Source organism: Medicago sativa, chromosome 4, assembly GCF_051527215.1.
Source record: "Medicago sativa cultivar Bolivia chromosome 4, Bolivia_mono, whole genome shotgun sequence".
Taxonomy (NCBI): Eukaryota; Viridiplantae; Streptophyta; class Magnoliopsida; order Fabales; family Fabaceae; genus Medicago; species Medicago sativa.
In genome coordinates, this window is record NC_140752.1 from 83,966,103 (window position 1) to 84,083,028 (window position 116,926).

At 36.1% G+C, this 116,926-nt stretch overlaps 4 protein-coding genes and 2 long non-coding RNA genes across 11 annotated transcripts; 4 read left to right on the forward strand and 2 right to left on the reverse strand.

Annotated features, from left to right (window-relative positions):
• Nucleotides 1–9,188: 9,188 nt before the first annotated feature.
• LOC146932899 (E3 ubiquitin-protein ligase UPL1-like) lies at nt 9,189–26,726 on the forward strand. Of its 4 annotated transcripts, none has more exons than XM_085704617.1 (15): nt 9,189–9,465; nt 11,106–11,201; nt 11,314–11,520; nt 11,770–19,641; nt 19,737–20,048; nt 20,279–20,480; nt 20,577–21,138; nt 21,317–22,448; nt 22,640–22,786; nt 23,389–23,469; nt 23,636–23,861; nt 23,936–24,075; nt 25,737–25,843; nt 25,961–26,163; nt 26,309–26,726. In XM_085704617.1, exons 1-14 carry the CDS (start codon nt 9,433–9,435, stop codon nt 26,061–26,063), a joined length of 11,220 nt encoding a protein of 3,739 aa, XP_085560743.1. In that variant the 5' UTR covers nt 9,189–9,432; the 3' UTR covers nt 26,064–26,163; nt 26,309–26,726. The 4 variants fall into 4 exon arrangements, with proteins under 4 accessions (XP_085560743.1, XP_085560744.1, XP_085560745.1 ...); XM_085704618.1 differs by having other exon boundaries at nt 20,580–21,138; XM_085704619.1 differs by having other exon boundaries at nt 20,580–21,138; nt 26,312–26,726.
• A 5,568-nt stretch (nt 26,727–32,294) lies between these two features.
• Nucleotides 32,295–34,359, reverse strand: LOC146932900 (uncharacterized). Its single transcript, XR_015008407.1, has 2 exons — nt 34,010–34,359; nt 32,295–32,580 (listed from the first exon to the last, which is right to left on the reverse strand). It is a non-coding gene; the product is annotated as an uncharacterized LOC146932900 (long non-coding RNA).
• A 1,241-nt stretch (nt 34,360–35,600) lies between these two features.
• LOC146932901 (uncharacterized) lies at nt 35,601–37,665 on the reverse strand. Its single transcript, XR_015008409.1, has 2 exons — nt 37,316–37,665; nt 35,601–35,886 (listed from the first exon to the last, which is right to left on the reverse strand). It is a non-coding gene; the product is annotated as an uncharacterized LOC146932901 (long non-coding RNA).
• A 24,786-nt stretch (nt 37,666–62,451) lies between these two features.
• Nucleotides 62,452–79,813, forward strand: LOC146932902 (E3 ubiquitin-protein ligase UPL1-like). Of its 2 annotated transcripts, none has more exons than XM_085704620.1 (15): nt 62,452–62,725; nt 63,690–63,785; nt 63,875–64,081; nt 64,344–72,269; nt 72,358–72,669; nt 72,886–73,087; nt 73,186–73,744; nt 73,923–75,060; nt 75,252–75,398; nt 76,191–76,271; nt 76,458–76,683; nt 76,761–76,900; nt 78,744–78,850; nt 78,960–79,126; nt 79,303–79,813. In XM_085704620.1, exons 1-14 carry the CDS (start codon nt 62,693–62,695, stop codon nt 79,060–79,062), a joined length of 11,277 nt encoding a protein of 3,758 aa, XP_085560746.1. In that variant the 5' UTR covers nt 62,452–62,692; the 3' UTR covers nt 79,063–79,126; nt 79,303–79,813. The 2 variants fall into 2 exon arrangements, with proteins under 2 accessions (XP_085560746.1, XP_085560747.1); XM_085704621.1 differs by having other exon boundaries at nt 79,306–79,813.
• A 2,091-nt stretch (nt 79,814–81,904) lies between these two features.
• Nucleotides 81,905–84,711, forward strand: FIO1 (methyltransferase). Its single transcript, XM_085704600.1, has 7 exons — nt 81,905–82,387; nt 82,482–82,908; nt 83,010–83,217; nt 83,499–83,606; nt 83,678–83,809; nt 83,896–83,965; nt 84,350–84,711. The coding sequence occupies exons 1-7, from the start codon at nt 81,949–81,951 to the stop codon at nt 84,412–84,414; spliced, it is 1,449 nt and encodes a 482-aa protein (XP_085560726.1). The 5' UTR covers nt 81,905–81,948; the 3' UTR covers nt 84,415–84,711.
• Nucleotides 84,712–87,182: 2,471 nt separating this feature from the next.
• Nucleotides 87,183–91,916, forward strand: LOC146932904 (polygalacturonase At1g48100-like). 2 transcript variants are annotated; one of them, XM_085704602.1, is made up of 7 exons: nt 87,183–87,286; nt 88,931–89,423; nt 89,628–89,795; nt 90,011–90,055; nt 90,526–90,733; nt 90,858–90,939; nt 91,156–91,916. In XM_085704602.1, exons 2-7 carry the CDS (start codon nt 89,019–89,021, stop codon nt 91,661–91,663), a joined length of 1,416 nt encoding a protein of 471 aa, XP_085560728.1. In that variant the 5' UTR covers nt 87,183–87,286; nt 88,931–89,018; the 3' UTR covers nt 91,664–91,916. The 2 variants fall into 2 exon arrangements, with proteins under 2 accessions (XP_085560728.1, XP_085560727.1); XM_085704601.1 differs by lacking the exon at nt 87,183–87,286 and having other exon boundaries at nt 88,834–89,423.
• Nucleotides 91,917–116,926: the final 25,010 nt, after the last annotated feature.

Below are 116,926 nucleotides of genomic sequence, written 5' to 3' on the forward strand. Positions count from 1 at the left end.
AAATGTATGTATTGACACGAAAATCAAAGTAATAGAGAGAGAGAAAGTATAAATATATTGTGAGTATGAGAGAGAAAGTTATCACAAAAGTTGTTATAAAATGGATGTACAAATATCATTTCTCATAAATATTATGTTTGTTGGTGGTTGTAGGTGTAGAAAGTAACCCTCGTATATTGTGCTTTTGGTATATGAGTCTTTCTTTAGAAAATTGATGGGTTCTTCTTAAATACTCCCTCCGGTCTTATTTACAAGAGAAATTTCGGTCAACAAAAATTAATGTATTTGGTTAAAAAATTGGACCAAATACATCCACTTTTGTTGACCCAAAGTTCTCTTATAAATAGGACCGGAGGGAGTAATTAATATGCATAACACTTTTACTAAATTACTCTTACTTTATTAGAGAAAGATAAACTTAAAGTTATCTTGAAAATTGTGAGAGAGAAAAGTTAGAGTATTTATTGAGGGTAAAGTTGGAAAAATAAATTAAAGTTGCATTGAAAATGTAAAGTGACACTCATTATGAAACAGATGGAGTAATTTATTTCCTTCTTTGTTCTTTTTAGATGATTTTTATGGGAGTAGGGGGTGAGGAAGCTAGAAAAATTTATTGGATAAAGTGGAGTAAGGTGTATCTTGTCGGAGTAGCGGTGGTTTAAGGGTGCATATAGCTTGGGGGCTAAATCATTTTTTTGTTAGGTAAATAATGTTGAAGGTTGCATGTGGATTAAGGAGTTTGTGGTGTATGGTTTAGATGGCGAGTTGCGGTATGGAGGGTGGTTAAATGAAAGAAGGGGGGTAAGGCGTTAATGTGGTAGAACAGTGTTATTTTGCATAAGAGGGGGTAGGGTTGGAGGTTGGTAATTTGATTGACGAAAACTTAGTGAGGGTGGTGAGCAATAAGGTTAATTCACTTCTTTGGTTTGATAAGTAGTTTATGGCGGGACTTTTATGTGATAGATTTAAAAAAACTTTGCCGAGAATCACTTTGTATCAGTTGAGGAAACATGTATATTTGGCTGCTGCGAGGAGGGTGTTGAGTGAAGGTGGAGTAGGAGGTTTCATGCTTATGAGGAAGATAATGTGGAATAATATTGTTCTTTGTTGTATAACATTTTTGTAGGACATGCGTCGGAAAAGTGGAATTGGAAACTTGACTTCGACGAAGGATGAAGGCTTTTGAACAATAGGATACCATCTAAGAACAACTTGGCTCCACATGAAATTTTACAACGTGCAAGAGGTTGTGGGAAATATGGAACAACAATCATTTGTTTTTTATGTTAAATATTTAGAAATATTTGGTTTCAAGCTTTCATTTGGCTTAGTATCTATTGCGTTCTTCCCTGTTCTTATTTAGAATTTGATCTTCAATTTGACGGTTTTGTCTTGTGCTATAAAAATATGTTCTCTTCTCTATATTCGATTTGGTTTTCTTGTGTTTGAATCATTTGAAGGGGAAAAAATTCTCAAGTATTCTATCACAAAGTATTCTATCACAAGGACTTATCGTTGCTGCATAAAGTGAAAGTTATTGTTTATTGGTGGTTGAAAACTAACAATTCAAATTTACCTTTTGCGTTGAATTTTTGTTGGCATAAACCTTTGACTTGTCTTGGAATGTCCACTTTGTAATTTGTTGCTTTTGTTTCGAAACTTCCATATAATGTTTTTGTATCTTGACGTTTTGTTAAATCTATTTTAGACACATCTTGTGTTTGAGTGGTGTCATTTTATTATCTATATTATTATTTTGTCTTCTTAAAAAAATAAAATAAATCCCCCAAACTTCTTTACTGCCTACATTTTTCTGCAAAGTTGAATAAACGGTGTCAGATGTCAGGCCATTCATCATCTTTTAGGCTTTGTTTGGATGAGAAGAGAAAGTGAAAGGAAAGAAAGTAAGAGGAAAGAATGTTGTAGGAATGAAAGTGAGTAGAAAGTGAGTGGAAAGTGGGATTGATTTTGTGGTTGTTTGGTTGAAATGAAAGTGAATAGAAAGTGAGAAGAAAGAAAGAAGTATATTTATAAAATGACATACATGCCCTTACGTAAAGTAAAATATAACAAAGATAATAAAATTTAAATTTACTCTTAATAAAATATAAACGAATGTGTATACATACTATATACTGATAAATATACACTTAGTAAATAACTATTCCTAACGTTTTCCAATAAAAGAATTATTATATTATAATATTATAAAATGATAATATATATGTTGGCATGAGGTTATTTTTGACCTTTTCTAATGTCTCTTCCTTTCCACAGACTTTCTTCACAATTTAGGGGGGAGAGGAATCTTTTGTGGGACCCAGCAAAAAGTTTTCTTTCCTTGCTCTCAGCTGTGCAACCAAAGGATGGAAAGATTCTTGAAATCTGTGATTCCATCCTTGAGGCTTTCTTTCCCTTAAGAATCAGTTGTTCCAAACAGGCCCTTAGAGTAATTTATGCAATTATTCTAAAAAAATAGTAATACATTCATGAATATATAATCAAACTCTTGTATAAAACTTTAATACATTCAATGTATAGTCTTTGTTGTTGTTGAAGATATCAAGTCTCGAACCAAGGACCTCCTGGAAATCTAGCATTCAACTTATAGTTATTAAACACTAACATTTATTCCATAATAGTTAATATTTTTAAAATACTATAAAATTAGAAGATTTTTCCCTAAAAAGAAAATAGAAGATTTTGATTTGTATTTATCTCATGACATATAAATATTTCTAAAATTACATTATCATTTATAAAAAAAAACTAATATATCTCATCTTTGAATCAATTTTGACACAAAATACTCATAACCAAACATAAAATAAAATTCATACATGCAGTGATAAGTGAATGGGCATTGTAGATATATATACTCGTGAACAAATTTTACAATAAATTGTTACTTTGGAGATCTATTAGTATAAAATAGAGGTAGTTTTTTTTGTGGTGGCCGGAGTTTTAACTCCAAACATTGCATATGTTATGTATTGTCTTTACCAACTAATCTAAGCTCACGAGAATAAATAGAAGTTATTTTTTTTTTGGTAGTGAGAATAAATAGAAGTGATTATTGAGCATGAGTTATTGCTTTCTAAAGACAATAAATCAAAACCTTAAATAATTTTAATTTCTCATTTTCAAATCAGATCTTAACATTATAATATAACCAAAAATACATCTATAACAATAACAATATATGACATAACGATATATAAAAGGAATATATTCTTAAAAAAAATGTATAAAAGGGATACATGATTTTTTTTGAACTGACATCTTCATTATTTCAGTTGCACCCTTAAATAAATTTGCTTTTAAAACTACTATATCAATGATGTTATTGAAAAAAATAAGACTTTTATTATATTTGTTATATTGTTGGTAAAAAATAAACATAGCTTGTTGATATTTAAAAGTCATAAATAATAAACATTGATTTAATATTAACACATTATTTTATTGTTAGTTTGAGATTTTTTTTTGTCAAATAATGTGATAGCTAGAGCTCACACATTTAAATGTGGAGAAGTGGAGTGTTCGAACCCCTATATATAATATGTAATATCCGTACCAACTGAGTTAAGCTCACGAGAATAGTTTGAAATTACTATATGTAAACAAATAATAAACACCAGATTTAATATTAACATTAATTTAGTCCATTGGTTGGGACATTATTTAAAAGTCACAAATAATAAACATTGATTTATTTATTTTTTTGACAGGAACAAAACTATCTCATTTCATTATCAATAAGATTTTCGATACAATCAGACATCTTAATAAACAGATGGAAACTATGTAAAGATGTGGCCGCCTTGGCTAAACTATGATCAACCTCATCTGCTTGTCTCCTAATAAACTCAACCTGGGAGTTTGTAAAAAAATACGAGAATGATCTACGACATTCTCTGATGATAGCTCCAATATCAGATTCATCTCTACAATTACTATGGTAGCTATCCACTATTTTCTTAGAATAAAGTTAAAAAATTGCATTATTTATGTGCAAGTCCTTTAACCATCGTATTGCTAATAACAAACCCAAAGCTTCACCTTCATCAACTTTAAGAATCGGTGAAAACCATTCAGTTTTGGCTAGCACAGAGCTTCCTTGCTCATCTCTGATGCATATACCAATACTGACACTATTAGTCGCCGTTGAGAATGCAACATCAACATTACATTTAAATCTACCAGCGTCCGACTTCTTCCAAGCATGATTTTCATTAAGTTGTTGCTGAACTATCGTTCTATTACGTCAAACCTGCGCAGTTTTCCAGCTATTTAGCATATTTGTACCCCTTGCACAAACTGCCACTCGTAACATTGACTCATTCCTCCATAACAGATCATTCATTTGCTTCCATATTGACCAAATGGTGCAAGCAAACATAGCTTGATTATTCTTGCTTAATTTGTGTAAAGCTTTGAATATCACATAACCCACACTTTGCTCGTTTTGTATCAATGGCTGAATACTTGACCAACGGCCGACGTGTTTCCAACAAAATTTGATGTTAGAGCACTGAAAAAAAATATGCATATTGTCTTCCATCCCATCATCACACAAAACGCAATTATATGAACAATTAACACCTCGATCATGAAGCCTTACACTTGTAGGCAAACAATTGCGACAAATTCTCCATAATATATGCTTAACTTTCGGTGGAGCTTGAATGTTCCAGATTTGATTCCAGTTGCCTTATACACTATGATCATTTGATGCAAGAATTTGCTGCAAACTAAAATGGTAACCGCTCTTAACAGTATATATACCATTTGTCTCGAATTTCCATATTCTCTTGTCAGTTTGAACTGATTCAAAAATAGGTGTATGCAGAATTCGCTGCAGATCAGAATTGGTTACTGTAAGTTCAGATTGTAACCTAAGAGGGGGGGTGAATTAGGTTTCTAGGAATATTGGTCAATTTTTAAGAGTTTTGCGTTGTTGATTATTTTTCAGGTAAATAATGATGAAGGTATGAATGCGGGAAAATAAAAGAGTAAGGGAAGAAGAAAAGGCACTAGAGAGTTTATAGTGGTTCCCCTCTAAACCTTAGGGTCAGTCCATTCCCTTCACACCCCGCGAAGGAATTCACTATGTTAGAATCTTTGTTACAAGCAATCTCACCCCAAGACCCCCTAACAATCTTTCTAACATAAACACAAGAAAGAAACCCTCTCTCTTGATTACAACACAAACACCAAACACTTTTGGTGGACTTTGAATCTTCCCGAATCAAAGAACCTTTTACAACAATCACAAGATAACACCCCACTATCTTTAACAATAATTCTCACCAACAATGGCAAGAAACTTTACAACAAAGTAATTGAAGAATAACAAATGTATGGTTGTATATCTTTATCAATATCACTCTAACAAATGGACTTAGTGCTCAGAAAACTTTTGAATAAATGTTAAAGTGTATGCAAAGTTTTCCAAACAGTTTGAATGAAAGTTTAAAAGCAAGTGATATTGAAAATATGTGTCAATTGAGATAATGAAAGTTGTTGTGTATGAAATGTTTTGATTCTCAATTGAATTTATAGAAGTTAAAAAGATATTTATGAAGCAATGTTACTTTTCAAAAAGGATTATCAATGAATAGAAACATATTTAAAATTGCACCTATTCATAAAAATGAGAATGAAGAGCAATTTGGCCGTTGGGAAATCAATTTTCTCTTAAGAATGGAATGCCAACGGTAATCAACTTAAATGCCAACGGATACCTTCTGAATAAAAAATATATGGAACATAAAAATGAATTATGTATTAATTTCTATGTCATGATGCAATGCTTGGTGCGTAATCAAGTATATGTAACGTAATCCATCAAGCAATTTTTCCCAAAAACAAATCAAAGAGCATTTCAAGATATGCATGATTATGCAATTTTTAATCTCATGGATTGATTAAAAAACATGCTGAAAGATATCTTTAAAGTTATAAACAAATATGCACTTCTCAAAATATTTCTATGCAAAATAATTTTTAAATGAAAATTGTTGTGGGTGTGTGATTTATTTTCATGAGAGCTTTAGCATTGCTTTATATGGGGACTTAGAAAAAAGTTTGTAATTATTTTCTGAGCATACTAAGATGTTCCATAAGTTAAGGATGATAAATCAAAGATAAGGACCATACTTACAAAAATATAATTATGAAGCCCAAGTCCCATTGTCTTCATTCTTCAACTTGAGCCTCCATGGTTTTTCTTCTTTTGTGATGTGAGTTTGTTATCATCAAAACTCAGCCAAGTCTAAGAAGGAAATCTTCTTCACAGTTACCAGTTGTTGAAAAGCTACCACATTCCAAATCTTCAAACGGTGATTCCAAAGGTCTGCAACTGTCAATTTGTTGAGCTCTTCTGGAAGATCTGCAGGTCTATCAACTGCATTACCATCAACTAGCCAATTTTGTTCCCAAAACGCAACAGCTTCGTCTGAACCAATACTCCACTTATAGCCCTCCTTAACAATACCTTTCGCACCCCAAATACTACGCAAAGCATGCTATGTCTACATCTTGATTCCAAAAAGTCAAAATTTAGAAAATATTTGGCTTTGAATAATCTGGTGACTATATTATTTGGTTCGTCATGAACTTCCAAGCTTGTTTACCTAGCATAGCAAGATTAAACGCACGGAGATTTTTGAAACCTAATCCTCTATTCTTTTTATTGATGCTTAATCTTTCCCATGACATATTTATCCCTTTTGTATCTTGTCTATTGTGACCCGACCAAAAGGAATTCATTATTTTCTTTATTGCCCCAATAATTGTTTTTGGAATAGAATAAATACTCATGATGTATGATGGAATTGCCTGGAGAACTGACTTAATTAAAATTCCCTTTCCTGCCTCAGATAAACACTTGCTAGTTAATTCTTTTCCACACTTTATCCTTTATAAATTTGAAAGTTGATGTACTACTTCTTCCAACCATTGAAGGAACGCCTTGGTATTTTGATGTGCCAAGGACCTGCTGAACACCCAAAATGTTAGAAATTAAGTTCTTCGTTGTGTTGTTCACATTTCGACTACAGAAAAATTTCGACTTCTGAAAGTTTATTGATTGGCCTGAAGCACCTTCATAAATCGTTAAGATGTCTTTCATTGCATGTGCCTGACTTTCCTTAGCTTTGAAGAACAGAAAACAATCATCTACAAAGATCAGATCCGTGATAATTGGAGCATTTTTGCAAATCTTTGTTCCCTTAATATCTCCTTTACCTTCAACTTTCCTAATGAGAGACGATAGTCCTTCAGCACACAATATAAATAAATAGGGAGATAACATATCCTCTCGTTTGAGCCCTCTACCAGGTACAACGTGTCCAACTTTCTCACCATTATAGTCTACTGATTCAACACACAACATAATCCAATCGACCCATTTTTGACAGAAGCCCATTTTAAACATTATATCTCGGAGATACTCCCAATCAATTCTGTCATATGCCTTGCTAATATCAAGTTTAAGAGCAACTTCACCTTCATTACCTTTAGTCTTACATTACATAAAATGAACAATTTCGATTGCAACTAGAGCATTATCAAGGATTTAGTTTAGTTGTTTGGGACATTACAATTTTGAAGGAGGGGCATTACTATATGTAAAAGTCGAGTTTAAACATGGGATTTCACATTATCCATCTTAAAAGGTGAAATTATTGCCACTAGACCACTCGACAAAAAAACGTCGACTTGATTTTTGATACACACTCATCTAAATTATACTATTTTTAAAATAAAATATATTTTCTAATTTTTTTTATCTCTAATTTAATTTCGAAAATAATCAAATTAGATTGAAATAAAGTATCCTTAAAATTAATTTATGCTTTTTAAATTTAAAAATTAACTTATACTAAAATGAAACTAAAGATTAATAAAAAAATTCGATGGATAGAATCAAAGTAAATATATATAATTGATTGAGATATTTTGCTATATAAAAAAAGTCCCTTTTTTCCTTTTTCCTTCAATTTTTTTTCCTTTTTTACTATAAAAAAACTAATCCATTTTTTTCATAAATAAATAAATTTAGAGCATCCACAATGTAGACTCTCATATTTGAGGTCTTAAATGGGTCCCACATTGACACATCAATTTTTAATAATTTTTTAATAAAAGTACCTAATCGGTACTCAACCACTCCAATGGAGACCCTCTAACAAAAAGTTTAATTGGATCCCACCAATATTATTTATTTAATACACTATCTATTTTAATACAATTTTTAATTATTATTTTAATAAAAAAGTGATGTGGGCCCATTTAAGAATGATGTCTTAATTTAGACCTTACATCTTTTAAGCGCATCCACAATGGTAGTTCTCTAACAAGGACTCCTTAAATGGACCCCACGTGACACATCACTTATTTATAATTTTTTAATAAAAGTACCTATTAAGGACTCAATGATTCCAATGACAATACACTAATAAGGACTCCAATGAAAAGTACTTAAATATGTCCCACTATCTTTACATATTAAACAAAAATAATTTATCTATTACTCATTTTTGCAAGTAGAACCAAGTAGTACACATTTTATTACTCCTTTACGCAAGTGGGACCAAGTAGTACACATTTTATTATTTTTTTAAACGTGGAACCCGTTAGTTACCCAGGAGAGAGAGGGTCCTTATATAGTTGCTCGTTCCTTAACGGGGACTCATTTTTTCTTCCTCCAATGGAGGGTCCTTAACGGGGAGTGGTCCTTGTTAAGTAAGGACCCCCTATTAGAGATGCTCTAAGACCCTCACTTTTTTTTTTTTTTCCACAATGGGGTACCTATTAGGTACCAGGTCTTAAATGTTTAAGACTCTTCCATTGTGGATGCTCTTAGAGATTTGAAAAAAGCCTAATTTATTTTTTTGACAAACTATTGATAAAAGGGAAATGTTATCTTGTGCCCTCAAGACACAAGTTAAGAAGCTAAAGATAGAAATATTTTGTTGGAAACTGTGCATTCAATATTCTAGAAATTTGAAATCTGATCTTTTCAAGACAAAATTTATTATTTAATTTCATTTTTAGATTCTTAATATGTGCCCTGAGGGCACAAGTTAACACCACCCTTGATAAAAATCTATTAGAATTCTTGTCAAAAAAAAAAAATCTATTAGAATTCTTTTCAAAAGAAAAAAAAACCTATTAGAATTATACTTCCTTCTTCTCTTCTCTTTTCTTTTCTTCCTCACTTGGTTTTTCTCTCTTTCTCTCACTACTTTCTCTCTCTACCTTCACTCCATCGATAAACCAATCCTCTCATTCTCCTCAAAAACTCTGATTATTCCTTCTATCAATTTGATTGAATTGAGCGATCAATTTTCCATTTTAGGTTTTGGGAATTGATCAACTTTCTCAATTATTTCCTCTGATTCCTGCTATGCTCTCACTTCCCCAATGAGGTTAAAGAGAAAACGTGCACTCGAAGTGGTTAGTTATTTTTCCTCTTCATCGATCAAATTTTTACTTTTCACCCCTTTTGTTAAAAATTCAGGTTTTTTTTTTTGTTACACTTATTGGGGTTTATGTTTTTCATGGTTAATGAAGTTGTAATTGCTGTGGAGAGCGATTTTCATTGTTAACTAAGTTGTAATTGCTGTGGAGAGTGATTTTCATTGTTAATTAAGTTGTAATATAGCGATCAATTTGCTAATTGTTGTTTGTGATCATGCTCTTCTTGATACTTTGTTGTTCCTTTGTTGCATGGATTGAAATTAAAATGCATAGGTACGGGTAGGATATCGGGTACGTCAATAAAAAGATGAACTTGTTTTATATAATATTAACATGAGAGAGCTAAGTTGTTCAATTCACAACAAAAAGATCACAATAAAACAATATTATACCAGTGTATGGGAGAGTCACAAATTTCACTCGCGATGAAATAATGAGAAAATGACGTAGTGTTGGACACGTAACATACACATACCTGTACCAGATACATACCGGGTACAGGTACTTCACCGTTTTACATGTACCTATGCTTTAGAGTATATAACAGTCACACCTCTAAGTTCCAATAAGAAATTCTCCACAATCTTAGATAATCATCTTAAGCTGGAGACAAGTTTGTACAAATATGTATTTCCTCATGCAGAACTTATAATTTTGCTTAAATTGGATTGTAGATGAGAATTTCAAAGAAGCACTGTTAAATGTTACTTTGGGTTATTTTATTTGCATTTTCCTTAAAAACTTATGATGTGTGCCGACACCGTTGTTTGATTAGCTGATTCCAACTAGTAGTGTAAGTTCAGGGCAGGCCCAACGCATATTGAGCACTAAGACAAATTTTAAGACGAGACCTTTGTAAAGTACATAAAAATATTTTTGTGAAGTTACTTTATTTTTGTTTGTATTGTTGTATTTTTTCAGATGTTTTACAATGCAAATCCATTTCTTTAATTATGGTAACTGATTATGTTATTGTTTTTTCAATTGATGATAAATTCAATCCACTTAACTTTTGTTAATATATGTTTATTTTAGATTAGATTTTTTTCATTTTAGTTTTGAAAGTAGTAATAGAATACAGAGAAAAAGGGGTCATGGACTCATGGGAGGTCCAGAGGCCTTTTTATGAAGTAGACATTTTATTTTTTTCGAAAGCCTAGAGCGATTGCTTTTTTGGCCTTACCCTTAGCCTGCCTTGGATAAGGCTCAGACATTGTTGGTGCATGTTGTTATTATAGTATTTTATTTCATCATTGTGATATTGACCGAAACTCATTGACAATGTAATATTCATCATTTACCAATGGATTATTAATTCAAGGAGAGATTTGCTTCGCAACCTAGCACTCGGCATTGAACGAGTTTTTTTTAAGTAAATATGCATTTCAGTATTATAGAACCTTAAGCATAAGTTGTATTGTCATCTGGAAATCAGTTTCAGTTGTTTGTATATGGTTACTTGCTGAATTTATATTGTTTTATATACTCTTGTCTTTTATTTTGTATGTGGTTTAAGTTAATTGTTTACTCCTTTACTTCACCAGCTGTGTATTTTTAAGTGCTTATGTTAACAGAGTTTTTAGCTAATTGATCAATTTTTCTTTGACTTGTCGCAGCCTCCAAAAATTAGATGCTTCATCAACTGTGTTACCGCAGTTCCACTTGAAAACATACAAGAACCTTTAAACAACTTTGTATGGGAGTTTGATAAGGTGGCTTTATGGCCCTTTTCTTTTTATATTAGTAATAATTCATATATATATATATATATATTTTTTTTTTTTGGATGTGTTTGATTCATTGGCATTTCTTTTCTCTGCACAGGGAGACTTTCATCACTGGGCTGATCTTTTTAATCATTTTGATTCATTCTTTGAGAAGTATGTAAAACCAAGAAAGGATCTGCAAGTTGATGACGGTTTTTTGGACTCGGATCCTCCTTTCCCAAAAGAAGCCGTTCTTCAAATTCTTCGTGTCATTAGAATAATTTTGGATAATTGCCCAAATAAGCATTTCTACAGTTCATACGAGGTATGACGTCTTTCCATCAATCTTTTTTCCACTCCGGTCAACTTAATATGATGAGAGCTAAGAATGTTTTGATGTCCGTATGCATGTTGGTCTAATTTTTCCTTTATCTCTTTTTTTGGTGACTTGGAATGTTTATGATTCAATTAGTTTTAAAGTTTAAACTGTGTTACTGTTAGGTTTGTATATCTTGCTTATTTATCCTTTAGTGACCAACATTGATACTTTATAATGGTTTCTTCGAATCTGCAGCAACATCTTTCATTATTGCTTGCTTCTACTGATCCAGACGTGGTTGAGGCTACCCTGGACACTTTCGCCACTTTTTTGAAGAAAACAGTTGGAAAGTACTCGATAAGAGACACTTTTTTGAATTCAAAATTGTTTGCTCTTGCACAAGGATGGGGTGGAAAGGAAGAGGGACTTGGACTAATTGCATCAGTTTTGCCTAATGGCTGTGACCCTATCGTACATGAAATGGGCTGTGCCCTTCATTTTGAGTTTTATTCAGTAAATGAGTCAGAAAGTGACATCAAAGGGGCTGAACCCCTGGTTGAAGGGTTGCAAATCATTCACTTAAGTGACGTCAACAAATGTGTGGAAACAGATCTTGGACTTTTGCACAAGTTGGTTACAGAATATAAAGTACCTTCCAGTTTAAGATTTTCTTTGCTTACAAGATTGCGGTTTGCTAGGGCTTTTGGTTCTTTGGGTTCTAGACAGCAATACACATGCATTCGCTTGTATGCTTTCATAATTCTGATTCAAGCCTGTGGTGACGCTGATGACCTGGCTTCGTTTTTCAATGCTGAGCCCGAATTTATCAATGAATTGGTTTCACTACTGAGCTATGAGGATGCAGTTTTGGAAAAAATTCGGGTTTTATGTTTACATTCATTAGCTGCTCTTTGCCACGATCGTTCCCGTCAACCTTCGGTATTGACTGCTGTTACATCTGGTGGGCATCGTGGCATTTTATCTAGCCTGATGCAAAAATCCATCGGCTCTGTTATTCATAATACATCAAATTGGTCAGTTCATTTTGCTGAAGCTCTTTTATCTCTTGTAACTGTGTTGGTTTCTTCATCGTCGGGATGTTCTGCCATGCGCGAAGCAGGATTCATTCCTACTCTTCTACCTCTACTGAAAGATACAAATCCACAACACTTGCTTCTGGTTGAAAAAGCTGTGCGCATTTTAGAAGCTTTTATGGATTACAGTAATCCAGCTGCTGCATTGTTCAGAGATTTGGGAGGTTTAGATGATACCATCTCACGCTTGAAGATTGAAGTATCCCATGTTGAAAATGGTGGAGAACAGCCAGATGAAAATTCCAAGTCTAGTAGAAGTGTGCATATGGTTGGAGATTCTTCAGTTTTGCTAAATGACATGCAGCCATTGTATTCTGAACCATTAATTTCTTATCACCGGAAATTGTTGATGAAAGCTCTATTGCGTGCTATATCCCTTGGAACCTATGCCCCTGGAAATACTGCCCGTATATATGAATCTGAAGATAATGTGTTGCCTCAGTGCTTATGTATAATTTTCAGACGAGCAAAATATTTTGGTGGTGGAGTTTTCTCGCTTGCGGCTACTGTCTTGAGTGATTTAATACAAAAAGATCCTACTTGTTTTCCGGTTTTAGATGCAGCTGGTCTTCCATCTGCCTTCTTGGATGCTATAATGGATGATGTACTATACTCTTCAGAAGCCATTACATGCATCCCCCAATGTTTGGATGCTTTATGCTTAAACAGTAATGGCCTTCAGGCTGTAAAAGATAGGAATTCTTTGAGGTGTTTTGTGAAGGTGTTTACTTCCAGAACATATTTGCGAGCTCTTACAGGGGACACACCTGCTTCTTTATCCAGTGGATTGGATGAATTAATGCGCCACGCTTCTTCGTTACGTGGGCCTGGAGTGGATATGTTGGTTGAGATTCTAGAAACTATCTCAAAAATTGGTTCTCCTGTGGATCCCTCATCTTTGTGTCCCGATCCTTGCTCTTCAAACTCTGTTCCTATGGAAATGGATGGTGGGGACAAGAATGTGATCTTGCCTGATAATAAGGAGTCATTGAAGGCAGATGACCCTGAGCTGATCAATGAGGAGTCTTATCTTCCAGATTGTGTGAACAATGTTGCTCGTCTGCTTGAGACAATTCTACAGAATGCTGACACATGTCGAATATTTGTTGAGAAAAAGGGGATTGAAGCTATTCTCCAGTTATTTACGCTGCCTTTAATGCCTCCTGTTTCTGTGGGGCAGAGCATCTCTGTTGCCTTCAAAAACTTTTCTCAACAACATTATGCTTCTCTTGCCCGAGCTTTATGCTCGTTTTTAAGGGAACATCTGAAATCTACCAATGAGCTTTTATATTCAGTTGGGGGGACTCAACTTGCTTTAGTTGAACCCACAAAGCAGACAAAGGTGGTGAAATGCATTTCTAGTCTTGAAGGTGTCTTGGCTCTCTCTGTATTTTTGTTGAAGGGAACAACTGCCGTGGCCTCTGAACTAAGCACTTCTGATGCTGATGTATTAAAAGATATTGGGAGAACTTACAGAGAAATAATTTGGCAAATATCTCTGTGTAATGACTCCAAGACAGGGGAAAAGAAGAATAATGATCAAGAACATGATGTTTCACAAGCACCTTCATCTACTGTTGTTGAAAGAGAGAGTGATGATGACACAAATATGCAGACCATTAGGTACACAAATCCAGTTTTTGGTAGGACAGGTTCACGTTCCCTGTGGAGTGGAGGGCGTGATTTTGTTTCTGTAGTTCGTTCTGAAGAAGGTTTGCACCGCCGTACTCGGCAAGGGATAGCCCGCATGCGAGGTGGGAGGACTGCTCGTCGGTTGGAAGCTTTAAACATTGACTTTGAATCATCTTCTAGTGCACTGGAGGCATCTTTGTCCCAAGATTTGAAAAAGAAAAGCCCCGACGTTCTTGCCTTAGAGATTCTTAACAAGCTGGCTTCAACAATGCGCTCTTTCTTCACTGCTCTCGTAAAGGGATTCACTACACCAAATCGTCGTCGAGCCGATTCAGGGTCACTTAGCTCAGCTTCAAAGTCCCTTGGAACTGTTTTAGCTACAAATTTTCTTGAGGCCCTTAGTTTTTCTGGACATTCTACTTATATTGGGCTTGAAACTTCACTTTCTGTAAAATGTAGATATCTTGGGAAGGTTGTGGATGATATGGCATCTCTCACATTTGACAGCAGGCGCAAAAGTTGTTATACTGCAATGGTTAATAACTTTTATGTACACGGAACGTTTAAGGAGTTATTGACAACATTTGAAGCTACTAGTCAGTTGCTATGGACTCTTCCGTGCTCTATCACATCATCAGAAATTGATCTTGGGAAGATAGGAGGAGCCAAGCTGTCCCATAACACATGGCTACTTGATACATTACAAAGCTACTGTCACTTGCTTGAGTACTTTGTAAACTCTTCTTTGCTGTTGTCCCCAACGTCGGCATCTCAGGCAGAGCTTCTTGTTCAGCCAGTTACTGTTGGCCTGTCAATTGGGCTCTTTCCAGTTCCAAGAGACCCAAAGGTTTTTGTGTGTACGCTGCAATCTCAGGTTCAGGATGTAATCCTACCAGTCTGGAATCATCCCATGTTTTGTAGTTGTAGTCCTGGTTTCATTGCATCAATTATTTCACTTGTTACACATGTATATTCTGGTGTTGGAGATGTGAAGCAAAATCGAAATAACATTATGGGAAGCACAAACCAACGTTTCATGCCCCCTCCACCTGATGAGGCAACCATTTCCACTATTGTTGAGATGGGTTTTTCAAGGGCAAGGGCAGAAGAAGCACTGAGAAGAGTTGAAACAAATAGTGTTGAAATGGCTATGGAGTGGCTGTTTAGTCATGCTGATGATCCTATCCAGGAGGATGACGAACTTGCACAGGCGCTTGCTTTATCCCTTGGAAGTAGTTCTGAAACTACTAAAGTTGATAGTGCCGAGAAGACTATTGACGTGCCAGTTGAAGAGGGACACATTAAGAAACCTTTAGTGGATGATATACTTGCTGCATCTGCGAAGTTGTTTCAGAGTAGTGATTTAGTGGCATTTAAATTGACAGATTTGCTCGTAACACTTTGCAACCAGAACAAAGGTGAAGTTCGTCCCAAAGTAATATCTTATCTTCTGCAGCAGCTAAAACTTTGTCCATTGGACTTTTCTGTGGATAATTGTGCATTAGGTGTGTTAGCACATATTATAGCATTACTTCTTTTTGAGGATGGAAGTGCAAGGGAAATTGCATCTCAGAACGGAATTATATCTATCACCATAGATATCTTGACAAACTTGAAAGACAGTCTCAAGTTGCGGAAAGAAATATCCGTCTCTAAATGCATTAGTGCTTTACTACTTGTATTGGATCAAATGCTGCAGTCAAGGCCAAAGATTGAAAATGTGGAAAGAGGAACCCAAACTGGCTCCATGCCTGATTCATCTGGGGAGCATGGTTCCCTGCAATTTACAGATACAGTTGCGGAGGAAGAAAAGAAAATAGATGGGAGGGAAAAAGAACCTGGCATGGATTTTGAAAATGTATTGGGGAAACCTACTGGCTTTGCAACTATTGATGAAAGTCACAAGTTGTTGGATATTACATGTGATTTGATAAAACAACATGTCCCTGCTGTGGTCATGCAGGCTGTTCTACAATTATGTTCTCGGTTAACAAAAACTCATGCTTTGGCTATGAAGTTCCTTGAAAATGGAGGTCTGGCTGCTCTTTTTAGTCTTCCAAGGAATTGCTCTTTCCCTGGCTATGACACTGTTGTATCGACTATTGTTTGGCATCTTCTTGAAGATCCTCAAACACTACAAACAGCCATGGAGTTGGAGATACGACAAACTTTAAGTGGTAATCGTCATTCAGGGCGTGTTTCTCCCCGGTCATTTTTGACATCTTTGGCGCCAGTTATATCTAGAGATCCTACTGTTTTCATGAAAGCTGCCGCTGCAGTTTGTCAGTTAGAGACATCAGGGGGGAGGACAGTAGTTATGTTATCAAAGGAGAAAGAAAAGGAAAAATCTAAATCATCGAGTACTGAGGCTACAAATGAATGTCTCCGAATATCTGAAAGCAAGTCAAATGATGGATCTGGAAAATGTCTGAAAAGCCACAAAAAGGTTCCAGTAAATCTCACTCTAGTAGTTGATCAACTTCTTGAGATTGTGCTGAAGTACCCACCAATGGAAGGCCGGGAAGATTTTGAGTGTGACTCTACGTTAATGGATATAGATGAACCTACTATGATGATCAAAGGAAAATCAAAGGTTGACGAGACAGTGATATTAAAGCCCGAGTCTGAAAGGTCTGCAGAATTGGTGAAGGTGACTTTTGTCCTTAAGTTATTGAGTGACGTTCTTCTAATGTATGGACATACAGTTGGTGTCATACTCAGACGCGACTCTGAAATGTGTCAATTTCGTGGATCTAATCAACCATCTGGACATAATGGCATTATCCATCATGTAATACATCGGTTGCTACCACTTTCTGTTGACAAATCTGTAGGACCTGATGATCAGAGAGGTAAGTTGTCTGAGAAAGCTTCATGGTTCCTGGTAGTTTTGTGTGGTCGATCTGGTGAAGGTCGTAAGCGAGTGACTAATGAACTTATTAAAGAAATGATGTCCTTTTCAAATTTCGAGAGCAATTCTTTGAAAAGCAGCTTATCCCCAGATAAAAGGCTTTTTACTTTTGTTGATCTTGTATATTCTATATTGTCGAAAAACTCGTCATCTGGTAGCCTTCCTGGTTCTGGATATTCACCTGATATTGCAAAAAGCTTGATCGATGGTGGAATGATCAAATGTTTAACTAGCATCCTGCAGGTGGTTGATTTGGATCATCCTGATGCACCCAAATTTGTGACTCTTGTACTCAAAGGTTTAGAATGTCTTACCAGAGCTGCTAATGCTAGTGAGCAGATTTTTAAATCTGATGGGATTGAAAAGAGAAGATCTGATGATCAAATAGCAGCTCCTTCTGCAGTTGAAACCGTGGCACATGATCAGAATGCAAGCAGTCAAGAAGCACTCAGAGAAATGATGGTTAATGCACATAATCAAAGAACTTCTCAAGGTGATCATCATGCTGATAACTCAAATCAGTCAGTTGAACGAGATATGAGTGTAGAAGAACAGGAGACAATAGCCCAAAATACACTAGTGGAACTAAGAATGGACTTGATGCGTGAGGAGATTGGAGAGGGAAGTGTCTTGCAGAACCCAGAGCAAATTGAAATGACTTTTAGTGTTGAGAATAGGGCCGATGATAACATGGGTGATGAAGATGATGAAATGGGTGATGATGAAGATGATGATGGAGAGGATGAAGATGAGGATATAGCAGAAGATGGTGGGGGCATGATGTCTTTGGCCGATACTGATGTTGAGGATCATGATGATGCCGGCTTGGGGAATGAATACATTGATGAAATGATTGATGAAGACGACGATGATTTTCATGAGAATCGCATCATAGAGGTGAGATGGAGGGAAGCTCTTGATGGATTGGATCACTTCCAGATTCTTGGGCAACCTGGAACTGGTGGTGGCCTTATGGATGTGGTTGCCGAACCTTTTGAACGGGTTACTGTTGATGACTTTTTTCGTCTTCAAAGTTTTGAACGTCGCCGCCAGACAGGTAGATCTTCCTTCGAGAGATCTGTTTCTGAAATAAATGCTTTTCAACATCCTCTTCTTGTAAGGCCACCGCAATCTGGCGATTCTGTCTCTATGTGGTCATCAGGTGGTATTTCTGCATCCCGGGATTCGGAAACCCAGTCATCTGGGAATCATGATATGACCCATTTCGACATGTTCGATGCACCTATTTTTCCATATGATCACATGCCAAGTAGTCTGTTTGGAGACCGGTTGGGTGGTGTAGCACCACCACCTCTAGCAGATTATTCTGTGGGTATGGGTTCATTACATCTACCTGGAAGAAGAGTGTTAGGTAATGGTAGGTGGGCCGATGATGGTCAACCACAAGGAGGCACTCAAGCGGCAGCCATTGCAATAGCAGTGGAGGAACAATTTTTAGCTCAGATGGGTTCCATAGCTCCTGCAAGCAGTCCTACTGAACAGCAAGCACATAATTCTGAAGAACAAGAGAAGCAATCTGATGCTATTCCATCACGTGATGCTCCAGTGTTGACTGTTGGGACCGACTCTACTTGTCAGCAGTTTGCAGGCCAGGATCAGGAAAATGGTATTGAAACCATACCTCAACAAATAAACCTTTCAGTTGATGGTGCTTCTTGCGAGGAGGAGATAAATGTAGACTCCAGTGTTCAGGATCCCCTGCAAACTAACGAGCCTGTGTCAGTTCAACCTCTTTCGCTGAACCTCATGACAAATAATCTTGATTGCCCTGAAAATGAAATAAACGCCGCTCCCAGTGAGAATGTAGAAATACCCCAGGAATTTATGAACTCGTCTATTGAGTCTTGTACTGATGTACGATGCGGACAGGATCCTGATGTACCTACTAACAACCACAATGTGCCAGTTGTACCAATGGGCTGCAATGGGACATCCAATGTTGATGGGCAGCCTACTAATCTTGAGTTACCAGATTCTGGTTTAGAGACTACTAATCCAAGTGATTGCCGTGCATCGTCAATTTATGCCAGTGTTGATGTTGATATGGGTGGTGTTGATGCTGAAGGAAACCAATCAGGGCAACCAAATGTTTCTGAAGACATAAGGGATGAGCTCTTATCAACTCAGAACACAGTGGTTGCTCTGGATGATACTCAGGCTGATCAAACTAGTGCAAATAATTCTGGTGCAAATACGATTGACCCTACATTTTTGGAAGCTCTTCCTGAAGATCTACGAGCAGAAGTTTTGGCATCCCAGCAAGCTCAATCTGTTCAACCTCCAGTTTATGCACCACCTTCTGCAGATGATATTGATCCCGAGTTTTTAGCTGCTCTTCCTCCAGATATTCAAGCAGAGGTTTTGGCCCAACAAAGAGCTCAAAGGATTGTCCAACAGGCTGAAGGACAGCCAGTTGACATGGATAATGCTTCTATAATTGCAACTTTTCCAACTGATTTGCGTGAAGAGGTTTACATTTTACTTTTCTATCATGCAACAAATTAGGTGATTTATTTAGGGGAAATATGACTTGATCGTAATGCTTGTACTTGGCTTTATACTAGGTGCTATTGACTTCTTCTGAAGCAGTTCTGTCAGCACTGCCGTCTTCATTGCTTGCTGAAGCTCAAATATTGAGGGACCGAGCAATGAGTCATTATCAAGCTCACAGCCTTTTTGGGAACAGTCACAGGCTTAACAATCGAAGAAACGGCTTGGGATTTGTTCGGCGGCCTGTGATGGATCGGGGTGTCGGAGTTGCAATAGACAGGAGTTCTGCTCTTACGGATACTTTGAAGGTGAAGGAGATTGAAGGCGAGACAGTAGTTGATGCAAATGCATTAAAAGCTTTGATCCGACTTCTACGATTGGCACAAGTAAGTTTGGTTCTCTTCACCATGGTAGTCTTAGTTATACAAGCCTCTGTTACTAGGTGTGAAAACACATTCCTAATTTTCGTAATTGTTTTGGACATTGAGTTCTATGTGATTTTCTTTGCAATAAGTTTTTTTTGGTTATCGTACATATATATTGCTTTGTAATGTGTATCTATCTATGTATCTTTCTGATTATAATAACTTGCTCTTTTTATGGATCATCATGTCAGCCCCTTGGAAAAGGCCTCCTGCAGAGACTCTTGTTAAACTTATGTGCACATAGTGTAACAAGGGCCACTCTTATTTATCTTTTGCTTGATATGATTAAGCCGGAAGCTGAAGGTTCTGCAAGCAGGCCAGCGACATTAAATGACCAGAGGCTTTATGGTTGTCACTCAAATACAATATATGGCCGATCTCAGATGTTGGATGGTAATTTTTGCACTTAGTGTAGAACATAATTTTCATGTGTATATCTCAATATTTATAGTTTATTGCATGCTGATCTCTCGTTTCCTTTTTTCATAGCAGGTCTCCCTCCCCTAGTGTTCCGCCGTATTCTTGAGATTCTGACTTACTTGGCCACAAATCATTCTGCTGTTGCAAAAATGTTGTTTCACTTTGATCAATCAATTACAGATTTTTCAAATTCATCCACGACACCTTTGAATGGGAAAGGAAAGGAAAAGGTTAACGAAGGGGGATCTTCACCAAAACCCTTTGGAGCTCATGCAGGGGTCGTTCCCCTTGTTCTCTTTTTGAAGCTCTTGAACCGACCATTATTTTTACGCAGTACTGCTCATCTTGAGCAGGTCATGGGTCTGATTCAAGTTGTAGTTGATACTGCTGCATCCAAATTAGAAAGTCAATCTCAATCTGAAAAAGCGATAGCAGATACCCAAAATCTGTGTGTTAATGAAGCTGAGAACGATCCTCCTTTAGTGGAGATGGACTCTAATCGACAAGATAACCATGCTGATCCGAAAACGTGTTCTTCCAACGGAAAGAAGAATGTTGATATGTACAATACCTTCTTGCAGTTACCCCAATCTGATTTGCGGAATGTGTGCAGTCTTCTTGGTCATGAAGGGTACTTTTTTTAGCCTTGTCATATTTCTCCTTTCTTTTTGTTAAATATTCTAATCATGAATACATGGTTTGAAAATTTGTCTTAATACTGTCATAGTCACTGTTAATTTTTGTTCCTGTCAGTATATTTGTAACCTTTTGAGTTGTGATGTAACAGTGACTAATCTTATATTTTTTAGGCTTTCGGATAAAATGTATACGCTTGTTGGTGAGGTGCTGAAGAAGTTGGCTTTCATTGTTCCCGCTCATAGAAAGTTCTTTATTTTAGAGCTTTCAGAATCATCTCATGCATTGACTGGTTCAGCTGTCAGTGATCTTGTTACCCTGCAGCAAACAAATATGCTTGGCTTGAGTGCTGGTTCTATGGCTGGTGCATCCATTCTACGTGTGCTGCAAGCTCTAAGCTCCCTCATTTCATTTAATACTTCAGGTGATAAGGATATGGAAAGTGATGTAGATCAGCATGAGGACGAAGCAATTATTTGGAATTTGAATACTGCACTCGAGCCACTGTGGCAAGAACTCAGTAATTGTATAAGTGCAGCTGAGATGCAACTTGGCCAGAGTTCTTTTTGTCCGAACATGTCAAATATAAATGTTGCCGAAAATTTGCACGGTTCCTCTACTTCACCACCACTTCCTCCTGGAACACAAAGACTTTTGCCTTTCATTGAGGCTTTCTTTGTTTTGTCTGAGAAGCTACAAGCAAACGAATCTATCATGCAGCAAGACCATGACAATGCAACTGCTAGAGAAGTCAAGGAGTGTGCTGGTGGTTCAGCTTCGGTGAGTGGAAAATTTTGTGGAGATTCGCAGCGAAAGCTGGATGGTGCTGTTACATTTACAAGGTTTGCGGAGAAGCATCGCCGACTTGCAAATGCTTTCATTAGGCAGAATCCGGGTTTATTGGAGAAATCTCTTTCCATGATGCTGAAGGCACCAAGACTTATTGACTTTGATAACAAGAGAGCCTATTTTCGCTCAAGAATCAGGCAACAACATGAACACCAATTGTCCGGGCCGCTGCGTATAAGTGTAAGGCGGGCTTATATTTTGGAGGACTCATATAATCAATTAAGGATGCGTCCTACTCAGGACCTCAAGGGCCGATTGAATGTGCAATTTCAAGGTGAAGAGGGTATTGATGCTGGTGGTCTGACCAGAGAATGGTATCAGCTACTATCAAGGGTCATTTTTGACAAGGGTGCTTTACTTTTCACAACAGTGGGGAACAATGCAACTTTCCAACCAAACCCTAACTCTGTTTACCAGACTGAACACCTTTCATACTTCAAGTTTGTGGGCCGAGTGGTATGCACTTTAACTATAAGGGTGGTTTGTATTCGGGGACAAAATAGATATTCCCCCTACTTCAAAAAAATAAAATAAAAATTGGGGTAGATTTAGAAATATAATGAAAGCAACCTCTTGCGGTTGTATTACATCTTGTGTTTTCAGGTTTGGTTGTTCTTTGAAAGTTGTCATTATGATCTTATATGCAGGTGGGGAAGGCGTTGTTTGATGGACAGCTATTGGATGTTTACTTTACCCGATCTTTCTATAAACATATACTCGGTGTTAAGGTTACATACCATGACATTGAAGCGGTTGATCCTGATTACTATAAGAATTTGAAATGGATGTTGGAGGTGAGTACGGATTTACAATATTGATCACTTTTGTCTCTTTTCACCTTAGGCACTGTGTGCTTACCGAACTCAGTCATTCTTAGCATTATACCATTTTATTGACCTTTCATTCTGTGCTTTAATAATTTTCTGCCATATTAGATCTCTATTTTTGAAGGTTGTAGATTTATGTAAGTAGACAGAGGAAACATGAGAAAATAAACAAAATAAATGTTAGGAATGATTAGGACTTTTACTTGGAATGAAACATATAATCTGTGTAGGAGAGGTGTTTGTGAATGAATGGAGAGATGGAGAGAGAGAGAGAGAGAGAGAGAGAGAGAGAGAGCAACATGGGTTTGTTTCATTTGTTCTTTGTACTGCCCAAGCTTATGCACTTATCTTGAATTCACACGTATTATGGAATTGTATGAAAATCACTGTATTGAATAGAAATTTACACATATTATAGAATTAGTGAATTACTCCCTCCAGTCTCAATTATATGCAACTTTTCACTTTTTAGGTTCATTGAATAAATGATGTGGTCTATAATATAGACCACCTACTTTCTGCATGTATTGCTTTCTGTCTAATATTTTTTTTTGGCATGTGCGTACCAGAATGACGTGAGTGATATTCCAGACCTGACATTTAGCATGGATGCTGATGAAGAAAAACTCATACTTTATGAGAAGAATGAGGTAATTTTGATAAAAGTGGAACTTACTTTAATAGCTTGCTAAAATGTTAATGTGACAATTTTGAATATTTTTTTGTGTGACATGATTCTAATGTATTCACTCATGATAAATTCTTGGGAGTTATCCTTACATTTGTTTTGTCCATCCCTCCAAAATTGTGAAATAGGTCACTGATTATGAGCTTAAACCTGGGGGAAGGAACATAAGGGTTACTGAAGAAACAAAGCATGAGTACGTTGACCTTGTTGCTGAACATCTCCTGACTAATGCCATCCGTCCTCAAATCAACTCCTTTCTAGAAGGTTTTAGTGAAATGGTACCACGGGAACTTATATCAATCTTCAATGATAAAGAGCTTGAGCTACTCATAAGTGGTCTTCCAGAAATCGATTGTGAGTTGGTTTCTTTTTTAGTCAAATTACGTTCTAATCTCATATGTATCTGAATGATGCCATTCTCCTTGTAGTGGATGATTTGAAGGCAAACACCGAGTATACAGGCTATACTGTTGCATCAAATGTTGTTCAATGGTTTTGGGAGGTAGTCAAGTCTTTCAATAAGGAAGACATGGCCAGATTACTGCAGTTTGTGACAGGAACATCAAAGGTAATTTTCTCAAAATTTTAACGTTCTAATGTTACTTATTTTTTATAAGCTTCTAATTTTGCTTAATATTAAAAATTAACAATCATTTGATTTATATTGAAATCTAGTAATTATATTTGCTGCATATACTTATAATTTTACTGTATGAAGGGTTAAAATGATGGGATGAAGATTAACTTATCTAGAGTACAGACGTACTCGTGAAATTAATGATCATAATTGGTTGTCATCATATTGTATTAATGATCACGATGCCGAACTTTGGAAATATTCATCATTCATAGCTATGTAATCATAGTCGATATTTATTTTTGATTTTATATAATGTATTGTTTGTTCAATTGAAGAATGAAATAGTTTTGAATTTTATGAAAATTTGTGGAGTTGATCTAATAAATAAGTACTTACAGTTTGATGGTTGAATTGCTAAAATCCAATGCCTATAATGAGTTCTTTAGCTAAGTAACTATGCCAAGAGTTACTCTTGGAATAACTGCCCAAAATAAATTAATGGACACATTATACATAAATTGATAACATTATTTAACAGATTTATTATAATAAAAGAAACATTTTCAAGTTTCAACTAGTACGCAAATCATATGTTTATAAACTATATAGTAATTATTATTTTGTTCTAGAAATATCTTATTTTATTTATATGCATTTTATACCCAAAAGCACTTGCATGAGATGGTAAGGGATCTCTTCCAGCTTAAGCAGAGGTCCTGGTCTCGTATCCAGCCATAGGAATGTAGCGGTGTTAAATCTCGAGTGAGAGCTTTGCCACCCATAGAGTTCTACTCTACCCGACTTGAGGGATTAGTCTTTGCAGTTGCGTGCAGAGGATACCTCACACCGAAATTTTATAAGCATTTTATATTACCGAGTAGACTTTAATTTCTTGTTGACAAGAATTATAGGCATTTGTTTTAGATAAAATGTGGGAGTTTGCTAACGTCCACGTGTTTAAATTCATGCATATTCATTACGTTTAAAAGTTATGCTTTAATAAGTATCAGTCTGGACTCGAGTATAAACAGAAAGTAGTCATATTTGGCGGACCAAAATATAAGCAAAACCTAATTAACTTCACTCTATTTCATGCTATTGTTCTCAAAATTTCCTAAAATGAAACAAGTTCTCATACAAAATTAAATAAAAAAGTAAGAGTAGTTTAGGGATGATTCTCTAAGTATTTGATGGAAATACAATTTTTTTTATTACATCAAGAAAAGCAACTGAGGTTAGCTACTTTTGTTAACCTTTGTGTAATTAGTGGAGTACTCAATTTATTATTTGCAATGGAAAGATACTCGTGCTATTAAGTAGTTCTTAAATCATGAAGTATTAGAGAAAGTTAGCATTGTTCTTGATGTGATATCTCATGAAACCCATTAAGGATATATGTGCTCGTGTGCTATATATATCTCAGATGCATGAATTTTTCCATATGGGTTGCACTTTGCAGTAACTGGTTGTTGTGGCATATGCTTGAGTTTTTTTTTTTTTTTTTTTTGGTTTCATTAATTTTTGCTTAAACACGTCTCCTAGATGTTATGGTTGTCAGTTTGTTTTCAGCAAAAATAGAAGCCTTGTTGAATATGTAATATCTTATGAATGTGTTTGGTAACAACTGTGGCCTTCCTAATTTGTTTCAGGTTCCTTTGGAGGGTTTTAAAGCCTTGCAAGGCATCTCTGGTCCCCAAAGGTTTCAGATTCACAAGGCATATGGAGCTCCTGATCGACTTCCATCAGCTCATACTTGGTGAGTAATTATGTTTTGAAATTTATATCCGTATGGTTACTTCCTACAAACTACGTCAATACAGCACATTGAAATTTCAGCCATCCTAATATCTTATCTTGTACAATTGCTCTTCAGCTTCAATCAACTAGATCTTCCTGAGTATACCTCTAAGGAACAGCTTCAAGACCGTTTGTTACTTGCCATCCATGAGGCTAGTGAAGGGTTTGGTTTTGGTTGACCCATACTTTTATGCAATGTTGTTGTACAGCAGTTCTGCCATCATGTCTTTGACGTGTCATCTAAAGGTGTGACATGCCTCGCCTTTTCGTTCACAAAAAGTAAGTGGCCACTATGATAATTGGAAACACTTTTCGAATGTTAAATAAGTTGACTAACTTTCTCGTCTATCTATGATTTTAGTCAAAAAAATTATAGATCAAATTCCTTACATAATCTCACTTGGTCTTCCCTTTGTTTGTTCAGAAGATGGGGAAGTCATCCCGGCTGTTATTATGTTGAGGAAGGCTCTATTAGTATCATAGCATCGCAATGAGACATTCTCTGATGCAAGTGATAGATTTATTCTGATGCTTAACCAGTAAAATGGCTAGAATTTTTGTTTTTCCTTGTATGATTCTGCCATGCCTAGATTTGGGAGCTTTCAAATTGACATTGGATAGCCTCCATACTGGTGAGCTGTTGAAATATCTGCCAATATTAATTTATATGTAATCTCTAGGGCCAAACAGCCTTCCTTAGCTCTACAATTTCCCAATAAGATTTAGGATGTACATAGGTCTATAATTTTCCAATAAGAATGAGAATGTACATATTCTGGAGTACTAAGTTGATACCTTTCTTTGGAAAGAATTGGCTTCAATCATCAAATAAGAGTTCGAAATATGGCGTCTTTAGTGCACAGAACCAGTGATGGCATGATGGAACTTGGTCACAGTTGTTGCATCGCAGCAATAATACATCCGTCATAATATTCCAATAACTTGATTCAATTTTTCTAATGGTCTAATAATTATCCAATTTGGTAGGGATAGGTTATTAATGTTATTTCATTCATTATTCTGGGTTGCCCGTGTTATTTGTCAATTTGGTTTTTCACTAAAAATGACAAAATTTTGGTTTTGGGTGAATCTCTGTCAAACAATTTCGATGCACCAATTTAACATGACATTTTTCCCCTTTTGCGAATCTTGAATTCAGTTTGCTGCGTTTGGAGTAAAATTGTTGACTCGTATAATTGATCATTAAACTGTTAAAATTGTGATAACTCTTCAACATTTTTACCACTAAACGAATAGCAGTTCTGATGATTCAATGTTGCTTCCAAAAACTCTCTTATTAAATACTCACGTCCTTTTGATATGTCATACACCGGTTTTTTCAACGGCAATAACTCTCTTATTAAATTTGTAATTTTTTAAATATATTACTCCCAACGTCCCAAAATAATACTCCCTCCGTGTAACCACCCATTTGATTTTATTTTGTCCCTAAATGTAAACTCCTTTTCAAATTACTATATGCATTTATTATTTTTTTCCTAAACATACCCCTAATTAATACTACTAACTTGTCTTGAAATATGTAAAGTCAAATTTAATACACATACAAACAAAGGACAATTTGGTAATATTAACACACAAAATAGACACATTAATTACACTAACAACTTTTCTTAAGAAATGTGAAAAAGGCAAAGGGGGTTTACATATAGGGACTGAGGGAGTAAAAAATATTGTACCAAAATAAGTAACTCATTTCACTTTTCAATGCAATATTAATTACTTTTTTTCAGTTATAACTTTAATTAATATTACTTTCACAACTTCTAATTCAACATATTTGCATTTATGATAATGGTAAATGAATCAATACTTGACAAGAGCACTTAAAACTATTTTCCACCCTCCTTCACTTATACATTTTTCTTAACAATATATAAGTATTTATATTGTTATGAAATTCACGTCATAAACAAATTTTTTTTAAAAAATTTTCAATATATACTAGACCGGTCTAACCAGAGTCATCTGATTTTATATGATTTAATACATGTATATTTTTTACAGAAACCGAGTTAAACAACTAGGTCATCCGGTTCAGGCATCTGACTTATGGTTTGACCAATAATCCAATGACTAGTACCTTGATCACGATGATCACCGATTCGGTTTTTAAAACACTGTTGTATTTCATTAAATTGTAGTGGGTGGTTTTTTATAACCGGCAATTGGGTGGTTTCTGATAGTTTTTATTTTTATTTTTAATATAGACCGGTGTAACCTCGAGCCATTTGGTCATTATGCGGTTCAACCAGTGATCTATTGGTTTGACCAATAAATGAATGATTCAATGCCTTGATTAGGTTAATCATTGATTCAATTTTTAAAACACTGTTGTATTTCATTAAATGATAGTATATGGTTTCTGATAATCAGTTAATGAATGATTCTAATAAAATATGCAATTTAATACTTATATATGAAACTCTACAAAATCCGTAGACCGTACAATATTCTATTAAATGATAGTAGATGGTTCATGATAAGCAATTAATGAATGGTTTGAAATAATATAGGCAATTTGATACTTATATATGAAACTCTACAAAACTCGTGCATCGTACGAGTTAGAGCCTCGTGTATTTATATGGCTATGTTAGCAATCGTTGAAATTTTAACAAGATAAATAAATCATAGATAAAAGTTATAGCATATCTACAATACCCAAGATATATTATGAATGACTGATCATTATAATATTATAGAGACTGGCGCTATGGAAAAGCAAGTATGGAAGAGATGATTGTCCTTGTTACTGTTTAGGTTTTTTTTTTCCCACCATGTTAACTATCTAATGGGGTGAAGTTTAAATAGCTAAACGAGTGAGAGCATAGTTCTCTCATTGGACTTAACAGAATGATTCAACTCATCACACTTCATTCAGAAATACAGTCATTCAAAAACATAGTCTAATTAAACTATTAATTGACAATTAGTGCTTAATAACAATATAACATATTTTATATTAATAATAAAATCATAATAATTGATTATTGTCAATCCATTATTGATTAATTAAATAATTAATCTAACATCTTTAAAGAAACACGTGATAATACATAAATTCGTCACACTGGTTTAATTGCCTTTTTTTGTTTTTTGTTTTTTTTATGATGGTTGTCTTTGATGATTTGATGATAGATCAATTTAATGCATGCATTTAGTATTTATAAATATTGTTTTACTTTTGAATTTCAAGGGAAAGATATATACACACACATACACAAAATTGTTAAACGTATAATGATTTAAATTGAGTGTATTACAATTCTTTTATAAAGCTTACTGAAATATATCTACACGACCTCTCACCATATTATGAAAAATACTATTGATAATTGTGATTCGAGGATGATGGGAAATTTGAGGAAATTACGGAGCTTAAAGATCTCATAAGGAGTTAAAATGTTTTTAGTGAGGGTGGCTAGAGGTTGCCTACCTACTAAAGATAGTTTGTAAACTTAAGGTGTTCAGTGTTCAATGTGTTCATTATGAAAGATCTTTTGAGAATGACTGTCATGTTTCCTTTGGGTGTTTAAGGGTTGAATATGAAACGAGACAGAACTATAAAGTTTTATTTATGACAAAATTGATACGACTGATGATTTTGTGGTGTTATTCTTTCAACTTCTTGATTCTCCGTTGCAACAAAATAGTTGAATGTTATTTTTTAGGATGGTGCAAATGACATTTGATAGTTTTGGGGTGTTAACATAATTGGGATGTCAAAGTTGTTGTGTGATGCCTTTGCACTCTATTTTTTATTTTATTTTTTAAAAAAGTTTCATGTTTGCTATGACTCTCTCGCGTACATGGAAGCGGATAAATGACAAACTCTGGAACAATGTTGATATCCCCTTCTCATGTGGCAGTAAAGTTGGCGCATGATACTTTGGTCGAGGGGAATCTGTTGGTTTTGGATTTCCATACTGTTGTATTTGGATTTCCAAATTCTATTATCTACCGAAGTTGTTACTAGGTTGAGTCACGACCAGGTCGCTCTCTTTAAGACGTTTCGTGGCACTACCCAAAGTTGTGCAAGGTAGACTATCAACCACGCCGCCTCCAGGATAAAACAAGCCCAGCTACAACTGTGCGGTTAACTACTGCACCGTAGAAAACCGTTCGAGAATTACACCTTCAAATATGGTACTAAGACCACTCTTTAATACTGAAACCACTTTAATATGGTATTATTACCATTCTATTATGGTGCTAAGACCACTCAAATATGGTGTTTCCACCATTCTAACCTTTAAGTTCTCCAAAGTATCAATATGGCACTACGACCACTCAAATATGGTGTTACCGCCATTTCTCCTCAAATATACATATTGAATAATTTTTTATATATACCGTTAAGATCATTCTTGATTCCGACGGGACATTGTTTATTCCAAATAGGGACTATGATCTTAAAAGTACTCTTTATTCCGAAGGGACATATATTATCGAAGGGACTATGAACTTAAGACCATTCTTAATTCCGAAGGGACATTAAACCGAAAAGGGACTATGGTCTTAAGAACACTCTTAATTCCGAAGGGACAGAAAGGAGTAGAAAAAGGAGAAGGACTTGTTAAACACGTCGAAGGAGGGAGAAGAGATGAAAGACTCGTCAACACAAGTCAAAAAAGGGAGAAGAGAGAAAGAGTTCCCGACAACTCAATGAAACTCTTTGGTGTGTGGAATGCACTGTGTGAGCTCTCTATTTATAGAGAAAATTCACAACTAATAAGTGAGAAACTTTCGGAACAAGTAATATGAGAAACTTTGGGAACAAGTAACATATTACTTTGCGATTAAGTAATTCACATATTAGATCTAGTACAAAAAATATCTTAATTGAGTACTAAAATATATTAAATTTAGTACAAAAATATATCATATTATGTACCAAAATATTTTTAGCAAAACTTGGAGACTAAGAAAGCACTTTCCAATAATGATTAAATTAATTATTTAATTTATCATTTCCAAATAATAAAATATATATCACTATATATTTTTTTCTCTAGTGCTTATGTACCCCCATTAATTAGAGGTACACCCCCACTATATAAACACTACTAATGTGTGTGTTCCATCCGATGTGGGACTTCCACTTTTTTCAATTCACACAACACTAGTTCTACCCAACATGGGAATTTGTGTTTAGTCTTTTTTACTCAATTTCCACACATGTTCCAACAATCCCCCACTTGAATTTAAAAAATGGTTTCAGAAATAACGTCAAAGACGTCTCCATAAGATTTGCTAGTAAACAAAGGTGTCGCCTACAACTTGAACCTTTGCATAGCGAGTAAAATTCTGATTAACAAGAGTTGCTTACAGCATTGAAATCTATCTCAGAGATAGAACCCACACACAAACCTTTTCATAAGGTGTATTCTAAAAGCCCGTGCGTTTATGGCCTTGCACGTGTATCCCAGTTTTAACGAACGCTCTAGGTATTCTGCCCCGAATCCCATAGGAACCGGCCCTTAGTTCCACATTCGTATAGGTGAGTCTATCAAGAGTACTCATATAGCTATGTACTCCACTCCAAATAGAGTATAGATCTCATTAAGAGTTTCTATTATCTCATCCTTCTATCGCTCCAGGAATCATGCTTTCTTACTTTTAACATAGCACGTTCTATCACTTGTGACTTGTTATTACCCATTAAACCTATTTCTTGGGATCTCCAGTCATGTAGGTCGGGTTACCATCACTTGTGACCTTTGGGCATTAGTCTCATCCTATTGGATGTGTTTAGGACTTTCTTTTTAGTAATTCCTTTCGTCAAAGGATTGACTAATTCTTTATCAGTACGTACATGATCTACTTTAACCGTTCCTTTTGAGAGTAGCTAGCTCTCTAATCCTTTATGTGTTCATGCCTTAATTATCCTCTCTAACGATTCTCAATTTTTGTAATAGCTGCAGACTATCACAATGATTTAACACTTCTGGAAACGGTTTTATCCACTAAGGGATCTCAATTAGCAAGCATCTTGTCAACTTGCTTCTCCACTAGTTTTCTCTAGTGTTCTCATCTCAGATTCATTCCATAGTGGACTGAGTCAATATCATTTGTTTTAACAAACAACTCCTCTAGTGATGCTCAATATGCAAACACTAGTCGCTAAATATTCATCTGAAAGATGTTCTATTTTATATCTTGTACCATTTAAGTACAATAGGTTACTCCTAGTGAAGTAATCCTAAAGTCATAATCTTCTTAAGGCACCTCATGACTCTTTCTATAGCATGACAATGCTTCTCATCCGTCTACTAGTAAACTTGCACAAGAGTTTTACGACATCGGTGTAACACCCCGTTCTCCCAACAGCGTAATATTAGTTAATTTAATCAGAGTAACCACACAACGGAGTGTCACACTGCTAATCAAAATTTCATAATAGAAAATTGTCTATTTATTTAAATACCAACATTTAAATTATCTTACAAACTGCAGCGGAATAATTCTTTAAAATATAAATTCAACCAAATTCAACATCAATAAAAATCTTGGCACAAAGGCCACAACATAATTCAACTTTATTCTAATAGCAAGTCTTTTCCAAAATATGTGATACATAAAAGAAATGAGAAGACACTCGCGACGATCCCCATCCTAATATGTATCAGAGCCCTAGACACTTGAGCCAATCAACCTACAAGCCATCATTACCTGCACATTACCCACGGTCGAGGCAACATATACGCAGAAGGGGTGAGAAACTTATCCAATAATAATAATATATAATTCATCAAATTAATGAAAATAACAATATATCACAACATGCATCATTAATAATGTATATAAGAATACATATAACAACAACATAATCATTTTCAGCAACAAGGTACAACAACAACAACAACATTATCCACAACGACACCGATAACTCGACAATTCGACAACGACAACAACTCGACAATGCTACAACGACAACAACAACCCAACAATGCTACGACAACAACAACTAATGCATCATGCAGGTGGTACCAATCTACGCGCGTTGAATGCTAAGCATTCCAGGGCATAAGCCCCCAACAAATTGGATGTTAAAGCATCCCAGGGCATAAGCCCCCAACAAGTGAATGATAAACATTCCAGGGCATGAGCCCCCAACAAATTGGATGGTTAAAGCATCCCAGGGCATAAGCCCCCAACAAGTGAATGATAAACATTCCAGGGCATGAGCCCCCAACGGGTGAATGATGAACATTCCAGGGCATAAGCCCCCAACAGATGTGAGTATGCAAATGGACTTCAACTTGTGTATATCAACATACAACTTCAACAACGACAACAACAACAACGACAACAACGTATGTGCCTAAAACAATTATGACACACTCCCCAACTTTGACATTAGACGATACAACAACTTCGACAATGGAACAACAACTTTTATTATACAAAAGTGCTTACACATACATTTCATATAGTACAACCTTCGATAATAATATATTCACTTCATAAACATGGCTTAATAAATCAAGGGAACCTATTAAAATAATTAGAATAGACCCCTAGCGCTCTAAACAAAATTCAGAAAATGGCCGCACAGGACCAGGGACGCTTTCGCGACAGAAGGACGCTTTCGCGTCCTCTACAAAAAGGGACAGGACGCTTTCGCGAGAGAAGCACGCTTTCGCGTCCAAAATGTCGTAACTCAGGATGAGGACGCTTTCTGCACGCTAAAGGGACGCTTTAGCGTCCTCGGCAAATGGGTAGGACGCTTTCGCGTCAAAAGGACGCTTTCGCGTCCTCCACAAAAATTTCTGGGCAGCTACAAGGTGTGGACGCTTTCTGGACGCTAATGCGACGCTTTCGCGTCCTGCTTCAGGTTTCAGAAAAATTGCGATTTCAACATAGTTTCACCCCAAAAATCCTAGCTTTGATCCCTTAATCACCCAAATTGGTTTACAAACATGTTTACAGGTTTAGTATACATCATAGGGGTAAAACAACCTATATTCATACAATTAAACAACATGTTTTATCATAAATCATCATCTAACATAACCTCTCAAACCCTAAACTCAAGAACAACAATTTCATAAATTTTCAAATTATATATCAAGATTATTGAAAGGAATCCCACCCTTACCTTAATTCAGCAACACCAAACGACAAGCTACCGCAATCGATTCCTTCCTAGCTCTTTCTTGGCCTCTTCTAGGTTTTCTCTCCAAAACCAGTTTTCTTCTAATGTTTTTACGTGAAAATGTTTCTCTCCCTTTTTCTTTCTTTTACTTCAAAAATATCTCTCTTTTCTTTTCTCACCCAACTCCCTTAATTTCTATTAATTTCCACTTAATTCCCATTAACCAAAAATAAATACTATTTCTATAATATTTCTATTTCTCATATTATTTCTATCAAATAATAACAACATTCATTTAAATAATACACAACCCCAATATTCATATAATAAAATAGCATCATAACATATTTCATATAAAATCATATAAAACATATATTTCACATAAAATCATATATATATATATAGCAATTAAAGTCATATAAAAATATTCACACATCTACTAAAATATTAGAATAAAAATGGGGCGTTACAACTCTCCCCAACTTATAGAATTTCGTCCTCGAAATATTACCTCAAGTAAACAACTCAGGATAAGACTCCTGCATCTTACTCTCCAACTCCCAAGTAAGACTTTCACCAGCTGCTCCTCCCCAAACAACTCTCACTAGAGGTATCTCCTTTCCTCGGGCATCCTCTGTTTGCCCTTGTCAGCAGGGACATTGTAAGGCTTCGGACGACTCTGCTGTCCTTTACCCCTACGGTCACTCATCACCTTGTAGTGAGCTTTCGTATCATCTTCATAGATTCTGCATCTGCTCACCAAAGCAGAAAAGTCACGGATCTGTTGGTAACCAATGGCTCGCTTAATATCAGCACGCAAACCATTCTCAAACTTTATGCACTTAGAAAATTCAGCATTGTCTCCAGTATAATGTGGATAGAACTGAGCCAACTCCACAAACTTGGCTGCATACTCTGTCACCGACATGTTTCCTTGCTTCAGCTCAAGGAACTCAATCTCTTTTCTTCCGCGAACATCCTCAGGGAAATATCTGTTTAGGAACTCTCTCCTAAACACAGCCCAAGTCACAACTGCATCACCTTGCTCTAATTCAGGTAAGAGACTCACCCACCAGTCATCAGCTTCCTCAGCTAGCATGTGCGTACCAAAACGTACCTTCTGGTCATCAGTACATTGCATAACCCTGAAAACTCTTTCAACCTCTTTGAGCCATGTCTGTGCTCCATCAGGGTCGTACCTTCCTTTGAAAGTAGGAGGATGATTCCTCAGAAAGGCTTCCAACATTCTTACATCAGCATTAACACCAGCACCAGCATTCTGTTGTTGTCCTATAGCTTGGGCCACAGCTTCCAATGCAGCAGCCACCGCAGCATCGTTTCTTCCAGCCATTCTATTTCTCTTATAACAGATAATATTCGCAGCCTCCAGGTCTCCACTCTACATAACAACAAAAATCAGCACAACTAAGACAATATAAATTGTCAAACAACTCTACATGGCTCGACACGACTCTACTAATTGGCCGGACGGACCGACCTGCCATGATACCAATTGTAACACCCCGTTTTCCCAACAGCGTAATATTAGTTAATTTAATCAGAGTAACCACACAACGGAGTGTCACACTGCTAATCAAAATTTCATAATAGAAAATTGTCTATTTATTTAAATACCAACATTTAAATTATCTTACAAACTGCAGCGGAATAATTCTTTAAAATATAAATTCAACCAAATTCAACATCAATAAAAATCTTGGCACAAAGGCCACAACATAATTCAACTTTATTCTAATAGCAAGTCTTTTCCAAAATATGTGATACATAAAAGAAATGAGAAGACACTCGCGACGATCCCCATCCTAATATGTATCAGAGCCCTAGACACTTGAGCCAATCAACCTACAAGCCATCATTACCTGCACATTACCCACGGTCGAGGCAACATATACGCAGAAGGGGTGAGAAACTTATCCAATAATAATAATATATAATTCATCAAATTAATGAAAATAACAATATATCACAACATGCATCATTAATAATGTATATAAGAATACATATAACAACAACATAATCATTTTCAGCAACAAGGTACAACAACAACAACAACATTATCCACAACGACACCGATAACTCGACAATTCGACAACGACAACAACTCGACAATGCTACAACGACAACAACAACCCAACAATGCTACGACAACAACAACTAATGCATCATGCAGGTGGTACCAATCTACGCGCGTTGAATGCTAAGCATTCCAGGGCATAAGCCCCCAACAAATTGGATGTTAAAGCATCCCAGGGCATAAGCCCCCAACAAGTGAATGATAAACATTCCAGGGCATGAGCCCCCAACAAATTGGATGGTTAAAGCATCCCAGGGCATAAGCCCCCAACAAGTGAATGATAAACATTCCAGGGCATGAGCCCCCAACGGGTGAATGATGAACATTCCAGGGCATAAGCCCCCAACAGATGTGAGTATGCAAATGGACTTCAACTTGTGTATATCAACATACAACTTCAACAACGACAACAACAACAACGACAACAACGTATGTGCCTAAAACAATTATGACACACTCCCCAACTTTGACATTAGACGATACAACAACTTCGACAATGGAACAACAACTTTTATTATACAAAAGTGCTTACACATACATTTCATATAGTACAACCTTCGATAATAATATATTCACTTCATAAACATGGCTTAATAAATCAAGGGAACCTATTAAAATAATTAGAATAGACCCCTAGCGCTCTAAACAAAATTCAGAAAATGGCCGCACAGGACCAGGGACGCTTTCGCGACAGAAGGACGCTTTCGCGTCCTCTACAAAAAGGGACAGGACGCTTTCGCGAGAGAAGCACGCTTTCGCGTCCAAAATGTCGTAACTCAGGATGAGGACGCTTTCTGCACGCTAAAGGGACGCTTTAGCGTCCTCGGCAAATGGGTAGGACGCTTTCGCGTAAAAAGGACGCTTTCGCGTCCTCCACAAAAATTTCTGGGCAGCTACAAGGTGTGGACGCTTTCTGGACGCTAATGCGACGCTTTCGCGTCCTGCTTCAGGTTTCAGAAAAATTGCGATTTCAACATAGTTTCACCCCAAAAATCCTAGCTTTGATCCCTTAATCACCCAAATTGGTTTACAAACATGTTTACAGGTTTAGTATACATCATAGGGGTAAAACAACCTATATTCATACAATTAAACAACATGTTTTATCATAAATCATCATCTAACATAACCTCTCAAACCCTAAACTCAAGAACAACAATTTCATAAATTTTCAAATTATATATCAAGATTATTGAAAGGAATCCCACCCTTACCTTAATTCAGCAACACCAAACGACAAGCTACCGCAATCGATTCCTTCCTAGCTCTTTCTTGGCCTCTTCTAGGTTTTCTCTCCAAAACCAGTTTTCTTCTAATGTTTTTACGTGAAAATGTTTCTCTCCCTTTTTCTTTCTTTTACTTCAAAAATATCTCTCTTTTCTTTTCTCACCCAACTCCCTTAATTTCTATTAATTTCCACTTAATTCCCATTAACCAAAAATAAATACTATTTCTATAATATTTCTATTTCTCATATTATTTCTATCAAATAATAACAACATTCATTTAAATAATACACAACCCCAATATTCATATAATAAAATAGCATCATAACATATTTCATATAAAATCATATAAAACATATATTTCACATAAAATCATATATATATATATATATATATATATATATATATATATATAGCAATTAAAGTCATATAAAAATATTCACACATCTACTAAAATATTAGAATAAAAATGGGGCGTTACAATCGGCAATGTCGGGTCTAATACATTCAGTGACATACCTAAGTATTGCCAATGATGCTCACATTTGTTTTTCTAACTCCATCTCAAGTGTTCTTACACTTGATCATAATATATGATTGCAAGTTTACGGTGAAATAATTACATTTCCTTAAGAACTTATTTTAGACCATACAAATAATTATCTAACTTACAGACCTTGTTTTCTTGTCCATGAATCGCAAAACTTTCAGGTTGTTTCATATAGATTTCTTCTTCTAGTTCACCATAAAAAGAGGCAACTTTCACATCCATTTGGAGTACTATCGAGTTATGAACGGCGGCTAAAGGGACTAGTACTCTTATGGATATGATTTTCGTGACTGGTGAATGAATGTCGAAGAAGTCTATATTTTTTCTCTTTGTCTAAAACCTTTGACTACAAGGAAAGCCTTGTATTCATCAACCGTACCATCAGGTTTTAGTTCCTTTTTCCAAAATTCAAATACAACCGATTGGTTTTGCAACTATGAGACAAGTCAACCAAGTGTCATGTTTTGTTAGACTCTAGAAAATTCATTTCATCGTTTATTGTTTTTGCCATAATTCATCATCCAATGAGGATATAACTTCTTTAAGGCTTAATGAATCTTCTTCCAATGTATAAACCAAGTTCATACTCTTTAGCAATTTTAGCTTTCTTACCTCCTTGAGGTTCTATAACATCTCGTATGATGTTTTCATAACGATTTCTAATTACATGAATGTGATTAGATATAGTGCCCCCACTAGTTCTTAATTTTTAGAAGGGAATTTAGTTTACCCCCACTAGTGTCCCCACTATTCTTTAATTTACAAGGGTACTTACTTCATAGAAATCAGCATCTTTTAATTCTATGATCACTTTAACATTTAGATCCTAAAACCTATATGCTTCGTTATTTATAACATACCTAATGAATACACATTCATAGGTTCTACTAGTGAGTTTAACTCTCTTGGGGTCCTGAAGCCAAATATAGTCCGGACAATCCCAAGTTCAAAAATAAGACAAGTTGGATTGTCTTTTCTTCAAAAATTTCTTAATTAGAATTTTAATTTTTGTTCTTAGACTTTGGTACTCTAGCCAACATAAATTTCAATTTTCGTTATAAAAATTGAACATTCAAGCATATCAATTTTATTTTCCAAAATATGATAAAAACATCATTTTATCATTTCTAATTTATGTGTCATCAAATTCACACATATCATAATTTATTATGTTTAGAGATTCATATTCTCTAAATTCTGATTTATATGAACTTTTGGTTCATATATCTTGACTGCAATAAATAATATTGTCTAATCATATAACTTTAGAATTAATTCCAAGTTACTCAAGTGTAAAATTAAACACTTGTTCGTGATCAATTTTGATATGTCAAATATTAAAATCACACAACTAATAAAATAGAAGGAGAATTTAATTTTGAACATACCATCAATAAAGTAATCTTTCCCAATAAGAAAACGAGTACAAGTCAATAGACTTGTTCTTATAGGATCAAAATCCTAAAACAATTGAGCAATGAGTTCACATATGTTCAAGCTCAATTTCATAAAGATATATATTTGCCTTAATTTACCAAATAAGACTTAATCACTGTGCTCGAACAGGAGGTTGGCTTAGTGAAGCAAGCACAGGATCCTTCTTATGTTGTAAGCTCATCCTTAAATTTAGAACCATTGCATCATTCACATTTGACATCGTTCAAGGGTCACACCGTACAAATTTTTTCCAATACTTGACAACCAATTTTTTATCCTACTCCGATCAGCTGCTTTCAGCAGTTACGACAAATATTTGTTTTTGTCAATTGTCAAGAATCAAGTAAAAAATTAAGGATGATGCATCAACACTTGTCGGTTCTATTCTCTTAACCAATAAAGTTATTTATTTGAAAGTAAATTTCAAACAAATTTCGAGTCACATATGTGAATTTTTTAGTGTTGTTGTTATAACAACAATCACTTCATTGTTTCAGTCGAAAGATGTATTCATATAGCTGATTTATCCTTCTTCTATTTAGGGACAATTGAACCTCAATAAGTAACTTCTTCGGTAGACATAGCATATCGAAACGTCTTAAAATTGTTGGTTTTGGATTTCCATACTGTTGTATTTGGATTTCCAAATTCTATTATCTACCGAAGTTGTTACTAGGTTGAGTCACGACCAGGTCGCTCTCTTTAAGACGTTTCGTGGCACTACCCAAAGTTGTGCAAGGTAGACTATCAACCACGCCGCCTCCAGGATAAAACAAGCCCAGCTACAACTGTGCGGTTAACTACTGCACCGTAGAAAACCGTTCGAGAATTACACCTTCAAATATGGTACTAAGACCACTCTTTAATACTGAAACCACTTTAATATGGTATTATTACCATTCTATTATGGTGCTAAGACCACTCAAATATGGTGTTTCCACCATTCTAACCTTTAAGTTCTCCAAAGTATCAATATGGCACTACGACCACTCAAATATGGTGTTACCGCCATTTCTCCTCAAATATACATATTGAATAATTTTTTATATATACCGTTAAGATCATTCTTGATTCCGACGGGACATTGTTTATTCCAAATAGGGACTATGATCTTAAAAGTACTCTTTATTCCGAAGGGACATATATTATCGAAGGGACTATGAACTTAAGACCATTCTTAATTCCGAAGGGACATTAAACCGAAAAGGGACTATGGTCTTAAGAACACTCTTAATTCCGAAGGGACAGAAAGGAGTAGAAAAAGGAGAAGGACTTGTTAAACACGTCGAAGGAGGGAGAAGAGATGAAAGACTCGTCAACACAAGTCAAAAAAGGGAGAAGAGAGAAAGAGTTCCCGACAACTCGATGAAACTCTTTGGTGTGTGGAATGCACTGTGTGAGCTCTCTATTTATAGAGAAAATTCACAACTAATAAGTGAGAAACTTTCGGAACAAGTAATATGAGAAACTTTGGGAACAAGTAACATATTACTTTGCGATTAAGTAATTCACATATTAGATCTAGTACAAAAAATATCTTAATTGAGTACTAAAATATATTAAATTTAGTACAAAAATATATCATATTATGTACCAAAATATTTTTAGCAAAACTTGGAGACTAAGAAAGCACTTTCCAATAATGATTAAATTAATTATTTAATTTATCATTTCCAAATAATAAAATATATATCACTATATATTTTTTTCTCTAGTGCTTATGTACCCCCATTAATTAGAGGTACACCCCCACTATATAAACACTACTAATGTGTGTGTTCCATCCGATGTGGGACTTCCACTTTTTTCAATTCACACAACACTAGTTCTACCCAACATGGGAATTTGTGTTTAGTCTTTTTTACTCAATTTCCACACATGTTCCAACGATCCCCCACTTGAATTTAAAAAATGGTTTCAGAAATAACGTCAAAGACGTCTCCATAAGATTTGCTAGTAAACAAAGGTGTCGCCTACAACTTGAACCTTTGCATAGCGAGTAAAATTCTGATTAACAAGAGTTGCTTACAGCATTGAAATCTATCTCAGAGATAGAACCCACACACAAACCTTTTCATAAGGTGTATTCTAAAAGCCCGTGCGTTTATGGCCTTGCACGTGTATCCCAGTTTTAACGAACGCTCTAGGTATTCTGCCCCGAATCCCATAGGAACCGGCCCTTAGTTCCACATTCGTATAGGTGAGTCTATCAAGAGTACTCATGTAGCTATGTACTCCACTCCAAATAGAGTATAGATCTCATTAAGAGTTTATATTATCTCATCCTTCTATCGCTCCAGGAATCATGCTTTCTTACTTTTAACATAGCACGTTCTATCACTTGTGACTTGTTATTACCCATTAAACCTATTTCTTGGGATCTCCAGTCATGTAGGTCGGGTTACCATCACTTGTGACCTTTGGGCATTAGTCTCATCCTATTGGATGTGTTTAGGACTTTCTTTTTAGTAATTCCTTTCGTCAAAGGATTGACTAATTCTTTATCAGTACGTACATGATCTACTTTAACCGTTCCTTTTGAGAGTAGCTAGCTCTCTAATCCTTTATGTGTTCATGCCTTAATTATCCTCTCTAACGATTCTCAATTTTTGTAATAGCTGCAGACTATCACAATGATTTAACACTTCTGGAAACGGTTTTATCCACTAAGGGATCTCAATTAGCAAGCATCTTGTCAACTTGCTTCTCCACTAGTTTTCTCTAGTGTTCTCATCTCAGATTCATTCCATAGTGGACTGAGTCAATATCATTTGTTTTAACAAACAACTCCTCTAGTGATGCTCAATATGCAAACACTAGTCGCTAAATATTCATCTGAAAGATGTTCTATTTTATATCTTGTACCATTTAAGTACAATAGGTTACTCCTAGTGAAGTAATCCTAAAGTCATAGTCTTCTTAAGGCACCTCATGACTCTTTCTATAGCATGACAATGCTTCTCATCCGTCTACTAGTAAACTTGCACAAGAGTTTTACGACATCGGCAATGTCGGGTCTAATACATTCAGTGACATACCTAAGTATTGCCAATGATGCTCACATTTGTTTTTCTAACTCCATCTCAAGTGTTCTTACACTTGATCATAATATATGATTGCAAGTTTACGGTGAAATAATTACATTTCCTTAAGAACTTATTTTAGACCATACAAATAATTATCTAACTTACAGACCTTGTTTTCTTGTCCATGAATCGCAAAACTTTCAGGTTGTTTCATATAGATTTCTTCTTCTAGTTCACCATAAAAAGAGGCAACTTTCACATCCATTTGGAGTACTATCGAGTTATGAACGGCGGCTAAAGGGACTAGTACTCTTATGGATATGATTTTCGTGACTGGTGAATGAATGTCGAAGAAGTCTATATTTTTTCTCTTTGTCTAAAACCTTTGACTACAAGGAAAGCCTTGTATTCATCAACCGTACCATCAGGTTTTAGTTCCTTTTTCCAAAATTCAAATACAACCGATTGGTTTTGCAACTATGAGACAAGTCAACCAAGTGTCATGTTTTGTTAGACTCTAGAAAATTCATTTCATCGTTTATTGTTTTTGCCATAATTCATCATCCAATGAGGATATAACTTCTTTAAGGCTTAATGAATCTTCTTCCAATGTATAAACCAAGTTCATACTCTTTAGCAATTTTAGCTTTCTTACCTCCTTGAGGTTCTATAACATCTCGTATGATGTTTTCATAACGATTTCTAATTACATGAATGTGATTAGATATAGTGCCCCCACTAGTTCTTAATTTTTAGAAGGGAATTTAGTTTACCCCCACTAGTGCCCCCACTATTCTTTAATTTACAAGGGTACTTACTTCATAGAAATCAGCATCTTTTAATTCTATGATCACTTTAACATTTAGATCCTAAAACCTATATGCTTCGTTATTTATAACATACCTAATGAATACACATTCATAGGTTCTACTAGTGAGTTTAACTCTCTTGGGGTCCTGAAGCCAAATATAGTCCGGACAATCCCAAGTTCAAAAATAAGACAAGTTGGATTGTCTTTTCTTCAAAAATTTCTTAATTAGAATTTTAATTTTTGTTCTTAGACTTTGGTACTCTAGCCAACATAAATTTCAATTTTCGTTATAAAAATTGAACATTCAAGCATATCAATTTTATTTTCCAAAATATGATAAAAACATCATTTTATCATTTCTAATTTATGTGTCATCAAATTCACACATATCATAATTTATTATGTTTAGAGATTCATATTCTCTAAATTCTGATTTATATGAACTTTTGGTTCATATATCTTGACTGCAATAAATAATATTGTCTAATCATATAACTTTAGAATTAATTCCAAGTTACTCAAGTGTAAAATTAAACACTTGTTCGTGATCAATTTTGATATGTCAAATATTAAAATCACACAACTAATAAAATAGAAGGAGAATTTAATTTTGAACATACCATCAATAAAGTAATCTTTCCCAATAAGAAAACGAGTACAAGTCAATAGACTTGTTCTTATAGGATCAAAATCCTAAAACAATTGAGCAATGAGTTCACATATGTTCAAGCTCAATTTCATAAAGATATATATTTGCCTTAATTTACCAAATAAGACTTAATCACTGTGCTCGAACAGGAGGTTGGCTTAGTGAAGCAAGCACAGGATCCTTCTTATGTTGTAAGCTCATCCTTAAATTTAGAACCATTGCATCATTCACATTTGACATCGTTCAAGGGTCACACTGTACAAATTTTTTCCAATACTTGACAACCAATTTTTTATCCTACTCCGATCAGCTGCTTTCAGCAGTTACGACAAATATTTGTTTTTGTCAATTGTCAAGAATCAAGTAAAAAATTAAGGATGATGCATCAACACTTGTCGGTTCTATTCTCTTAACCAATAAAGTTATTTATTTGAAAGTAAATTTCAAACAAATTTCGAGTCACATATGTGAATTTTTTAGTGTTGTTGTTATAACAACAATCACTTCATTGTTTCAGTCGAAAGATGTATTCATATAGCTGATTTATCCTTCTTCTATTTAGGGACAATTGAACCTCAATAAGTAACTTCTTCGGTAGACATAGCATATCGAAACGTCTTAAAATTGTTGGTTTTGGATTTCCATACTGTTGTATTTGGATTTCCAAATTCTATTATCTACCGAAGTTGTTACTAGGTTGAGTCACGACCAGGTCGCTCTCTTTAAGACGTTTCGTGGCACTACCCAAAGTTGTGCAAGGTAGACTATCAACCACGCCGCCTCCAGGATAAACCAAGCCCAGCTACAACTGTGCGGTTAACTACTGCACCGTAGAAAACCGTTCGAGAATTACACCTTCAAATATGGTACTAAGACCACTCTTTAATACTGAAACCACTTTAATATGGTATTATTACCATTCTATTATGGTGCTAAGACCACTCAAATATGGTGTTTCCACCATTCTAACCTTTAAGTTCTCCAAAGTATCAATATGGCACTACGACCACTCAAATATGGTGTTACCGCCATTTCTCCTCAAATATACATATTGAATAATTTTTTATATATACCGTTAAGATCATTCTTGATTCCGACGGGACATTGTTTATTCCAAATAGGGACTATGATATTAAAAGTACTCTTTATTCCGAAGGGACATATATTATCGAAGGGACTATGAACTTAAGACCATTCTTAATTCCGAAGGGACATTAAACCGAAAAGGGACTATGGTCTTAAGAACACTCTTAATTCCGAAGGGACAGAAAGGAGTAGAAAAAGGAGAAGGACTTGTTAAACACGTCGAAGGAGGGAGAAGAGATGAAAGACTCGTCAACACAAGTCAAAAAAGGGAGAAGAGAGAAAGAGTTCCCGACAACTCAATGAAACTCTTTGGTGTGTGGAATGCACTGTGTGAGCTCTCTATTTATAGAGAAAATTCACAACTAATAAGTGAGAAACTTTCGGAACAAGTAATATGAGAAACTTTGGGAACAAGTAACATATTACTTTGCGATTAAGTAATTCACATATTAGATCTAGTACAAAAAATATCTTAATTGAGTACTAAAATATATTAAATTTAGTACAAAAATATATCATATTATATACCAAAATATTTTTAGCAAAACTTGGAGACTAAGAAAGCACTTTCCAATAATGATTAAATTAATTATTTAATTTATCATTTCCAAATAATAAAATATATATCACTATATATTTTTTTCTCTAGTGCTTATGTACCCCCATTAATTAGAGGTACACCCCCACTATATAAACACTACTAATGTGTGTGTTCCATCCGATGTGGGACTTCCACTTTTTTCAATTCACACAACACTAGTTCTACCCAACATGGGAATTTGTGTTTAGTCTTTTTTACTCAATTTCCACACATGTTCCAACAATCCCCCACTTGAATTTAAAAAATGGTTTCAGAAATAACGTCAAAGACGTCTCCATAAGATTTGCTAGTAAACAAAGGTGTCGCCTACAACTTGAACCTTTGCATAGCGAGTAAAATTCTGATTAACAAGAGTTGCTTACAGCATTGAAATCTATCTCAGAGATAGAACCCACACACAAACCTTTTCATAAGGTGTATTCTAAAAGCCCGTGCGTTTATGGCCTTGCACGTGTATCCCAGTTTTAACGAACGCTCTAGGTATTCTGCCCCGAATCCCATAGGAACCGGCCCTTAGTTCCACATTCGTATAGGTGAGTCTATCAAGAGTACTCATATAGCTATGTACTCCACTCCAAATAGAGTATAGATCTCATTAAGAGTTTCTATTATCTCATCCTTCTATCGCTCCAGGAATCATGCTTTCTTACTTTTAACATAGCACGTTCTATCACTTGTGACTTGTTATTACCCATTAAACCTATTTCTTGGGATCTCCAGTCATGTAGGTCGGGTTACCATCACTTGTGACCTTTGGGCATTAGTCTCATCCTATTGGATGTGTTTAGGACTTTCTTTTTAGTAATTCCTTTCGTCAAAGGATTGACTAATTCTTTATCAGTACGTACATGATCTACTTTAACCGTTCCTTTTGAGAGTAGCTAGCTCTCTAATCCTTTATGTGTTCATGCCTTAATTATCCTCTCTAACGATTCTCAATTTTTGTAATAGCTGCAGACTATCACAATGATTTAACACTTCTGGAAACGGTTTTATCCACTAAGGGATCTCAATTAGCAAGCATCTTGTCAACTTGCTTCTCCACTAGTTTTCTCTAGTGTTCTCATCTCAGATTCATTCCATAGTGGACTGAGTCAATATCATTTGTTTTAACAAACAACTCCTCTAGTGATGCTCAATATGCAAACACTAGTCGCTATATATTCATCTGAATGTTGTTCTATTTTATATCTTGTACCATTTAAGTACAATAGGTTACTCCTAGTGAAGTAATCCTAAAGTCATAGTCTTCTTAAGGCACCTCATGACTCTTTCTATAGCATGACAATGCTTCTCATCCGTCTACTAGTAAACTTGCACAAGAGTTTTACGACATCGGCAATGTCGGGTCTAATACATTCAGTGACATACCTAAGTATTGCCAATGATGCTCACATTTGTTTTTCTAACTCCATCTCAAGTGTTCTTACACTTGATCATAATATATGATTGCAAGTTTACGGTGAAATAATTACATTTCCTTAAGAACTTATTTTAGACCATACAAATAATTATCTAACTTACAGACCTTGTTTTCTTGTCCATGAATCGCAAAACTTTCAGGTTGTTTCATATAGATTTCTTCTTCTAGTTCACCATAAAAAGAGGCAACTTTCACATCCATTTGGAGTACTATCGAGTTATGAACGGCGGCTAAAGGGACTAGTACTCTTATGGATATGATTTTCGTGACTGGTGAATGAATGTCGAAGAAGTCTATATTTTTTCTCTTTGTCTAAAACCTTTGACTACAAGGAAAGCCTTGTATTCATCAACCGTACCATCAGGTTTTAGTTCCTTTTTCCAAAATTCAAATACAACCGATTGGTTTTGCAACTATGAGACAAGTCAACCAAGTGTCATGTTTTGTTAGACTCTAGAAAATTCATTTCATCGTTTATTGTTTTTGCCATAATTCATCATCCAATGAGGATATAACTTCTTTAAGGCTTAATGAATCTTCTTCCAATGTATAAACCAAGTTCATACTCTTTAGCAATTTTAGCTTTCTTACCTCCTTGAGGTTCTATAACATCTCGTATGATGTTTTCATAACGATTTCTAATTACATGAATGTGATTAGATATAGTGCCCCCACTAGTTCTTAATTTTTAGAAGGGAATTTAGTTTACCCCCACTAGTGTCCCCACTATTCTTTAATTTACAAGGGTACTTACTTCATAGAAATCAGCATCTTTTAATTCTATGATCACTTTAACATTTAGATCCTAAAACCTATATGCTTCGTTATTTATAACATACCTAATGAATACACATTCATAGGTTCTACTAGTGAGTTTAACTCTCTTGGGGTCCTGAAGCCAAATATAGTCCGGACAATCCCAAGTTCAAAAATAAGACAAGTTGGATTGTCTTTTCTTCAAAAATTTCTTAATTAGAATTTTAATTTTTGTTCTTAGACTTTGGTACTCTAGCCAACATAAATTTCAATTTTCGTTATAAAAATTGAACATTCAAGCATATCAATTTTATTTTCCAAAATATGATAAAAACATCATTTTATCATTTCTAATTTATGTGTCATCAAATTCACACATATCATAATTTATTATGTTTAGAGATTCATATTCTCTAAATTCTGATTTATATGAACTTTTGGTTCATATATCTTGACTGCAATAAATAATATTGTCTAATCATATAACTTTAGAATTAATTCCAAGTTACTCAAGTGTAAAATTAAACACTTGTTCGTGATCAATTTTGATATGTCAAATATTAAAATCACACAACTAATAAAATAGAAGGAGAATTTAATTTTGAACATACCATCAATAAAGTAATCTTTCCCAATAAGAAAACGAGTACAAGTCAATAGACTTGTTCTTATAGGATCAAAATCCTAAAACAATTGAGCAATGAGTTCACATATGTTCAAGCTCAATTTCATAAAGATATATATTTGCCTTAATTTACCAAATAAGACTTAATCACTGTGCTCGAACAGGAGGTTGGCTTAGTGAAGCAAGCACAGGATCCTTCTTATGTTGTAAGCTCATCCTTAAATTTAGAACCATTGCATCATTCACATTTGACATCGTTCAAGGGTCACACTGTACAAATTTTTTCCAATACTTGACAACCAATTTTTTATCCTACTCCGATCAGCTGCTTTCAGCAGTTACGACAAATATTTGTTTTTGTCAATTGTCAAGAATCAAGTAAAAAATTAAGGACGATGCATCAACACTTGTCGGTTCTATTCTCTTAACCAATAAAGTTATTTATTTGAAAGTAAATTTCAAACAAATTTCGAGTCACATATGTGAATTTTTTAGTGTTGTTGTTATAACAACAATCACTTCATTGTTTCAGTCGAAAGATGTATTCATATAGCTGATTTATTCATATAGCTGATTTATCCTTCTTGTATTTAGGGACAATTGAACCTCAATAAGTAACTTCTTCGACAGACATAGCATATCGAAACGTCTTAAAATTGTTGGTTTTGGATTTCCATACTGTTGTATTTGGATTTCCAAATTCTATTATCTACCGAAGTTGTTACTAGGTTGAGTCACGACCAGGTCGCTCTCTTTAAGACGTTTCGTGGCACTACCCAAAGTTGTGTAAGGTAGACTATCAACCACGCCGCCTCCAGGATAAAACAAGCCCAGCTACAACTGTGCGGTTAACTACTGCACCGTAGAAAACCGTTCGAGAATTACACCTTCAAATATGGTACTAAGACCACTCTTTAATACTGAAACCACTTTAATATGGTATTATTACCATTCTATTATGGTGCTAAGACCACTCAAATATGGTGTTTCCACCATTCTAACCTTTAAGTTCTCCAAAGTATCAATATGACACTACGACCACTCAAATATGGTGTTACCACCATTTCTCCTCAAATATACATATTGAATAATTTTTTATATATACCGTTAAGATCATTCTTGATTCCGACGGGACATTGTTTATTCCAAATAGGGACTATGATCTTAAAAATACTCTTTATTCCGAAGGGACATATATTATCGAAGGGACTATGAACTTAAGACCATTCTTAATTCCAAAGGGACATTAAACCGAAAAGGGACTATGGTCTTAAGAACACTCTTAATTCCGAAGGGACAGAAAGGAGTAGAAAAAGAAGAAGGACTTGTTAAACAAGTCGAAGGAGGGAGAAGAGATGAAAGACTCGTCAACACAAGTCAAAAAAGGGAGAAGAGAGAAAGAGTTCCCGACAACTCAATGAAACTCTTTGGTGTGTGGAATGCACTGTGTGAGCTCTCTATTTATAGAGAAAATTCACAACTAACAAGTGAGAAACTTTCGGAACAAGTAATATGAGAAACTTTGGGAACAAGTAACATATTACTTTGCGATTAAGTAATTCACATATTAGATCTAGTACAAAAAATATCTTAATTGAGTACTAAAATATATTAAATTTAGTACAAAAATATATCATATTATGTACCAAAATATTTTTAGCAAAACTTGGGGACTAAGAAAGCACTTTCCAATAATGATTAAATTAATTATTTAATTTATCATTTTCAAATAATAAAATATATATCAATATATATTTTTTCTCTAGTGCTTATGTACCCCCATTAATTAGAGGTACACCCCCACTATATAAACACTACTAATGTGTGTGTTCCATCCGATGTGGGACTTCCACTTTTTTCAATTCACACAACACTAGTTCTACCCAACATGGGAATTTGTGTTTAGTCTTTTTTACTCAATTTCCACACATGTTCCAACAGAATCATGTATGCGACCTAGGAGAACAACATGAAGCAACACAAGATGCCTCAGTTTCGATTTCAAGTTCGAATCATATCATTGTTCATAAGATTCACTGGTAAAGGCCTGAAGCAAGGGGGCTAAATGTAAAACCCCATTTTCCCAACATAAAAATTTCTTAATAAAAATCAGAGTTTGACAACTTAAACGGAATGCTACGCTTCTTAAAAATCATAAATGGAATAAATAATAATTTATCCTTCAAAATCCAACAATGTAATATCTAAAACTTCGCAGCGGAAATTATTTCAACATCTAAAATAGTCTTTGGCACAAGGGCTAATTCATGAAAACTTCTCAAATAATACGTAAGGAACAGAAAGCAATAACAAATTCCCATCTCGTTACGTATCAGAGCACCTAAGACACACTTGTGACGAGTCCACTTACGACCGCAACTAATCTTGGTTACCTGCAAGTTACTCATACGAAGAGCAACATTTTCAAGCAGAAGGGGTGAGATTTCACAAACAATAATATTAAGCTCATAAATCATAAATTACATTTAACAATATAGACATCTTATAATTTAACAATTATAATCAAATACATAGACATCATCATTTCATCTTAGCAATATATCATCATATAGCAGTCACAATCATCGTCACATATCATCATACTAAAAGGCATCACAAAGTAATTCGTTAAAACATCACAACTTAACAACTTGACTTGACAATGCATCTAGACTCGACTATGCAACTCTTAACGTCTTAAACCATCTTTGATCATCATGAAAATGCAAATGCATGTGGTACCAATCTAGGGCATAAGCCCTCATCGTCGTTGAGCAAAAGCTCCAGGGCATAAGCCCTCATCGTCGTTGAGCAAAAGCTCCAGGGCATAAGCCCTCATTTTTAAATGAGTATGCATGGACTCAACATCTTACGTCTTAGAAACTTCATGAACATCTTACAACTCTTTGACTTAGACCGACATTTACATCTTAATAAAGATTAACAACAACATATGCAACACTTATAAATTCATTTCATATCAGCATCACAACATAACAATATCAAATGATAATAATAGCATCTTAAGCATCACATCAACATAAGCATCATAATAACACATAATGCATATATGATTATATATATCATCAGTAACAACATTAAATCATCTTATAATAACTTCACAGATCATCATTAATATTATATTCAAACATCAACAATTCATCATATAACATCGTATTCAAACATCAACAATTCATCATATATCATCGTATTCAAGTATCAACAATTCATCATGCATCTTTGTAAGAACATAAATAATCATGCACAACATATTTTCATGTCAAACCAAGGCTACTGGAAAGATATCACAATTATCAACAACTTTCATGTTTACAACAAAGATCAATTCAAAACAGAAACATATGAACAAAACGCAAAAACATGAAACAGAGAATGTTGTCACTATGCAATTTTGCTAAGACCTCCTTGTAGTATTTTCATCGTAACTCAAAGACCAAACATCATTTTCACGTCAAACCAAAGCCACTGGAAGGCTAACAAAATTATCTAAAACTTTCATGTTTACGCCTAAGACCAATTCTGTACCGATCAATACCAGTTTTCATTTTAAATTCGGAAAAGTTGTGTTGAAAGTCCATAAAAATTCACTGTGACCTACGTGCAGTAATTTGACCATAACTCAAGTTCTATAAATCTTTTTGAAGTCAAACCAACGGCATTAGAAAGCTAACATCCATACCTACAACTTTCGTGCTTACACCTAAAGCCAATTCAAAACTGAAATGTGTGAAAAAGATGCAAAAACAAGAAACAGAGACTACTGTCAGAGATAGCTCTCGGGAAAACTCGATTTTTCATCCCAAAATCCCAAAATAACAAATATATTTCTACACTAAATAACATATATATTATACTAGTAAATATCAGCGTATAACATAACAAAATATCACTCATCAAAATAAGTCGACTAAATTATAAAAAGACATTTAATCTCAATAAAATAATAAATAATAAAAGTAGGGTGTAACACCCCGTTTTCCCAACATAAAAATTCGTAATAAATCAGAGTATTTAAATCATAAACGGAATGTCACATACTACTTGAAAGTCATAAACTAGATAATTAACATTTATCCCTCAAAATTCAACATCATAAAATCTGAACTCCGCAGCGGAAAGTAGTTCAACATAATAGAAGTCTTTGGCACGCAGGCCTCATCAGAAAAATCTCATAAGTTCTGATTCAATATTTATTCATAAAAAGTTCATAAATGACACGTAAGGAATAGAAGTAAAAGCAAGCCCCATCCCGTTACGTATCAGAGCACCTAGACACAGTGTGAGGAGTCCACTCACAACCGCCACTCGTCTTTATTACCTGCAAGTTACCCATACGAAGGGCAACATTTTCAAGCAGAAGGGGTGAGATGTCACAGTCAACAAATTAAACATATAATTCATCAAAATGCATTTAACAACATAAAACATCATTATCATATCAAACATTTATCACTTAGAATCTTATCAAATCATAATCAAATATCATCTTTAATTCATAAGCAAATATCATCTTTAAAACATAAGCAAATATCATCTTAAAAAAATAAGCAAATTTCATCTTAAAATCATCAGACATCTTATTCAACTCAACACTTGACTCGACGATGTGACTCAACTTGACAATGCAACTCTTAACATCTTAAACCTTCGTAAAAACTTCTTGATATGCAAATGCATGAGGTACCATTCAGAGCATCAAGCCCCCAACATATATGAGCGTAAATAGGCTCTTCAACAAAGTGAGCAAAAGCTGCCGGGCCTCAAGTGTAACACCCTATTTTCCCAACGTAAAAATTTCATAATAAAAATCAGAGTAATTCAACTTAAACGGAATGTCACATTCTTTTTCTAAAAACATAAACTAAATAAATAAATATTTATCCTTCAAAATCCAATATCATATTATTTTAAACTTCGCAGCGGAATAATTTCAACAACTTAAATAATCTTTGGCACAAGGGCCTCAATATAAAATCTCATAAAACTTAGTTCAACATCAATTCTGGAAAGATTCATAAAGTAATACGTAAGGAACAGAAAGTAAAGACATAATCCCATCCCGTTACGTATCAAAGCACCTAAGACACACTTGTGAGGAGTCCACTCATGACCGCAACTAATCTTGGTTACCTGCAAGTTACCCATACGAAGAGCAACATTTTCAAGCAAAGGGGTGAGATTTCTCAAACAATAATATTAAGTATATAAATCATCATTTACATTTAACATCACAAACTTCATATAATTCAACAATTATATTCAAATACATAGTTAACATCAACTCATCTTAGCAATATATCATCATATAACAGTCACAATCATCGTCACATAACATCATACAAATATTTCATCATTAGATTACTTCGTTAAAACATCACAACTTAACAACTTGACTCGACAATGCAACTCAAATCAACTATGCAACTCTTACTCATCGTAAATCATCTTGATATGCAAATGCATGTGGTACCAATCCAGGGCATCAAGCCCTCAACATAATTGAGCGTAAAAAGGCTCCAGGGCATCAAGCCCCCAACATATTCCCCAACAGATTTGAGCGTAAAAAGGCTCCAGGGCATCAAGCCCCCAACATAATTGAGCAAAAGCTCCAGGGCATCAAGCCCTCAACTTTGAATGAGTATGCATGGACTCAACATCTTACGTCTTAGAACTTCATGAACATCTTGTAACTCCTTGACTTAGACCGACACTTACATCTTAAATAAGACTCAGCAGTATATGCAGCATATAAATAATTCATCTCATATCAGCATCATAGTACAACAACATCAAATGATAATCAACATCTTAAACATTGCATCATCATAAGCATCATAATTAACACATATAGTGCATAAATAATAATATCACATCTTTATATAACACTGAAGGAAAATCAAATACAACAGAAGGGAGTAGAAGCAGCGGAATAATTTCGATTTTCTTTCCTTGGATCATTACGAAATTCAAACATGAATCAGTGATTCGATTGTTACCTCGAAGTGTGAAATCTGAAAGCTGAAAACTGGAAACTGGAATCTCGATCACAGCCAAGCAAGCAGCAAGCAGCAAAGCCTCTAGCAAGTCCACACGAACAGTGCTCCTCCAAAACTCGGTGCTAGCCAAGGAATCAGAAGTGCAGAGAAGAGGGTTGCTTCAAAACGTGCAACCAAAAACTTCAGCACTAGGGTTCTATTTATAGAACTTCTAGTGTGCTCTGCAAGTCAGAAGTCACTATTGGGCTTCATTAAGCCCAACAACGAGTTTAGTAGTTTTGCTAACTAATTAGCGTCATTTACTAAACGCACCCCTTTATGTAAGTCATACTTATATATTTCTCTTTTGACTGTTCTTTGTGTGTGACCCTATAGGTTCTAGTCACGTTGGCAATAATATTAAATCTAATATTTAATACTATAAACAATGAGCGGTATCTAGCAACACATCATTGCTACCCAAGTGACAAGAATGTCAAGTGATCTGACGAAACCTTTCCATGATAATACTCATGTGTATAATTACTCCTTTGTCTCGATATCTTCATTGATCCCAAGGCATAGATATTTTGTCACCCTTGTATAGATCAATATTTATATTTCTTGATTCCAAAATATACTGAATAACGAATAAGTCCAATATCTTATATTGACTTAGTTCGGCATGGCCATGCAGTTTTACAGTCATATTTCATCAAGAGGCCTAAAGATATATCTCCTGTTTATGAGGAGGGACAAATCCCATCTAGGACACTCATGTCCCTCAGCATGATTCATCAAATACCCATCAACCAACGTTATGGTTATCCTGTTACAGACAACGTTAGAATGGCAACAAAGCACTTGAGTCCACATCTAGGAATCATAGTGGTTTCAGGTCTAAGAGCGATATACATTATTATCATTGTGAGAATATCTTATGACAATATCATAACATACTATGTAGTATTCTCACGGTGGGTCAATCTAGTATAAATATTACTCCTAATACTTATACCTATGTATAGACTTAATATTTCATATCTATGACCCATGAGATGCGGTCATCAGTCTACATACATAATAGTCTCGATGCTTTATTATTATCCTTTATTCATATTAAAGCTTTGACTACGGATGCATTTAAGAATAGCGTTCTTTATGATAATGTAATCTCATGATTAAGTCACACTTAATTATATTATTACACGAACTATCTATTCTAAGGACTTTATTAACATTACATAAATATAATAAAGAGTGCCATATATTATTCAATAATAAAAGTCATGATACATAAGATAAGTTTAACATAAATTATTGGCCTCTAGGGCTTACACCAACAAACACATCTTTAAATCACACATCTTCAAATAGCACATCTTTAAATAACACATCTTTAAATCACGCATCTTCAAATAGCACATCTTTAAATAAAATAAAAGAAGAATCTAAAATCAATGTTTTTCCAAAATAAAAGAAATAAATCTTTATAAAAATAATCAACCAATTTTAGAATCCATATCTCAAAAACAACTAGAAGAATCCAATCCTTATTTTTATACGACAAACTGTGTTGGCTATAACAGTGGTTAAAAGTCACGATTGATATTTAAAGTCACTAGGCCTAAGGCTATTAATCCTGCTATCATCTAGAACCACCTCCAGCAATTAAAAACGTTTTGAAGAACAAATTACTTCATTATTTCATAAATCATGATGCTAAAAAAATAAACAATAAATATTTTAACTTATATATATATATATATATATATATATACACACACACACACATATTCCTTTAGAAATATATACACATTTTATAAAATATAATACCAATTGGCAACAATTCGTAAACAATTATCAGTGCAGCAACAAATCACAAATGAATAACTAAATAATCGATATGCAACCTATTGGATAGTTCATCTATAATTCATTACTTTTACCAAATCACATTAGAATTTATCACTTTAGTTTTGGAATATAGATAATTAAATAAAAGAATTTATATCACAGTGACTCATAAAGCAAGGCAGGTCGAAACATATATGTATACACAAGAACAATAACTCAGCACCTAAACACAGTCGAAAATGGTTCAAGGAACATATATTTACATACGGAATCAATTCATAGACTACAAATCAACATAAAGCCATAGCGACACAAGAGAACACAATTTAACAAAGATTCATCACAATTTATAAACTACAATCAAGGTATAGTTATAACAATATATAAAAGAACCTGAATTTAACAAAATTCATCAGAGATCGTCAAAACAAACATAAACCCTTCACTACCCATACGATCATACAACCCTAATTTCTCATAATCTCACAAACTCATCCTAAAGCATGTTAGATGCAATCTATTGATTCACAGACTTATTATTACTGCAAGATAGTCTCACCCTTACCTTAGATTGTTTTTCTGGAATCAAAAGCAGCGTTCTTCGTTCCTAGGGTTCTCTCTCTCTCTGAGTTCTCCTCTTTCTCCAAAAAGTGGTTTAACGTAAAAACTCTTTCTAATCTAAGCTTCCTTATTTATAATACTAATCACTCTTCCTAAATTTATTTAGGCCCAATAACTTATTCTTCTTTCTATTCTAAACTCCAATTCTACTTACACTAATAATTCTCATATTCTAATAAATAATAGAATAATGCCACTTAATAAAATACCAACACCTCACATAAATAAATTCTAACTTAATAAAAATAATTAAATAAAAGGAGGGTGTTACATCAATTCCCCATCTTTAATGAGTATGCAATGGACTCAATCTTCCTACAACTTAGACAACATCATGAACATCTCTTATAATCCCATTAACATGGACCACTTCTTAGATATTTACAACTTGGACCGACTCATACAACTTTGTGACATTAAATGGTCAACAGCAGCAAACAACGACAAATGCAGCATATAACAGTGCTTGAATAACATATCATCATTAAAGGAATAATCATATCAACTTAACATCATAAAACATCATAATATTATGTATCATACAATACACATAATGTATTCCAACATATCAACAACAATAACCACATATACATTAATCAATTACATTCATATCAAAGTCCAAAACATTCTTCAAAAGCAAATCAATTTTGATCAATGAGACATAAGCCAAATATTCATAAAACACCTCAACTAAATCCTTAATACTTAAGTTGAAGTTGGGAAACCAACCATAAGTTTTTGGACTAACTTGGGATTAGTTATGCTAAGTTTTCTTAAGACCCACTTGGACTATTTCCATCATAACTCAAAATCTATACATAATTTTATAGTCACTCCAAAGCCATTAGAAAGCTAACTCAAATATCTACAACTTTCATGTTTACACCGAAAGTTAATTCAAAACAGAAACGGGTGAAAAAGACGCAAGAACGCAAAAATCGAAGTTCTGACAGCACGCAACGAAAACACAACAAGCAGTCCCTCATGAGGGGCTGCCTTGCTGCGCTCAGGCGTGGAAAACTGCGCCCAGGCGTGGGAAGGCAGTAGCCCACCTGCGCTGCAGCTCTGTGCAGTTCCATTTTTTTTCGGTTTCACCGTTTCGTCCGTAAAAACCTAACCGTTACTCCGAATCCGATTTCGTTTTCGCCTACAGGTTCTATTCGAAAAATCCTATTATATTTTACTGAAAAAAAATCATATTTTCAAATCTCCAAAACAACTTATCCCAGAATCACTTATTTCTCAAAAACACTTAAAATCACTTTTTCTCAGAATCTCAATTTTCATCAAATCTCATGGTTCTATCATCCAAACAGCATCTAATTATCACCCTATGGAATATCTAAGGTCTGTACACAAGTTCCACATCAATCTAACAAGTTTTTGTGGTTCAATCATCAAAATCGGTCATAAACCCTAATCTCTAATTCTCACAAAACTCGTCCTAATTCATGCTAAATCCATTTTTCAGAATCACACACTTAATAATGTTGAAAGTTAGTCTCACCCTTACCTTGTTTGATGAAAATCACAGCTCTCTCTCTTGTTCTCCTCTTTTCTGACTTTTCTCCCTTTTTCTCCAAAAACGTACGTTCTGTGTAAAACTTTTCTAAACCTAACCTCTTCTATTTATATCCCCCTTTCTACCGTTAAACTCTCTAAATTTATAAAACAACCCCACAACTTAATATTTTATTTTATTTTCATATCTTATTTTATTTAATAATAAGATAAGTCACACCATCATAATAACTTCACAAAAATCATATACTTCACATAAATCTTAAAATCACATAATTCCTCTATAAATCATGTAAATCACTTAAATTCATAAATCATATAAATCACACATATAAATCATATAAATATATGCTAAAACTCATTAAAATAATTAAATAATTAAGACGGGCGTTACAACTCTACCCCCTTAAAAGAATTTCGTCCTCGAAATTCAAAGCACAAGAGAAAAATGAATTTAATTATTGCTTAAATATCTTAAAAAATATATAACAAAATAGTAACTTCAAACATTACACAAAAACCACATTAAAGTTAGTCAGTCAAACATGACCACATAATAAAACATAACCATTAATTAGAAAACACAACGACAGTATTCAACCGTCACACGACACAACGACTCATCTACTTGGCCGGACGGACCGACCTGCTCTGATACCAATTGTAACACCCCGTTTTCCCAACATAAAAATTTCTTAATAAAAATCAGAGTTTAACAACTTAAACGGAATGCTACACTTCTTAAAAATCATAAATGGAATAAATAATAATTTATCCTTCAAAATCCAACAATATAATATCTAAAACTTCGCAGCGGAAATTATTTCAACATCTAAAACAGTCTTTGGCACAAGGGCCTCAACATAAAATCTCAAAGCAACTTAGGTCGATAATAATTCATGAAAACTTCTTAAATAATACGTAAGGAACAGAAAGCAATAACAAATTCTCATCCCGTTACGTATCAGAGCACCTAAGACACACTTGTGAGGAGTCCACTCACGACTGGTTACCTGCAAGTTACTCATACAAAGAACAACATTTTCAAGCAGAAGGGGTGAGATTTTACAAACAATAATATTAAGCTCATAAATCATAAATTACATTTAACAATGTAAACATCTTATAATTTAACAATTATAATTAAATACATAGACATCATCATTTCATCTTAGCAATATATCATCATATAGCAGTCACAATCATCGTCACATATCATCATACTAAAAGGCATCACAAAGTAATTCTTTAAAACATCACAACTTAACAACTTGACTTGACAATGCATCTAGACTCGACTATGCAACTCTTAACGTCTTAAACCATCTTTGATCATCATGAAAATGCAAATGCATGTGGTACCAATCTAGGGAATAAGCCCTCATCGTCGTTGAGCATAAATATACTCCTAGGGCATAAGCCCTCATCGTCGTTGAGCAAAAGCTCCAGGGCATAAGCCCTCATCTTTAAATGAGTATGCATGGACTCAACATCTTACGTCTTAGAAACTTCATGAACATCTTACAACTCTTTGACTTAGACCGACATTTACATCTTAATAAAGATTAACAACAACATATGCAACACTTATAAATTCATTTCATATCAGCATCACAACATAACAATATCAAATGATAATAATAGCATCTTAAGCATCACATCAACATAAGCATCATAATAACACATAATGCATATATGATTATATATATCATCAGTAACAACATTAAATCATCTTATAATAACTTCACAGATCATCATTAATATTATATTCAAACATCAACAATTCATCATATAACATCGTATTCAAACATCAACAATTCATCATATATCATCGTATTCAAGTATCAACAATTCATCATGCATCTTTGTAAGAACATAAATAATCATGCACAACATATTTTCATGTCAAACCAAGGCTACTGAAAAGATATCACAATTATCAACAACTTTCATGTTTACAACAAAGATCAATTCAAAACAGAAACATATGAACAAAACGCAAAAACATGAAACAGAGAATGCTGTCACTGTGCAATTTCGCTAAGACCTCCTTGTAGTATTTTCATCGTAACTCAAAGACCAAACATCATTTTCACGTCAAACCAAAGCCACTGGAAAGCTAACAAAATTATCTAAAACTTTCATGTTTACGCCTAAGACCAATTATGTACCGATCAATACCAGTTTTCATTTTAAATTCGGAAAAGTTGTGCTCAAAGTCCATAAAAATTCATTGTGACCTACGTGCAGTAATTTGACCATAACTCAAGTTCTATAAATAATTTTGAAGTCAAACCAACGGCATTAGAAAGCTAACATCCATACCTACAACTTTCGTGGTTACACCTAAAGCCAATTCAAAACTGAAATGTGTGAAAAAGACGCAAAAACATGAAACAGAGAATGCTGTCAGAGATAGCTCTCGGGAAAACTCCATTTTTCATCCCAAAATCCCAATTTTGAATCCCTTAAGCCCAAATTTGGTCCCAAAGTTTGTTTAAACGTTTCTAAACATGAAAAGACACCCAAATGCATATAAAACTTGAACTAAAACACCCTTTCAACAAAAATCACCATTTGACCCATTTTTCATGAAAACCTTCAAGAACAACATAAATTCACTTCAAGCTCTATGATTATGATTACCCATAGATTATCTAAGGTCTGTACACAATTTCTACATCAATCTAACAACTTCTCATCATCTAATCATCAATTCTCTTTCAGAACCCTAATTCGCAAATTCTCACAAACTAATCCTAGAACATGTTAATTGCAAATTCAGAATTACAGACTTATTACCGAATGATAGTCTCACCCTTACCTTAGAATTATCGATTGGCAAACCTTCTTTTGGTTCTTCTCTCCTCTTGTTCTCTTCTCTCTAAACCTTGTTTTCTCCAAATCCTTGTTTTTTTTTTGCATATGTTAGTCTTTCAACCTAATATCTCCTCTATTTATAATACTAAATTCTCTTTTTAAATCTAATTAGGCCCAATAACTCTCTTCTTTCTATTTCAGCCCCCAAATCTACTTATTCTAATAATTATATTTCTCCACTAAATATATTCTTCCACTAAATATATTCTCCCATTAAATATATATACAATAGGGGCTACTAATAAATATATTTCTACACCATATAACATATATATTTCCACACAAAATAACAAATATATTTCTACACCAAATAACATATATATTTTCACACAAAATAACAAATATATTTCTACACCAAATAACATATATATTATACTAGTAAATACCAGCGTATAACATAACAAAATATCAATCATCAAAATAAGTCGACTAAATTATAAAAAAACATCTAATCTTAATAAAATAATAAATAATAAAAGTAGGGCGTTACACTAAAGTACTACGTCGATGCGGCAAAAACTTCTTTGTATAGAGGGTTACCACAACCTCGAGAAGAAGAACATGTGCTTAAAGGAGATAATCACTTGGCTTGATAGGACATACTCATCACAAATGTAAATTGAATTTGACAAGCAGTTGATAGCATCCAAATTAAATTCAATGCCAAGTCTACTTTCGGTGTTGCAAGGAGAATAATAACAAGTACTAGTAAAAGTAGTATAGTTATATTAAAAAATTATGTAATTATTGCATTGATAAAGTAACAGTTTATATTTTTAAGACAAAATTTCTTTTAATGAAATCTTTAAACAATGCTCTTAGAACACTCGTTAACAAAACCTTTTAAATTTTTGTAAAACTTCACTTAGTTCTATACGAAACTTTAATATAAGTTTCATTTGAGATAAACAAATAATGTTGTTTATATTTTAGTCAAAGCGACATTATCGTACTTTGTTTATAATTTCATGATCATATGTCATCTTGTATTATGACGACAATTAAGAATGAAATGAAATGAAATATTCGACGTAACATAGATAGTAAGTCGGTATGCAATTATTTTACACATGCATCAAATAATATATTATTACGCTAATCAACCAATATGTAAATATTCGAGTTTCATTAAAAAAATGAAAATATACGAGTCGTTATATTCGTTAATTGACGCAACAAAATAATAAATTATACTTTTCTTTTAATTGGGGTTTGAAAGTGAAAAAGTTATATATACCACAAAAGTTATATATACCACACAAGTACTCATTCACTTCTCTTCTCCGTGTACTTGTTTTTCTCTTCTTTTCTTCAGTTGGGTTTTTCTTCATTCTTCTCTCTCTTTCTCTCACTACTTTCTCTCTCTACTTTTACTTCATCGATAAACCAATCTTCTCATTCTCTTCCGAAACTCTGATTATTCCTTCCTTCTATCAATTTGATCGAAGGATCAATTCTCGATTATAGCTTTTGGGAATTGATCAAACTTTCTCATTTCTGATTCCTGCTATGCCCGCACTTCCCCAATGAAGTTAAAGAGAAAGCGCGCACTCGAAGTGGTTAGTTTTTCTCTTCTTCATCGATCAAATTTTCAATTTTTACCCGTTTTATTCAAAATTCAGTTTTTTTATTATTGGGGTTTATGTTTTATTGGGGGTTTGCAAGTTGTAATTGTTGTCGAATTGTGATTTTCATTGTTAATTAAGTTGTAATATAGTGATCAATTGCCAATTGGTGTGATCATGCTCTTGTTCCTTCTGTTGCACGGATTAATGGAAGTTTTTCTATTATTTTCTTTTGCATTGAAATTAGAGGTAATTGAATCGAGAATTAGGGACACAGAATGAAGTTTGTATGGTGTATTTCAGGGTTTAAGGTGTATTTTCTGTTGCATCATGCGCCCGCCCCCACACACACATATATTTGATTCTCAAATTTAGTTTTTTTTTATAATTAATGTTCATATTTCATTATTAATTATAAGAAATAAATATATATGTATCGGTGTCATGTTTTTTACATTAACATTGTCAACGTGTCTGTGTCCTGTGGTGTTTGTGTCGGAGTTTGTGCTTCTTAGGTGTTGCATTGGAGTCAGGCTTGGATATTGTTGATGCATGTTATTATTGTAGTAGTACTTTATTTTATCTCTTGATATTGACCAAAACTCATTGACAACGTAATATTCATCATTTACCAGTGAATTAAAAATTTAAGCAGAGGTTTACTTCGGTACCTAGCACTCAACATTGAATGAGTTTTCTTCACGTAATTTTGCATTTCAATATTGTAGAACATTAAGCATTAGTTGTATTGTCAGCTGGAAATCTGTTTCAGTTGTTTGTAGATGTTTACTAGCTTAATTCATTGTATTATCTTCTTTTTCGTCTTTTAATTTGCGTGCGATTTAATTAGTTGTTTGCTCTTTATCTTGACCAGTTGTGTATTTTTATGGATATCTTAATGCTACCACGATATAAGAGATTTTAGCTGATCGATCAATCTTTGTGTGATCTGTTGCAGCCTCAAAAAATTAGATGCTTCATCAACTGTGTAGCTGCAGTTCCACTTGAGAACATACAAGAACCTTTAAAAGACTTCACATGGGAGTTTGATAAGGTGGCTCTATGGCCCTTTTCTTTTTACATTAGCAATTCATATATTTTTTGGATGTGTTTGATTCATTGGTATTTCTTTTCTCTGAACAGGGAGACTTTCATCACTGGGTTGATCTTTTTAATCATTTTGATTCATTCTTTGAGAAGTATATAAAACCAAGAAAAGATCTGCAAATTGATGACAATTTTCTAGACTCAGATCCTCCTTTCCCAAGAGAAGCCGTTCTTCAAATTCTTCGTGTCATTAGAATAATTTTGGATAATTGCACAAATAAGCATTTCTACAGTTCATATGAGGTATGCCAACTTTCCTACAATCATCTTTTTCCACCTGGTCAGCTTAATAAGATGAGAGCTAAGAATATTTTGACGCCTTTATGTATGTGGGTGTGTTTGTCTAATTTTTCCTTTTCTTTGTTTTTTGGTGACTTGGAATATTTTATGTTTCCATTAATTTTATAGTTTAAATAAACTGTGTTTCTGTTAGGTTTGTATATTTTGCTTATTTATCCTTTTGTGATCAACATTGACACTTAAAATGGTTTCGCTGAATCTGCAGCAACATCTTTCATCACTGCTTGCTTCTACCGATCCGGATGTGGTTGAGGCTACCCTGGACACTTTGGCTACTTTTTTGAAGAAAACAATTGGAAAGTACTCCATAAGAGACACTTCTTTGAATTCAAAATTGTCTGTTCTTGCACAAGGATGGGGTGGAAAGGAAGAGGGACTTGGACTAATTGCATCAGCTGTGCCTAATGGTTGCGACCCTATCGCACATGAATTGGGCTGTGCCCTCCATTTTGAGTTTTATGCAGTAAATAAGTCAGAAAGTGACATCAAAGGGGCTGAACCCCTGGTTGAAGGGTTGCAAATCATTCACTTGAGTGACGTCCACAAATGTGTGGAAACTGATCTTGGACTTTTGCACAAGTTGGTTACAGAATATAAAGTACCTTCCAGTTTAAGATTTTCTTTGTTGACAAGATTGCGGTTTGCTAGGGCTTTTGGCTCTTTCAGTTCTAGACAGCAATACACATGCATTCGCTTGTATGCTTTCATAGTTCTGATTCAAGCGTGTGGGGCCGATGACCTGGTTTCGTTCTTCAATGCTGAGCCTGGATTTATCAATGAATTGGTCTCGCTACTGAGCTACGAAGATGCAGTTTTGGAAAAAATTCGGGTTTTGTGTTTGCATTCATTAACTGCTCTTTGCCAAGATCGTTCCCGTCAACCTTCAGTATTGACTGCTCTTACATCTGGAGGGCACCGTGGCATTTTGTCTAGCCTGATGCAAAAATCCATCGACTTTGTTATTATTGATACATCAAAATGGTCAGTTCATTTTGTTGAGGCTCTTTTATCTCTTGTAACTGTGTTGGTTTCGTCATCGTCAGGATGTTCTGCCATGCGTGAAGCAGGATTCATTCCTACTCTTCTACCTCTACTGAAAGATATAAATCCACAGCACTTGCATCTGGTTGAAAAAGCTGTGCGCATTTTAGAAGCTTTTATGGATTACAGTAATCCAGCTGCTGCATTGTTCAGAGATTTGGGTGGTTTAGATGATACCATCTCTCGATTGAAGATTGAAGTCTCCCATGTTGAAAATGGTGGAAAGCAGCCAGATGAAAATTCTGAGTCTAGTAGAAGTGCACATATGGTTGGAGGTTCTTCAGTTTGGCTAGATGACATGCAGCCATTGTACACTGAACCTTTAATTTCTTATCACCGGAGATTGCTGATGAAAGCTTTATTGCGTGCTATATCCCTTGGAACCTATGCCCCTGGAAATACTACTCGTATATATGGATCTGAAGAGAATGTGCTGCCTCAGTGCTTATGTATAATTTTCAGGCGAGCAAAAGATTTTGGTGGTGGAGTTTTCTCGCTTGCTGCTACTGTCCTGAGTGATTTAATACAAAAAGATCCTACTTGTTTCCCCGTTTTAGACGCAGCTGGACTTCCATCTGCCTTTTTGGATGCTATAATTGATGATGTTCTCAACTCTTCTGAAGCCATTACATGCATCCCCCAGTGTTTGGATGCTTTATGCTTAAACAGTAACGGCCTTCAGGCTGTGAAAGATAGAAATTCTTTGAGGTGTTTTGTGAAAGTGTTTACTTCCAGAACATATTTGCGTGCTCTTACAGGGGAAACACTTGCATCTTTATCCAGCGGACTAGATGAATTAATGCGCCACGCTGCTTCGTTACGTGGGCCTGGAGTGGATATGTTAGTTGAGATTCTGGAAACCATCTCAAAAATTGGTTCTGCCATAGATTCCTCATCTTTTTGTCATGATCCTTGTTCCTCAACCTCTGCTCCTATGGAAATGGATGGCGTGGACAAGAATTTGATCTTGCCTGATCGTAAGGAGTCATCAAAGCCAGATGATACTGAGCAGATCGATGAGCCATCTCCTGATGCATCAACAACGAATATTGAGTCTTTTCTTCCAGATTGTGTGAACAATGTTGCTCGTCTGCTTGAGACAGTTCTTCAGAATGCCGACACTTGTCGAATATTTGTTGAGAAAAAGGGAATTGAAGCTATTCTCCAGTTATTTACTCTGCCTTTAATGCCGCCTTCTGTTTCTGTGGGGCAGAGCATCTCCGCTGCCTTCAAAAACTTTTCTCCACAGCATTATGTTTCTCTTGCCCGAGCTTTATGCTCGTTCTTAAGGGAACATCTTAAATCTACCAATGAGGTTTTAGATTCCGTTGGGGGGACTCAACTTGCTCTAGTTGAATCCGCAAAGCAGTCAAAGGTGTTGAAGTACCTCTCAAGTCTTGAAGGTATCCTGGCTCTCTCTGTGTTTTTGTTGAAAGGAACAACTGCTGTGGTCTCTGAACTAAGCACATCTGATGCTGATGTATTAAAAGATATTGGGAGAACATACAAAGAAATAATTTGGCAAATATCTTTGTGTGACGACTCCAAGACAGACGAAAAGAAGAATAATGATCAAGAACCTGTTATTTCACAAGCACCGTCATCTACTGTTTTTGAAAGAGAGAGTGACGATGACACAAATATGCAGACCGTTAGATACACAAATCCAGTTTTTGGTAGGACTGGTTCACGTCCCTTGTGGAGTGGAGGGCGTGATTTTGTTTCTGTAGTTCGTTCTGAAGAAGGTTTGCACCGCCGTACTCGGCAAGGGATAGCTCGCATGCGAGGTGGAAGGACTGCTCGTCGCTTGGAAGCTTTAAACATTGATTCCGAAGCATCTCCTTGTGAACTGGAGGCTTCTTCATCCCAAGATTTGAAAAAGAAAAGCCCCGACGTTCTTGCCTTAGAAATTCTTAACAAGCTGGCTTCAACAATGCGATCTTTCTTCACTGCTCTTGTGAAGGGATTCACTTCACCTCGTCGGCGAGCTGACTCAGGATCACTTAGCACAGCTTCAAAGGCCCTTGGAACTGTTTTAGCTACAAACTTTCTTGAGGCCCTTAGTTTTTCTGGACATTCTACTTGTGCTGGACTTGAAACTTCACTTTCTGTAAAATGTCGATATCTTGGGAAGGTTGTGGATGATATTGCAGCTCTCACATTTGACAACAGGCGTAGAAGTTGTTACACTGCCATGGTTAATAACTTTTATGTACACGGAACATTTAAAGAGCTACTGACAACATATGAAGCTACTAGTCAGTTGCTATGGACTCTTCCATACACTTATCCATCATCAGATATTGATCTGGGAAAGAAAGGAGTAGGAGCCAACATGTCCCATTACACATGGCTACTTTATACATTACAAAGCTATTGTCGCTTGCTTGAGTACTTTGTAAACTCTTCTCTGCTTTTGTCCCAAACGTCAGCATCTCAGACAGAGCTTCTTGTTCAACCAGTTGCTGTTGGTCTCTCAATTGGGCTCTTTCCAGTTCCAAGAGATCCAGAAGTTTTTGTGCGCATGCTGCAATCTCAGGTTCTGGATGTAATCCTACCAATCTGGAATCATCCCATGTTCTATAGTTGTAGTCCTGGTTTCATTACATCAATTATTTCACTTGTTACACATGTATATTCTGGTGTTGGAGATGTGAAGAGAATTCGAAATAACATTTCGGGAAGCACAAACCAACGTTTTATTCCCCCTCCACCTGATGAGGCAACCATTGCTACTATTGTTGAGATGGGTTTTTCAAGGGCTAGGGCTGAAGAAGCATTGATGAGAGTTGAAACAAATAGTGTTGAAATGGCTATGGAGTGGCTGTTCAGTCATGCTGATGATCCTATTCAGGAGGATGATGAACTTGCACGAGCGCTTGCTCTTTCCCTAGGAAGTAGTTCTGAAACTACTAAAGTTGACAATGTTGAAAAGACTGTTGATGTTCCAATTGAAGAGGGACACATGAAGAAACCTCCAGTTGATGATATACTTGCTGCATCTGTGAAGCTGTTTCAGAGTAGTGATTCAGTGGCCTTTCAGCTGTCAGATTTGCTCGTAACACTTTGCAACCAGAACAAAGGTGAAGATCGTCCAAAAGTAATATCTTATCTTCTGCAGCAGCTAAAACTTTGTCCATTGGACTTCTCCACCGAAAACTGTGCATTAGGCATGTTAGCACATGTTATAACATTACTTCTGTTCGAGGATGGCAGTACAAGGGAAGTTGCAGCTCAGAATGGAATTATATCTACCATCATAGATATCTTGACAAACTTGAAAGGCAAACCTGAGATGGGGAAAGAACTACCAGTCTCTAAATGCATTAGTGCTTTACTACTTATATTGGATCAAATGCTGCAGTCAAGGCCAAAGACTGAAAATATTGAAGCAGGAACCCGAACTGGCTCCATGCCTGATTCATCTGGGGAGCATGGTTCCCTGCAATTTACTGATACAGTTGCGCAGGAAGAAAAGAAAATAGATGGTAGGGAAAAAGAACCTGGCACGGATTTTGAAAATGTATTGGGGAAACCTACTGGCTTTGCAACTATTGATGAAAGTCACAAGTTGTTGGATATTACATGTGATTTGATAAAACAGCATGTCCCTGCTGTGGTCATGCAGGCTGTTCTACAGTTATGTGCTCGGTTGACAAAAACACATGCTTTGGCTATGAAGTTCATTGAAAATGGAGGTCTGACTGCTCTTTTTAGTCTTCCAAGGAAATCTTTTTTCCCTGGGTATGACACTGTTGTATCGGCTATAGTAAGGCATCTTCTTGAAGATCCTCAAACACTGCAATCAGCTATGGAGTTGGAGATACGACAAACTTTAAGTGGGAATCGCCATTCAGGGCGTGTTTCTCCCCGATCATTTTTGACTTCTTTGGCACCTGTTATATCTAGAGATCCTATTGTTTTCATGAAAGCTGCAGCTGCAGTTTGTCAATTAGAGACATCTGGGGGAAGGACAATAGTTGTGTTATCGAAGGAGAAAGAAAAGGAAAAATCTAAATCATCGAGCACTGAGGTTACGAATGAATGTCTCCGAATATCTGAAAGCAAGTCGCATGATGGATCAGGAAAATGTCTGAAAAGCCACAAAAAGGTTCCTGTAAATCTCACTCAAGTAATTGATCAGCTTCTTGAGATTGTGCTGAAGTACCCACCAATGGAAGGCCAGGGAGATTCTAAGTGTGACTCTAATTTTATGGATATTGATGAACCTACTATGAAGGTGAAAGGAAAATCGAAGGTTGAAGAGACAGTGATATTAAAGCCCGAGTCTGAAAAGTCTGCAGAATTGGTGAAGGTGACTTTTGTCCTTAAGTTATTGAGTGACATTCTTCTAATGTATGGACATGCAGTTGGTGTCATACTCAGACGCGACTCTGAAATGTGTCAATTCCGTGGATCTAATCAACCATCTGGGAATAATGGCATTATCCATCATGTATTACATCGGTTGCTACCGTTTTCTGTTAACGAATCTGCAGGAACTGATGATTGGAGAGGCAAGCTGTCTGAAAAGGCTTCATGGTTCCTGGTAGTTTTGTGTGGTCGGTCTGGTGAAGGTCGTAAGCGAGTGACAAATGAACTTGTTAAAGAAATGACGTCCCTTTCAAATTTTGAGAGCAATTCTTTGAAAAGCAGCTTATCCCCAGATAAAAGGCTTTTTACTTTTGTTGATCTTGTATATTCTATTTTGTCGAAAAATTCGTCATCTGGTAGCCTACCTGGTTCTGGGTATTCACCTGATATTGCTAAAAGCTTGATCGATGGTGGAATAATCAAATGTTTAACTAGCATCCTGCAGGTGGTTGATTTGGATCATCCTGATGCACCCAAATTTGCGACTCTTGTCCTAAAAGGTTTAGAATGTCTTTCAAGGGCTGCTAATGCTAGTGAGCGAACCTTTAAATCTGATGGGACTGAAAAGAGAACATCTACCAGCTTGAATGAAAGACCTGATGATCAAATGGCAGCACCTTCTGTAGTTGAAACTGAGGCCCATGATCAGAATGCGAGCAGTCAAGAAGCACTAAGAGAAACAATAGATAATGCACATCACCAAAGAACCTCTCAAAGTGATCATCATGCTGACAATCCAAATCAGTCAGGGGAACAGGATATGAGAGTAGAAGAGGAGGAGGTACTAGCCCAAAATCCACCAGTAGTAGGAATGGACTTTATGCGTGAAGAGCTGGATGAAGGTGGTGTCTTGCACAACCCTGAGCAAATTGAGATGGCTTTTCATGTTGAGAATAGGGTAGATGATGACATGGGTGATGAAGATGATGGTATGGGTGATGATCGTGATGACGGTGATGATGATGAAGATGATGATGATGATGATGGAGAGGATGAAGACGGGGATATAGCAGAAGGTGGTGGGGGCATGATGTCTATGGCTGATACTGATGCGGACGATCATGATGACGCTGACACGGGGGATGAATACAATAATGAGATGATTGAAGACGACGATGATTTTCATGAGAATCGCGTCATAGAGGTGAGATGGAGGGAAGCTCTAGATGGATTGGATCACTTGCAGATACTTGGGCAACATGGAACAGCTGGTGGCCTTATAGATGTGTCTGCTGAACCTTTTGAAGGGGTTAATGTGGATGACCTTTTTCGTCTTCAGAGTTTTGAACGTCGTCGCCAGACAGGTAGGTCTTCCTTCGAGAGGCCTGCTTCTGAAATAAATGGTTTTCAACATCCTCTTTTTGTAAGGCCACCACAATCTGGCGATTTTGTCTCTATGTGGTCATCTGGTGGTAATTCTGCATCCCGGGATTCAGAAACCCCGTCATCTGGGAATCTTGATGTGGCCCATTTCTACATGTTTGATGCACCTACTCTCCCACATGATCACACACCAAGTAATCTGTTTGGGGACCATCTTGGCAGTGTAGCACCACCACCTCTGACAGATTATTCTCTGGGTATGGGCTCATTGCACCTACCTGGTAGAAGAGTGTTAGGTAATGGTAGATGGACAGATGATGGTCAACCACAAGGAGGTGCTCAAGCGGCTGCCATTGCACAAGCAGTGGAGGGACAATTTTTAGCTCAGATGGGCACCATTGCTCCCGCAAGCAGTCCTACTATACGACAAGTACATAATTCCGAAGAACATGAGAAGCAGTCAGATGCTCTTCCATCACACGATGATCCATCATTGAATGTTGGGGCTGACTCTACCTGTCAGCAGTTTGCAGGTCAAGAGCATGAAAATGTAACTCAGCAAATAAACCTTTCAGTTGAAGGTGCTCCTTGTGAGGAAGAGATAAATGTAGGCTCCAGTGTTCAAGATACAGGTGAAGGTCTGCAAACTAATGAGCCTATGTCTGTTCAACCACTTTCACCGGACATCATGCCAAATGGTCTTGATTGCACTGTAAATGAAATAAATGTCACTCCTAGAGATAATGTAGCAATACCCCAGGAATTCGTGAACTCATCTATTCAGTCTGGTGCTGATGTACTTACTAACAACCAAAACGTGGCAATTGCACCAATGGTTTGTAATGGAACATCAAATGTTGACAGGCAGCCTACTAATCTTGAGTTACCAGGCTCTGGTTTTGAGACTTCTAATCCAAGTGATTGCCCTGCATCATCAATATATGCCAGTGTTGATGTTGATATGGGTTGTATTGACGCTGAAGGAAATCAGTCCGAGCAACCAATAGTTTTTGAAGACAGGAGGGATGAGTTGTTATCAACTCAGAACACAGAGGTTGCTCCAGATGATACTCAGGCTGACCAAACTAGTGCAAATAATGAAGCTTCTGGTACTAGTACGATTGACCCTACATTTTTGGAGGCTCTTCCCGAAGATCTACGTGCAGAAGTTTTGGCATCCCAACAAGCTCAATCTATTCAACCTCCCGTTTATGCACCACCTTCTGGAGAAGATATTGATCCGGAGTTTTTAGCTGCTCTTCCTCCAGAGATTCAGGCAGAGGTTTTGGCCCAACAAAGAGCTCAAAGGGTTGCTCAGCAGGCTGAAGGACAACCAGTTGACATGGATAATGCATCTATAATTGCTACTTTTCCTGCTGATTTGCGTGAAGAGGTTTAAATTTTACTTTTCCGTTATTGACTGATTTCTATTTAGTGGAAATATGACATGATTATAAGGCTTATACTTTGCTCTATACTAGGTGCTTTTAACTTCTTCTGAAGCAGTTTTGTCAGCTCTGCCGTCTACGTTGCTTGCTGAAGCTCAAATATTGAGGGACCGAGCAATGAGTCATTATCAAGCTCGCAGCCTTTTTGGGAGCAGTCACAGGCTTAGCAATAGAAGAAATGGCCTGGGATTTGTTCGGAGGACTGTGATGGATCGGGGTGTTGGTGTTACGATAGACAGGAGGTCTGCTCTAACGGATACCTTGAAGGCGAAGGAGATTGAAGGTGAGCCACTACTAAATGAAAATGCATTACAAGCTTTGATCCGGCTTCTACGTTTGGCTCAAGTAAGTTTGGTTCTTCTCATGACAATAGTCGTCGTTAACAAGCCTTTCTTGCTAGGTGTGAACATTTTCCTAATTGTTTTGGACATTGCATGCTATGTAGATTTTTATGTAATAAGGTTCACAGTGTGTTATCGTACATATACATTTCATTGAAACGGGTATCTTGGTATCTTTCTGATTATAATAACTTTCTCTGTTTTTGGATCATTATGTCAGCCACTTGGAAAAGGCATTCTGCAGAGACTCCTTTTAAACTTATGTGCACATAGTGTAACAAGGGCCATTCTTATTTATCTTTTGCTTGATATGATTAAACCGGAAGCTGAAGGTTCTGGAAGAAGAGCAGTGACATTGAATTCCCAGAGGCTTTATTGTTGTCATTCAAATACAGTATATGGCCGATCTCAGTTGTGGGATGGTAATTGTTTTCGCTTATTGCTGAACATAATTTTTATATATTTATCTCAAAATTATAGTTTATTGCATGGTGATCTCTCTTTTCATTTCTCATTGCAGGTCTTCCTCCCCTAGTGTTCCGCCGAGTTCTTGAGATTCTGACTTACTTGGCCACAAATCATTCCGCTGTTGCAAAAATGTTGTTTCACTTTGACCAATCAATTGCAGATTCTTCAAATTCATCTATGACACATATGAATGGGAAAGGGAAGGAAAAGGTTATTGAAGAGGGGCCTTCACCAAAATCCTCCGAAACCCTTGCCGAGGCTGTTCCCCTTGTTTTCTTTTTGAAGCTCTTGAATAAACCCTTATTTTTACGTAGCACTGCTCATCTAGAGCAGGTCATGGGTCTGATTCAAGTTGTAGTTGATACTGCTGCAGCAAAATTAGAAAGTCAATCTCAATCTGAAAAAGCAATAGCAGATACCCAAAATTTGTCTGTTGATGAAGCTGAGAAGGACCCTCCTTTAGTGGAGTTAGATTCTAATCAACTAGATAAGCATGATCATACAAAACCATGTCATTCCAATGTGAAAAAGAATGATGATATGTACAATATCTTCTTGCAGTTGCCCCAATCTGATTTGCGGAATGTGTGCAGTCTTCTTGGTCGTGAAGGGTACTGTTTTTAGCATGCTCATATTTCTCCATTCTTTTTGTTAAGTATGTTAATCATGAACAAGTGGTTTGAAAATTGTCTTAGTACTGTCTTACTCGTTAAGTTTCATTTCCCTGTCAGCATTTTTGTAACCTTTTCAGTTGTGAACTAAAAAAGTGACTAATCTTACATTTTTTAGGCTTCCGGATAAAATGTACAAGCTTGCTGGTGAAGTGCTGAATAAGTTGGCCATCATTGTTCCCTCTCATAGGAAGTTCTTTATTTTAGAGCTTTCGGAATCATCTCATGCATTGACAGGTTCAGCTGTCAGTGAGCTTGTTACCCTACAGCAAACAAATATGCTTGGCTTGAGTGCTGGTTCTATGGCTGGTGCAGCAATTCTACGAGTGCTTCAATCTCTAAGTTCCCTCATTTCACTTAATACTTCAGGTAGTATGGATATGAAAAGTGATTCAGATATAGATCAGCATGACGACAAAGCAATTATTTGGAATTTGAATACTGCACTCGAGCCACTGTGGCAAGAACTGAGTAACTGCATCAGTGCAGCTGAGATGCAACTTGGCCAGAGCTCTATCTGTCCTAACATGTCAAACATAAATGTTGCTGAGAATTTGCACGGTTCCTCGACCTCACCGCCTCTTCCTCCCGGGACACAGAGACTCTTGCCTTTCATTGAGGCTTTCTTTGTTTTGTGTGAAAAGCTACAATCAAACGAATCTATCATGCAGCAAGACCATATCAATGCAACTGCTAGAGAAGTCAAGGAGTCTGCTGGTTGTTCAGCTTCAGTGAGCGGAAAATTTTGTGGAGATTCACAGCGAAAGCTGGATGGTGCTGTTACATTTACAAGGTTTGCTGAGAAGCATCGCCGGCTTGCAAATGCTTTCATTAGGCAGAATCCTGGTTTGTTGGAGAAATCTCTGTCCATGATGCTTAATGCACCAAGATTGATCGACTTTGATAACAAGAGAGCCTATTTTCGCTCAAGAATCAGGCAACAACATGACCACCAATTGTCCGGGCCGCTGCGTATAAGTGTAAGGCGGGCTTACATTTTGGAGGACTCATATAATCAATTAAGGATGCGTCCTACTCAGGATCTCAAGGGCCGATTGAATGTGCAATTTCAAGGTGAAGAGGGTATTGATGCTGGTGGCCTGACCAGAGAATGGTATCAGCTACTGTCAAGGGTCATTTTTGACAAGGGTGCTTTACTTTTCACAACAGTGGGGAACAATGCAACTTTCCAACCAAACCCTAACTCTGTTTACCAGACTGAACACCTTTCATACTTCAAGTTTGTGGGCCGAGTGGTATGCACTTTAACTATAAGGGTTGTTTGTATTCGGGGACAAAATAGATATTCCCCCTACTTGAAAAAAATAAAATAAAAATTGGGGTAGATTTAGAAATATAATGAAAGCAACCTCTTGCGGTTGTATTACATCTTGTGTTTTCAGGTTTGGTTGTTCTTTGAAAGTTGTCATTATGATCTTATATGCAGGTGGGGAAGGCGTTGTTTGATGGACAGCTATTGGATGTTTACTTTACCCGATCTTTCTATAAACATATACTCGGTGTTAAGGTTACATACCATGACATTGAAGCGGTTGATCCTGATTACTATAAGAATTTGAAATGGATGTTGGAGGTGAGTACTGATTTACAATATTGATCACTTGTCTCTTTTCACCTTAGGCACTGTGTGCTTCTAGAACTCAGTCATTCTTAGCATTATACTATTTTATTGACCTTTCATTCTGTGCTTTAATGATTTTCTGCCATCTTAGATCTCTATTTTTGAAAGGTTGTAGATTTATCTAAGTAGACAGGAAACACGAGAAAATAAATAAAATAAATGTTAGGAATTATTAGGACTTTTACTTGGAATGGAACATATAATTTGTGTAGGAGGAGAGGTGTTTGGAAGTGGGGAGAGAGAGAGGGAGGAGAGGTGTTTGTGAGTGGGGAGAGAGAGAGAGAGAGAGAGAGAGAGAGAGAGAGTGCTAGCTTTGGAGCAGATTTACTTAAAGGGTGGAGGTGTGTGTGCGCGTGTGATGGCAACATGGGTTTGTTTCATTTGTTTATCCCGCTCTTTGTACAGCCCAAGCATATGTACTTATCTTGAATTCACACGTATTATAGACATATATATCAGTATATCACAATCACTGTATTGAATGGAAATTCACACATATTATAGAATTATATCACAATCACTGTATTGATCGGAGACTCCTAAACTGTCATCCATTCTGGTATGGATACTATTATTCACCATAAGCAGTTATTTATTACTATAAGCAGTATAAGCTCTGCTTGTTACTCTCTTCCATGGTGTGGGAAAAATGACCATATAATTTTATTTGTGAGGTCAGGGTGCACTTATTTTCTGCATGTATTGCTTCTTGTCTAATATTTTATTTTTTTCCGAATGTACCAGAATGATGTGAGTGATATTCCTGACTTGACATTTAGCATGGACGCAGATGAAGAAAAACTCATACTTTACGAGAAGAATGAGGTAAGTGAACGTATTATTTTGGTCTTTCTTGTCTCTAAACGGAAAACTTGCATCAAAAGCTTGTGAAAACCTTAATGCGATAATTTGGTTTTTTATTGTGAGGTGATTCTAATTTATTTACTCGTGATAAATTCTTATGAGTTATCCTTACTATCCTTTTCCATCCCTCCCGGAATGATAAAATAGGTCACCGATTATGAGCTTAAACCTGGAGGAAGGAACATAAGGGTTACAGAAGAAACAAAGCATGAGTATGTTGACCTTGTTGCTGAACATCTCCTGACTAATGCCATCCGTCCACAAATCAATTCCTTTCTAGAAGGTTTTAATGAAATGGTACCACGAGAACTTATATCGATCTTTAATGACAAAGAGCTCGAGCTACTCATAAGTGGTCTCCCAGAAATTGACTGTGAGTTGGTTTCTTAATTTGTTAAATTATGTTTTAATCTTCTATGGAACATCTGAATAATGCCATTCTCCTTGTAGTGGACGATCTGAAGGCAAACACAGAGTATACAGGCTACACTGTGGCATCAAATGTTGTTCAATGGTTTTGGGAGGTGGTCATATCTTTCAACAAGGAAGACATGGCCAGATTACTGCAATTTGTGACAGGAACGTCAAAGGTAATTTTCTCAGAAATTTGACGTCATACTAATTTTACTTACTGTTTTATAGGCTACTAATTTTGCTCAATATTACTAATTGATAATTATTTGATTTATATTGAAATCATGTAAGTATATTTGATACATATCCCTGTAATTGTATTGTATGAAGCAATGTTGTTAGAACTAGACCGGAGATCGAGCTTGTGTGATTTCCGGGTTATGGTTCAACTACGGTTGAACCAGATGACAATAATTAAATAATATATTTAAAAAGGTTTTTTTTAAAGAAAAAAACAGTTGAACTGCAGTCAAACCGATTTCTGAAGGACAATGAATCAACCGTCGTCGAATTAACTGGAAGACTGACCAATTTTTGGTTCAACCAATTTAACCGACTGGTCCGTTTTTGACAGCATTGGAATGAAGAGTGAAATAAATAGGTGAAGATTAAGTTACTCTAGACGTAACTGTTGGCCTAATAACTCTACTTAATAACTCTCTATAGGAATTGTTTTTCAACAATTAAACTGTTTGAAAATCAACAAATTGTCATATAGTAAATATTATTTATTTTTATAAAATGTTTGTATGTTCAGTTGAAGTTATTTGATGAAGTACGAAATAGTTTTAAAATTTATGAAAAATTGTGGAATTGATCTACTCTTAAGTACTTTAAGTTTTAGTTTGACGGTTGGATTGTTAAAATCCTTGCATGTAACGAGTTATTCAGCTAAATAACTATTAAAATTAGGGTTGGGCACAACTCAACCCTCACAAAATCGGCTTGTAAAGTGATGACTACCCCCACTTATAAACACAAATTCAGGCCTTATCTCATCCAATGTGGAACTCTTAACACACTCACCCCTCATGCCCAAGACTCGACATTTGAAGCGTAACCCGAATGCCCAAGACTCGACATTTGAAGCGTAACCCGATAGCGGTGACCTGATAGCAGGTGGCCCAACAAATCTTGGATGGGCTCTGTTACCATATTAGAATTAGGGTTCGGCCTAACTCAACTCTTACAAAACAGACTTGTAAGGTGATGACTGCCCGCATTTATACACACTTGTTCAGGTCTATCTCTTCCAATGTGGAACTCTTAAAAATAACTATGCCAAGAGTATATACATTAACTTTATTTTGTTCAAGAATCATCTTTTTACAATACCAATAACAAAAATTCTTATTCCATTAGTGGGATTGGCCACTTGGATTAACAATGTTGTATCCTATTTATTTTTATTATATTGAAATGAATAAAGTAACTAGCTAAAATGTCAATGAGTTCAATATCTTCTAGACAGGAGTTTTAGGTATTTGTATTAGCTAAAATGTGGGAGTTTGCTAACTTCCACGTGATTGTATTTGTATACATGCTTATTCGTCGCATTGAAAAGTTGTGCTTTTAGTCAATTTATTAACCATGGTTGGGTAAATTTTGTTTTCTCGTGCTTTGAAGTATTTCTTGAATCCTAAAAGCATCTGAGAAAATTAGCATTGTTCTTGATGTGATGACTCATGAAATCCATTAATGATACATGCGATCTTGTGCTGCATATATCCTCAGATGCATGAAATTTACCATTTAGTTCGCGGTAAATGGTTGTCATGTCGTATAACAACAACAACCAAGTCTTATCCCATTAAGTGGGGTTGACTACATGGATCAAAATATGCCATAATGTTCTACCATGTTGTATACTTGAGATCTTTTTTGTTTCATTAATTTTTGTTAGAACACACATCCGAGAGTTATGCAACTCAGTTTTCGGTAAAAATAGAAGCCTTGTTGAGTATTTAATATCTTTTGGATGCACTTGGTAACAACTATGGCCTTCCTAATTTGTTTCAGGTTCCTTTGGAGGGTTTTAAAGCCTTGCAAGGCATATCTGGTCCTCAAAGGTTTCAGATTCACAAAGCATACGGAGCTCCTGATCGACTTCCATCTGCTCATACTTGGTGAGTGATTATATTTCTATTTCTTACGGTTACTTACTACAAACTACGTTAGCACAACACATTGAATCTCAGACATCCTAATACATTATCTTGTGCAATTGCTCTTCAGCTTCAACCAACTAGATCTTCCCGAGTATACCTCGAAGGAACAACTTCAAGACCGCTTGTTACTTGCCATCCATGAGGCTAGTGAAGGGTTTGGTTTTGGTTGACCCGTATTTTATGCAATGTTTTTGTACAGCAGTTCTGCCATCGTGTCTGATGTGTCATCTAAAGGTTAGACATCCCATCCCTTTAGTTTACCAACACACACATAAGTGGCTAATTGGAAAAATTGTTCATATGTTAAATAAGTCGTGACTAATCTTACAAATCTATGATTTTGCTCAAATACCTTATAGATCAAATTCCTTATTAATCTTGCTTAGTCTTTTTATTTTTTTTATGTTTAGAAGATGGGAAATCATCCGGGCTGTTATTCTGTTGAGGGTAGGCTCTATTGGTAGCATAGCATCACATTGAGACATTCTCTGATGCAGGTGATATATTATTTTGATGCTCCAGCAGTAAAAATGGCTAGAATTTTGTTTTTCCTTGTATAATTCTGCCATGCCTAGATTTGGGAGCTTTCAAATTGACAATGGATAGCTTCCATAGTGTAGTGAGCTGTTGAAATATGTGCCAATATTAATTTATATGTAATCTATAGGGTCAAAACAGTCTTCCATAGGTCTACAATTTTCCAATAAGATTGATAATGTACATATTCTGGAGTACATAGTCGAGCAGTTTGAATTGCTTTTCTCCGGAAAGAAATGGCTTCAATCATCAAAGAGGAGTTTGAAAGATGGCGTATTTAGTGCATAGAACCAGTGATGGCATGATGTAACACAGTCACATAGTTGTTGCATCTCTGCTATACAGCCGTAATAATATTCCAATAAATTGATTCATTATTTCTAATGGTCCTCTAATAATTATCCCTTTTGGTAAGGATTAGGTTATTAACATTATTCCATTCATCATTTTGCGTTGCATGTGTTATTTATGATTTGTGAATTTGGTTTATTTCTATAAAAATACCAAATGTTTTTGTTCTGGATGAATCTTTTGTCAACAAGGCCTGGATGGTGCCATTAAGTAATTAGCATCACAAACAATTTTGATGACCAATATAACATGACATTTCTCCCTTCACAATTCTCGAATTATAAATCAATGTGGTATTCTGAATTTGGAGTAAAACAGTTGAATGATTTAATTTAATATTTATTATGTTTAAAAAAATTAATATTGATTAAACTCTTTAAGTTAACACATGTGAGAACATAGAATGTTTTTTCTTTTCAGAGAGACTCATTTTTTTCATATAAAAAGTTAACTATTGAGTTCAAAATTTTAAATATTATACTTAAATAATATTGATATTTTTTAAGTAAAAAGATGTTAATATATTACTTATATTAAAAAATTTATTCTCGTGCACATGGTTATATAAAGAGAGAGAGAGACACACACACAACTGAAACATATATATTGGGTCAGATCATAACAGTTGATAACATATGATTTAACTTAAACAATTGAAATTAACCAATATAAACAGTAGAGAACATGTTTTTCATTGCACAGTTAAGATTAACATTTGCCATTGTTGTCGGTTATTCAAGGATCAAGATCCCCTCCATCTTTTCTATAACTAAAGTTTTAGAAATATAAATATAATTATGTGACATTTGATGCATGAAATTATTTCATATACACTTCGAAACTCGGTTGTTCACGTACTTGTAAATTATAATTATATCCATTTTGCATTGTAAAAAAGATCTTGTAGTTCCCTCTTTTATACCAAAAAAAAAAAAAAAAAGATCTTGTAGTTTACATATAGTTAAGGGTGACATTTAACATTCACAACTAAATGAATTTGTGTATCATACAAAAAGTTGTTTTACCTGCAATAGCATTCATGATTTAAATAATTTTTTGGTCCCTTATCTTTATTTCAGAGTTTATATTGATTCCTTATTTAAAAAAAGATGAAGATATGTAATTTAATATATTGATTCCTTATTTAAAAAAAGATGAAGATATATAATTTAATTTGTTTAATTTATACTACATTAGTTTTTTCCATACAACAAAGACTAACAATGTTAACGGCGGTAAGTGAACATCTCTTTCGCTTTATCAATTTTCCTATAAATCAAAATTTTGTTTCATCGGAATTTCTTTAATAAATTCTTCACATCAAACTGCAACCAACCATTTTCCCCATCTAAGCTAACATGTTAAATTTACAATGTTCCTCATCAGCTTCCTTTCTAAAATCGTTTAACAATGATGTAAAATTAAATTACTCTAATTAATACTTGACAAGAACACGTAAAATTATTTTTCTCTCTTCTTCACTTATACATTTTTCTTAATACATGTGAATGAACAAATGACTCACCAGGGAGTATTAGTTTTATTTTTTGAACAAAATTAAATTTTAATAAAAAAATAGGGTTATATATGTTTTTGGTTCCTATAAATATGTCAACTTTTCGTTTTAGTCCCTCTAAAAATTTTCTTCAACTTTTAGTCCCTAAAAAATTTTCCATCTTCACTTTTGGTCCTTTTAAAGTAAACTCATATGTAGAATTCATATTTTTGAATAAAAATTTCCTGAAAAATTCATAATATTATAAGAATCTCTAAATTTTTTTTTTTTTAACAAAACGTGAATTTAATATGAATTTCTATACTTTTTATAGTTAAAAATTCATATTTAATTTGTGCTTTGTTAAAAAAAATTCTATTTTTTTTAGAATATTTTACGCACAATTTCGTTAAAAAATACAAAAATTAAATTAAAAACAGGAACCAAAAATATTGATTGAAAATTTAATAAAGAGTAAAAGTTGAATAAAATTTTTAAAGGAATTAAAACGAAAAGTTTGTATATTATATATATTTAACCAAAAAAATATTAATTTTGGTGTACTTCCCACAAATTGTTCACCTTCCTTCCTCAACCACATAAAGGTTGGTTACAAGGACAATTTCAACATCAAATTGAAGAGAACTGGCGAGTTCAATCACGAATTCTCGCGATGGGGGGCAAAAACAAGAAAAGGAAGAGAGAAGACCACCGACCCACCATTCACCCCAACAACAAGTATTCGGAGAATCCACCCGACTTTGCCCATTTGGCTTCTTTGTACCCATCCTTCCAACCTTTTGTGCAATACTCGCATAATGGGTATCCCACAATCGATTGGACCGACTTCAACGCCACACGTGAACTCACTCGTGTCTTGCTCAGTCATGATCATTCTCTCAACTGGTGGATTCCTGATGGCCAACTCTGCCCAACTGTACCCAATAGGTCTAATTACATTCATTGGCTACAGGATCTTCTCTTATTAAGCATCATTCCAAATACGATTTCAAGTGGAGGTAAGGTCAGAGGATTTGATATAGGAACCGGAGCTAATTGCATTTATCCACTTCTTGGTGCATCTCTTTTGGGATGGAGTTTTGTAGGATCAGGTATGTATGTTGTTTTCTTGGTTGCTGTGGAAATAAAATAAAACAAAAAATTAGATTTTTTTTTTTTTTTTGAAATTTGCGTAATTGGATGCAGATGTAACTGATGTTGCAATTGAATGGGCGGAGAGTAATGTTAATAGTAATCCGCATATTTCTGATTTGATTGAAATTAGGAGGGTTCAAACCAATGCAACTACTTCCTGTGTGGAAGGTTTGCATGACGAAGAGTCAGTCCTTACTGACAAGATAGATTTGTGTGACACGGAGGTAGAGCCTTTGCCGATATTACGTGAGAATAAGAATTATCATGGACCTCCCATACTTGTTGGTGTAGTCAAGGATGATGAGAAGTTTGATTTTTGTATGTGTAATCCGCCATTTTTCGAAAGCTTGGAGGAAGGTGGACTTAATCCCAAAACTTCTTGCGGTGGCACTTCTGAAGAGATGGTTTGCCCTGGCGGCGAGAAAGCCTTCATTACACGTATTATTGAAGATAGTACTCAACTGAAGCAACATTTTAGGTATTACTTTTTTAATATGGATAGACTTCCTGTTTCATATGTTTAAGTGTTGATATTTACTTGTAATAAATTTGTGCTCATATATTTCGATGTGTTCATAGGTGGTTCACTTCAATGATAGGTAGAAAATCAAATCTCAAGTACCTTACATCAAAACTTTGGGAAGTTGGAGTCACTGTAGTAAAGACAACTGAATTTGTCCAGGGCAGGACATCCCGATGGGGGCTTGCTTGGTCTTTCTTGCCTCTTGTACAGAAGAAGTCATCAATTTATTTGCCAAATAAGAATGCCATGTCCTTCATGCTTGAGGTTTAGTATCTATTTTACAGTATCTAGCAACTGTATTGTTTATGCCGACACATGATTCAGTTCTTAAAATTTTCTCTTATCCTACATCATTGAATATGTCGTACTTAGATATCGGCCCTTGATAGAATTGTTGAGAACATAATCTATATTTTTTTCTATACCAAGGCTTAAGGTGATATCAGGAATCATGATGACTTAGAACCTTTAATTTTGAATGATGCTAGCAACACACTCTTTCCAAAACTCTATCATTGATGCCATTAGACAAATTTACTTTGCAGGGTCTTCAACGCCAACATAGTGCCATTAATGTGTTGGAAGGGGTCAAGTCTTACTTTTCTTTACATGGCTTATCCTGCACAATGAACACCTCCTCTTTCACTGTGGATGTAAGACTAGTTTATTAGATTCTGATGTAAGTTCCTTGTAATGGCTGCTAAGCATAATTGCAATTTTATAGGTTATGGCAACAAAAGATGACTGTGATTCAATCTTAAATGAACTACCCATTATCAATGAATCGATTGATTATCAACCTACAGAGAAGACATCTAATGGACCAAGTTGTGATAGATCAGGCCTCCGTATATCGGTATGCTTGCACTCTTTGCCAGCTTGAATAATAATTTTGATTTGCAGATTCACGTTGACCTTTACTGTTTTCATTCCATCCTACAGGTTTTTCAGCAAATCCCTGGGACACTGTTGGTGAAAGGTTCAGTACAGGATAGGAATAGCCCGTTATCAGGTTTTTTTCTCCAAACTGCTTATCCTAATTGTCTTTTTCATAATTTTAGTAGCATTTTAGTTTCCATCTAGAAATAGCTTTGGTGGAATATGTTATCTCTCTGTGTTTCCAGAGATGTCCTTCTTGGCTAAGTGAAATCATTAATATTTCAAACATGGGTTTTGTATGCATGAATAAGTTGTTGGTCTGACTGTTTGCTAACCACTTCACTGAATTTTTTGTTTTGTGGTCATGCTTATTTTGACTCCCCATTCTTTTGTCATCCTTGTAGACTGGTCCCTGTGATTGATAAGTTGATAATTGCAATGTTTGAATTCAAAATAAAGAATCCCTCCTCTAGAATGAGTGAATTAACTATTTTGTTGTGGGCTGTTTTCTGTGCAGGAGCATTCTCAGCGATTTTCCAAAAACTAGAAGAAACCTTACGGAATAATTTTTTTACCAGATGAGTGTAGGGTTTTTGACTATTTGATTTATTATTTGGAAAGGTGACTGGATCTGTTACGAGATGCTGAGAAGTTCACGAGTGTTCATTTCTGGGGTCAATATTTATAGAAAGCAAGTCAGAGTAATACGTTGGTGTAAAAAAGGAAATAGAGGGCATCAATGATTTCTGGAGACATTGTTTGTCCTTGAGAAGTTTTGTATAGTACGAAACCTTATAATAACAGTTTCAGTTTGAGAATTGTACTTAACAGGACTTGTTGAATTTTAAAATGTCAAACTAATCTTCCTTTTCTACTTAACATGTTTAGTACTTGCTACGACTGTGGCCTAGTTTTGTGTTAAGAGAAAACAAAAGAATAACCTCGTGTCCACAGATCATATACAGAAGGAAAACACTATCAGCCATTAAATCTTGCAGTGCATTTGATTTAGTATGTAACCTCTACACTCAAATATTGTTCGCATCACAATAAAATAACATCCAAGATATCGGCCACCACTGCACTCACTGGTTTTCATCACCCGCCAAACATCAGCGGTGGTGACTGCATTATACAGTAACTTTCTGTCGTGAGAAAACACCTTCTCAACCTCTAAAAACTATTATTAGTTTTTAAGTACTTGTTGCTTATATTATACATATGAACTTTTTCCTAACCAATTTGCAATTGTATATTGAATCATTAAGAAGGTAAAGCTCTAACTTTTTCAATGGCTTTTGTTTAGTAATTATAAAATTTTAGTAACTACTATGTAAGACAGTCTATAAGATACAACATGATTTGACTTTTGTAGTTATTGGTCGTGTGTAGTGAATTAAATTATTGTCAAAATCAATATAGAATGCGCATGTATATCTGTGGTTGAACAGAACAGGAGCCTGTGAAGCTGGACCACCCGGTAGCACTCCTCAAAACAGGTACGAGATGATGCTACTAAGTGCTGGGAGCATGTTTTTTGTGTATATTAATACTTGATTAAGACAATATATCGCACCAATTATCAAGCTTAGTTAAAATAACATGGCTCGTGAACAACAAGGTTGTTTAATGACACATCTGTTTTATTGTTTATAATTCAATTCATACATACACTGTCTTCATCACTGTCTCACTCGAAAGAACAGTCATTAGAAAGAACCCACAAAACATCTACTCACAACCCAATTTATTTTAATCAATCCCCCATCCATTGCCCGTGACACACAAGAATAAGAAATACCACGTGAACGATATGGTTTTGGTAATACAACAATAATTCGTAAACCAATTTTCTCATTAATCAATATATGGTTTTGTTCCAATTAACTATATGAGTTAACTAAAATAGTTTTGACCTTACACGTATAGATTATAATCATGATTTGTTAATACAAACACAAATGACAGTCAAAATTAGTTCTAATAGTAAAGCAGAGTTTTAAATTACAGCATATACATTGTGATTTATACCAATAAAAAAAAATACATGATACATTGTGAGAGATTTCCAAAATATGGTTGGAAGTTTGCAATCGACATATATAATGATTAATGACATATAATTGACCAACGTTTGGCTTGGCAGGTTGGCTCTTTGTGGAAAGGTGTGGTGGCAAGTTTTATTTATTTATTTTTAATTTTTTTATTACATAGAAGGCCAAAACCCGTAAAAGAAAACAGATTACAAAAGTAGAAAATTCTCTAATATCAGCATCAAACAAAAAAAAGAAATGTTCAAAAGAGATTGTTGTAACATTCAATTTACTTAAACCAATAGAGTTATGTTGAACATAAGACCGAGTGTTAGGGTGTGTATGTGTATACACAAGCTTTAACAATATTTTTGCAATCATCGTTATCTTATTCCTCTAGTAGTTTTTTTTAAGAAGTCAAATTAGTCTATTAAAATTGGTATCGAAGAGAATCAACTTAAAAATTTGAGATGAACACACTTCAATATCCTAAGTCAATACCATAAAACCAACTTAAGTCAGTTTATTCTTGTCGTAGTTAATTTGACATTCCTCACTCAAGTTCTAATTCACTTGCATGCATTAAATGCATAATTGGGGTACATATATTTGGGAAATGATAGATACAGTGACAAAATTTATAAAGAAAATTTCAAGATAGTGTATTTGCTAACACCTTTCCTTAATTACACACCATTACCTCCCTTGATTTCCGACAAATAACAAATTTAATTAATTTGAAACATTTTCTTGATAAATTCTCGATAAAAACTCTCTAGATAAATAGCAATGCTCTATATATTCAATGGATCATATGAAAATGTGGTGAGAGGTGAATATGTATGTTGTTTGACAAAATGGTAGTATGATTTTATCCATCCCGCCTTGATAACAAACATATATGCACCCATAAATCGTTCAGTCTCCCTCCCCCTATGAATCATGGTGGCATTGGATGGTCCCACTTATGAGACAATGAACCAGTAACTTAGCTCGTGATGTTGTTGAATGACACTTGTCTAAGATGAGAACCGCACAGTGGTATCTTAGTGTCAGAGCACAAAGAATTTCGTCGCATCCTAGAATCAAAGTTTAATTCTTATTACCAATTTTTCTTCTGTTAATAATAATAACTTACCTTACGATCTGTGTTTGTTTGATTCAGCTAGAATCCTCTCTTTCACCACAACCCGTGAGAGTGAGTGATATATGCTACTACACACGTGACATGTTAAGACAAACATGCACGCATGCATGCTCAATAGTTCCACTAATTTTTCTATCTTATAAAACCATAACCCTCTTCACACTCAAACCCCAACTCATTCTATTTGCACCACATTTTGCAATTACACACGTCGACTACTACATTACAAACTTAGCAACAAAAAAAAAAAAAAGAAAGAAACACTCATCATCAGGTGAATTCATATATATAAAGTTTTATATTATGCTTTTTCAATTAATATGATCTTCATTATTTGGTATTGAGTGGTAGTGGTAATTAATGTGATATATAGATAATGTATAGATAGAGAGCTAGGGTCACTCACTCATTCATCATCATTACTATTTTTTTTTTTTTTATAGAAAATATACTTTGGCATTTATTCAAAAATATTCTACCCGTGAATGATTCAATTTTTGTTGTCTCCCACCTAATATATGTTGCCTATACAATTCCTTGGCCACAACAAGCTAAACAACAACAAAGAGTCACGAGATTGATATCAATACCATATTCACCAATTTTGGACTTGCTATTTTTAATTCATGAATTTCCCATACATATATACGTGTTCACTTTTTAGTGGAAATATTAAGTTCATATATATCAAAACAGCACGTACAAGCAAGTATTTATCATAACGATATGAATGTATTATAGGATAATTCAATTATGTGTATGTTGCTTTAAAATTTTGTAGAGTCCTGTCCTAAGGATAAGGTGATATGATAGTTTGATACTTTGATTAACTAATTTTGCAAGCAAAATAAAGTTTCTAGTTCATAAAATGGAAAGATAAGTTTTGATTAGCTCAAATTAGAATGGTGGTTGATTGTGATTTACCATAAAAGTTTACATGTATTAATTGATCCATCATGATGCTAATTAGCTGTTACTTAATCACTAAATCTGATACTGTACGTATTGTCCTTAATTATTTCAACCTATAGAAATATATGCTACACATGCAGTATAATATACCATTGGTTTTGTTTTTCTGAAGCTGCATGTGTCTGTTGGCTTCTTACTTACCAGGGGAAACCACAGAGAAACATGTTACATGCTTAAATCTTAATGAACAAAATTAAAGGCACCAGTTTTATGAGTGGTTTATTACTTTTTCTTATTTTCTCCAACAATATATTCATATGCTAGCCTGTTTATTAAATTGACCAACTAATTATTAGAGTATATATAAGCTAAAAGTTTTCACTGTTTTCTTAAGGTTCAAATAATTTTTTGTACACAAAGGAATGCATGTGTATTCTCATAGTTTTATTCGTTTAAACAAAAGCAATTTAAAAATAAAGAGAAAATTAAAAGAAGTATAGTTTGTACTTTATTTGCTCCATTTTTTATAAACTTTAGGCCTCATATGATGTGATTTGGAATTTTCTGAAAACGTAATATTCACCGATATAGGAATATATAGGAGAGAAAATAATAGTAAGTGTATTGTATTTTTGAAGTATAAGAAGAGAACCAACCAAAGTACGAGGGACCACAAATAAAAAAAGTGAACATTGTAATAGCTACAAAGAAAAATATTGAACTTGAGGACCAAAATAAACCCTACTAAACCTCCAAAAGTGCTTTCAAAAGCCTCCACTCGTATCCTTGACACCTCACATCCTAATATACTTTTAACCAACACAAACTTGACACGTGGCAACCATTTATGAACAATCATATAGTAAGTTTTTTGAGTATAAATAAGAGATGATCCTTGCTAGACCAATCATCAATGTGCTATGTTTTAACAATAGACCTTAGCCATTCTTCTTTCTTCAATTTCAATCTCTTCCAATTATCTTTAACACAAATATTTCTGAAACAGGAATTTTTGTCTCTATATATTGAAACAATAATTTAGCAACATTTTGTTGTAGCACAATATTGGCACATACAAATTTTGAACTTCCCATATGGATCTCATTCATGGACTATTTATTCTTTGGATTACCTTTATAATATTTAATTTGAGAAATGTGGATGGAAGGAACCACTTTCACACCAAGCAAAAGAAAGTATCTTCCCTTGTTCCTTCTAAGTCTTCAAATGATCCAGAAAATCCTTCCAACTCTTCTCCTAGTGTTCCTTCTGACCCTTATCCAAATGATCCTCGGGATTCGTCTTCGGACTGTATTTTCGATGTTACATCATTTGGAGCAATTGGAGATGGTTCAGCTGATGACACACCTGCATTCAAGAAAGCATGGAAAGCAGCTTGTGCTGTAGAGTCAGGAGTTCTTCTGGTTCCAGAAAATTACACTTTTATGATCACTTCAATTATTTTTTCAGGTCCATGCAAACCAGGATTAGTATTTCAAGTAAGTAAGATAACTTTTTCAATTTCTAATTTCACCATATATATCATTTATTTTGTTACAAACAAATTATTATTTCTTAAATGCATAAATATCAACTTAATAAAATATGATTGGACGTATGTGTAAAACTGGTTTAACGTTAGTGCGAAATATTCTTACTATTATAATAATATGAAATTATTAACAAAATTGAAATGTAATCAGGTGGATGGTATGCTAATGGCACCAGATGGACCTGATTCATGGCCAGAGGCAGATAGCAGAAATCAATGGCTTGTGTTCTATAAACTTGACCAAATGAGTTTTAATGGTACAGGAACCATTGAAGGAAATGGAGATCAATGGTGGGATCTTCCCTGCAAACCTCACAGGGTAAACTTTTTTGAACATTATTCAAGCATATCTCACCATGTAAATATTTATTTATAGAGATATTTTAAAAACTAATTTAAGAAAGCGACATTATAGTGTAATTTGTTTTACACGGTGAATGTGTACAAATTAATTTCTATTACTATTGTTGTATATATGCATCTAATGTTGATTGATACACACCACTAACCAAAAATAAAACTTGGCATTTTCAGGGTCCAGATGGAAAAACTTTGTCAGGACCATGTGGAAGTCCAGCTGTGAGTAAAACCATTCAGCTCAGTCATTAAATAACATTCTATATGTAATTAATATAGGGTGAAATAAATTTTTTTATCGTAAAAATATAGAAATTTTTGATTATATAGTCGATAAAAATAAAAACGAGATGTTTTCTTCCTATCAAAATTTTCCATTTTGTTTTTGGTCCCTAATGACCGATTTATGTTTATGCTAATGTCAACATAATTATGATCATTTTTATGTTTCAGATGTATTCAATGTATCTCCACCCCCTGAGTCCATGTTATATTAAAGAAATGTCAAAATTATATCAATTAGGGACAAAAAATGAAACAAAAATTTTCGAGGGACAAAAATATCCTATTTTTATTTTTAAGGACTAAAATTAAAATTCGTTTTATTTTTAGGGGAAGAAAAACTTATTTAATTCAATAATATATATTACTAGCTAGTGTCTTAAAGTTGTTTTTAATTTTCATATCTATAGATGATACGGTTCTTCATGAGCTCCAATTTGTATGTGAATGGACTAAAAATTCAAAACAGTCCTCAGTTCCACATGATATTTAATGGCTGCCAAGGAGTAATGATCAATATGTTATCCATTTCTGCACCAAAACTTAGCCCCAACACTGATGGAATCCATGTTGAAAACTCACAAGATGTTGGGATATACAACTCCTTAATAAGCAATGGTAATTAATGGCTATAATCCAATATTTACTTACCCTGTTTGATACTTTGTTTCTATGTTAATTTTATTAATTTTACCATTTTTATGTAAGCAAGCAGCTTAATATAATAACATGATTTGAACAGGTGATGATTGCATTTCAATTGGACCCGGGACTTCAAATGTGGAAATAGCTGGTGTAACTTGTGGTCCTAGCCACGGGATTAGGTACATTACATAATCTATTCTTATTTTGTTGATTAATAAAAATTAGTGTCACTACCAAGTGAAACAACATGGTTTGCTATAATACCAGATCCTAATTTTTCTATTCAAAATATTAAACTATTGACAAAATTTTGATAGTCAATTTTATTTTTTCTAGTAGTACATGCACATATCAGCATGAGTCACTAAACTTAATGTTTTGTTAATTTTGTACAGCATAGGAAGTCTTGGTGTGCACAATTCCCAAGCATGTGTCTCAAACTTAACCGTCCGTGACACAGTCATAAGAGAATCAGACAATGGACTAAGAATAAAGACATGGCAAGGTGGAATGGGATCTGTGTCAAATTTAAAATTTGAGAACATACAAATGGAGAATGTAGGAAACTGCATCCTTATAGACCAATACTATTGTTTGACAAAGGAATGTCTAAATCAAACATCAGCAGTACATGTTAATGATGTGTCCTACAAAAACATTAAGGGTACATATGATGTTAGAACTGCTCCTATTCATTTTGCTTGTAGTGACACTGTTGCTTGTACAAACATAACACTCTCTGAGGTTGAGCTTTTGCCATTTGAAGGTGAATTGTTGGATGACCCTTTTTGTTGGAATGCTTATGGAGATCAAGAGACTTTGACTATACCTCCAATTAATTGTTTAAGGGAAGGTGACCCTGAGACTGTGGGTGATCTTTCTACATATCAATGTAGTAATTAGTTAATGATGTATTAGTCCAAATTTGGTTGATTAGGTAGAAGATATATATTATATATTACATTAGGTATAGAGTTGTGAGAACAATTATATGTTTTGATTGTTATGGTTTTTTTTATGTGTGCATCTTAGGATTCGTCCCTATTTGGGTGTATTTTCCCATAGTGAGCGATGAGTTGCTGAATTGGTTCATTTTTTTGGACCTACATTGTGAAAGCATGATTTAACATTTATACTTATTATTATGTGGCTAAAATAGTATACGCTTTTTGTTCCCTTTAAATCTAAATATCTTGTTTTTTTTTGACAAACTAAAATGATATATTATAAACAACAATGGGTCACCCCGCACAAGGCGTGCAAAGGGAGAGCCACCCAAGAGTATTTACACAAACAAGGTGCTAACAAACAAGGGCACCAAACAAAACAGACAAATGATAATTACAAGTGGGCACCCATACAATGAATTGGATGTTTCCACCACTCATGATAACTAAATTGAAACGTCGCCTGTTTTGCTTTAAGCCATAAGAAAGAATTAAGTTTCACCTTCTCAAGCATACCAGAAGAGGAAAACACCGCATTTTGGAATACACAGTTATTCCTCTCCTTCCATAACAACCAAACAAAAGCAAACCAAATTACTCTAAGGAAAAGATAAGTAACTTTAGGCAACCCCGCCATATTAGTAAACTGATGATAGTGCTGACGAAGGTTACTAGGCAACACCGAAGATATACATAGCCAATCACAAACTTGATACCAAAGAGATCTAAAAAAAGTGCACTCCAAGAATAGATGATTTGTTGTTTCCTGAAGTCCGCAACCAAAAACACAAACCGCATTTTCTGGTTGGATTACACGCCTATGCACCAAATTGTCTTTAGTAGGTAACCGGTTCCGAAATAGACGCCACGCAAACATAGACACCTTGGTGGGAATCTGTTTGTGCCACACATCGACAGCTGGACTAGACACCGGAACACCTGTGGTAGTAATAAAATTGTATGCGCCCCTGACAGTATAACCCCTAGTAGTGTCCAGTAACCAGCTCCATGTATCATTTGTTTCTACCTGCAAAACAATGTTGTGAAGTAACAGCGAGCACTCCCTCACACTCTCCTCCTCCCATGCCAACAAACGACGGCGCCACACCCACGCCGCACCATCTTCCCCCCACCCTAACCTCCACATCTCTCCCACCTTACACTCCTTATCCACCGCTAAATCGAAAAGACGGGGAAATCTGACCCGCAAAGGCATTTCCCCCACCCACGTGTCATACCAAAACATAGAATCTCTACCATCACCAATTACCCGACGAGTGTTATTATCAAACCACCTCCCAACTCCCTCACCGACACCCTCCCTCACTCTAGATATCATCCGCCACCAAGTCGAACTATTCCTCCCTCCCTCTTACAACCACCCCCTACCTCACCATACCGAGCTTTGAGAACTCTATACCATAACCCCTCCTTATCAGTCAACATCCTCCAACACCATTTCCCTAATAATGCTAAATTAAAAGCACCTATCCGCCTAACCCCCAACCCCCCAACATCCTTTGGAGTACAAATAGACTCCCATTTGATCCATGCAATTTTCCTATTTTCCTCACATCCCCCCCAAATTTTTTTTTTGAAAATAGATTCAATAGAAGAAATTATACCTGCATGGGCTTTGAAAAAGGAAAGAAAGTAAACCAGAAGAGAGGAGAGCACAGACTGCAAGAGAACCAGACGACCACCGAAAGAAAGGAAGTTGTTGTTCCACTGCGATAAGCGAGATACAATGCGATCGACAACAGGTTTCCAAAAAGAGAGTTTCGTCAGATTACCACCGATAGGCAAGCCCAAGTAAACGAACGGAACACTTCCCCTACGACAATTCATAACCAAAGCAGCCTCCGCCAACCAAGAATCAGGGATATTAATACCAGTCAACATGCTTTTATTAAAATTTACCTTCAATCCCGATACTTCTTCAAACAACAACAACACCGCCCTCATAGTACGGACATTCAACCAACTTTTGTTACCAATAATAATAGTGTCGTCCGCGAACTGGAGATGAGTTAAATTAACCTCATTACCACTACCCATAGCGTAACCAGGAAAGAGCTGCGCCCCCACCACCTTATTCATAATGACATTAAACCCTTCAGCGGCCAAAAGAAATAAAAAAGGAGACAGAGGATCTCCTTGACGAAGGCCCCGTTCAATAGGAAACTCATCTGTCGGGCACCCGTTAACTAACACCGACGCCGTTGCTGAACCCACACACTCTAAAATCCATTTACGCCACATTGTTGGAAAGTTTATATTAACCATTACTGCATTAAGGTACCGAAGATCAACTGAATCATAAGCCTTCTCAAAGTCGACTTTAAACAAAAGCAGCTCTTTATTCAACCTCTTCGCTTCATCTACCGCTTCATTGGCAATTAAAATCCCATCTAGAATTTGCTTGCCTTTGACGAACGCTGATTGAGATTCAGATACCACACTTCCCACAACTAGCCGGAGTCTGTTAGCAAGAACTTTGGCTAAGACTTTATATAAGCACCCGACCAAAGAAATAGGCCTGAAATCATTAAGTCGTTGAGGACTGTTAACTTTCGGAATCAGGGCAATGAAAGTAGAATTTAAACCTTTAGACAATTTGCCGTTGCGATGAAATTCCATCATGAACCGCAGAAAGTCGGCTTGTAAAAGATCCCAAAATTCCTTAATGAAACCAAAACTGATACCATTAGGACCTGGACTTTTGTTACTATCGCAATCCCAAACCGCCTGTTTTATTTCTTCCAGAGTAAAAGGTTTTGTAAGATTACCCGCCTCGCCAAAAGTCAGTTTACGAAAAGGAAGATCAGCCACACCTGGCCGATTAGCACCAACCACCTTATAATGAGTAGAAAAATGCTTGAAAACAGCCTCACGAATATTATTCACCCCTTCCACACTAACACCGTCAACAGACACCATGTGAATAGCATTATTGCGTCTTCTCCCGGACATGTACCCATGGAAAAATTTGAAATTCGCGTCCCCCTCTTTTAACCAAGTCATGCGAGACTTTTGCCACTGAATACTATGCTGGGTCTTCGCCATTAAATGCAACTGAGCAGTTAAATCATGGAGCTCTCTAACCTCAACATCCTGAAGATCTGACAACTCTCCTTTAGAATCAAAAGCAGCAATTTGATTTTTAATTTCTGAAATTTTTCCATCCAGATTCTGAGTGTGAAGATTATGCCAATCCTTCAAACAAGCTTTCATCATTTTAAATTTTTGTTGCAGCACATACCCGCCCCATCCCTGAACATTAAAAGACCTCCACTTGTCACAAACAAAGTCACCATACCCATTAAAATCAGACCAGCATTTAAGCATCCGAAGAGGCCGAGGCCCCCAATTAGCATCGTCCACAAGTAACGTTACCGGCACATGATCAGAAAGGCCCCTCTGAGACGCAACTTGTATGCAATTTGGCCACTTTTGGCACCATTTATCTGATAACAAGAAGCGGTCCAGCCTACTCATGGAAATTCCATCACCCTTGTACCAAGTAAATAACCGACCACAGAGAGGCAAGTCGACAAGAAAACTATCAGTAATAAATTGGTTAAAAAAATCCGCTTCCATTTGCCTAAATACAGCGGCCCTGCCTTTTCTCTCATCCGGGCACCGAACAGAATTAAAGTCTCCACAGACACATAAACACACATTCGAATTGTTGCTGACAATAGAATGCAAACGATTCCACAATAATTTTTTTGCCTCCAAATCACATGGCGCGTACACATTACAAATAACAAAATCTTCCGCCGTAACAATATCCGTCCCCTTAATAACAAGAACATGCCCAAAACTCATAGAAAACCAAACATTAATCCTCGTCGAATTCCACACCGTAACCAATCCACCTGAAGCACCAACCGATGGTTGAAAAGAATAACCACACGGAGAGTCTCCCCAAACTGACTTAATCACAGTATCTATCAACACTGACATTTTAGTCTCTTGAATACACACCACCATCGGTTTCTTCTCACCAACAAGACGCCTAACCTCCACCCTTTTCTCTCCACCTCCTAAACCCCTCACATTGTAACTAATGACCTTCATTAAAACCACCATCCACCCCTACCCACTCCCTCACCTCCAACCGGCTCACTCCTCTACAACACCCTCGGACCCCCCTCCTTTCAAACACCCAATATCACAACCTCCGGCCGCCCTCCACTCTCTCCTTCCCTCCTTGGATAAAAGTTGAAAACTATTTGTAGTGTCACAATGATAATGTAAACCCACTACCCTCCCCACTTCCCTAACATCCGCCGCCTTCTCCTCTTTATTCCCATGTAATACCATCCAGTTTTCCACATCTTTGTTAACAGATGAAGTAGAATTTTTTGAATTTTTAGAACAATCCGAAGACGTTACCTTCGCTGAAGCTGAAATATTTCTACCTTCGTCCTCTTGTCTATTAATTTTGTGCTTTTGTTTCTTCAAAATATGAATTATTTGCTTTCTCTCTTTAACAGACATCCTCGCAATTTTCTTCATAAAACCGATAGTTTGCTTACCTTGCCCTCCTTTCTTCTTGATCAAATAGGAATTAGCATCTTTTGATGAGTCCTTAACCTTGTGAACATTGGTAACATCATCACGTACAGAAGAAAAAACAAACCCTTCATTATTATTTGGCTTGTGATTCTTAATCTAATCAATGCTCCAAGGGCCATTGTGATTTAAAGCTTGCGGCCTACTATTGGTACTTGCATGATCATTCTCCCTCGAAGTGCTATTTTCCTCTTCAAGTGGCTGCGCCACTGGTTCCAACACCGATGATAGCTGAACTTGAAAAAATTCATTCCCATCCTTTCCAATGACATTCTTCGGTGACAAAGACTCGGATGATTTCCTTAGTTCCTGTTTTCTAACCTCATGTTGACTCCAATCATTATGTAAATAATTCACTAAGTCATCAAGTTCCCATTCACCTTGGACCTCTTCTAAACCATCGACATCATTATGTTGGGATAATGTTTCCGGCTTAGATTCGGTATCGACCTCCGTCATGAAAGCATCCTCCCCCAGATTACACCCCCATTCCTCCACCAATTTGATAACATATTTTCTTCCGTCAATAAAAAAATCAGCTGACTTATTAACAATCTCAATAATAGGTGTCGATACAAGAACACGCGCAAAATCCAACCGAGCCTTGTCCACAGTGCACTCATCAGCATGAATGAAACGTCCAACACCAGTTACACATAACCGAAAGAAAGCTTCATGCCAAGCATGTACAGGAATGCCATACAATCGTATCCACGCACCACGTTCATATCTAATGTCCTTTTCCGACCACTTGTGAATGTTTGAAAATAGCATCCCAAAGAAATGAAGTGCACCATTAAAAACTTGCCAAATATCCTCCCCATCTTGGCAATGGAGGAACACTCTATCACCCCCCAAAGGAGTGACAACTACTCCAACAAAGCCAGCATCCTCAATTCGTTGTTGAATATCCACCGCCGAGTCGCCAACTATAACAGACGCCACCATACCTTCATTGGCCCATTTCCTATCTTCTTCGCGAGTCGAAAAAGAAGGGATGAATGTTGTTGTTAACTGATCCTTTTGAAGCTGTTTGTCATCCACTGTATCAGCCATAACTGTCTGTTTCCCCGTCACCTTGAATTTCTTAACAGACCGTCCTCCCTCACTCACCACCATCCGCCTTGCCAACACATTCCCTCTCCCATCCTCCTTCACCTCCCCATTAAGTCTACCCTCCTTCACCTCCTCCCTTCGTGCCTTTTCCACAACCTTGTCAACACTCGCCTTATTGACTCCCTCACCCTTCTTCTCCAACACCGGTAACCCCAACCTGACATGTTTTTCACCCTCACCCATCTTATTCTCCCTCAACCGAACCGCACCAACATCCCTCCTCACCGCTGAATACTCATTGTTAACAACCATATCATTATGAGCAAACCTAGCTTCCTTTGCCCATACTCGACAGTCCCCAAGCCAGACATTATTCAAAGCTTGTAATAATTTTTCTAAGTTTTTCACATTTGCAAATCTAACAAAACCAAATTCTTGACCTCTCGCATTACGGTGCCTTGCAACATAAACATCAGTTAAAATACCACATACCTCAAATGATTGTTGCAACCGAAACAACGGTGTGTTGTCCGGGAAATTGGTGACATAGAATGACGTTTTGCATCCTAAGGCTGACACAACTGCACCATTTTCATGCCACTCTGCTGAAGCGATTCTTCCACCTCCATAATTGAATACCTTTCCGTTAACCCTACCCCCATCTGCCTGCCTAGCTCGATGATCAGCCTTCGAAGCCTGATTGTAAACCTGTTGTCTTGCTTGTCCTTGACCTATCGCAGCCTTACCGTGTCCGTCGTCTCCCCTTGACCTGTCTCTTCCTCTATGCTCCAGTTCCGTCGATTTCCTCTTCCTAGACCTCACCACAGACCAATTTCCCCTATCCCCCCCGATATCTGCCACCCTGGCTGGACCCCTTTCCCCCCCTGTGTGCCTCACCGCCGTCGCATTGCTCCGGCGCGGTTGCCCTTGAGAGAACCAAGGGTTTCCGTCTCTCAGTCTCTCGTAATCTCTCATGTTTTGATCCCCTAGTGAAGGGTCCTTGATACGCCCAATTGCCAAATTCAAAAGGTAGCGTAGAGTAATTTGATTTTTGTAACAAAAGTTGCAACAAACATAATTTAGCTAAGGTAATCCTAAATATCTTGTTGATAAAAAAAAAATCTAAATATCTTGTTGGTATCCCATTTTCATTTATCAGAAATACTTTGTGCAACCAACATGTTTGGATGAAGTAACTGTAAATTTTAAAAAATTTATACAATCTAAATGATTCAATTGAGCTACTTTTATTTGTAAATATTTTTGTTTGGATAGAGTAATGAAAAATTTCATTGTTGACATTTTTGGGCAGCTTTTTAGGCAAATATCAGTGTTGTTAATCGAATACTTATAATGCCTGAAGAGGTAGAGCAAACAATACATAAGTTAATTATTAAGTCTTCAAACGTACCGAGACAACTAGATGTGACAACTATTGTTGCGAACTAGTATAAAAAAAATTGTGTTATCGTCTCTCTTCTCTTAATTCATTTGGTTCCTCTCTTTCTTTGTCATTTTAGTACCTTCAGCATCTAATAAATTACACAAGGGCCTATAATTATTCAGGTTGAACAAACCCTAAAATTTCAAAATTCTCAAATACGTGAAGTTGATTTAGGCATATAGGTTCTAGTTTTGTTGTACATTGAATTTCTTCAACAATGAAATGATCATCACATGTTAAAAACGAATATGAAAATTTTAGAAGGATGAAAACATTCTATTTTTTAGGGACTAAAATCGAGATTTGTTATATTTGAAGGGTTAAAAAATTATTTTAACCCAAAATTGTATTCTCAGGACAAAACTCAATCACATGTGTAATCCGATCGATCCTAAAATTTTAAGTGTACAGAGGCAACTAAAATAACGGTGTAGCCATAATCATATTATTAGAATTTTTTAACAAAGAAATCAGGGGTACCAAATGAAGATAAAAGTATGCTCCATCTACGCTAATGGCGTGTCCCTCTGGAGCTTTTACGCTAATAGCGTAACCCACGCTAATAGCGTGTTTCTTCATGACCAGCTTCGCTCCAGGTGCGCTAATGGCGTAGCTCTCTGGAGCTTGTACGCTAATAGCTCAGTATACGATAATAGCGTATTCTTCAAGAGTGCACCAGGATCACGCCCCAGGTACACTAATGGCGTATCTCTCTGGGCTTTGGCATCTTTTGCTCACGCTATTAGCGTATCACACGCTAATAGCGTAGCTTGCTTGAACTTTGACGTTTCTTGTTCCTTGCTTGTATTTTCCTGCACAAAAAGGGTAGAATAAGGCTCAAAAGCATAAATGACATATTTGCATAATATTTGGAGTTTTTCATGGAGAATCTTGCAAAACAAGTCACTAAAATGCCTAAACTCCTATATGAAATATATCACTTTTAAACACTTATCAAACTCTCCCCAACTTGGCTTTTTGTTTGTCCTCAAACAAATCAATTGAAAAGGAAACTAACAAGGCTTTGGACAAGGTTTTCAACAAGGTGTCAAACAATTCAAAACAAAAATAAACAAATGGTGATTCAAATATGATCGCGTGGACAAGCATGAAGTCCTCCGCTACTCTAGATGCAAACTAAGAATGCGAAAAATGTCCTAAGCACAAACTATACATCATAAACTTCAAAACATAAACATAACTATCTATGAACCACACCTAACACACTTCTTTAAAAGTAAATGCAATATTATGATAACAATAAGTGAGGTAATGAACACACATCCAACAATCATGCTAACATCCTGATTAAGTTAGGTGTCCATCCAAATATCGTCTCAAAAAGCACAAAAGCATGGATCAAAAGGTCTTTCAAGGGTTATAACTTGGCCGGGCTACAAAAGAAATGTCATATGTGGGGCAATTGATCAGAAAGCCTATCAAAGAGGAACATTCTTTGTATCACAACTTGAAATCCAATATCTTCCCTACCAATAATTACAACCTTTGGTGATTAACAATCAAACCAATAACCTTGACAACTTATTCTATTTTTGATTTTTTTTCTTTCTTTTTCTTCTTTTTCTTTTCTTTTCTTTTCTTTTTCAAATGTACAACTTTTTCTTTGGTTCAATGTTGTCAGGTTATTTTAACAATTTCACCATAAATGTAACAGCCCGGTGGGCCCCTCGCAAGGCACTGCACCCACCGCACTGCACTGTTACTCACAAGCTTAATCACTAGCCCCCTCACCATACTAGTGTTTTTGCCTCCCGTGGGAATCGAACCTAGTACCTGGGGATAAGTACTACTTCAATGCATTCCCACTACCAATTGAGCTACTAGCTCAATTGGTAGTGGGAATGCATTGAAGTAGTACTTATCCCCAGGTACTAGGTTCGATTCCCACGGGAGGCAAAAACACTAGTATGGTGAGGGGGCTAGTGATTAAGCTTGTGAGTAACAGTGCAGTGCGGTGGGTGCAGTGCCTTGCGAGGGGCCCACCGGGCTGTTACAATAAACTTGACATATAATGCCTCCTTTACTCCCCAACTTGAATACAACAAAACTCTAATTGAATGTTCCCCTATCCTAAGGCAAGGGACAAAGTACAAAAAGGTTAAGGGTTCAACAAAGTAAAAATATCAAAGTCCTATAAGAATCAACCATGAACTGGATTTTTGAAAAATTTCAGGCAAATTCAATGAGCATCGTGCTTATGAATATTGACAGTTCATGTTTGAGGACTTGATTCATTTGGCTCAGATTGGGGTATCAGATACTCGCTCTTCTCACAGGTAGGCTTTATGTGGTCAAGTAGGTTACTCTCAATTCAAAAAGTGCCTTGATCCTTTCCATGCTTTCAAACAATTCAAAATAATTATCAGATTTAACATAACTAAGACAAGTTAGACGGTGATTATCGGTCTCCAGCATATATACAATAGATTGAAGCTACCTCACATTTATGTTAAGTACTAAGTGGTTCAAAAATATTTATGTTTATGACAAGAATTAAATGATATATATTTTGTGCAAAGTACAAGTTTCAAATTCTTATTAAAAACCTAGAATAACAGGAAACCAATACTTTGGCTTTACGATTTCTCACAATTAATATCATTATCACTCACCTGCTTTTGCTCAAACGTTGACTCCTCGGAGCACTTTAAACTTTGATGTTCATGAGCAATTTTCTTTTGAAAGACGCAAGCAAGATTTAAACCAAAAATTATTCATCCAAAGCATAAGTTATTAAACCAAAACATAAAGTAACAAAGTATCAAGTCGAGCACCAAAAACCACAGTGCTCGAAGAGTACAAAATAGTACAAAATACAACCAAATTAACAAAAGTTCCAACATGAAATAAAAATCATAGAGTTCGAAAGCGAAAATGAAAAAAACATCACTAAAAACCCAAGATATCACTGATCATCCTCTCCAGCATCGTCCATGTCAAGATCCACATCCACATCTTCACCTCCGGCATCATCAGGTGTAGCCTCATCATCCACAGCATCTGCCACCCCCACATAAGGTCCTGACCTGCCCTCAGGCCAATGAACAAAGCTCTGGTACTGGTCAGGAGTCATAACCGGGTAATCAGCATTTCCCGGATACATGTGAGCATTATAGAGGTTCTGATGAATGCCCATGTTGCTCCTCCAAATTGCCTCATTCTGATCCATTAAGAAGTTGTTCAGGTCCCTCACATACTGGTTATGCATCTGCTGCTCCAGCATGAAAGTCTGCAAACCTGAAAAATCAAAAGAACCAGTACCCTCAGATGGGCCACCCTCATCATCAGAGAAATGGTATTGGGCTGCCCTCTGCTCTGTTTTCTCCCAGGTACGAATAGAAGTGTCAGTAATGGCCCCCTCAATATCTTATCAAAGGGTCCAGAAATGGCCACTCCATAGGCCTTAAGCAATCCCATGATAAGTCCCGGGTAGAACAATGCAACCTTCTTCGCACCTGTAGCAACCTTCAAAGCCACACCTTTCATCTCATTGGCAATGATGCGAGCAATATCAACCGGCACTCCTTTCATAATGCACCAAATGAGTGGTAGAACGGCCTTTGGGGCATCGGATGTATGGGCTCTGGGAAGAGCATTATGGACAAGAAATTGGAACACTAAGCGGGCCTTAGCAGTCATCTCCTTTGTGAGTGCATGCCTAATCTCTCCCTTGTCATTCTTCACAAAGTACCTACCCTTGTTCATGATATCCCGCTCAATTTGCTCATACTTCCAGTTTCCTTGAGCATTTCTCTTAGCATAAGTACATAAGGTGGGCACAGTGGGATCAGGTGATGGCTCAAGGTCTAAGGCATTGTCGAGGAAATCATAAATTGAATCCCTATCAAATGGGATTTGCTTCCCTCGGACATAGGAAGTCCAGGAGAAAACATCAGCAAGGGTGGTGGGCGAGGCATCAGGAACAGCATTACAATAGAACTCCTTGATTAGGTCGGTGTTAATTTCAGTTGCGGGAACAAGGAGTTTGGTCCACTTGCGACCAGTGAAAATGTGGAGCAAATCTAAGTGTTCACCATTTAGGTGAATGTCAAATGTTTTCTCATGCCAGGTTTTGTATTGTGCCATCTTTTTAAACCTGGCAGAGTGGGCAGGGGTGGGAAAACGGTTAGGGATCACAGGCGTGGCTGAGGTGGAGGCAGATTTTCCTCTTGGACGTTTGGTCCCGGTAGTTTTTACAGCGTTTTTAGGTGCCATCTGCAAAATAACCAGGAAAAACCAACATATTGCATAGAAAATATTAGCACAAACTAGAATTGGTCATTTAAAAACATCAAAAATTTTGAAAATCTGGGCAAGTATGAAGAACCACGCTAATAGCGCCTGCCACGCTAATAGCGAAATTTTATGGAAAAATTTTCGCTATTAGCATAAATTTCGCTATTAGCGTATTTCTTCGTACCTGCAATTTTCAAATTTTCAAAATTCTTGTTCCTGCAATTTCACAGCACATACCAGCAATTTTCAACCCTAGGTTTCATCCTATGTCTCTACAACACAATATAATCATGAAAAGGAATCAAAATCACAACATTTGCATACAAATCATTCAAACCCTTGTTTTATTGAAAAATTTACAAATGGGTCATAGATCCAAAACAGAATATTTGTTGCATGTGGGTTATGATTCTTGTTCCTTTTCAAACTATAATCAATGAAGAACAATCTCTAATCACAAATCAAAATTCTAACCCTAACCCTAACCATTGCTAATCATGTCAAAACATGTATTTTTCAATTCAAGAACAAGGAAAGGAAGGAGAATCAAACCTGTTAGTGCAGTGATTGGATGCAAGCAAGAATGAATGATGCAAAGATGAATGCTTGGAACCAATTGAACCAAAAGAAAAGGGGTTTGATTTTTAGGGTTAGTGTGTGAGTGAGAGAAGTTTTTGTGTGTGAGAGTGAAAAAGGGAAGAATGAAACCGTAAAAGGAATAAGAGGAGTGGGTTGTGGGAAGTTAAGGGGAGTTACTCCCCTTGGGCCCACAAAAATTTTTCCCTCACACCAAAACCACGCTATTAGCGTAGCTCTCTGAAGCTCCCACGCTAATAGCGAAAAATACGCTAATGGCGTGAGGCTTCAGGATCAGTTTTTCAAAGTTGTTTCATTTTTGCTTTCAATGCTTATGTACTACTACTATATGCAATAAACATAAAAATACTTACAAAACTGGGTGTGCCTCCCAATAAGAGCTTGTTTTACGTCATGAGCTCGACGCATTTTGAAGAAATCATGGTTCGATTAGTGAAATCGTCGACATACTCCGATCAATTTCACCACCGAAATAGGGCTTAAGCCTTTGCCCATTAACTGTCCAGTTGGCTTTTGTGACTGGATCCTCAAGTTCAACAGCTCCATATGGTTTGACCTCTTTAACCATGAAAGGTCCGGACCACTTAGACTTCAATTTGCCCGGAAACAGTCTTAGTCTTGAATTGAAAAGTAACACCATTTGCCCCGGCATGAATTGACTCAGAATGATCTTCTTATCATGATATTTCTTGGTCCTTTCTTTGTAGAGCTTTGAAGATTCATAAGCTTGATTTCTCAATTCTTCAAGCTCATGCATTTGAACTTTTCTTCTTTCACCGGCCTTCTCTTGATCAAAGTTTAGGAACTTCAATGCCCAAAATGCTTTATGTTCGAGCTCGACCGGTAAGTGACAAGATTTACCATAGACCATTTGGAAAGGAGTGAGGCCTATAAGAGACTTGTAAGCAGTCCTATATGCCCACAAAGCTTCATCAAGTTTAGCCGACCAATCCTTCCGAGATGTAGAGACCGTCTTCTCAAGTATTCGTTTGACCTCTCGGTTGGAAACTTTGGCTTGTCCATTTGTTTGCGGATGATACGGTGATGCTACCTTGTGCTTGACTCCATAATGATCTAAGGCTTTGGCAAGTTGTGCATTGCAAAAGTGTTACCCTCCATCACTAATAAGAACTCTTGGTGTACCAAACCGGGTGAAAATATTCTTCTTTAGGAACTTCACTACCGTCTTGCTATCGGCTTTAGGCGATGCTACGACTTCCACCCACTTTGAAACATAATCAACAGCGACCAAGATGTACTCATTGGAATATGAAGAAGGAAAGGGGCCAACAAAATCTATACCCCAACAATCGAACACTTCCACTTCAAGGATGAGTTGTAGAGGCATCTCATTTCTCTTTGACATTGATCCGGTTCTTTGGCACTCATCACAATGCTTGCAATGTGTATTGGCATCTTTGAATAGAGTTGGCCAATAGAACCCGGATTGAAGTACCTTTCTGGCGGTTCTTTCCCCGTTGAAGTGACCTCCATAGGGTGAATTGTGACATTGCCATAGGATCTTCTTTGCCTCTTCATCATCCACACACCTACGCAAGAGATTGTCCGCTCTAATTTTGAACAAGTAAGGCTCATCCCACACATAGTGGTTAGCATCATGGAGGAACTTCTTGCGTTGTTGCCATTCAAAATCTTCCAGAATGAACCCGGTTGCTTTGTAGTTCACCATATCGGCAAACCACGGTCTCACATTGATTGCAAGCAACCTTTCATCAGGAAATTCTTCACAAACTTCCGGTTCATTCTTGGTTACCTCATTGTTTGTCAACCTTGAAAGGTGATCAGCTACAAGATTCTCCGTGCCTTTCTTATCTTTAATCTCTAAGTCAAACTCTTGAAGCAACAACATCCATCGGATGAGCCTTGGCTTTGAGTCGGACTTAGTAAGGAGATACTTGATAGCTGCATGGTCAGTATAGACAACAATTTTGGAACTTACAAGGTAAGAACGAAATTTCTCCATTGCATAAACTATTGCAAGTAATTCTTTCTCAGTTGTGGCATAATTAATTTGTGCCTCATTTAAAACCTTACTTGCATAGTGAATAGCATGAAAAATTTTGTCCTTACGTTGACCCAAGACCGCACCAACAACATAATCACTTGCATCGCACATTAATTCAAAATTTAAGTTCCAATTAGGAGCAATGATTATTGGTGCAGTGGTCAATCTTTCTTTCAAAGTTTCAAATGCTAAAAGACATTCATTATCAAAAATAAAAGACTTATCTTTGTTGAGCAAGTTGCTCATAGGCTTTGCTATCTTTGAGAAGTCTTTGATGAATCTCCGGTAAAATCCGGCATGACCAAGAAAACTCCGAACACCTTTGACATTCACCGGTGGTGGAAGCTTTCCAATAACATCGACCTTTGCTTGGTCTACCTCGATACCCTTTGAAGAAATCTTATGACCAAGGACAATACCCTCGGTAACCATGAAATGACATTTCTTCCAATTGAGCACCAAGCTAGTTTCAATACACTGCTTCAGCACGATATCCAAGCTATTCAAACACATATCAAATGATGAACCAAAAACCGAGAAATCATCCATGAACACCTTCATGCATTTACCAATAAAGTTGGAGAAGATTGCTTGAACACACCGTTGAAAAGTTGCGGGTGCATTACACAAGCCAAATGGCATTCTTCGATAAGCAAAAATACCAAAGGGGCAAGTGAAAGCCGTCTTCTCGTGATCATCTGGGTTCACGGCGATTTGATTGTAACCGGAGTAACCATCTAGGAAGCAATAAAAGGATTGACCGGAGAGTCTTTCAAGCATTTGATCCATGAAGGGCAATGGGAAGTGATCCTTCCTTGTTGCTTGATTGAGTCTTCTATAATCGATACACATTCTCCATCCGGTGACGGTTCTAGTTGGGATCAACTCATCTTTATCATTAGTGATCACCGTCATTCCTCCTTTCTTGGGAACAACTTGAACCGGGCTTACCCAAGCACTATCCGAGATAGGATAGATCATGCCGGCTTCAAGCAACTTCACTACTTCCTTTCTCACCACCTCTTTCATGTTTGGATTTAAGCGGCGTTGCGGTTGTGCTACCGGTTTGTAATTTTCTTCCATCATAATCTTATGCATACAATAAGATGGACTTATCCCTTTCAAGTCGGATAACTTCCACCCTATCGCTTCCTTGTTGGCCTTGAGGACCTCTACCAACTTTGTTTCTTCATTGATGGACAAGGAGCTACTAATGATCACCGGCTTTGTACCATCTTTCTCAAGAAAAACATATTTCAAATTAGATGGTAAAACATTTAATTCTACCTTGGTGTCATCAACTTTTGCTTCTTCCTTGGATTCTTCTTTCAAATCTTCAAGAATGGCTTGATTAGGAAGAATCTCCTTCAAGGAATCTAGCTCCTTCAAACACTCTTCAATGGCTCTTGCTTTGTCTTCGTCAATAGCATTAAGCGCGTCCACCAAAGCACTCTCAAGGGGTGTTCTATTGTGCAATTGCTTCCGAGTAGTCAAGATGACTTCTTCGGTTGCATCCATTTTGAAACATGCACCCTTGTCTTTTGAGTACTTCAAAGCTTCCCGGATGTTGAAAGTAACCTCTTCATCATTTACCTTAACCTTCATGATATTATCATCAAGATCAATCATCATCCGAGCCGTCTGCATGAAATTCCTTCCCATTAAGATAGACACATCCTCATCTTCTTCGACATCCATAACCACAAAGTCAGCCGAAAAAATAAATTTGTCCACTTTTACAAGAACATCTTCGGCCATACCTAGTGGTTTTGCAAAGGATTTTTCGGCCAATTGCAACATCATCCTAGTCCGATTTATACAAAGGTCACCAACTCTTTTGGCAACGGACAAAGGCATGAGATTTATGCTTGATCCAAGATCAAGTAGTGTTTTACCTACATGTGTTGTGCCAATAGCTACCGGTAGAGTGACTCTTCCCGGATCTTGCTCTTTCTTAGGCAACGTTCTTTGAATAATAGCACTACAATTGGCATCAATTTGGATAGTCTCTTCATCATTAACTCTTCTCTTCTTGGAAAGGATGTCTTTCATGAATTTAGCATAGACCGGCATTTGCTCCAAGGCTTCTGAGAATGGTATATCAATTTGCAACTTCTTGAAGAGTTCAAGAAACCTTGCGTATTGCCGCTCTTTATCTTTCTTCGATGGAGCATGTGGGTATGGTAAGCGTTGAGCCACCACTTGCTTCTCAACTTCTTTTTTCTTGCCTTTATCTTTCCCCACATCTTTCTTCTTCCTCTCCATCTCCTCTTGTTCCACTAGTTCTCTTTTTTGATTTTTTTTCTTTTTCAACTAATTCTTCTTTATTTTCTATATACACATCCTTCTCTATCTCCACAACATCCTCCTCGAACTTCTCTATATCCTCCTCATTAACAACTTCTTCATCCTTCTTTTCAACTACAATCTCTTCACCTACCCCTTTACCTACCACTCTACCACTCCTTGTCGCAATAGCTTTTAACTGCTATGCTTTGTTATGCTCCTTAGGATTTGGTTGAGTGTTCGCGGTGAAAGTTCCCACTTGCGGAGGACCTTGAGCCATTTGTTGTGCTAACTGACCAACTTGCGTTTCAAGGCCTTTGATTAACGCGTCGGTATTCTTCTGGTTAGCCATTGACATTTGTATGAATTGCTTCAAAGTTTCTTCGGTGCTTTGGGAATTTTTAGGTTGTTGGGGGTTATTTTGTGGTGGGAATTGGTATTGATTATTGAATGGTTGTTGGAATTGAGGGTACGGTTGTTGGTAGAAGTTGGATTGTGGATATTGGTAGTTATTGTTGTAAGGGGTTCTCCAAGGTCTTTGAAAGTTTTGGTTACCCGAATATCTTCCTTGAAAGTTGGAAGTACCCGGATTTTGGGCTTGTTGTGAGGTTCTGGCTTGTTGTGGTTGGTTAGGTCTTTGTTGGTTTCCCACATAATTTACCTCTTCTTCTTCAAAAGAACCAGGTGCGGGACAATAGCTGGTGGGATGATCTCCCGTGCAAAGCTTACAAGTGTTAACTTGAGATGTTCCTCCTTCTTTCTTGAAAGATTCGAGAATTTGTTTTGGCATAGCTCTCATCTCCTTTTGCATAGCTTCTATTTGTTGAGTGAGAAGCTTATTTTGAGCCAAAACCGCATCATTTGCTTCTAGTTCAAGGATACCGGCTTTCCGTTGTTGAGGATTCTGGTTGTGAGATGATTTTCTAGTGTTGAGAGTCATTTGGTTAATGATTTTGACAGCATCAGCTGGACTTTTCAAAGCAATAGATCCACCAGCACTTGCATCTAACATTGTCTTGGACATGTCTTGAAGCCCTTGACGAAAAAGGTAGATTTGCATCTGGCTATCATAACCATGCTTCGGACAATTCCTAAGCAAAGATTTGTATCGCTCCCAAGCTTCACATAGAGACTCACTTTAGCCTTGAGAAAAAGTTGTGATTGATGTTTTAGCTTCAAGATGCCTATCCTCCGGAAAGAACCTCTCTTGAAACATTTTCTCTAGTTCAGGCCAATCTTTCATCAAAGAAGTAGGTTGATCTAAGTACCACTCCTTAGCCTTACCAATTAAAGAATGAGGAAATAATTTGCAAAACAATGGCTCTTCCTCATCTTCCTTCATACCAAGAGTACCGGCGGTAACGTAGAAGTTTGTGAGATGCTTGTAAGGGTTTTCATGATCCATTCAAGTGAAAGGGTTTTGAGTAATCAAATGTATCAACCCCGATTTCAACTCGACTTGCTTGGTATTTTGATTACCAAGGCTAGCAAGCCTTCTTGGACTAACCCAACATGGAAGAGCATTCTCGTCTTGATTTTCATTAGCCATAACTTCACTTGTTTCTCTTTCCGGTGATGATGGTGGAGTCAAGTGTAGAGAACCACTCGGAGATAGTGTATGAACCGAACCCGAAGGAGAATGAATAGAACTAGATGATTCCGGCTGAGCCAGCCTGGCTAGTCTCTTAGCTTCCTTTGCTTGCTTCTTAAGTAACCTAGCAGTTTTCTCTATCTCTGGATCAAATTGAAGGTCTTCTTTAGAAACGGTACCTCGCATAAACAAAGTTTACCAAGACTATACCAGGTGGTTAGCATAAAAAAAATAATGAATGACATAAGTGTATAAGTATATGCATGAAAGAATTTTGTGCAAAATTGACTTAACATGAAAAAAATTGTTTCAAAACTTATAATTTAAAATCCGCTACTCCCCGGCAACGGCGCCATTTTGATGTAGAATTTCTACATGTCATATAACTATGTACACGTGAGTATATATAGGATCGTTTTCCGCAGGGAGTTGCGTTAAATCATAAGCGTTTTCACAATCTTTCACATTAAGGTATCCTTTATAAAATGTTTGTTTGTAACACTATATCCACAGATGACATAAAAGTAAAAACGAGAGGAGATCGAACTATTTCGTTTGCGGTATAAGATAACGAGCAAGCATAACAGCAGCAATCTCTCGATCGATTAACAGACTCTAGCTTTATAACCAATATTATTACAATCATTTCTACAACATCCTTCGTGTCCAAAGCGACATCGTTATTTCTAAGTTAGCGTTGTTGGAACAAAATGTGTTTAACAATGAACCTTAAAGGGTTTTGATGATAACAAGGTATTAAAAATTGTAAATTGGACTAGCTAATATTTGTTCAAGTGTACAGGACCATAATTATAAAGTTACATCATCATTGGTTCTGAATGAGCAAATAAAGAGCTATGGAAACAACAAAAATTTGAAGCTTGGACGCTCCTGAAGGCATCTTGCTACTGAAGAGAAAAAGCGCTCCTGAAGAAATAGCGCTCCTGAAGTAAGCTGCTCCTGAAGAATAGTGCTTCCGAAGACAAGAGGTCCAGAAGCCACATCATCAGAAGCTGCGTCATCAGAAGCTGCAGAAGTCATATCATCAGAAGCTGCATCATCAGAAGCTGCCTCATCAGAAGCCATTTCACCAGAAGCTGAATATCAACTGGATTTGCAAAGAATCAAGAATTGAAGAATCATCAATGCAAAAGCTGTCTATTGGATTCGAAAACACAAACAAAGGATTAGTGGAGTTTGCAACGGTCATTTCAAAGGTGTTTGAAGGCGTGTGTTTGCAATTTGGACGAAAGCGTTGACATTGTACTTTGTACGAATTGTACAACCACGTTCTCCACTACTCTGTTTTGTGTCCGCACTACAGGACAAGAAAACAGCTCCAGAATACGGTTTCGCCTGCATAGATGTTCCTTTGGATAAGGAATGGATTTCAAATTTGTTCTTCATAGGACAACAGCCAAATCAGGCAAAAGATTATTGGTGAAAGATCAAGCTTCAACAACGACTCTTTGGTGTGCTGGCAATTTCACAACGTCTCTCTCACACCTCTATATAAAGGAGTGAAGACTTAGAGAATTGGTAATGCAAGAACGCTGAACGAAAGACTCACAAGATTTTCACAAGTACCAAACCTCTGCTGAAATTGTTCTGCATTCACTTAGAATTTCTGTGTCTCAAAGTCATATCTTAGAAATTCTTAAGTCCATTGAGTCTGTATCTGATTTGTATTGTGAGCACCTCTGATTGTATATCAAGTGTTCAACCTTAAACAATTTTCTGTGTAATTTTGTTTAGTTAGGAAGTCTCTTGCAGTTGTGCTTGAGCAGGAAGTCTCTTGATTGTGTTCTTGAGCAAAGGAAGTCTCTTGCTTGTGTGCTTGAGCATTGGAAGTCTCTTGCTTGTGTGCTTGAGCATTTGTAATCAGATATTACTCATAGTGAAATCTCCTTGGAAGTGCAAGGGGGACTGGACTACTTCCGGTTTGTGGAAGGAACCAGTATAATTGCTTTGTGTCGTTCTTCTTCTCTCTCTCTCTGTTTTATTCCGCTGCATTTAGATTCTGATTATCACTTCAGAAGCTGTCTCACTTAGCTTCTGATCAGTGTGTTCAGTTTTTAGGAGAAACGAAGAATTTTTCAAAAACACAATTCAACCCCCCTTCTTGTGTTTTTCTCACCTTCAATTGGTATCTAGAGCCTTGGTCTGTTGTGTATCACTTAACCGTGCAACAGTCAAAGATCTGAGAAAAACATGACTACTCCTCCTCCTGATGGTGATACTAGCTATAAAAATGTCTCACATGATTATAGTGATAGTAAGAAAACCAGTGTTGGAAAAGTTCCAAAGTTCAATGGAGATGCTGAAGAGTTCTCTTGGTGGAAGACCAATTTTTACAGTTACATCATGAGCCTAGATGAAGAATTGTGGGATATTCTGGAAGACGGCGTTGGTGGTTTAGTCCTTGATGAAGAAGGAGCTGCTGTGGATAGAAAGAAACATACTCCAGAACTGAGGAAACTTTACAAGAAGCATCATATTATCAGAGGAGCTCTTGTCACTGCCATACCCAAAGCAGAATACATGAAGATGAGTGACAAATCCACTGCTAAAGCTATGTTTGCTTCTCTCTGTTCAAATTATGAAGGGAGCAAGAAGGTCAAAGAAGCAAAGGCTCTCCTGCTTGTACATCAGTATGAGTTATTCAAAATGAAGGATGATGAAACTATTGAGGAGATGTACTCAAGGTTTCAAACCTTAGTTTCTGGTCTACAGATTCTAAAGAAGAGCTATGTTGCTTCTGATCATGTAAGCAAGATTCTCAGAAGCTTACCTGCCAGATGGAGACCGAAGGTGACTGCCATTGAGGAAGCTAAAGATTTAAACACTTTAAGTGTCGAAGATCTTGTTAGTTCTCTCAAAGTTCATGAGTTAAGTCTTAATGAACATGAGTCTACTAAGAAGAGTAAATCAATAGCTCTTCCATCCAAAGGCAAGTCATCAAAAGCTCTCAAAGTGGTTGAATCTGAAGAGGAAGAACAGTCAAGTTCAGATTCTGAACCAGATGCTGCAGAAATGGCCATGCTCTCAAACAGACTTCAATATCTGGCCAAGAAGAACAGAAAGTTTCTCTCCAGAAGGGGTAACTCCAGAAGCTCAAGGAAAGAAGATCAGAAGGGATGCTTCAACTGTAAGAAGCCTGGACACTTCATTGCTGAATGCCCTGATCTTCAAAGAGAAAAGTCAAAGGACAAGTCAAAGAGGTCTACATTCAAACCAAGCAAACTCAAGAAGCAGATTAAGCAGAGTTTAATGGCAACCTGGGATGATTTGGGTAGTGAATCTGGATCTGATAAAGAGGAAGCTGATGAAGATGCAAAGGTAGCTGTTGGGTTGGTAGCAACAGCAACTTCAGAAGCTGGGTCAGATTCAGACTCAGAAGATGAAAATGAGGTATATTCCAAAATTCCCAGAGATGAACTTGTTGAGTCACTTAAAGAACTTCTTACACATTTTGAAGTAAGAACCAATGAGTTGAAGGATTTAAAAGAAAAATATGCTGATTTGGTACAACAGCAAAAATCAACTTTATTGGATCTGAAAGCTTCTGAACAAGGACTTAGGGGCTTTGACTTCATGTGTAAAACATATGAAGATCAGCTCAGGTTCTTATGTCAGAAGCTACAAGAAAAGTGTAATGAAAAACCTTTAAGTAACCATGAAATTGCTCTTGAAGATTTTATTATATCTGGCATTGACAGAAGCAGAGTAGCTTCTATGATTTATAGCATTTACAAGAACAATGGCAGAGGAATTGGCTTTCCAGAAGTGAAACTGGAGAAAACCAATCTAAAGTCTTGTTGTGAATGCATCAAGGAAGGTCTGAAAACATTCTTTGTACCAGAAGGGGCTGAGTTGGAAACTGTTGTTCAATCAGAACCTGAAGCTTCTAGTTCTAAGGCTAAGATTACTTCAAAGCCAAAGAACTCTAAGTCAAAGGCTATGATCAAATCTGATTCCAAAACTTCAAAGGTTAGGATCCTGAAAAGATCAGAACCTATTCCTCAGAGTCTGGTGAAACCAAAATCTGAGGTTCTGAAGTCTAAGTTTCAGAAGAAGACAGTTACTGCTTCTGAAGTACCAAAACCTAAGGTGATGGTTAATCAGAAGCAACCCAACTCACAGCACAAGGTACAAGAAGTGAAGAGTAAAGCCTTAAGTACTAACCTTCCAGGACCCATAGAACAATGGGTACCTAAATCTAAAAATGTCAATGATGCAGGTATGTCTAAGAGCAGTGCCAAAGCAAAGATCATGGTACCTAGACAGTGGTTGCTCAAGACACATGACAGGAGACAAGTCCATGTTCCTCAGCCTAACAATGAAAGAGGGAGGAAATGTGAAATTTGGAGGCAACCAGTCAGGCAAGATCATAGGTACAGGAACTATTGGTAACTCCTCTACCTCAATTAATAATGTATGGTTGGTAGATGGTCTTGAACATAACCTTTTGAGCATTAGTCAATTTTGTGATAATGGTTATGATGTGCTTTTTGAAAAACCCAACTGTACAGTAATCAACAAGGAAGACAAATCCATTGTGTTCAAAGGAAAGAGAGTTGACAATGTCTATAAAATCAATTTTTCTGAACTGGCTGATCAGAAGGTGATTTGCCTACTATCAGTGAATGATAAGAAATGGATGTGGCACAGAAGGTTGGGACATGCTAACTGGAGGTTAATCTCTAAGCTTAGTAAGTTACAACTTGTGAAAGGGCTACCAGACATTGACTATCATTCAGATGCACTCTGTGGTGCATGTCAGAGAGGGAAAATTGTGAAATCATCTTTTAAAACAAAAGATATTGTTTCAACCTCAAGACCTTTAGAATTACTCCATATTGATTTATTTGGACCAGTAAGTACTGCATCCTTATATGGAAGCAGATATGGATTAGTCATTGTTGATGATTACAGCAGATGGACTTGGGTGAAATTCATAAAGAGTAAAGATGTTGTGTGTGATGTATTCAGTAGCTTCTGCACTCAAATTCAATCTGAAAAAGAATCAAAAATTTTGAAAGTCAGAAGTGATCATGGTGGAGAATTTGAAAATGAGCCATTTGAAGCTTTTTGTGAAAAACATGGAATTTTCCATGAATTCTCTTCTCCTAGAACACCACAACAAAATGGGGTTGTAGAGAGAAAGAATAGAACTTTACAAGAAATGGCCAGAACCATGATTCATGAAAACAATTTACCAAAACATTTTTGGGCAGAAGCAGTGAATACAGCATGCTATGTTCAAAACAGGATCTATATTAGACCTATTTTGGAGAAAACAGCATATGAACTCTTTAAAGGAAGAAAACCCTATATCTCTTACTTTCATCAATTTGGATGTACATGTTACATTCTGAACAACAAGCTCTACCTAAAGAAATTTGATGCCAAGGCCCAAAGAGGAATCTTTTTAGGTTACTCTGAAAGGTCAAAGGCATACAGGGTGTATAATTCAGAAACACTCTGTGTTGAAGAATCTATGCACGTTAAATTTGATGACAAAGAGCTTGAAGATAAAACTTCAAAGCAAGGTGAAAGTTTTGCAGAGATACAGGTTCCTGAAGCTACTCCAGAACCTGATCAGATGGCTGAGTCTGAAAATAGTCCAGAAGCTGAACCCACATCAGAAGCACAAGATGAAGCTGCTTCTGATGAAGCACAAGATGACTCACATCAAGAAGATCCTCCCAGAAACACATTCAAACACAAGTCTTCACATCCTGAAGAGCTAATCATTGGAAACAAAGATAGTCCAAGAAGAACAAGATCACATTTCAGACAAGAAGAGTCAATGATTGGACTAATCTCAATGATTGAACCTACAACAGTTGATGAAGCACTTTCAGATGATGGATGGATCCTAGCTATGCAAGAAGAGTTGAATCAATTTCAAAGAAATGATGTGTGGGATCTGGTACCCAAACCTCAGCACAAGAACATTATTGGAACAAAATGGGTATTCAGAAACAAGCTGAACGAGCAAGGTGAAGTAACAAGAAACAAAGCCAGGCTTGTTGCACAAGGGTATAGTCAACAAGAAGGCATTGATTACACTGAAACGTTTGCTCCAGTTGCAAGATTGGAAGCAATCAGGTTACTTCTTTCCTATGCAGTTAATCATGGCATAATATTATATCAGATGGATGTCAAGAGTGCATTTCTCAATGGTGTCATAGAAGAAGAAGTGTATGTTAAGCAACCTCCTGGATTTGAGGATATTAAATATCCTGACCATGTTTTTAAATTGAAGAAATCACTATATGGCTTGAAACAAGCTCCCAGAGCTTGGTATGATAGACTAAGTAATTTCTTAATCAAAAATGATTTTAAGAGAGGACAGGTTGACACTACACTCTTCAGAAGGACCCTTGGGAAAGATATTCTTGTTGTACAAATATATGTTGATGATATAATATTTGGTTCTACTAATGCATCTCTTTGCAAGGAATTTTCTGAGTTAATGCAGGATGAATTTGAAATGAGCATGATGGGAGAGCTGAAGTTCTTCCTTGGCATTCAAATCAATCAATGCAAAGATGGAGTCTATGTTCATCAATCAAAGTACACAAAGGAGCTTCTGAAGAAGTTCAAACTTGAAGATTGTAAAGTGATGAACACTCCAATGCATCCTACGTGCAACCTGAGCAAAGAAGATGAAGGAACTAAAGTAGATCAGAAGTTGTATAGAGGTATGATTGGTTCTTTGTTATACCTCACTGCATCTAGGCCAGATATTTTATTCAGTGTATGCTTGTGTGCAAGATTCCAATCAGATCCTAGAGAATCTCATATGACTGCTGTCAAGAGAATCTTCAGGTATTTGAAAGGAACGACCAATCTTGGACTCCTTTATAGGAAATCCTTAGATTATAAGCTAATTGGATTCTGTGATGCTGATTATGCTGGTGATAGGATTGAAAGAAAGTCAACCAGTGGCAATTGTCAATTTCTGGGTGATAATCTTATATCCTGGGCCAGCAAAAGACAAACAACTATTGCTATGTCTACAGCAGAAGCAGAATACATTTCAGCTGCAAGTTGTTGTACACAACTACTTTGGATGAAACATCAGTTGGAAGATTATCAGATAACTGCTAACAGTATTCCCATTTATTGTGATAATACTGCTGCTATTTGTTTGTCTAAAAATCCAATTTTGCATTCAAGAGCGAAGCACATTGAAATCAAACACCATTTTATCAGAGATTATGTTCAAAAAGGAATTTTAGATATACAATTCATTGATACTGAAAATCAATGGGCTGATATATTTACTAAGCCTTTAACTGTTGAAAGATTTGATTTTATAAAGAAAAATTTGAACATGCACTTTGTATCTGATTAAATGCTTGCTTGCTCC

Excerpts from the sequence above, each read along its gene's own strand:
- LOC146932899 (XM_085704617.1), top strand. The coding sequence starts at position 9,433 with ATGAGGTTAAAGAGAAAACGTGCACTCGAAGTG. Across the intron at positions 20,481-20,576 it reads CCGATCTCAGATGTTGGATG|CAGGTCTCCCTCCCCTAGTG; the intron begins GTAATTTTTGCA and ends CTTTTTTCATAG. Across the intron at positions 24,076-25,736 it reads TTGTGACAGGAACATCAAAG|GTTCCTTTGGAGGGTTTTAA; the intron begins GTAATTTTCTCA and ends AATTTGTTTCAG.
- LOC146932902 (XM_085704620.1), top strand. The coding sequence starts at position 62,693 with ATGAAGTTAAAGAGAAAGCGCGCACTCGAAGTG. Across the intron at positions 63,786-63,874 it reads TCACATGGGAGTTTGATAAG|GGAGACTTTCATCACTGGGT; the intron begins GTGGCTCTATGG and ends TTCTCTGAACAG. Across the intron at positions 73,745-73,922 it reads AGTCTTCTTGGTCGTGAAGG|GCTTCCGGATAAAATGTACA; the intron begins GTACTGTTTTTA and ends TACATTTTTTAG.
- FIO1 (XM_085704600.1), top strand. The coding sequence starts at position 81,949 with ATGGGGGGCAAAAACAAGAAAAGGAAGAGAGAAGACCACCGACCCACC. Across the intron at positions 82,388-82,481 it reads ATGGAGTTTTGTAGGATCAG|ATGTAACTGATGTTGCAATT; the intron begins GTATGTATGTTG and ends AATTGGATGCAG. Across the intron at positions 83,966-84,349 it reads TAGGAATAGCCCGTTATCAG|GAGCATTCTCAGCGATTTTC; the intron begins GTTTTTTTCTCC and ends TTTTCTGTGCAG.
- LOC146932904 (XM_085704602.1), top strand. The coding sequence starts at position 89,019 with ATGGATCTCATTCATGGACTATTTATTCTTTGGATTACCTTTATAATA. Across the intron at positions 90,734-90,857 it reads CAACTCCTTAATAAGCAATG|GTGATGATTGCATTTCAATT; the intron begins GTAATTAATGGC and ends TGATTTGAACAG. Across the intron at positions 90,940-91,155 it reads GGTCCTAGCCACGGGATTAG|CATAGGAAGTCTTGGTGTGC; the intron begins GTACATTACATA and ends AATTTTGTACAG.